The 137826-nt window shown below is 53.1% G+C and overlaps 6 protein-coding genes, 1 long non-coding RNA gene, 1 other non-coding gene and 1 pseudogene across 15 annotated transcripts in view; 3 read left to right on the forward strand and 6 right to left on the reverse strand.

The window, feature by feature from the left end:
• The first annotated feature begins 6059 nt into the window (after positions 1 to 6059).
• CC1H1orf167 (chromosome C1 C1orf167 homolog) lies at positions 6060 to 27260 on the forward strand. Its single transcript, XM_032594569.1, is given in 19 exon segments — positions 6060 to 6458; positions 7323 to 8698; positions 8989 to 9178; positions 9755 to 9890; positions 11185 to 11274; positions 11704 to 11890; positions 14781 to 14956; positions 15520 to 15688; positions 17318 to 17504; positions 17608 to 17762; positions 18490 to 18698; positions 19103 to 19224; positions 19742 to 19974; positions 21374 to 21595; positions 22299 to 22557; positions 25524 to 25846; positions 26047 to 26284; positions 26683 to 26915; positions 27140 to 27260. Coding segments are annotated over 19 exon segments (4779 nt in total). The 5' UTR covers positions 6060 to 6305.
• On the reverse strand, positions 25309 to 41448 carry MTHFR (methylenetetrahydrofolate reductase). Of its 6 annotated transcripts, none has more exons than XM_030326278.1 (12): positions 41351 to 41448; positions 38619 to 38864; positions 37234 to 37472; positions 36288 to 36398; positions 32943 to 33136; positions 31982 to 32232; positions 31567 to 31701; positions 31171 to 31351; positions 30738 to 30920; positions 29799 to 29900; positions 28776 to 28895; positions 25309 to 28467 (listed from the first exon to the last, which is right to left on the reverse strand). In XM_030326278.1, exons 2-12 carry the CDS (start codon positions 38849 to 38851, stop codon positions 28252 to 28254), a joined length of 1965 nt encoding a protein of 654 aa, XP_030182138.1. In that variant the 5' UTR covers positions 38852 to 38864; positions 41351 to 41448; the 3' UTR covers positions 25309 to 28251. The 6 variants fall into 6 exon arrangements, with proteins under 6 accessions (XP_030182138.1, XP_030182140.1, XP_030182141.1 ...); XM_030326280.1 differs by having other exon boundaries at positions 38619 to 38861; positions 41351 to 41441; XM_030326281.1 differs by lacking the exon at positions 41351 to 41448 and adding an exon at positions 40575 to 41265.
• A 118-nt stretch (positions 41449 to 41566) lies between these two features.
• CLCN6 (chloride voltage-gated channel 6) lies at positions 41567 to 74569 on the forward strand. 2 transcript variants are annotated; one of them, XM_030326273.1, is made up of 23 exons: positions 41567 to 41830; positions 42617 to 42676; positions 48942 to 49007; positions 49365 to 49430; positions 51722 to 51788; positions 54628 to 54734; positions 55308 to 55434; positions 56199 to 56266; positions 57654 to 57712; positions 58505 to 58637; positions 59223 to 59336; positions 59650 to 59816; positions 60357 to 60483; positions 63129 to 63255; positions 63543 to 63696; positions 63794 to 63953; positions 64064 to 64170; positions 65315 to 65501; positions 66374 to 66528; positions 66678 to 66834; positions 68423 to 68530; positions 68673 to 68798; positions 71607 to 74569. In XM_030326273.1, exons 1-23 carry the CDS (start codon positions 41744 to 41746, stop codon positions 71685 to 71687), a joined length of 2610 nt encoding a protein of 869 aa, XP_030182133.1. In that variant the 5' UTR covers positions 41567 to 41743; the 3' UTR covers positions 71688 to 74569. The 2 variants fall into 2 exon arrangements, with proteins under 2 accessions (XP_030182133.1, XP_030182134.1); XM_030326274.1 differs by lacking the exons at positions 68423 to 68530; positions 68673 to 68798; positions 71607 to 74569 and having other exon boundaries at positions 66712 to 66843.
• A 3039-nt stretch (positions 74570 to 77608) lies between these two features.
• Positions 77609 to 79059, reverse strand: NPPA (natriuretic peptide A). The gene is made up of 3 exons (XM_030326957.1): positions 78855 to 79059; positions 78427 to 78753; positions 77609 to 77918 (listed from the first exon to the last, which is right to left on the reverse strand). The coding sequence occupies exons 1-3, from the start codon at positions 78975 to 78977 to the stop codon at positions 77907 to 77909; spliced, it is 462 nt and encodes a 153-aa protein (XP_030182817.1). The 5' UTR covers positions 78978 to 79059; the 3' UTR covers positions 77609 to 77906.
• A 6477-nt stretch (positions 79060 to 85536) lies between these two features.
• On the reverse strand, positions 85537 to 87067 carry NPPB (natriuretic peptide B). The gene is made up of 3 exons (XM_030326663.1): positions 86794 to 87067; positions 86307 to 86562; positions 85537 to 85731 (listed from the first exon to the last, which is right to left on the reverse strand). Exons 1-3 carry the CDS (start codon positions 86917 to 86919, stop codon positions 85715 to 85717), a joined length of 399 nt encoding a protein of 132 aa, XP_030182523.1. The 5' UTR covers positions 86920 to 87067; the 3' UTR covers positions 85537 to 85714.
• Positions 87068 to 89930: 2863 nt separating this feature from the next.
• On the reverse strand, positions 89931 to 97643 carry LOC115522092 (annotated as a pseudogene).
• A 5130-nt stretch (positions 97644 to 102773) lies between these two features.
• LOC115522221 lies at positions 102774 to 104583 on the reverse strand. The gene is made up of 2 exons (XR_003971285.1): positions 104330 to 104583; positions 102774 to 103208 (listed from the first exon to the last, which is right to left on the reverse strand). It is a non-coding gene; the product is annotated as an uncharacterized LOC115522221 (long non-coding RNA).
• An 18961-nt stretch (positions 104584 to 123544) lies between these two features.
• On the forward strand, positions 123545 to 123660 carry LOC115522492. The gene has a single exon (XR_003971398.1). It is a non-coding gene; the product is annotated as a U5 spliceosomal RNA (small nuclear RNA).
• A 10646-nt stretch (positions 123661 to 134306) lies between these two features.
• The window catches only part of KIAA2013 (KIAA2013 ortholog), a 6940-nt gene continuing 3420 nt past the window's right edge, over positions 134307 to 137826 (reverse strand). Inside the window, exons 2-4 of one of the 2 annotated variants that reach the window (XM_030325607.1) lie at positions 137059 to 137357; positions 136504 to 136983; positions 134307 to 134995 (exon numbers count right to left, since the gene is read on the reverse strand). In XM_030325607.1, coding sequence (XP_030181467.1) covers positions 134978 to 134995; positions 136504 to 136983; positions 137059 to 137357 — 797 coding nt within the window. In that variant the 3' untranslated portion in view covers positions 134307 to 134977. Of the gene's footprint in view, positions 134996 to 136503; positions 137358 to 137826 lie in introns of both variants that reach the window. The other variant, XM_030325606.1, reaches the window with a different exon arrangement.

Genomic DNA, 137826 nt, shown 5'->3' on the forward strand with positions numbered 1-137826 from the left:
TTTTTAATTAAAAAACAAAAATCCCAAAAGCAACCAAGTAGAAATGATGTTGTCCTAAAAGAAATGACAATTACACTGGCAATTGATGTCTAAACAGCATACAAAGGAGTCAGAAGACAGGGAACGATATGTTCAAAGTGATGTGAAAAATAACATAAACCTGAAATTGTGGACTAGGAGTTATCTTTCTTTTTTTTTTTTTTTTTTTAATTTTTTTTTTTTCAACGTTTATTTATTTTGGGGACAGAGAGAGACAGAGCATGAACGGGGGAGGGGCAGAGAGAGAGGGAGACACAGAATCGGAAACAGGCTCCAGGCTCCGAGCCATCAGCCCAGAGCCCGACGCGGGGCTCGAACTCACGGACCGCGAGATCGTGACCTGGCTGAAGTCGGACGCTTAACCGACTGCGCCACCCAGGCGCCCCTAGGAGTTATCTTTCAGGAACGAGAAAAATAAAGGCCTATTCAGAGAAATGACAATAGGGTTTATCACAAACAGACCTTTGATACAGAAACGTATAAAGAATCTTCTTGTAGGGGCGCCTGGGTGGCGCAGTCGGTTAAGCGTCCGACTTCAGCCAGGTCACGATCTCGCGGTCCGTGAGTTCGAGCCCCGCGTCAGGCTCTGGGCTGATGGCTCAGAGCCTGGAGCCTGTTTCCGATTCTGTGTCTCCCTCTCTCTCTGCCCCTCGCCCGTTCATGCTCTGTCTCTCTCTGTCCCAAAAATAAATAAACGTTGAAAAAAAAAATTTTTTTAAAAAGAATCTTCTTGTAGAAGAAGGACATTTTTCCATGAGGAAGATCTGACATACACAAAGGAAACAGTAAACATGTGGTTTAGTGTTCAGAAAAATGCTGGTATATTTCAGGAGGTGCTCACCAGGGACAAAGTGTAATAAAGACCTTTTCTGTCTGGAAGGAGAGTAAACACTGGATTAACTTTAGGCTTTGTTAAATTAATGTCTTGGAGAACCACTGAAAGAATAGAAGTAGAATGTGTGATTTCCAAGACACCATTGGAGGGAAAAAAGGAGGAAAAAGAAAGCCTTGATCAACTCTTTTGTTGTTGCTATGTGAGCAACTCTTCAAAAGGCAAGAAAGGAGAAGAAAGAAACATGAAGTCTGACCACTAGCTAACACAAAAATAGATGTTTTCATAGATACGCATCATGATCATACCTTGTAAATGATTTTCCAGGAACTTCCAGCTCTATTGTGTTTATAAAAGACACACCTAGGGGCGCCTGGGTGGCTCAGTCGGTTAAGCGTCCGACTTCGGCTCAGGTCATGGTGTCACAGTTCGTGAGTTCGAGCCCCGCGTCGGGCTCTGTGCTGGCAGCTCAGAGCCTGGAGCCTGCTTCAGATTCTGTCTCCCTCTGTCTCTCTGCCCCTCCCCCACTCACACTCCGTGTGTGTGTGTGTGTGTGTGTGTGCGCGCGCGTGTGTCTCTCTCTCTCGAATAAACATTAAAAATTTAAAAATTAAAAAAATAAATAAATACAAGACACACCTAAAATATAAGGACACAGGAAAGCTGAAAGTACAAGAATGAAAAAAGTTAAAGCCTGGCTGGCTCAGTCTGTGGAGCACAGGACTCTTGATCTCAGGGTTGTGAGTTCAAGCCCCACGATGGGTGCGGAGATTACTTAAAAATAAATCTTAAAAAAAAAACAAAACTTTAGGGACATCTGGGGGCTCAGTTGGTCAAGCGTCCAACTTCGGCTTGGGTCATGATCTCTCAGTTGGAGGGTTTGTGTCCCACGTGTCCGGCTCTGGGCGGAGCCTCGAGCTCTGTGCTAAGCCCGGAGCCTGCTTGGGATTCTGTGTCTCCCTCACTCTCTGCCCCTCCCCTGTTCACACTCTGTCTCTCTCTCCCCCCAAAATAAATACACATTAAAAAATAATTAAAAAAAAAACTTTACTAAATTAGTATCAGACCAACTTGCCTTTAAGGCATAAAGTACTACTTGAGATCAAAGAACACCAAGATCTAAATAACAAACATTCCAGCCACCAGGTTTAGGAGGAAACCGACTCAGGAAGTAATAAATACCCCCTCCTTTAAGAATTGCTTTACACTTTAAGAAGCTCTTTGGCATTTATTTATTAAGTTCTCACGTCAAACCTGTGAGATAGTAGAGGAGGTGTTACCACGCCCTTTTTGCAGATGGGAAGCTTGAGGGTCAGAGAATCGAAGGACTTGCCTCAGGCACACAACTGCAGCACCCAGGTAAGTCACCGGTCACCTGCCCGGAGGCCGAGGGCTCTTTGCCCTCCCATCTCGGGGAGGAGAAAGCATGAAATCTGGACTGAGGGTGGAAAGGCAAGGCAGGACTCCCAGGGAACAGCATGGGCAAAGGTCGCAGGTGGAAAAAGCCTAGAGGGCAGGGGGACCGGGCCTCGCGAGGCACTGAAGGAGTGGGGAGGGTGCACTCCGAGCGGGTTCAGCGGTACACGGCCACGGCCAGCTTGGCCTGTCTTCCGCACGCCAGCCACTTGCACCAAGCCACGAGGCTGGATCTCAGTCCCCGGATGAGGGGCGGAGCCGAGACTCTGGCGGAGGAGCATGCGCTCTGCTCGTGCCCTGTAGCCCACGCCGTGGGAACCTACGGCCACGCTCACGACTCGTGGAACCTCCCGCGCGCCCCGAGGCTCCGCGAGTTCTCTGACGTCCCCGCACCTTACCCGCCTGGGTCGTTAGCCCTCGCGGGAGGTCCCCTCCAGGTTCAAACCGGACCAGGCGGAGGACCTGAGGGAGACAGACGCCCGGAGGACGGGTCCCAGAGGCCAGGAGCACTGACCACCGGTTCTTCGGGGGGAAGAGGAAGGAGGCTCTGATGTCCCTAACTGGACAGGGATGGGGGTGGGTAGCCAGGGAGCAGAGGGTGGGAGTGAGGAGCACGCAGATGAACAGATGAACCCAGCCACGGGGCGGGGACACTAAAGGTAGGGATATTGTGGGTTGAGCTGTTTGAGATCTCCTTTGGAAAGAGGTGGGGGGCAGGTGGTCTTGGTTATGAGCATGCGCCTGGGATTAGCCCCTCCTCCATCCGTGGCCCCTCTGCAGCCACTGACCAGCTATAGGCTTTGGGCCGGGCACGGAGCCCCTTTAAGTTCCAGTTTCCTCATCTCTAGTTCTTAGGGTTAAATGACAAGGTGTCTCCTAAAGCTGCATGATGTTTACCACGGTCAGTCGCTCGTTTTACACGGTGTAGAAGCCCCTGTTATGTGCCCAGCACTATTGCATGTGCTGCAAATACTGCAGGGGAAAAAAATAACAGTGGCTCATAGACCCCTGGAGGGATAGGAGCAAACAATACTTTCTTTAGTCTGTTAGGTGGTGGCAAGTCATGGAGAAAAACCACGAAGGGTAAAGAGAGGACAGAGTGGAGAGGGTGCTAAAGTCTGGGAGAACAGTCATGGAAGGGCTCACTGCTGCGTTTGAGGCAGGCCTTGAAGGAGAGAGGGAGAGACAGTTCTAGGCAGCGGGGACAGCAAGTGCAAAGGCCCTGGGGCGGCAACATGCACAGCATTTTTGAAGGACAGCAAGGAGGCTGGTGTGTTTGGAGCAGAGAGAGCAAGGGGGTCTAGGGGTGAGGTCGATAAGGTAACTGAGGGCCAGATGATGCAGGACAGGGATCAGAAAACTTTCGTAAAGGCCCAAGAGTAAATGCTTTAGGCTTTGAGGCCCATAAGGTCTCTGTTGCAACTACTCTGCCATTGTATCAAGAAAGCAGCCGAGACAAGCCATTAAACCACTAGATGTGGCTGTGTTCCAAGACAACTTTACTTACGTAACAGGCACCCTGCTGTGGGGCCTTGAAGGCAAGGGCTCAGCAAAGGAGGAACCAGCAGAGGTGACTGGGAAGGAGCTGGCAGGCAGGAGGGAGGAAAGGAAACCCAGTCAAAGGCCAAACTCAGCATATTGAGTAAAAGCAGGAAGCCTGAGTAATTGCAAGGCTCTCAACCTGCAAGGCAGGAAACTCAGGGCTCAGGAAGCAAGGAGTTCCGATTGCTCGTAAAGGGTTTTTATGGGATAAATACAGCAGTGATCTGGCTTTTAGAGCTGGTTGGGTGTCTAGTGGTCATTTTTATTTGGATCAGGGTAGCTAAGTCAGGGGGACAAGGACGTCCAGAGAGACTTGAACAGGCGTGAACAGACTTGGTGGTTGGGGGATTGGCTGGTGACCTCTGCTGATTTCTGAGAAGAGCTGTGAGTTCCTGTAAGGTTAGGTTAAGTGTCCTTTATGCACCTGCGTTGACCTGTCTCCATTCTGTTCTTGATATAAGTGACTCCCTTTGCGTTTGGTTCGATACCCAGGGGGGAGCATCCTGGAGTCAGGGAAGCAAGGGGTCCCAGGAAGATGAGTGAGTGACCACTGTCCTGCTGTTGCTGCTGCCTTAAGAGAACCCAGGGCCGGCCAGGGGTGTGATGTCTCGGGGATCACCTGGAGGAAAGCAGCCTCGGGCAGGTGGGGGTGGGATGCCGGTTGCAGCGAGGCCAGCAGTTGGAGATGGGAGAGAAATAGGGGGACTTGGGAGAGATGACCTGGGACCTGAGGCTCAAGAAGGGTGGGGGTGGGGGTGGGGGTTTTGCTTTCTGTTTTTAATTTTGTTTTTTAACATTTATTTCATTTTGAGAGAGAGGCAGAGCGCGAGTGGGGAAGGGGCACAGAGAGAGGGGGACAGAGTATCTGAAGCAGGCTCCAGGCTCCGAGCTGTCAGCACAGAGCCTGATGCGGGGCTCGAACTCATGGACCATGAGATCATGACCTGAGCCGAAGTTGGATGCTTAACCGACTGAGCCACCCAGGCGCCCCTGCTTTCTGTTTTATAAAGTTGGGAGAAATAACCGCCTGCTTAAGTGCTCATGGGAATGACCTTGTAAAAAAGGGGGAAGTACTGATGGGGGAGTGGTTTCTGGAAACAAGGACATGGCCCTGACCCACCATAGCCTGTGTCCCACCCCCCAAGCTCTGTGTCCAGGTTCGGGCCTGAGTCTGCCGTGGGGCTGTGGGGGTCATGGGTGCCTGTCTTGATGCCCAGAATGGCACCTCAGAGGCCAGTGGTGGCTCTGGGTGCTTTCCTTGGGGAGGTGAGATGGGATGGCCCCCAGAGTGCAGGGGAAGGTCAGCCTGGGAACAGGACCGCACGGGATGGAGCGGGGAGTTGGGGGGAGGGCAGGTGGGGGGAGGCTGTGTCCTGGGAGCTGACCAGGAAGGAACACAGAGGCATTTCTCTTCTGTTGCCCTATTTTGTGAGTGCAACAGAAAGTAAGGTCTGCTGGGGGGAGAGGGGAGGGGAGAAGAGGTGGCAGGGGTTTGAGGACAGAGGGGAAAGTGTGAATTGGCATCTAGGAGGGAGGGGGGAGGGAACTAGTCTCATTCTCCAGCAGCCTTTGCACCCACGTGGGATCAAAGGCGGACATTTGGAGCGAGGCTGTCGGTGCAGCAGTAGGGTGAAAACCAGTCATCAGTGTTGTGCAGAGGGAGGAGGGGCGCGGTCCAGGGGCGAGGTGTGCGAACGGGTGTTTTTACGTGGAGGGAAGGGAGAGACAGCAAGCAGCAAGGGACAGTCAGAGGTGGTGGGGCCAGAGGATGGGGCCTGATGGGGGAAAGACCACCGGCATGGGGCACTAGAAGGTGGGGGTGGGCTCCAGAACTGGAGCAGGTACAGTTATTTAGGATGCTAGAGCCTGGGGGCACCATGGGAGTGGATGGCTGAGGTGGGACAAAGGGCAAGATGGCAGGAAAGGAAGAGGTCAAGGACTCCGCAGGCCAGGAGTGAGAGGCATCAGCCATGTGGACGGTGAGATCGCCAAGGACTGAGGCGTGTGTTGGTGACTGCCACAGTGAGCCAGAGCTGAAACCTTCAAGGAACGAGGGGACGGGGCCTGGACTGTTTTCAGTCCCGTTCAGCTTTGGGCTGCAGTGTTCTGGGGTCGGTGGGGAGAAGGAAGGAAGTGGTCTGAGAGAGCCCCCCACCCCCCGCCAGGAGGGCTGTCTGGGAAGCAGGGGTCACAGAGAGGTCTGGGGTCAGTGTTAGAAGGAGGGGGCGCTGGAGGACACTCGAAAATCATCAGGGGAAGGTGGCGGTGTGGGGGCCTGACCAGGACAGCTGGGGCTGGGCCCCAGGGCAAGCAGAGGTGCTGATGAAAGGTACGGTGCGGGCCAGGGCTGGGGTGTGGCCCGGTGGGAGCTGGGCATCCTGTCCTTGCCCTTCAGGACCTATCCGATCAAACAGGCCAGACCGCTGGCCTTAGTGTGGACCAAGGACGCCTCCGCCTTGGCTTTGCCCTCGAATCCATGGAGCTGAGACACGACGCCGGCCGCAAGGAGAACGTGCCCCCCAGGCCTGCGACGCCCCTGAGGCCAGGCAAGAGGCTTGGTGGGTCTGGGTTGGATGTGGCAGGAACAGGGTCCCCTCTCGCTATTGGCCCAGAGCTTCTTTTCCGCCAGGCCAGCCCAGGGCCTCGCTAATTCCAGAGGTTGACCGTACAGGGCCAGCTGGGCCGGGACGAAGTCTTCCTAGCCTGGGACAGAGGGAGAGTCAGGATGTCAGGAAGTGAGGCCAGGAAGAGGAGGACCAGGAGTGGGCCTGGCTCCCCCCCCCCCCCACCTCCCCCTGCTCAGGCGCTTGGCTACAGAGCCAAGGCTGGAAGCCGCCCCCAGACAGATTCAGATTCTGATGCACGTGCCAGTTTCTCCAAGTCCTAGCTGCGTGACTGTGGGGCAAGTTGCCAAACCTTCCTGGGCTTTAGTTCCTGTCTTCAAACGCACACCTCCTATGGCCCAGTATAGCTGCCGGGTCCCCAGGCGTTTCCTGGTCTCCGGCTGACGAATGGCCCCGGGAGCTGGGGAGACTAAGCCCCACCCTGAGTCACCCAGAGCAGCTCACCTGCAGCTGTTTGCTGTGTGGGTCTTGGCCCTGACCCCCAGTGCTGCTTCCCCATCACCCCTGCCCGAGCCAGGAATCAGTCATCCTTGATTCTTCTCTTTCCTTCACGGCCCCCAGCCCCCCAGCCCCGAGCCTCCACGGCAGATCCGCTTCCGCGTCCTTCTCTCCCCCATCCCTGATCCCAGCCCTGTCTTCTCTCACCTGGGATGCCCTCAACAGCCTCTTTACTGTCCCCCTGCTTCCCTCTGCCCTCCTCCCCCCTCGCACCCCAGCCCTGCTCCCTGCAGCCAGGCATCGAGTCAGACCACCCCTCAGTCCTGGCCCCCTCCTGCCTGGCATCCTGTCTCTGACCCGCTCCCCCCAACCCACCCGAGCACTGACCACCGCGTCTGCCCTCAGCTCACGACTCCGTCCTCTCTTAAGAGCGACGGAGATTTCCGAAGAGCAGAGGTGTCGGCCGGGGCAGCGGACGTGGCCGGTGGGTGCACGAGTGCCCGGCTGAGAGGGAAGGGCCTGCCACCATACGCTCCCCGGGGGCAGAGCGGCGCCAGGAGCCCTGCCGGGTCCAGACCAACCTGGCCGGCGCAAGCCTCGTCCTGAAGGACGCAACTGGCCGGCTGGTGAACTCAGGCTTGCAACAGCAGAGCAACCTGCAGACCCCGGCCGGCAGGCCCCAGGGGAGAGCCCGAGAGCTTGTCGTCCAGCAGAGTAACCTGAGCATAAGGGGGACCAGCTTGGCCGAAGGCAGGAGTCACCTCAGCCCCCGCCTCCGGTCCGAGCTTCAGGGCAGCTTCTGGCCCCACCCGATACCCCAGGGAAGCCTTCTATCCCGAGCATCGCTGGCTGACCCACCCTCCAGCCTGAGACAGTCCCGGTGGCTGGGCACAGACACCCCCTGCCCAGACGTCCAGCCCGCTGCAGGCTTCGCCTCTCTCAGTGGGCACACACTTCCAGGCTCCGGACCCTGGTGTGTCCTGGGGAACTGGCCCCCTAGGCTCATGGGGGAGCCCCTCACCCTGGAGGACCTGACTGTCCCGGTCCGGAGCCAGGCTCGGGCCCCATCCCAGACTGCCATCCACCAGCTGCTGGCCTCTGTGCGACACCTGGAGCACGAGGTAGCCCGTCTCGGGTGCCGGGCCTCCCAGGAACCCCCAGGCCCTGCTCACCGGGACCCCTGGACCCGCAGCGGCCGGGCCCTCCCTGCCCCCCGCCAGCCCGGCCAGCCTGCTCTTGTATCCTGGGAGGGGAGGGAGAAACCCGTGCGAGGCCTCAGGGAAACTGCGGATTTCCCAGGGACACAGGGGGCCCAGGCTGGCCTCTCGGACGGTCGGGCAGGCAGTAAGCCTGCGTCACCGGAGGCCACGCTGAGGATGCCGACGGGGCATTTCCTCGACCCTAAGCAGGGGGCCCTTCTGGCCAACCCCGCGAGGCAAGGAGAGAACTTCTCCCCGGGGCCTACATATGGCAGCAGGCCGAAGAGGGACCCCCGGCTCCGTCCAGGGGCGGGTAACAGGGAAGCCAGACCCTGCTCTGCAGCTTGCTCCAGTGCTGCCCGGGGCGGCCCACCTGGGCAGGAAGGAAGGGAGGTGGCCCTGCAGGAGCTGGTCGGCCAGGAGGAGGAGAGGACAGCTTCCTGCCCACCAGATGCAGCTCCAGCAAGGAGCTCCCTGCAGGTAGAGGCCAGAGGAGGCCGGGCGGGGGAGCCGGGGGACCTCAGGAGTGCTCCCAGGAATTCCCTTTGCCAGCTGGCCGCCGCTCCCCTGTTACGCTCCCCGCCCCCAGGAAGGGAGGCCGGGGACAGGCAGGCTTGGTGTCCCGCCCTGCTTGCTCTTCAGCCTGAGAACTGCGCGTCCTGTTCTTTTGCTTTCCAAGAACAAAGCCCGAAACGTTGGGAGCCTGGAGTCCGGGACGGCCCGGTGAGGCCATGGGCTGTGGGGGTGCGGAGGGGGGTGGACGGCTGCTCTCCGAGTTGCCTGGGCCAGTGGAGACGAGCACCTGCTGGAGGGCAGGCCCTGCGCGGGGGCAGATCCACACAGGACTTAAGGGGGGAGGGGACTTCCTTCACCCTGTCCCTGCTGGGGGGTGTTTCAGATGTTTCAGAGCCTGGTGGCATCGGGTGCGGAAGCGGCGGGCCGTGGCTGCGGCGGTGGCCCTGGGCCGCCGGCGGCTGTTGCGCAGGGGCCTGCGGGCGCTTCGGTGGGCACTGCGGCTCCGGGAGGCCCAGCTGGAGGTGGCACGGAAGCGACACACTCAGGCCCTGCTGGCCCAGAGCTTCCGAAAGGTCCGGGGCCTCCAGGTTGGGCCGTGGGGAGGTGATGAAAGGCTGGTATGTCTGGGGAGGAGGCCACCTGCTTTATACCTCCTGAGTGATCAGCAGTACAGCGGATGGTGGCCCGCCCAGACACGTGACCCAGCTCTGCCCGAGTTCAAATCCAGCCTCCGCTACTTTCTTTTTTCCACAAATTTTTTGCTGTGTGGCTTTGGGCAGGTTACTTAACCTCTCTGTGCCTTCGTGTCTTTAGCCCCGAAATGGGATAAAAATAATAGTACGTACCTCTCGGGATTGTTGTGAGGTTAAATTAATAAATACAAAGGACTTAGGACCCTACTTGGCACATAGCAAGCACTCTGCCATGTGAGTAGCTGCTATGTTTTTCTAACCGTTAGCCAGCCAGGACTGGGAGGGCACGTCTGTGGTCTTCCCTCCTTGGGAAAGGAGTGCTCTGGGAGGGCCCAGCTCCAGGTTTTGCCCCCCAAGGAAAGCGCTGCATTTCTCCATGCGTCCCACTCCTGTCCACCATTGGGGCACATTTGAGGCTATGGCTCACATCCTTCTTTCCCTTCTCTCTTGCCCCAGTGGAGAAACCAGACTCTGCAGCAGAAGCAAGGGCAGCCCCGCGTCCAGGCTGGGCCGGGACCCCCACCGTCTGGGACGGGCCAAGGCCAGAGCCCCTCAGGAAGGGAGCCAGGGCAGACCCTGCCTGGAGAAGCAGGTAGTCTGGGACACCCCAGTGGTCAGTTGGCCAATGTGGCCTGGGCAGTGCTGGTGGCCTTCCCTCCCCCTGCTTCCTGCCTCAGTGTCCCCTTCTCGACTCCCCCACAAGAGAATGAGGATGACACCAGCAGATGTGGACAAAGATCTCTGCCCACGTATGTCCATTGCAACATTATTTATACTAGTAAAAACCTCAAAACAGCCTAAATGCCCGACAGCGATTGAGAAAATTACGGTCTAACAACGTGATGAGCATTTGGCAACCGTTCCGCGTGACGTTTGTCAAGACTTTAAAATTTTCTCCCCGTTCTTTTTTGGTAAATTTTTCGTATCTAGTGTCTTTTATTGGTGTTATTTCTAATTATAACAGTCATGCGTGCTTGCTTTGAAGAACATTCCAAATGGTTGAAAGTTTCATCCCTCTCCCCATGTAACCCCCTTCCTAGAAGTAGTTTCACGGGTATTTGCATGGAATTTTTGCTGACAAGGAAAAATGGTTATGATGACGCTAAAGGGGGGGGGAATGAAAATAGTGTGTAAGATATGTTTTCTGCACGTGAAACAGTACAGAAGGAAAAATCTGTTGCTCAATGAGTTAGCGCTATGGAACTGCTCACTCAGAGATGGTTAAGGTGGTTAAGTTTTATGTTTGGTGTATTTTACTGCTGTTAAAAATGAACGTAAGTAAATATTTCACACACGCCCCCCCCAAAACATGCTAAGATAAGCAGGTCGTGCCTATCTCTGGAGCGGTGGAATTCAAGTTGACTCTTTTCTTCTCTCTTCCTTCAATCTTCCACCATAGGGGTGTACTGTTTTTTTTTTTTTTTCTCGTTTGCAAATTAACTAGATGTGCTTGACATCATTATTCCAATAACATTTGTTTTATTTTATTTATTTAATGTTTATTTTTAAAAGAGAGAGACAGAGTGTGAACAGGGGAGGGGCAGAGAGAGAGAGAGGGAGACACAGGATCCGAAGCAAGCTCCAGGCTCCGAGCTGTCAGCACAGAGCCCGACGCGGGGCTCGAACCCCCCAACTAAGCCACCCGGGCGCCCCACTGATAACATTTATTTTAACACACGTTTGTTGCAAGAGCCCAAATAGCACTGAAGAGAAGGGAGCAGAAACAGAACCTCCCTGCAGACTGCTTAGATAATCGGGGTGAAATGAGAAGGGGGTGGGGGAGGGCCAGCTCAGCGCATCCTCAGGGTGGCCGGGTTGGGACTGTGCGCTCTCCCTCTGATGCCTGGGCATCGGTTTCTCTCTGGGCAACTTTACTCTCGGTCCAGGGAGTCAGAGGGAGGAGGCGGGAGCCTGGCAGAGACCAGATGGAGGCGATGGAGACGTACAGATGCTTCAGGCCTTGCAGCAACTGGCTGGTGAGCCATGGGCCTGCGGGGGAAGCAGGGGAGAGGGAGCTGAGCCCCCACACTGGGCAGGGCAGGGGGTCCTGAGCGAAGGTCTGCTGAGCATCTACTCAGACGGCTTTTTGGACATGATCTCATGTGAGCCTTGGGGGACCCGGGCGAGGCACTGTGCCTAGTTTACGGACGGGGAACTGAGGCACAGAGAAGTTAAGTGGCCAGCTGGAGGACACGCAGTATGAGAGGCGCACGTCCTGCATTGGTGCCACCGATGCTAGTTCGGGTCCAGCCCAGGCTTGCGTGGTAGAACCAGAAAGTCCCTCAGACATCCCTCACTCACAGGGAAGCTGAGGTCCAGAGATGGGGAGCAACATGGCCGCCTCCTGTCCCTGAGCCTCCCCACTCACTCACTCTCTCTTCTTGCTCTCTCTCCTCGCTTTCCAGGCTTCCTCTTATGGTGCCATCAGAAGGAATGGGCCAGGCAGGAGAGGAGGGTCCAGGGAGAGGCCTCCCGGGCCACGCTGAGGACTCAGAGGAGGGGGAGACCCCCCCAGGCCTGGTGCTCTCATGCTGCAGACGCACCCAAGATGGCCTCTCTGGACACCCAGCAGCAGAGAGCCTGGCTCGGCAGGTAGGGAGAAGGGGAAGAATGTGGAGTGGGGACCCCTCTCCTGGAGGCAGAGGCTGGGACGCAGCTGGGAGGTACCCTTTGAGTCCGTTCTTGACTCCTGGTATCCAGAAACAGTGATAAAAATAAGAAATGAAAACAGCTGCGGTTTGCTGAGAGCCGAAGGCACCTCCCCGGAACTCTGGGATTTGGTCCAAAGCAAAGCTTGGTGGTGGTCTTGCCCCCCACCACCCTGGTGGAACCATGGCAGGCACAGAGGGTGTGCTCCAGTCCCGCTGAGTTCCGTGTTGTGAAAGGAAGGAACACAGATCTGTAAGAGGGCTTTTCTCTGGTTAACCTTTTATTATGGGACATTTATATCTTATACAAAAGGAGAGAGAGAGGGTGTCCGGGTGGCTCAGTTGGTTGAGTGTCTGACTTTGGCTCAAGGCCATGATCTCGTGACTTGTGAGTTCGAGCCCCCGCGTCGGACTCTGTGCTGACAGCTCAGAGCCTGGAGCCTGCTTCGGATCCCGTGTCTCCCTCTCTCTCTGCCCCCCCCCCCCCGCTCATGCTCTGTCTCTCTTTGTCTCAAAAATAAAAAAATAAATATAAAAATAAAAAAAATAAATTTTTAAATAAAATTTAAAAATTAGAATAGATACTAAACCCCAGGGTCCCCATCACCCAGCTTCAAGAAAATCACCCCCTAAAAAATTCATTTCATCTGTACCCCAACTGTTTCCCCCTACGTTATTTTAAAGCAGGTCCCCCACATCATAGCATCTCATCCGTAAGTACTTCTGTAGCATCTCTAAAAGATGGGGACTCTTTTCAATGACATAACCACAATGCCACGATCACCCCGAAAAATGGACAGTCATTCCTTAACACCAGAGAATATCTGGTCAGCATTCAAATGTTCAATTGTTTTTTATAGGTATGCATTCTCTTATAGTTTGTTTGAACTGGGATCTAAATAAAGTCCACATGTTACAGTCTATGAAAACGATTCCAAAATAAGAAATACAAAATATTTTGAGGGGTGGTCACTCACCAGAATATGTGTCCAGCTTCCTAAATGACAACCCAGAAGAGGCCGACATTCAGAATTCAAACGCCAAAACTTTGTACTGTGTTTTTAAAGAATCAGTTTCTTTTCTTTCTATTGTACCCAAATAGTGCTTGATTAATGGGGACTTTTTTTCTGACAGCCCACAGACTACTTATAGAAAATACTAGTTGTTGAAACATTAAATTTAATATTTTCTCTTTGGAGTAGTTGAAGAATTAAAATAGATATGGGGGGGGGGCCTGGGTGGCTCAGTTCCAACTTCAGCTCAGGTCATGATCTCACCGTTTGTGGGTTCGAGCCCTGGGTTGGATTCCAAGCTGACAGGGACAGCCTGTTTCGGATTCTGTCTCTCTCTCTCTCGCTCTCTCTCTGCCCGTTCCCAACTCGTGCTTTTTTCTCTCTCTCAAACTAAATAAATAAACGTTAAAAATAACATAAAATAGGTGTTAGAATTTGCAATGTTCATTAGATTCACTTAAGATATGATCTATTGCCTTCAAAAAATAAAGAAAGAAAGGCAACATGTTAAAGTTGGCTGGAATCTTTAGCAGGCTCCACACTTATCATGGAGCTTGACTCCGGGCTCTCTCCCACGACCCTGCAGTCATGACCTCAGCCGAAATCCAGAGTCAGATGCTTAACTGACTGAGCCGCCCAGGCGCCCCTCATTATGGGGTCCCCTCTAGTTTTTTTCTCTGCAGTTTATCTGTTGAGGAAACCAGGCCGCTGGTCCAATAGAGTTAACCCGTCGATGTCTGCATCCTGCTGACTGCATTTCCCCCCGGTGCGGTTTTCATTTTTCATATATATGTTTTTAAGTTTGTTTGTTTGTTTGTTGAGAGAGAGCTCAAGGAGCAGAGAGAGAGAGAGCAAGACTCCCAAGCAGTTTCCACAGTTAGTGCAGAGCCCAAAGTGGGGCTTGAACCCACGACCTGCAAGGTTGTGACCTGAGCCAAAATCAAGAGTCAGATGCTGGGGCGCTCAGCCAGTTAAGCGGCCGACTTTGGCTCAGGGCACGATCTCCCGGTTGGTGAGTTCGAGCCCCGCATCCGGCTCTGTGCTGACAGCTCAGAGCCTGGAGCCTGCTTTGGAGTCTGTGTCTCCCTCTCTCTCTGCTTCTTCCTCACTCATGCTCTGTCTCTCAAAAATAAACATTAAAAAAAAAAAAAAGAGTTGGATGCTCAACCGACTGAGCCACCCAGGCATCCCCCCTCCCCCCCCCCCCCCCACACACACCGCCAAGTGCAGTTTTCCATGAGACCTTTGAGTGAAGGTTGCTGAGCTAGACTGGGGTTCAGCGGAGACGTGAGGCTGGGTGCTTGGCCGGTTAGTTGAGGGAGAGCCGGCAGGAGAGCGCCAGGCGAGGGAACAGCACAGGCAAAGGCCTGTGACGGAGGAGCATGAGAAGCGCAAAGGACACCAGTCAAGTTGGAGCCCCGTGGTCCAGGGTGGGGGCCGTGCCGGGGCCAGACCTTGCGCGGCCTTGTGGGCCGTGCAGAGTAGCTGACATTTTGTCCTAAGAGCAAGGGGGCAGTCACCGGACGATTTCAGCAGGGGAGCGAGATTGACCGCATTTGAGATTTGAAAAAGATCACTCTGGCAACTGAGCAGCGGCTGTCTGGAGAGCCGTTGCAGGGGGCCGGGCAGGAGGCTGCCGAGGCCATCCGGGCACCCAGAGGCCCGGGTGTGGCGGCCTGGGCAGGTGGCGCAGTAAGTCCTTACAGCTGCCCCATTTTACATACGGGAAGCCTGAGGCTCTGAGAGGTGATGCGGTATGGGGCAGGCGGCTGTTGCTGCAATCATCGCTCTTAGTACCAGCACCTTCTCTCGGCTCCCCAGGTGCTTTGGGGCCTGGCAGCAGTTTGTGCAAAGAGGGGCCCGGTACCGGAACCGCCTGGCTCACCACCGGGCCAGGACCCTGAGGATATGTCTGCAGCAGTGGGTGCGAATGAAGCAGCTCCAGGCTTCAGATGGAGCGAAGGTGACCCAGCTGTCCCTCTGCCGGCAGAAGGCAGGTGAGCAAGCGAGTGGCGGGCGGAGGGGCTCCCTTTCCCTCCCACCCCAGCAAACAGCGTCACCTAAGCTCCGTCTGTGATGGGCCCCAGTTGAACCGATGGCTTCTTGGGATGGGGGATGGTGACGCAGGGAGCTTTCTGGGGGGGGGGGTGCAGTCTGACGGGCGCGGGAGGGTCCAGGCGGGGTCCCCGGAGTGGGCAGGCTGTGGCTGGGCCCCATTCTCACCCCCAGTCGTGAGCTTCTCTGGACAAGGGACTTTGTTCTGTCTTCTACCAGAGGGGGATGTGGTCCCTGCTCTCAGGAAGCTCCTGGTCTGGGGGACACACAGACCTTGTCCCCCACCCCAAAATCTGAAAGGGAAAGATGGGGCCTCTGAAGGGAGGATTTGGAGGCAGTGGGAGGAGGCAGTGCCTGGGAGGGGAAGGGTCCTCAGGAGGGGCGCGGGGAGGTGAGGCAGCAGCCTCTGTGACAGCCTCTGTGACTGCCGTGGTTTCCACCAACAGATTTGGGTGGAAGGAGGTCACTGGGGACGGGACTGATTCATCCCTCGACTGCTTCTCAGGGAACGTGGCCCTCTGCAGCTCAGCCCCTGGCGTGGCCGCAGCCCAAGGCCTGGGGACGATGGCCCAGGTGCAAGGTGGCAGCTCCCTGCGGGAAGCCTGCCGGAGACTGGCCCTCCGCCGGGCGCTGCTGCTCTGGAGGACGCGGCTCTCCCAGCGTCGGAAGGCTGAGTAGGTGTCCGCGAGCCTGTGGCCCGGGGCTGGGCCTGGGGGATGCGTACAGGGTGGGCACGTGAGCAGTGCCCAGCACTGGCAGGAGTGCCCCATAGGGAACAGGCCAGACCCCGCTCTTCCCCGTGGCACACTGTGGTTCCCAGCAGGTGTGGGACTGGGGGGAGGTGGCCCAGGGACCTGGAGGCCGTGATGGAGCAGAGAGCGGTAGGAGCCACAGGGTAGCAGGGGACACAAACACAGACTTCTCCCCGAGGGGCTGGAACCCTGATGAGAGAGGTCGGTTTCTTGGGTTTCTTGCTCGTCTCCCGGCCGGGTGGGAGCCCCCGGGTGGCAGGAACCGTGTGTGTCTCACCTCTGTCCCCCAGTGCCTGGCAAGTGTCTGACACATCAGAGGCATGGGATAAATCCTGTAAGGGAGCAAGTGCCCCCATCTGCCTCATTATACAGCTAGAGAAACTGAGGCTCCGCGGGTCCAACAGCTTGCTGTAAATCACGTTGTGAAGTAGGAGCAAGAAGGTCCCCGTTGCTTTTCCACAAGACAGTCGCGGCCGGGATTCAGGGTCCCCGGGATGGTCGCGGTGGGTGAGGGGGGTGGAGGGGGTCAGGAGGGACCAGCTGCATCGATGATACGACAGGTGCAATGTAAACCAACAGTTGTAGGGATAAGAATTCTGTCACTGAACGCCACATGCCTAGCATCCATTATCCCCCACCCGCTTGGTCCACTGGGACCCTCGGTCTCTTGTAATGTACCCCTAGAACTCTCGGGAAAGCCAGTTCACCGTGATCTCCCAGAAGGCAGCTTTCCCTCCTCCAGTCCATCCTCTACCCTTTGGGCATCAGGGAGCAGTCCATATCTATCTACAACATGGCTGGGGCTACCCTGTGACCTAGAAGGAGTATTCGGGGGTGCCTGGGTGGCTCAGCTGGTTAAGCGTCCGACTCTTGATTTCGGCTCAGATCTCTCTGAGTTCAAGGCCCACGTCGGGCTCTGTGCCGACGGCGAAGAGCTTGCTTGGGGTTCTGTCTCCAACTCTCTCTGCCTCTTCCCCGCTTGCGCACGTGCACACACACCTTCTCTCAAAAATAAATAAACATTACAATAATTGTAGAAAAGAAAGAAAATAAATTGAGTGTATGGAACCCACATCTTCTGCTATTTGGAGTTTGGGGAAATGACCTTTCACCAGGCCTCAGTTTCCCTGTCTTCCTAACTGAGCAGAGGCAGAAGTGGTTATACCTGTGGCCTCTTGAATCTGGGGGCCTGGGGCCTGGGGCGCAGCTCCGTACCCATCAGGAGTGTGGCAGGGATCAGCTAGGTGATGCAGGTGTAGTAGTGGTCTCAGCCCGAGAGGCTCACGAGGGTCACTCTGGGAGCTTTGGGAAAATTAGGAAGCCCAGGCCGCACCTAGGTTGTTAAGTCAGAGACTCTGGGGCTGGGATCCCAATGGGCCTCAGTACTTCCCAGGACTCCCCAGGAGTCCCACGTGCAGCTGGCTTGAGAGGTGGCGCTCTAGCCTTTGTTTGGCACGCGGTGGCTCCCTTCCAGCTCAGCGCCTTTGCAGGGACCCAGCTGGGGGGTAGCACCTGCTTGGGGCCCAGGGACTCACCTGCCCCTTCCTGTAGCTCCTTCCTCCGGGGCATGCGGCAGCAGATGATTCGGCGTATCCTGAGGGGCTGGTGCCTGAGGGCCTGGGGTCCAGGCACCCCATCAGACAGTGCCAGGACCACCTTGGCCCCGGAGCTCCTGGGCAGCATCCCCGGCGGGGAGGACTTGCTGGGCTGCAGCACACCCCAAAGCTCACTAGAGAAGGTGAGGGGCCGGGGGTGGGGATGGGCTAGGGTGGCAGGTGGGAGGAGAGGGTGGGGACGGAGCAGGGGCCCGGGGATCCAGGACTCCATCCCTCCTTCCCCAGGTTTCCAGGGCCCCCACCCTCCTGGAGACGCTCCGGCTGAGCTTTGTGTGGGCAGCTGGGCGGCAGCAGAAGAGGCGGTGCCTTCTGCTCTGGCGGGTGCGGGCACAGCAGTCCCGGAGGGCAGCGAAGTGGCACCGATGTACTCTTCGGAGGCGGTAGGGACCCCTCCCCTTGATGGATGAGCCATGCTGCCCACCACTCCATAGACATCCTGTCTCCCAGCCCCCTTCCCATCAGTCCTTGTCCTTCGCCACTGCATCCCTTTGGGGTCTGCATCCTAGAGGGCTCCCATCTCACACCCCCAGACTCAGATCCTCTGGACGTCTCCTGCCCTCTTGGCCTGCCCTGCTGACCAGGAAGGGGCCTGAGGCACTCTACGGGGTAATCGTTTCTCCCAGAGACTTCGTGTAGCTGTGGCTCATTCATTTATTCATTCGTAGCACGATGCTTAATTAAGGGTCCGTCTGCCTGGGTTCTAATCCCAGCTCTGCCCCTTGCTGGCTGGCTGTGTGATCTTGGGCAAGTTGCTTAACCCCTCTGAGTCTCCGTCTCTCCATCTGTTCAGGGATAATAATAGTACTCCAATGGGAATCGACAAGGTAGGGGCCTGTAATCCCCTAGCACGGTACCTGGCACATAGCAATGTTTGTCACCAGTGGCTGAGCCCCAGGACTTGGCGCTGGGGTCCGGGATCCCATTTTATCCCTACCGCCTGTCACCGTGACACTCAGAGTAGCGTTTGAGCGGTCCGGCACCCAGCAGCCCGCCCTCCCCCAGGATGGAAACAGGGAGAAGAGTCACCTGAAGCTCCCGAGGGAGGGGAGGGCCGGGAGAGCCTGGGGTGGCCGTGCCCATCCTCAGGGTGGGCTCTCCGCTTCCTAGCATCCTTCTCGGCTGGAGCCACTGGGCAACAGCCCAAGGGGCCCAGAGAGAGCTGGCTGTTGGCTGGGCCTGGGATCGGAGCTGCAGGGCCGCGCTGGGCTTGTGGCGGCGGCGGCTGGCGCAGAGGCTGCAGGCAGAACGGTGCGTTCGGGCCCGGGGTCGCACACTGGTCCGGGGCGCCCTGCACCGCTGGCACGGCTGCTGGCAGAGTGAGTCAGGGCCTGGGTCCGGGCCCCCGAGGCTGAGAGAAGGGCCAGGGCTCATCAGGGCGACCCGGGATTTTGTGTCCTCCCGCACAGGGTCCGGTGATGGGACGTCCACAGAGCTCACCCGGGATGGGGAGGGGCAGAGCAGAACCCGGGGGCGTGGACACTGTGAACACTGCCCTTCCATTCCCCGGCTGTGTGGACCTTACACAAGCCACTTAACCTCTCCGAATCTCAGCTTACTTAGCTGGAAAATGGGAATCGTAGCAGCACCCTCCTCAGGGGGCAGTTGTGGGGACACTAGGAGACCATCCCTGCACAGTGTTTGGCTCAGAACCCAGCTCCTCGCGGGTGTTCCATCGTCCTCGCCTCCGTCCTCATCCTCATTATCCTCACCTGGCCTTCAGGAGTCATGGGTCTGAGCACTGAGTCATGGTGCCCTCAGAGCCCAACATGGGAGGCGGGGATCATTGGGGGCCCCTTTCGAGGCTTCCCACTGCACAGATGCATCGTATCGATGGGCTGGCAGGTGGGGACCCGGTGGTTCTGGAGAACCCCTGTCCTGTTCACTGAAGACAGCTGCTGTTCCAGCCCACTTGCTGCCCCGTTATGCTGTCCCGGTGTTGTCAGACCTAGCTTTCAAAGAAAAGCTGGAAGTCTGGATTGTAACATGAATTCTCCTGATTCCTAAACATTGCCAAGAAATGAAAAACAGCGAGTTGGGTTGATCTGGTCATCACTGGACACTTGTAGCCGAAGCATTTATCTATCTATCTATCTGTCTATTGTTTAACCTTTATTCATTTTTGAGAGGCAGAGAGAGACACAGCATGAGCAGGGGAGGGGCAGAGAAGGAGGGAGACACAGAATCCGAAGCAGGCTCCAGGCCCCCAGCGGTCAGCACAGAGCCCGACGTGGGGCTCGAACCCACGGACCGCGAGATCATGATCTGAGCCACAGTTGGATGCTTAACCGACGGAGCCACCCAGGCGCCCCATAACCCCCAATGGTTAGGGGGCCTCCTCTGTCTGCATTTGGCTGAGGAGGGCCCCACAGTCACCCGGGGCCAGAGGGGCGAGGCTGGGATGCACACGCAGTGGCATTTCAGCCTCTCTCTGGCCACAGGGCGGCAGCTCCTGCACGAAAAGTACCAGCAGTGGGTGCAGGTCCAACTCCAGGGCCTGAGGAGGTCCGTGTTCCGGGAGTGGCGACGACGGGCAGCAGCTCATCGGAGACGCACAGCGGCCCCGCCCCCGCCGGAGCAGCCCCTGCTGCAGAGGTGGGTGGGCCTTGCTGGTAGGGGGATGAGGGTCACACCCTCTCCGGAAGAAGCAGGGAGAGAGCCCGGAAGGAGCCAAAGAGCCACGACCACCGACCTTCTATCACCTGCTTTGTTTGAGTGGTGGTGGTGGGGGAGGTGGTGGCAAGGCTTTAACTCCACCCGATGCCCTGATGAGCCCCAGGTCTCCGACTCCCGACCGGGTCAGTCCTTTGGTCTCAGAGGACACGGTAAAGATGGGGGAATTCAGCTCCTCAAACACCCACCATATCGTGTGCTCCAATACCACGTGTTGTTCAAACACAGGCAAGCTCTCCTGTATCATTGCCAAAGGAGTGAAATCTTGAACAGAGATGTTCTAGTAAAACGCCTATACGTCATTCGTGCGTATTTAAAAGCAGAGCGGGGGGCGCCTGGGTGGCTCAGTCGGTTAAGCGGCCGACTTCGGCTCAGGTCATGATCTCGCGGTCCGTGAGTTCGAGCCCCGCGTCGGGCTCTGTGCTGACAGCTCAGAGCCTGGAGCCTGTTTCAGATTCTGTGTGTCCCTCTCTCTGGCCCTCCCCTGTTCATGCTCTGTCTCTCCCTATCTCAAAAATAAAGAAAACGTTTAAAAAAAATTAAAAAAAAAAAAAAAACAAAGCAGAGCGGGCAGATGACGCCTCTTCCCACTGTTCAGCCACAAATACCCCGACGTTCACGGTGTCCGCACATGGGCCGCCGGCCACAGACCGCCGAGCGGCTGACTCCTGGGCTTTCACCCCTGAGCAGTGGACACCGTTTTTCTGGCCCCTCCTGGAGTGGGTGCTGTGCTCCCCTCACTGACCTCCTGCCCCAGAGTGGGCTTGTGAAGGGAGACCAGGCCTGGCTGCTCCCCCGATCGCACTGGGACTGACTGGGACTGGACCCCACATCCGCTGGGTTCCCACAACCTCCCGGAGAGCCCCTGCCGCCCTGAGTCAGTTGGCTCCTGCAGCAGCTCTTAAAAGCCAGCACTTTGACCTGTTACACGTGGGTCCGTGCATTTTTAATTTTTTTAGTGTTTATTTATTTATGAGACAGAGAGGGACAGACCATGAAGGGAGCGGGGGTGGGGGAGGTCAGAGAGAGGGAGACACAGAATCCGAAGCAGGCTCCAGGCTCCGAGCTGTCAGCACAGAGTCCCGACGCGGGGCTCGAACTCATGGACTGTGAGATCATGACCTGAGCCGAAGTCGGACGCCTAACCGACTGAGCCACCCAGGTGCCCCAGGGTCCGTGCGTTTTTTTTAAGGTGCAGGGTTGTATGTGCAAAACCACGTATTACCTCTGACATTGTGGAGGGGATTTGCGGGTGTGATTTGGAATTGTGACTTCTGACTCTGAAAGCCCGCCGGGCCCCTCCTCTGCTCCTGTTTTGCAGCCGTTTCCAGGCCCCGTGTGGAGTTGTGAGAGACACAGCGGTGTTCCCAGCCACCAGAGCCTTCCGGGATGGCCTGAGAAGGGCCCTGGGGACCACATTTTCCATGTGGCGGGAAGCCGGAGCAGCCAAAGCCTGGGCACAGGAGCAGCACGTGGCCCGGGTCCCCGTGACCCACTGGAGAAGCCGTGCACGGGGGGGCCCGACGGACCAGCAGCTGAGGAGGTGAGTGGCTCTGGGCCGGCCCTGCAAGGCCCACCGGCTGGCGGAAGAGAGAGCAGCTCTGTGCTGGACGCGGTGGGTGCACGGGTCCCACCCACGCTGAGTCAGCAGAGCCCATGCTGCCCAGAAGCTGAGCGCCAGGTGGGTGCCCACGGCCCGCGGGCAGCCCCACACTGTGCTTCCGGCTGGGTTTGTTTTTGAGGTCTTGAGCTTGTTTGGGGCACAGGTAGAAGGTATTTGGTGGCTGGTGACGGGGCTTCGGAGGCGGGGGTCAGAGGGAGAGGTGATCCCAGCCGCTGGGGCTAGTGCTGGGGTCCAATTCCAGGCCTGCGCTTCCCAGCAGTGTGACCCCTCTTTGGGCAAGTCTCTAACTTGAAAGGTCAAAGGAAGAGAACAGGCCTGCCTTATAGACATACCGCACGCAAATGCTCAGTTCAGGGGTCAGAAACACAGCAGGTGCTCAACAGACAGTGCTCTTTCTTGTGAAGGAGGGGGAGGAGCAGTGTGGCCGCAGGACTACCCACTCTCTGTCCCCTCAACGGGGCGCTTGTCCCCGGCGCGTGATGTTCTGCAGCTTTCGGTGCCTGTTCGAACCGGATCTCCCCAGAAGAGGGATGAGGGGAGGAGCACTGGCAGGGGCTTGGCGGGGGGCAGGGGAGGGCTCCCTACAGCCCACCACAAACATGGGCTCCTGCCTCTCTCCCAGGGTCCTAGAGGCCTGGGCCCAGGCAGCAGCCAGGGCCCGTGTCCAGGGAGCCGCCATCACCCAGTTCCGGCAGGCTACGTCCAGACGCCTCCTGTGGACCTGCTGGGCCCAGTGGCGGGCAGTGCTGCTCAGTGGGCAACTGGAACCACAGGAGGCAGAGGCCCAGGAGGTCTGCCCGGTTGACCGCAGGCAGCGGCCCGGGGTGGCCAGCAGAGGGCGCCTCCTAGCACTGATGGACACTCCAGCCCCGTGGAAGCAGGTGAGGTAGCCTAGGTGGGGTGGGAGGTCCAAAAATGACCTGAGGGCCAGTGGCCTCACAATCAGCTTGTTTCAGCCCAAGGTGGCAAGCGTGGCTGGATGCTTATCCGGGGGCCCACCGACCTTGGGGACAACACCCCTACCTGGTTGTGGGACAGTCTCCTGGCTCTGGAAGACTGCCATCTTTGGGCCCATCAGCCAGTGCCAGCCCGGTGCAGATCTGCCCCAGAGACAAATGCTCTGGGCACCATCTACCAGGGAGACGGGCACCTAAACTCATACATGTCACGGTGCAACCTAGATCCAGATGGGTGCAGGGGAACAGGGGCAACTAGCAAGTCCTTTTTATTCTTTATTGGAAAAATTACGCATGGTCACTACGGGGAAATCAGGAAGTATAAATGGAAAAAAACAGTTTCTTTCATAACCCTCTCCACCCGAAGATAAACCACCAGTCAGTCACTCTCCAGACCAGAAGCAGTTGGTTCTGTGGGTACCTGGCTGGCTCAGTCGGTAGAGCACGTGACTCTTGATCTCAGGGTTGTGGGTTTGAGCCCCACATTGGGTATAGAGATTACTTAAAAATAAAGAAAAAATTGGAGGGCACCTGGGTAGCTCAGTCGGTTAAGCATCCAACTCTTTTTTTTTTTTTTTAATACTTTATTTATTTTTGAGACAGAGAGAGACAGAGCATGAACGGGGCAGGAGCAGAGAGAAAGGGAGACACAGAATCGGAAGCAGGCTCCAGGCTCTGAGCCATCAGCCCAGAGCCCGACGCGGGGCTCGAACTCACGGACCGCGAGATCGCGACCTGAGCTGAAGTCGGACGCTTAACCGACTGAGCCACCCAGGCGCCCCAAGCATCCAACTCTTAATTTCGGCTCAGGTCATGATCTCACAGTTCATGAGTTTGAGCCCCTCGTCTGTCTCTGTGCTGACAGCACAGAGCCTGCTTGAGATTCTTGCTTTCCCTCTCTCCCCCCCCCCCCTCAGCCCCTCCCCAGGTCGCACATGTGTGCTGTCTCTCTCTCTCAAAAATAAAACATAAAACATTTAAAAAATAATTTTTTCAATTTTAAATATCTTTAAAAGAAAAAAAGCAGTTCTGACACTAGCAAATGGCGACAAGAGCTTGATGGCAAACAGGACTGATTCAAAGCCACAGTGAGAGCCGGGGACAAGGAATAACACAGCATAGCAGCCTTGGGACGTGTCACTGGAGGACACACAGCCCCAGAGTTACCGGCGAGACACTCAGTGTTCCTAAAAAGGAATTGGAATCATCAAGAATCCTGTTTCAGAATGCTAGGAAGCATAAAATAAATTCTAGAAAGAGTCTAAGAAAAAAGATTAAATTGTTTTTTTAAATGGAATAAGGGGCTAGCTTGGTTATTTGCAGAATCCGTGTATTCACATGTATAGGGCTCTGGTAACAGCAGATTCTGGGGTTTCAGAGTATTTTATTTCTAGATCTGTGTCACAAGACAATTTTATTTTCAGAGTGTGCTTAAGAATATTAACATTCCGGGGGCGCCAGGGTGGCTCAGTCAGTTGAGCATCCGACTCTTGGTTTTGGCTCAGATCATGATCTCAAGGTTTGCGGGATCGGCTCCCACGTCGGGCTTTGCGCTGACAGTTTGGGGCCTGGTTGGGATTCTCTCTCCCCTTCTCTCTCTGCCCCTCTCCTGCTCGCCCGCACTCTCTTCCAAAATAAATAAACATTAAAAAAAAAATTTTTTTAATATATTAACATCTTGGGGTGCCTGGGTGGCTCAGTCGGTTAAGCGCCTGACTCTTGATTTCGGCTCAGGTCACGATCCCAGTGTCATGAGATGAGCCCCGTGTTGGACTCTGCCCTGTGCGTGGAGCCTGCTTAGGATTCTCTCTCCCCCTGGCTCTCTGCCCCTCCCTAATTCGTGCGAACGTGGACGTACTCTCTCCAAATAAACACTTAAAATAAATAAATTAACTCGTTATCGTTCCATTCTTATCGGCAAAGGCAGGCGGGGATCCCGTTTGCTGGTGGAGAAACAGGCATACGGAAACCAAAAGTAAACGAGAACTAGGGTGCTTGGTTCCAGGCCTCTCCTTTCTAGCACACGAACACACGCAGCCAGGCAGCCCTCCCCCATCGACACGAGCAGGTCTTTGGCCACCTCATGGTGCAGAGGCCTTCGGACAGCCCCTGGCCTGTAGTCGAGTAGAAGCTGGGGCTCAGGCTCTGGAGTCACACTGCTCCCGAGACAGGGGGCCTCAGACAAGTAATCTCATCTGTAAAGGCTAAGTGGGGGCGGGGAGGGGGCAACCTGCTCACAGGCTGTGCTGGCACCGGTACGCTGTCACCAGGTGGCGGCTGTTACTGGCCTGCCCTCCGCTTGAATTTCCAGCCTCGCTGGGGAGAACGGGGAAGAGGCTGTAATGTGTACCGACGGCCATGCTACACCTTCTCCGTCTCCCCCTGGGAGCCCCAGGGCCGCTCAAGAGCGGGAGGCCCTGCTTCTGGGGCAGGACAGGAAAGGATCCTGCCAGGTCGCCTGAGTGCCAGGGGGTGCAAACCCCTCGGGTTCAGGTTTTGCTCTCCGGCTGTTCCCTCAGACCCACCGCTGCAGGACGCGGCCCAGCCCAACGCGGCACCACGGCCACGGTGGACCGAAGGAGCAGAGAGAAATGTCCTGGGCTCAGAGTAAGGAGACCTGCCCCTGGGGTCCATCATCTCGCAGGCCTGGAAATCAGCTTCCGGCAAGGTGGCAAATCCGTTCTGTGTACTTATTCTTTATTAACCTCTTCTTTCCAGGTGACAGAGAGCCTCCCCTCTGCCGTGCCTTCCAGGTCCAGCTGCAGTGGCCTGGACGCACCGGCCAGGCCCAGGGCCCGCCGCCCGGAAAACCAGGAGGGGACTGCAGCTCTGAGGCCAGTGTCCTCAAAGGCCAAGGCGTGGCCTCTGAGAGGCAGCTAGGGTAAGATCAGCTGCGCATGCGTGTGGCAGGGCCCCGGGGCTTGTCTGAGCCACGGCCGGAGCTGGGCTCTTCCTGGCCGGCGCTCATTCCTGGAGGATCCTGGGGGATCCGTGGCGCTGCCCTTCTACCTGGTCACGAAGGGCTCGTGATGGTCTGGGCTGTCGGGGTGCTCAGCAGGGCCTCACCCCACCAGGAGGAGATACCTGCAGCGCCGGCACCTTGAGGCCTTGCTTCGCCGGCTCCAGGGCTCCCAGCAGGCCAGGTGCCTGGCGGCAACATGGCAGCACTGGGTGGACGCTCAGGGAGAGGAGCAGCTGGCACGGACGCTGGTGAGCAGGCTCAGCCCCGCCCCCCCTTCCCAGCCTTGTGCTGATCTCTCAGCTCATCTCACCTCAACCCTAACCCCTAGAAACGAAGTCTCCCGAAGCATCTTGGTCTGCATCCGTGGGGTCAGGCGACGGGATCTGCGTTAACACACCTCGGGGGATACCCCCGTCCCCGCCCCATCACGGCCCCTCTGTCCTGTGCTGCAGGGGTGTAGGGGGAAGACGTGGCAGAGGGGCGGCGGGCCAGCTTGGGGCCTCACCACCTGTCCCCACAGCTCAGGCAGTGGCACCTGAAGCGGGCCTGGCGCGTGTGGCGGCGGCGAGTCCTGCGGCTGCGGGCGGCTCGGCGACTGCAGCAACAGGAAGGCGGCTGGGTCCTTTCCCAGGTACTGGGGGGTACCCCCCCCCCGGCAGGACTTTCCCAACTAGGGCCACACCTGGACGTTTCTGAGCTGGGGGCCCCTTTGTTTCCCATGGAGGAGTCCGTTCCTTTGAGAAAACACAGCTTGGATTCTGATTTGGCTGCTGGCCACGTGCTCAGCCCAGTCCTACCCTGCCACTCAGCGTGGGAACAAGGCTCAGTCACAGCACAGCTGCCACTCAACGCTAGCCCACGCTGGGTATGGGTCCCCGGGTGCCCACTCCCTCATCTGCCCCACTCAGAACACAGCTCCCCAGATCACAGATCAGAGCTGTTCTGAGCCTCTGCATTTGGCCTGGGGCAGAGCCGGCTGAGTAGCTGGGGCGGAGGGAGGGATCTTCTATTCCCTCTGGGGACAGAAGGAGCTGAGCACCGGCATTCGCCTAGCACAGACAGCACTGACCCAGGAGGGGGCCAAATAGCCTTTCCTTTCTCCTCTCTGGCTCCAGGCCTTTGAGAAGTGGTGCCAACAGCTGGCAGCCAGGGGCCGGAAGAGAGGAGCCACAAGCAGCCCGGTACCCCCCGAGCAAGGCGGGCATCGGGAGCCCTGGGAGCAGGCTGGAAGCTGCTGGGGTGGACGTGGGCGGGGCAAGGGGCCCGGCTGCAGCTGTGACTTGTTCCCATGGAAAGAAAAACAGAACTGTGCCCAGCCTTCGTAAGGAAGGAACCACGTCCCACCCATCCGGGGAGTGCAGGCTCAAGCCACCAGGCACTCATCCCACAGCCTGGGGACAGAGCTCTGAAGGACAATAAAACACCCTCCTTGGTCCTAGCTGCTTCTCTTGCTCAGCCTCTCCTAGGGGCTGCCCCTCTGCCTCAACCAGCCACCCTGGAAGCAAGAGGGTAGGTAACCCACGACTGTGCCTCTTCTGCCATCAGGCTGCTCTTTGGACACCCACCCCCACCCTTGCTGAGCCAGCGAAGACCAGCAGGCAGGGACGGGGATAGGGACCAGCTTCTGTGCATCCCCTGGTCACTGTCCCTGAGCAGCGGGGCTTGAGGGCTGACTCCAGGGGAGCAGGGCCAGGCAGACAGCTTTGGGAATGGCGAGGGAGTGGGGGGGGTGGGGGTGGGGGAGGAAGGAGCAGAGGGGACAGAGAAGCTGGCAGGAAAAGGTCCCATCTAAAAAAATAAGCCAGGAAGAAATAAATCCTGCCCAGTGGAGCCTTATCTTTGCCCTTGACGGTAACAGGCAGGGTAGCGCTCCATGGTGGGGGTTGGGGGGAGGGAAGGCCAAGGGCTCCACCAAGTAGAAGGGTATAGATGCCTTCAACCTTTAAGAGACGCTTTCCCTCTCGAGCCGCCAGAACATAGAAACGGCTCTTTCAAAAAGCAGCCTTGTGGAAAGGTGAAAGCCGGGCTGGCTCACAGGCAGACGCTGGCAAGAAATGCCCACGCTATCACGTTTCAGGCCAAGGCCTGTCCGGAGGCCTGGGACGCGGCCAGACGGGCAGGCGGGCAGGGCAGTGGTCTGCCCCTCCCGCCCACGAGCACTTAAGTGCCCGGCGGCCAACACCTCGGAGATGAGGGTACGGCGCCCTCGCTCTATGTCTCTTCTGCAGCACTGCCCGTGCCCGCCACCCAGGTTCGCTTTGCCATCCCCGTGGGTCCCAAGTGCAAGGTCACTGGCAGCCCCAGGCCGGCTCCCAGGGGCTGCCCTGGTTCGAGGCCTCAGTCGGCAACAACCATCCTCTCTCCTTCTCAGGGAAGATGCTGTTCCACCCACCCCACGGTCCTCTGCAGGAGGGGGGTGCTTCTCACCAAAGGGCACTAGGCTGAGCCACAAACGCCCCGTTCCGACGTGGGGCGGACTCAGGTCCAGCCGGAGCCGGCAAGCCTCACACCAAGTCTAGCTGCCATCACCGTGTGAGGAGTGGAGGCCAGGGCTCAGGGAGAGATGAAGGAGAAGAGGGGTCTCCAGGAAAACCAGGACTGGGGAGGAGGAAGGCAGGACACGGGTGGCCTCAGGCCAAGAACATCAGGGCGCGGGATCACAGGGTCTCTGTCTCCTGCTCTGGCCCGGGTCTGTTGAGAAGCTCAAACGTGTCTTCTACCACTTGCCACAGGCAGTTGTCCAGCGGAAACTCGTTGTCTACCAGGTTGACCAGGAAGTAGTTGTCGTGGATGTACTGGATGATCATGCGGGACGGAGACTCCTCCTCGTACAGCTTGCCCCACTGCTCGATCCACAGGGCAAAGGCTTCATCCTGCACACACGGGCACGTGCGGACACACACACACACACACGCACAGACACACACACACAGACACGGGCAAGGTTAACAGAGCCGCAGGTCAGGGCTCCACGCTCAGCGCCCCAAGGGCCTCCATGCTGCCCAACAGGACATTTCCCGGAACAGAAACGAGGCTCACTGCCAGGGTCGCCTCCCATCCCCCAGCCCAGAAATCAACACCTCGAGGCAGAGTCCACCAGCCCTGGGCTGCCGCTGCCACTGCCATTGCCAGCCTAAGGTTTGCAAGGTGGGCAGGGCAGGCCCGCTCCCAGCATCCTTACCTTCCAGAACATGAAGCTGACAGGATCCACCACTGTAGGCTGGATGATTTCTCGCCCAGGGAAGATGCCCCAAGTGACTGCATTGGGCTGCAGCTCGGGGGCATTGGTGATGTTTTCACCCTGATGGGGGGGTGGGGTGGGGGAGGGGGTCAGAACAGACCTGGGCACAGACACCTGCAGACCTTCCAGTGCCTGCGAACCCAGCTCACCCAACCCACGGGGAGTGCGCTCTGTTCCATCCCCTCCACCTGCTCCTCCCAGCTCTGCCACTCTGTGAGAGGCCACAGGCTGCTTCCTTCCTCCTCCCAGCCTCCAAGCTCCACTTCCCCCAAGTCCCATCCCCCACATCCGGTGGCTCCTGCCGGCTTACTCTGCAATCCGTCCCCCCGTGGCTGCCCAGCCGGGCCTGTCTTTGCCACCGGACTACCACAGGGGCCTCTGACTCTAGTCTTCCTTGGCCCTACCATTCGCACCACCATCCGCCCTGACTTGCCTACGACAAAACACGGAGCCAAGCGACCGCTGCTGGGAAAGGCTCCTTCCTGTGTTTAGGGGAAAACCCAGCTTCCAAGCCGGACAGTCGACATTTAGCCTGACTCTGAACCCACTCAGCGGCGTCCCCACGGGCTGTGCAGACAATGCGTTCGCACACCCTCTGCCCTTTCCCCGTGATGTCCTTGCGCTTGTCCTCAAAGAGTCCAGCCAGCCACACGGGACCCCTCTAAGCCTTCCCTGACCTCCCAGGTCAGACATCCCTCCCCTGGGTCCCAGCATCCCATACTGAACTTTATTGTTAAAAGTGCAGCTGCATTTGTAATTGCCCACTGACCGGGCCCCCTCACTAGGCTGGGGGCGCTCTGAGCCGAGGGCAGGGGCCTGGCTCTGTGTACGTGTATCCGTTTCCTCTGTGCCTGGCCAGGGCTCAGCGCTCGGTGCTCGCCGAGTGGAGGAGTAAGCGTGGTGCCTTCAGCCCTGGGTGTCTGGGCGTGCTGAGTGCTGTAGACACCCCGGAAGCCGGCCTACCTTCACATCCACGATGTGGTAATTAACGCGGAGCTCGTACTTCTTCAGCACCTGCAGAAGCGCCCCCACCGTCTCACGGGAAGTAAAGAACTCCAAGTAGGCCTGCGGGAGAGGGGCGGGCACCGCCACATCAGCCCCGGGCCTCGCATGACCCTGCTCCGTGTGCTGCTAAGCACACCACGTGCTCCGCGACACCGGGCGCTGGCCCTCCGGACCATCCCAGGGAGGTGCCCACGCCCACACGTGTGGCAGGACTTGAGGCACTGGGACTAGCGTGGCCGTGCGGATCGCATCATGAATCCAGGCAAGGGGGACAGGAGCAGGTATGTGAGGTGTTTCAGTCTGGACAGGTCTGAGGGACACCTGCCCCCCTCTCGCCACTAGGGAAGGTTCCATGGAGAAGCCATCTCAGAAAACGGACGGGAGGCCCAGTCTGACGAGCTGAGACATGGGAGAGAGGCCTGACTCATCCCAGCCTCCCCGCTCCCTTCACGCTAACACTGATGGCAAGGGCTTCTTGAACCCCAGCTGCCTGTCAGGGGTTGAGTGGGGGCATTATTGTCCCCATTTCTCACATGGGGAAACTAGTTCAGAGACGTTGAGCAACTTGGCCGCACAGAAGGTGCAGGAGACCAGTAACAGTTCCATTTCGGGAACGCTTCCTGCGTTCTTCCCACGTGCTAAGCATTTCCCATGCGTTGTCACGTTTCCGCCCCAGAACGTGACGGGATCTATCCCCATTTTGCAGAAGAGGCAGTTGAGGCTCAGAGCGGTCACGCAACCCGCCTGCCCAGGTCTGCCTGACATAGAGCATGAGCTCCTATCCGCTCTACCTCTCAGAATAAAGAGACCCCAGAGAGGAAGGCTTCTCTGTCCTCCTCTCTGGGGAACCCCTGGGTGCCGGCCGGGGTGGGGAAGCCCCATGTGTCCCTGCCACACCTTCTGGAAGACATAGCCCCCACTGGGGCCCCAGCCCACAATGGGGTCAGAGGATGGCTTCCCGTTGATGTTGGGCTGGGAGTTGATGGTGAGGATGCCCTGCCGGTTCACTCGAAGCAGCTCCTCCTTCATCAGGCTGGTCTCGGCCGCCAAGGGCTCGTCATTCCAGGGCAGGCAAGTCACCTGGGAGAGAGGGCGGGCCAGGCTGGGGCGGCATCACGCCCGGCAGCCCGCCTTCCTCCCTCTTGCGGGCTCCGCCGGTCACCAGGCACCCCAGGCGGGGACTTCCCAGCTCACCCTTCCCTTTGCTGAGGTGCTGTGTCCAGAGAGAGGTGAGGCTTAGGTAAACGGGGGGCGGCATGAGTCCCAGCCCCGAGGCCTGGCCCACAGGGAGACAGGGCAGAGGACCTAACAGGGCCCCCACGGCCCTCACCTTATAGCCATTCTGGTTGGGCTCTCCAGAGAGGTAGCAGGCAAAGACTTCAAAGACGCTTTCTTCCCCGGTCAGCTCCTCCCCCCACATCTTCAGCAGCTCCTCCCTCGGGGACTTGCTCGTCAGGTAGAAGAGGTAGTAGTCCTTCAGCTCCCCGAAGGCTGGAGAGGAGGAATTGCCCCTGGCCAGGAAGGCACCCGGAGGGCAAGGTACACTCCTGACCCAGGGCTCCTGATGGAGGGACAGGCGCCCCCACCCACCCGGGGGCATTCTTGCGGATCCTGTCCCTGACTGCTCCCCAAAAAGCATGCAGAGAAGCAGGCAAACTCCCTTCAGCTCCCTCCCAAGAAACAGGACACACTCGCACTTGCTACGGGGCCCCCAGCAGGTGCTCACCAGCGGCCGTTGGGGAACTCATCCCACTCCTGGGTGCGGTAGATGTAACTCTTTGGTCTGGAGGCCCAGAAGATGGGACGCACGTCCTCCTCCCGGCGCTTGGGGTGGGCACTGACGGCCCAGGGCAGGGGACGCCTGGGGGAGAATGGAGACAGAACGAATGAGCGACTGGCCAGAGGACGCAGGAAAGAGGGGCGCACCACTGAGCCGGATGGAGACCTCTGCTCTCACTCTGTGCATGGACTTCCCCCTGAGGCGGAACCCTAAGTGTACCGCTAGCCAGGGGAGACCTCCCTCTGGACGGCTGTGGCGGCCAGCACCACTAGGGCATGCTCATTCTGTGATTACTGACTTCTCCGCCCACCCGACCTTCCTCTGTGGCTCCTAGGCCTGAATTCGGGGCCGCCGGCTTCACCTGGGGTCCTCAATCCACATGCCCAGGCGCTTCAGCACCTCTGTGGTGGCCATCTCGCGGTTGAGGGTGTAGAAGTGAAGGCCTGGCACCAAGCCACTGGTCAGAAGCTCCTGGCACAGGCTCACAGCCTGCTCGATGCCATAGTTGCGGATGGCAGCGTCGTTGTCTTTGATTGGCTCGATCACGTCCTTGATCTGCTGCGGTACCTCCAGCTTGGACAGTTTCACAAGCTGCCGAAGGGAGTGGTAGCCCTGCCCGAGACACAGGGGACTCTGGGTGCCATCTCCCAGCCCGTCTCTTCCCCGAAATACTTACTGCCCTCCCCATCCCTGCCAGGCCTCCTGGCCAACTGTCGCGTGGCACAGAGGGACTCCGGGAGGTCAGACCAGACTGTACACGTGCCCTCGCCTTGTCCTGCTTCTTCCACTCCACAGAGCATACCGGCTGCCCACGGCATTCCTGCCCTCGGTCTGAGCCAGCCCTTCCGCCCCTAGTTGTCTTTACTGATAACATAGTGGGCATCAAGGCCAGTGGTTCCCAAGCCACACTGATCATCAGCACGGCCTGTAAAACTTAAGTAACGTGAAAGTTCCCAGGCCCTACCTCAGATCTATTAAATCAGAACCTCTAGGCATGGGATTTGGAAACCTACATTTTGAAAAAGCTTTTCAGATGATTCTGATGACGGCCAAGTTTGGGAAACATTGACTTAACCAAGATTTATAATGGCAGTGATAATCCCCTTTAGTGACACTTGTCAGCAGGCCCCTCCAACAGCCCCTGTTGCTGTCTGGGAGGGTGGGAGACGAGGTAATCAAAATGGGGTGGCATTTTCCAAGGACTGGAGCATCTGTCGGAAGGGAAATCCAATGAGCATCAAAGCACTTTACCAGGAACTTGGCATTTCAATTTCACCCCAGGGCCCTGGCCTATGCTAGGACAGCCCTCCTGGGACCCTCACCTGGATAGGAAAGATTCCGGGGAGGATGGGGCAGGTAATGCCTATCTCGCTGCAAGCCTTAACAAAGTGGAAGAATGTGTCAGCCTCAAAGAAAAGCTGGGTGATGATGAAGTCGGCTCCTGCAGATACCTTCTCCTTCAAGTACTTCAGGTCGGCCTCAAAGCTCCCTGCGTCGGGGTGGCCTTTGGGGTAACCTGCCGATAGGGATGACAGTTGGGAGAGGCTGGCTCCCACCTGCTCAAGGTGAATGATGAAGAGACCAGAAAGCTGGGAACCCAGAGTTCTCTGCCTCGGGGGTTCTGGACTCGTCCCCTGCAATACTGCAGCACGAACGGGCCGAAACAGTGGGTGGCTGGGCTCGCAGTGATGTGCCTCTCACTCTGGACATGACCCTCGGTGAGAGGCAGCCTATGGCCACCCGCCAAAGAATTGTGGGGGACAGCTCCCTGAACTGCCTCACGTCCCTTGCAACCAGCCAGGCAAACCAGGCCTGCACTTTGTGGCCACAGAAAAGAGGAAGTACCACATTCAGCACGGGTCAGGCAGCATCTGGGGTCTGGGCAGTGGATTAATTGAACATCAAAATTATTCAGGGATCTAAGAGACTGAAAGTTCGAAACCATGCACACAGAGGGAAGCCTTGACTAAAGTGGAGATGTTCCACCTGAAGGAAAGAATGGACGGAATTCCGTAACTACCACCAAAAGCCCGATGGTCTGTCATACGGGGAGAAGGGATTCACCTGCATCAAGTTCCTTATCAGTCATAGTCTGTCGCTTCTGATGACAGAGCCAGGATCGGTCCCAGCGAGCAGCCCCACCAGGTAACAAGCTCCTGGAGGGTGAAGCACTGGGGCTGCCGGGGAGGCTGAGGATGGGATTCGGGAGGTGGGACCACATGTCACCTAGGCTCCTCCCTAGCTCTGGAAACTGATTCCTTCCCTGAGCGGCCCTGCCTGCAGAGGATGACGGTAGGCCTTGATGAAGCTACAGCGGAGAGGGGCAGAGGGAGAGGGAGAGGAGGAGACAGAGAGAGACAGAGACAGACAGAGGGAGACAGAGACAGAGAGAACCTCAAGCATGCTCAGCGCAGAGCATGACACGGGGCTCAATCCCACGACCCCTGGGATCATGACCTGAGCCAAAACCAAGAGTCGGATGCTCAACAGACAGAGCTACCCAGGTGCCCCCATTTGCAACTTTTTATTACAGAAGTTTGAAAACTTACTACTCCCAAGTAATGAAAACAGTATAATGAACTCCCAGATCTCTAACAGGGATCAAGCCAGAGGAAAGGAATACAAATATCATCGGGGACTGTCCAGTGAAAAGATGCCCACAGAAGAATGCCCTGCCCGTGGGTGCACAGCTTCTGGAAGCAGAATCTGGTTAGAAACTGCATGCATACTCCTGACTCTGGTCTTCTTATATTTTTTTTTTTTTTTTTTTTTTTTTGCTTCTCCTCTGTCTTCTTGATGATGAGCCCCAGGTATCACCAAAGTTAAATTATGTCCTGGTGAGGGGTGCTTGGGTGGCTTGGTCGGTTAAGTGTCCGACTCTTGATTTCGGCTCGGGTCGTGATCTTAAGGCTTCTGAGCTAGACCCTGGTGTCAGTCTCTGCACTGACAGTCCGGAGCCTGCTTGGGATTCTTTCTCTCTCTCCCTCTCTGCCCCTCCCCTGCTCATGCTCTCTCTCTCTCTCTCAAAAATAAATTTAAAAAATTTTAAAAATATATGTTAAATCTTAAAAAAAAAAAAAAAATGAAGCTATCGGGAGTGCTGGCTTCCTCAGCCTCAGCCCTGGGCAGGACCCTGAGCCAGGCTGCGGAGAGCGAGCCTGCTTTGCTGTGATAAAGGCAGTTTTGTTCTGAAGAAACTGCAAGTCAAAAAGGAAGATAAAAACTCTTGTTTCAAGGGGTGAAACATGGGAGGGACTGAGCACCACAATTTCACTTTCAATAACAAGCTATTCTTCCAGCAGGAATTTCAAAAACAAGGAGATTTTCGCAGCTGAGACTAGAGCTATAAATCATCAGTATCAGCAAACACAGCACATACTTACATTTAGATTTTGCTCCATTTACTGTATTTTCTGTCACAGCCCCAATCTGCTGTTTTCCAACCCTAGGATCAGCCTTCTCGCCCACTTTATGACAGGCGAAGCACCAGACCCCTCGGCACCTGCAAGCTCACGGCTCAGCCAGTCTCCATGCACATAATGCCTACTGCACATGTGCATGTTCCTCAATTAACTGACCCAAGGGTGGCCGGTGTGGGCAGCTAACACTTGAACAGGTGGCAATGCCCGCCATGTGCCTGACTCCTCATCAGGGCCTCCTGCACTCACCTAAACACGCCCGTTGACTGTGAAAAGTGGATACGTACATGGGGGCCTGGGACTAAACCCAAAGCCATAGGCAACAACTAGCTACCTTGAAGCCACGTGGCTTATTTTTTAAAAATCACGTCACTTTGACATGCTACTCCAGAATGTGGCTATGTTTGTTTTAATATAAAAATGATATGATTTTCCCAAAAAATGTTTCAGAAAAGTTGTCACGCTAAATGATGTGTCAAAGCAATCCCTGGACTTCTTGTATCCCTGGCACATCTGCTTCACCATACCCAAGCCCTGGTTTGAGAAGCTGAGGCCCAATCCCAGTAAGGGGGGGTAAGAGGGAAGGCCATTTCCAGCAAGTGAACCTTGCCTCTTGGCTGTAGCCCACAGAACGGACGCTGAGCTGAGCCAATGCTCTCTCCTGAGAATTCAGAACCGATACTGAGACCTGTCGGTCAGTCTGGACTATTGGCTGCACGTGATCATGTACACTTAGCAGCTGGCAGCTGGTCAGTGTGTGTAAAAGCAGACCTATCCGATCTATCGGAAGCATGGAGCAAATGTGCGGTGGGAGGCAGAGAGGGGGTCGGGGTGGGGGGGAACTATGTGGCTCCAGACAGAATGAGGGAGGCCTTGGTTTCTGACTGCTTTCTGAGCAGGGGCCTAGTGAGGTCAGATGCCATTTCCTGACTGGGGTTCTGAGATTCCTTGCCCCCCCCACCATCTTGATAAATATTCTTTTTGTTTAAAGAAGAAGAATAGGGCTAGGAAGCAAGGTAAGAGTGCAAAAAGGCAGAGGAGTAAAAATTCAAAGGGTGGGGCAAGACAATGAGAGCAAGGGCATTGTGTGATGCACCCCTGAGCCTCCCTCACCTGGCACAGGCTCCGGCCCACGGCGCCCTGGGATATCGGGTCCTGAACTGAGTGCTGGTGGGTATTCTGTGCCCTCTGGGCGCATCATTCCTTCCCTCCCCTGTCCCCATGCACTGGGAAGGCCCAGCCACTCACCTGCCACACAGACGTCAAAGTAGTCTCCAAACTCGCTTCGGATGTGCCTCACCAAGTCTGCAGCATAGCTGAAGCCTCCTTCCTCCTCTTCCCACTGGTCACCCACGGGGTCTGCAGGGGTGGCAGAGGTCACAGTCACTGGGTGTCACCCACCCTCCAGACAGCCTTTTTGTTCCTTCTCCCCACCCCCCACCTGGGTTGTCAGCTCCTCAGAGGTAGAGCCTTGATTTCCTCCAGGGTGCGTGTCCCTTCCTCCCAGCGTGGCCCTTGGCAAATGGTGGCCAGGAAGACCGTGGCCATCCTGCCAAACGCTTACCGAGCACCGACTCTGCGGGCAGTGCGCCGGCAGGGCTAACCAGGGGACAGCTGCACCTCCTCAGTTAGCCTGGGGCGTCGGAGACCCCGTCCCTACCCAAATCTGGCTGTGTTCAGGCACCCTCACCCAACCCTACTGCTTACTCTCCCGCCCTCTTGGACCTCTTGCCTCCCGGGAGAATGTCTACTCAAGTGAGTTCTTGTGGAGGGCACGAGGCCACAGAATCCCACCCGTCCGGCTCCTCCTCCTCACACTTGGGTGGGACAACAGGTACTAGAGGCACCAGCGACGGTCTCACCCCTGGGATTAATGCCAGAACCACGCTCTTTGATTGGGCCCAGGGCCGGGTACAGCCAGCGATCGATGAAGCTGTGTGTAGCCAGGGCAGAGGGTTATCAGGCACTGGCTGCATTCCTGCCTGAACTACGCCGGGGGTCAGGAGGTCGAGAAGTGGCTCCATGTGTGTGGTACCCACAGTGCTCACTACCCACAGTGCCCATGGACACTACTGGCAGGGAGGGGACTGAGCGCGCTCAGTGTGGGACCCAGAGAAAAGTAAAGGACCGCTCCTGGGACAGAAGAGGCCTTCGAGGAAGTGAGATCTCAGATAGCAGGGTGTGGGCTCCACACCTCCCCTCAACGCCAAGATGTTCTTCAGGCCCAGCCGCTTGGCCTTGTGCAGATAGCCTGTGATCTGTTCCCGGCTCTGACAGCAGCAGGTCATGTGCAGGATGGTCTCCAAGCCACAGTAGTTCACCGCGGTGCTGGCGATCACCATGGAGGAGGTCTCCTTGTCTGAGCCGGGATCCCCTGCCGGGTGCCAGGTCACATCTATGAAGAGGGGGCCACCTGCCCCCATCCGATCAAACCTGTATGGAATTTCTTTCTGAAGAGGGGCTCCTGAGAGCACACTACCCTTCACCACCTTCCCTTGGGGCCCAGGGGTTAGGGAACCATCACACGCAGGTGGTAATCGGGCCACCTCCATTCGTCTCCTGCTGGCTTTGCTGCTTATTAGCTGTGTGATCTCAGGAAAATTACTTGATCTGTCTGAGCCCCAGTTTCTTCACTGCAAAAACGTGCGAAGAACGGTACCTACTCGTGGTAACACTATGGAAGTACTACCATAGACAGTTCCACAGCTCTTAGAAAAGTGCTTGGTACACACCGAGCACTCAGGCAGTGTGAGCTTCGATGATAATGATGACGACTGTAGAGATAACTGATGAGCAACAGTGAAACCCTTTCGTGTGAGAGCAGTACATCAGCCTTTTCAAAGCATTTGCACGCTCATTATCTCGGGTGAGCTAAGACACTTCGATGGTCAGAGGTTTGGGGAACTCTCAGAGTGGCAAACAGAGGCTCACTCTAGGAATGGGGAGAAAAGAGGGTCGGCAGACACAGGTTTCTTTCATGCTGCCTCCCGGCTGCGGTGCGGCGGCCAGCGGCCTTATGGAACAAGGCCACGGTTCCCGAAGAGCCACAGGTGTGCACGTGTGCACGAGCTGTAACAGGGTATTTAAACATCCTTATGCCTTTAAACCTCAAAACCGTGAGAGCGACACATGGAAGATACAAATGGTAAAAAGCAGACACTTTCTTAAAAAAGGAACTGCAATTCATAACGTGCTAACGTAACTCATTTCGTGTTTCTAGATTTCAAGAGGCCTAAGTCAAATTCCTAACTTGTGGAAAATGTTCTCCAAGCCGCTGCTTTATGACTTCCTAAACTGTATTTGTGCACCAGCCCCAAGTTCCGCCAAAGAATGCGGTCTGAGAGAATGAACATTTTTAACCCGTTGCGTGCAGTGTGTGACTCTAAAAATTCCAAGTTGCTTGCAGGGACTTTTATTGACAGCCAAGAAGCTGCCGCTCAGATGATCTCCCCCCCCCCCTTTCCACCCCCTCTGGGGGCCTTCTTCTGCCGGGTCAAAGTGTGGCCCTGCCCCCAGGCTGCCGGTTTCCCTCCCCCACCCCCCTCATTCGGCCCCTATTTCCTAAGGACATCAGCGCACCTCGAGATGAGATTGACGGCTCCCTGAGCGGTCCGAGGAGGGAAGAATTCTAGGGAGAACCACTTGTCACCAGATTCCATCCTCCGCCTCATCTTCTCCCTGAGTCTGTCGTGGCGCTCGGGGTCCAGCCCCGGCGTGGAACATCTCGAACTATCTTTGGAGCTCTCGCTGCCACTGCTGCTGCCCTCCGAGCGGGACGTGGGGCCACCATCCCCTCTGGGTTCGTTCACCATGGCTGGGTTCCTGCTGCACGGGGTGGAGGGCAGGAGCGTCAGAGGGCAGGCAGCCAGGACCCGGAGTGGCAGGGTCAAGTGAGAGATGCTGCATTTCCACGCGGGAAGAAGGCTGGTGAGGGTAAGGGTGACGGTGCCCCCACCCAAGGGCTGCACACACCACAGCTATGACTGTCTACACTGCTTCACTCAAAGCTTTGCCCTCCACAGCTGCCTGACTCTAAATAAACCAGCCCCCACCCGGCACAGAAACACGCTCTTTCAGCCCGTGGATCCTCGGTGACAGCTACCTGATGGAGGGTGGCACTGAGAACCTCCCGCTGCTGGCCTCCAAAGCCCACATTCGTAGGGAGGGGCAGCGGGGCCTGGTTAGGAGGACCTTGGGTGTTGGATGGTCCATCTCCGCCAGCTCAGACCCAGAGTGGGTGGGGACGAAACAGGAGGAACCTTCCCCCAGCCAGTGTGTTTGTCTGGGCGGAGGGAGGTGTGACAAGGGAAGAGCCCAGAGCTAGAGCTGGGGCCCTGCGCAAGGGGGCGGGGGCAGGGCTTCTAGGCGAGAGAGAGAGAGAGAGAGAGAGAGAGAGAGAGAGAGAGAGAGCGCGCGCGAGCGCTGGGGCTCTAGCAGCAGAAGCTGGAAGGAGGGGGATGTTGACTGGAGGCTGCAGGGGTTGGTGGATATGAGACCAACAGACATTCAGGGTCACTGGATCACTCTCCCAAGAAGGCAGAGCTCAGCCTGGCCCTGCCTGGAATATCTCCTGTTACTTGGAACGGTTTGTGTGCTTGCAGGATGGAAGGGTGCGGGCATGACAAGGCAGCCAGATTTCTCCTGAGTTCACGCTTCTCCAAAAGAAGACGCGTCATGGCTTAGAACTTGACACTGAGTAGGTTCCACAAGGAAACAGACCCAAATTCAGTAAGGGCACGAATTTATGTTCAACTCAGAACAAAAGCTGTCCCGTTTGTGCCTGCCTTCCAGACTGTCCTCCTTACACACACCACTGAAGTCAGTTAAAGTAATTATAGTGACTGCACAGCAACCACATAGGAAGCCCTGAGCCTTGGCAACCACAGGCAGGCCAACAGAGGGCACGGCGTCATTGGCCGGTTTGGTGGGGAAAAGACAAATTCTTAAAAACAAAACAGAACGCTACTCTTGCACAGCAATGTGCAAACACACACTTTTGGTAGCGAAAATCCAATGTGTGGTGACTTGGGGTCATCAGAGGAACAACCAGGCCAAGTTCATTCCTTTCAGGGATCATCCACTGCCAAGCCAGTGTTCTTAACTATTTGGGGGCTCTAGACTCCTGAGAAATTGATGAAATCCACTGCTCCTCTCCCCCGAAACACACACAAGTGCACACAACACAAGTTTGCACGTCCAAAGTCAAGGAGTCAGGACCAGAGTAAAAACACTCATACCGATGATTTTTCTCCCTAGGGATGCCCATTTTGATCCTAAAACTCGAGGTTCTCGGCAGGAATGGCCAACGTGAGTGAAGAAGGGAAGAATGTCAAGATGGGCCTAGCTGGCCTTCCTCCTGAACTCAAGAGAGTGGCTCATTAACTGTCTGCTGGAACCAAACCAGGAGAGGGGGCAGGAAGCAGAACCACCCACGAACTACCCGCTCTTTCATTTCTTTAATAAAGACTTGCAGCATTCCTAGAACGTGCCAGGCATGTGCCTTCTTTCAACCTTCTACCTCCCAGCACTACTTACCCATTTTAAGCTGGACTCCCATAGCACCCAACACAGGGCTGTAATTGTGGCTTCACGGTTTTGTCTCCTCTCCTACCCCCCCCCCCACCCCAGTGCCCTGAGACGAGAGCCCAATATCCTGCCTATGGCATCCCCACGATGATAAAAGCCAGCACTCAGCGCCAACAGGTCAGGCGCCGTCACTCTCTTCTCAAAATAACCCTCTGCTATTTACTGGCCACTCGCTTAATCTGTGCCAAGCACCGCGCAGTGCGCGAATGCAAAACCCATCGCTCCCAGAAGGGCCAGGGGTGGACACCTGTGCGCAGCCCGACGCAGTGGGCACCGCAGACGGCAGTGCCAGCGGCCCACAGGTGCTCAGCTGGGAGGCAGGTTTAAAAGGCTGGAGCCGGAAAAACGCCACCGGCACCCGGGTGGCTTCCAAAACCGCGAATCGAGTCACCGGGTCACTGGGTCATGGCGGGGGCGGGGACGCGGACCCAGACCCGGTCCCGAGGGTCTGGGTCACCACCCCCGTCTCAGGGCCGCCTCTTCCCCGGGGTCCCTCCGTCCAGGTCGGAGACTGCAAGGGAGTCTTCGTTTCAGGGTTGGAAGTCACTGAGGTTCGCAGCCTTTGGAGGTTACAGAGGTCTCCCGGGGGGCGTGCGCCGAAGAGCTGGAGCCCACCGCCTCGAGGGCCGGGCCGGGCGGGCCTCCCTCGCTCCCCGCCCCTCGGTGGGTGGTCCCCACTTCCCGGATATCCCTCCCTGGCGACCCCACGCCTCGCTTCCACTCACCCTCCCTTGGCGGGTGACTCAGAGCCCTCGCACCCGCCGCAGCTGCGTGACCACTGTGTGAGCGCCGGAGGACGGGCGGGACGCGCGGGGGGCGGGGCGCGGCGCAGGTGTCAGGTTGCAGTGCAGAGGGAGGCGGGACGAGAGGGCGGAAAACATCCGTGCGGGAGACCGGAAGCTCCATCCCCAATATGGCCGCGCCCAGAGGTCTCTTTGGAAGTGGTCCCTCCACCGTCATGTGACGCGGGCCCTCGCCCCACCCGTCTGCAGCCACTCCCTGTCTCGGTCCCAAGCTCGAGAGGGCCACGTGACACTGTCGGGGCCAGTCACGTGAGGCGCGGATTCTGGGTGGGAGGGGGTCGGTGGAGGGTTCCGGAGTGGCAGTGAAGGAGGGAGATGGCGGGGTGCAGGGGGTCCCTGTGCTGCTGCTGCAGGTGGTGCTGCTGCTGCGGTGAGCGGGAGACCCGCACCCCCGAGGAGCTGGTAAGGAGCAGGCGGAGCCCGCCTGGGGAGGGGGCGGTTGCCAAGGGATGGCGAGAGGCGTTGCCGGGGGGTGGGGCCGAGCCGCGCTGGGGCCTCAGGTGGCAGCGGGTGGGGTCTGGGGACTGCATCCTAAGCTCTCGAAGCATCTGCCGGGCTTCACGTGCCCAAGTCTGGGGTCTTTTCTCATAACCCCTCCCTGGAATCTGAGGGAATATCCAGGCCCGCTCCAGTTAATCCCCTCCGTGTTTTCTTTTATTTCCATGTGAAAAGAGTTTTGAATGAAACCAGCGTTTTCAGAATGAGCCCCTTCCCTGGACTTTGTGCTTATCATGCAGCTGGCTTAGTTTCCCCAGCCCTTTCTCACCGTATCCCTCACCTTTTCTGGGTCATTGATAATCCAGCTTCCCTCTGCAAAGCACCCTGGGAAGACTTGAGTTGCTGTGTCCCAGAGTTGACAGGTCCCTTCTGTTTTCAGATTCACCACATTGTCAGATGGAACCTGATTTTTCCCCCCTTTAGCTGGCAAGGGACATCTTTGAGGTGTCCTGAAATCGTTATTTGAAGAACACATCAGTAGAAACAAAGAGCTCAGCTGGATGACCGTAGATTGCCACCCACAACACCCCCTATCCCAAAAGTGTTTTTTTTTTTTTTTTGAGGTCTTGTTCCCATTTGATAATAGTTCGAGACAATGTGGAAATTAGCAACAAATTTCCATAAATACTTCTGTCTCTTTTTACTTTTAACCGTTAAAAGAGTCTTGCTTTTGTGGATCTGTTTTTCTAGACCATCCTTGGAGAAACACAGGAGGAGGAGGATGAGATCCTTCCAAGGAAAGACTATGAGGTGAGATTCTTAGATGCTGTCTTGGGTAACAAAACCAGTGAGTGACCTGGTCACTTCCAACCGAAACATTAGGATTTCAGTGAGAGATGCTCTTTGTCTCTCCCAGGGAGTGAATGGGTAAGAAGAGGTCATGTGTCTCTCTCTCGAGAAACGAGCTGTTTAACAAGCCCTTTTCTCACCATTACCCCAAAACAGGGTCTGGGTATGTCTCCATGCGTTCACAGGTCTATGGTACCTTAACCTGATTAGAATATGTTTGCTGTTAAACTATTTCCTCTTATAGCTAGAGACCCAGAGTCAAAGCCACTGATAGTGTGTGTTCATACCAGGTGTGGGACAGGAGTGTGTGCTTCTCTTCGGAGAGAACTTCGTTTTCAGATAGATGATTGTTTCCTGCCCAAGGAACTTTTTTCTGAAGTGCTCTTAATTATAGTCCTTGTTTCAACTATGGGATTTTTAGTGTGTGTGTGTGTGTGTGTGTGTGTGTGTGTGTGTGTGTGTGTTTAGTAAGGCCAGTGCTGCTGGAGTAAAACCAAACAAATACACCTCTTTATCATTTAATCCGTTTACAATAATGTGTCTGTGATTTTTGAAATAACAAAAACAAGCCTTGGTTGTGATGGAGAATTCTAAAACTGTTTACAAAAAGAAGCTAGAGAAAAACCCATAACCCTGTTCATTAAAAGATGACCATTAACCTGACTGAACATCCTTTTCCATGTTCCCATTCCTGCTTTTTTTAAGTAACAAGTGTGGTTTTTACTACATGTCCTATTTTAACATGTTTTCCCCCAACTTGAAAACAACTTTCGTATTGCTAAGTACTTTCCTACAGTATCTTTTTAAATAGACAAGTATTTTTTTATTATGCCACAATTTATTTAATTTGATTTTTTTATAGGATGAACTGTATAGTCTTGACTATCCTTTCTTGTTCATTTTTAATCGCTTCCTTAAGCAATTCTAAGAAGTGTAATTAATCATGCATGTATAACGCTTTTTAAAAATGTCACATAGGGGCGCCTGGGTGGCTCAGTCGGTTAAGTGTCCGGCTTCGGCTCAGGTCATGATCTCACAATTTGTGAGTTCGAGCCCTGAGTCAGGCTCTGTGCTGACAGCTCAGGGCCTGGAGTCTGCTTCAGATTCTGTGTCTCCCTCGCTCTCTGCCCCTCCCCCACTCATGCTCTGTCTCTCTCTCTCTCTCTCTCTCAAAAATAAATAAACATTAAAAAAAATTTTTTTTAAATGTCACATAGACTAAAAGTTCAATATTTTAGGGCACTAACAGACTAGTTTTCTTTTTAACATTTTATCTTTTGCTGTAGAATTTAGTACAGCTAATAGGATTTATTAGTATAACATGGAATTTCAAAAAAACCTTTCATTATAGAGAATTTCAAACATAGAGAAAAATGGACAGGATAGTATATTGAAATCCCTTGTACTCATCATACAGTTTCAGCATTCAACTCCTGCCCAACCTTGTTTCATCTGGCTCCCATCCTCTTCCCCTTCCCTTATTATTTTGGAGAAAATTCTACCCATCACGTTATTTCACCCATAAATAATTCAACATGCATCTGTAGAGGATAAGGTTTTTGTTTTTCTTTTAATGTTTATTTACTTTTGAGAGAGAGGGAGAGAGGTGCAGAGTATGAGCGGGGAGGAGCAGAGAGAAAGGGAGACACAGAACCTGAAGCAGGCTCCAGGCTCCAAGCTGTCAGCACAGAGCCCAACACGGGGTTCAAACTAACAAACTGGGAGAACATGACCTGAGCCAAAGTAGGACATTTAACCTACTGAGCCACTCAGGCGCCCCAGGGAATTTTTTTAGCAAAACAGGATACCATGTTCATACCTAAGAATTTAACAATAATGCCTTGATATTAAATGTCCAGTGTTCAAATTTCTCAGTTGTCTGATAAATGTCATATAATTTTTTAATAGTTTGTTTGAACCCAGTTCCAAATAAGGTCCTCACATTGCATTTGTTTGATTATCTTTTAAGGTTTTTTTAAACTTTTTTTTTTTTAAGTAATCTCTACTCCCAGTGTGGGGCTCAAACTTGCAACCCCAAGGTCAAGAGTCACAAGCCCACCAGGTGCCCTCCTTCTAAATTTTTTTTAATCTGTAGGTCTCTCCTTCATCTTTTTCTTCCCTTGCAGTTGACAGAATAATTTTAGGACTCTGGCATTTCCCAGTTGCACCACCGTGGTATATGCTACACTGACGGGAATGCTTTTCATGAATCAAAATAAAAAAGCACAGTATCTACTGTGCACACAGCTACTGATGTGTTTCCCATATTTCTAAAATATTTGTGTCCGTGCACACTGTTGAGAGGTTTGCAACAATTAGTATAAGAAGCCCCATATTGTGCTGTCACCTTACATTCCCTCACTGAGCCCAGTGATGTTACCCTGAATGTGTGACCATGACTGGAACTTTCTGGCAGCTTTCATCTACCCCCTGGAACTCACCATGGTTTCTCTGCTCCATTGATCCCGCTATTCCCAAGCCTCCTTCTCTCCTTTTACTAAATTGCACTTACGTTTGTAATGCATTTACTTTCACCTGATATGCATATTTATGTAAATGGTATGGGTTCATGTTCTTTCATGTGAGTCATTAATATTTCTCCATTAACTATCTTCAAGGATGAGCTTCTTTTTTTTTTTTTTTTTTTTTTTTTAACGTTTATTTATTTTTGGGACAGAGAGAGACAGAGCATGAACGGGGGAGGGGCAGAGAGAGAGGGAGACACAGAATCAGAAACAGGCTCCAGGCTCTGAGCCATCAGCCCAGAGCCTGACGCGGGGCTCGAACTCACGCACCGCAAGATCGTGACCTGGCTGAAGTCGGACGCTTAACCGACTGCGCCACCCAGGCGCCCCAAGGATGAGTTTCTTGAGAACATTTGCCTTGCATAAGAGCAAATTTAGCTGGACGCTTAATCAGAAAAGTCTGCTCAGATTTTATTAGAGATCAACTAGAAAACCCTTCTTTTGAAAATCTTTCTAAAATGTGCTCCTCATTCCTGCCTCACTAAGAGTTCATTACACCTACTTGACTAATTTCTTTGTAAGTTGGGGGTCTTATAAGATGTTAGGATTGCTGTTTTGACATCCTGTCTCGTTCTGGATGGTTCATCTGTGGGATGAGTCTGTTAACAGCCAGTGATGTTTCATGCTGGTCACAGACCCTCTATTGCTGTTCTGAATTAGGGAAAGGCACCCCTCAGAGCAGAGGATTTAGAATAAAAGGCCTCTCCCTCTGGGCCACAGCAGCTCCTCTAGCTCAAGACCCATTGAAAGTGCTTCTTGTTGGTGGAACGTGGGCTGCCTTTCAGCCCCACTTGCCCTCTTCCCCCGCTCCCCCCACCGTGGCTGTATACCATTTTGCTCATAACCTTGGGCAGCAGGACACCTAATACATATTTTATTTAAAAAAAAAAAAAAAAAAAAAGTCGAGGCGCCTGGGTGGCTTAGTCAGTTAAGCATCCGACTTCAGCTCAGGCCATGATCTCATGGTTTGTGAGTTCGAGACCCACATCGGGCTCTCTGCTGTCAGCACAGAGCCCACTTCCGATCCTCTGTCCCCCTCTCTCTATGCCCTCCCCTGTTCATGTGCACACGTGTACTATCTCTCTCTCTCTCTCAAAAATGTAAACGTTAACATTTATTTTAAGTTGTTAGCCCCCCACCCCCGACCCAAGAGCAGAATACAGCAGAAATCAAAGGAAGTTCGTTGTCACAAAAGAGAAGTAAACGATATCTCGTTTTAATGGATAAATTATCTAGTCCATTGGTACATACTTAACAAGGTGTCAAACTCAATTTAAAAAAAAGAAAAGATCGATGTCCTGGTGTTAGAATTGTTTTCAAAATGTCGCTTTTAACAGTTTTATTGAACTTATAACTCACAGTCTATACAGTTTATCCATCTAAAGTATATGATGGAGTGGTTTTTGTAGTATATTCACCGAATTGTGCCACCATCACCAGATCACTTTTAGAACATTTTCGTCACCCCAACAGGGAACCCTGTACCCATTATTGGTCACTGCTCACTCCCCTTGACCTTGACCCTAACCCTAAACAACCACTAGTCTACTTTCTGTCTCTAGAGATTTACCTGTTCTGGACATCTTAAAAATCTGTTAAATGTTTATGAAGCTGTAGCATTATTAAACAAACCATCAAGCACATAATGGGCTGGCAATTTCCCTATGTGTTTGGTATGAAGGACATTCGTATTTTTCAACATTTTTTCCCTGTTTGTTCCTGGAATGTGATATCACCTTAACGTTTTTTTTTTTTAAATGTACATATATATTTATATGTATGTATATAAAACACATATAAATATGTATTATGCGCACATACTCTATATCCCAGCCCTTGCACAGTAAAAAAATCTACATATAACTTTTTGACTCTCCAAAACTTTCTACTAATAGCCTACTGTTGGCCTTACTGATAACATAAAGTCAGTTAACACATAATTTGTATGTAACGTGTATCATATGCTGTATTCTTAGAATAGAGTAAGTTAGAGAAAAGAAAACATTAAGAAAAAAGAGAAAATACATTTACAGTACTGTACTGTATTTTTTGAAAACAATCCGTGTACAAGTGTACTTGCTCAGTGCAAATCAGTGTTACAGGGTCAACTGTATTACACGTATAGTATGTTATATATATGTAATCACTAAATACATACATATCCTCGTCATTCACAGATGAGTCCATTTCCTGGCAGAAGTATTTTTTACCGACTGCGGAATTTTGTTTCGTAATCAGAAAAAAAAAAACGTCTTTTTTAAATATAAAAAGTACATGTGAGAATTTCAGACAACACCCAGATGTGAACAGCCACCTCAGAGATATGCATGGTTAACAGTTTTCCCAGGGGTGCTTGGGTGGCTCAGTCGGTTAAGCAGCCACCTTGATTTCAGCTTACGTCATGATCTCACAGTTCATGCATTCAAGCCCCACATCAGGCTCTGTTCTGACAGTGTGGAGTTTGCTTGGGAGTCTGTCTCTCTCCCTCTCTCTCTACCCCTTTCTGCCTCTCTCTCTCTCTCTCTCTCTCAAAAAATAAATAAGCTTTAAAAAAATTTTTTTTTAAAGTTTTCCCAGATGTCTGGCATTATCTGCTGACATTCAAATAATCTTAATTTTGTGTCATCAAAACAGGATCATATTATATATTTCATTCTGCATCTGGCTCTGTTTGTGTACTTTGCATTTTCTTTTACTTAATAATTTCTATACGTTTTCCACATCCGTCTATGAAGACCTATCATAATTATGGTTATGTAGTCTTCCATATTTGGATGTTTGATCATTGATTTACTAAGTTGCCTGTCGATGCCCCAGGACCCTTTTAAAAAAGGGCTTTGGACTTTGGGGATACATATGGATGGAATAAATTGTCACGTGTCACACCTGTGTTTGGCTGACTGCTGACTCTTGCGTGGGAGTGTGGCTACCGGGCCAGCGTCCAGCTTGTTTGCCAGCCTATGTGTAGGTAGCAACAGGTTTAGGAAGGAGAGAACACACAACACATCATTTCCTTTGTTGCCAGACTGCTGCTTCTCTTACAAAACATAGAAGAAATAAAATTAGTTCCCTTGAGTTGTTTCTCAAGATGTCTCTGGCACACACACAGATTTGTTGCAGAATAGCCGTGTTGCAGAATAGCTCAGTTTAAGGAACACTGCTGTCGATGCAGTTTTAGGAGCTGTGCTGAATCTGTGCCTCTTCCCAACATAAACTGAAAGTTGCTTTTTAAAATACCTTCCACATTGGTTCGTCTCGTGACTAACCTCTTTCTCATGGAAGCTGACTACTGAAGAGACTTGTAATTAACTGATTCTCTAAATGAATTTGGTTCTGGTTAGTTGATGTAGTGGGATAAGTTGGGTAACACTGATAGCCAGAGGTCTTTTCATGTTTCGCAGAAGCAGGATGTTTAAAGGTAGGTAATCGAACACTTTTCCCACAGCAGGAGTCTGTAGCCGTGCTGCTGGAACGTTCGTGCACGTCCAGCACCAATTCTGATGTGACAGATCAAAGGTCTGAGATGCTGCACTTCTAACCAGCTCGCCCCCCCTCCCCCCCCCCCCCCCCCCCCCCGGTGCTACAGGCCCACTGTCCTACCCCGTCCACACTTGGAGTAGCAGGAACCTAGAGCTTTATTTTCCAGGTTTCGGTAATTGTTCCTGTCTTGTGACTTTTTTTTACTCCCGTTTGTCTTTCAGAGTTTGGATTATGATCGCTGTATCAATGACCCTTACCTGGAAGTTTTGGAGACCATGGACAATAAGGTGAATCCCTTATTGATTTCTTGGGACTGGAGAGATCTCACAGTAGCTTCTTTTTCCCATCTAAATGCCCCTGTGAATAGCCTTACTCCGGTGGCTTTTAGCCCCTTTCGTGAGATATCTGCATTTACTCCTGAAACCTTCACCCTGTCAACCACAGTACCCACAGCCAGTGTACCTGGCCCAGCCTCTTACAGTATATCCTTCTGGCCTTGTAAAGCACCTGCTGTAGCAGACGCCATTACCGTGCTTGCTGTCCCTGTGGAATCTAGCCTGACCCTGATTGGCCAAGATGTGTTCCTTCCTTGCTGCCAACAAAGCCGTATAATGAACTGAGCTTGTCTTTCTCTGTGTGAACAGAAAGGTCGCAGGTATGAGGCGGTGAAGTGGATGATGGTGTTTGCCATTGGAGTCTGCACTGGGCTGGTGAGCAGGCGGGGGCGTGGGGGCGTGGGGACGTGGCGGGCCAGAGGGGTGGCAGAGGTCAGGGGGCAAGTCATTTGTCATGATAACAGAGACCACCTTTTTTGTTTTTCTCCCCCGCCCCCAAATAATGATCCTGACACCGTTTTCATGTCTTGTTTTTTTCTTTATGAAAGTGAACCAGACATCACTGGTACTCTTTAAAGCACTCAAAGGCTTGGTTAGGACCAAGCTGTCGTAACATGGCATTGTCCCGTCAGGTAGACATAGTGGGGAGAGTACTGAGTGGAATCTGAGGTCACTCTGTAGGGAAAAAGCAAAGTAGTGGAACAAAACCGACCGTCATACCCTTTCCTTTAGTATGGCGTGCCCATAAGCAGGACACCGTAGACCTCAGTGAATTTATTGTCCTGGGCTGCTTCCCTGCATGTGGCTTGTTTTATCTAGAAGGTAGAGCTGGTGGCTGTGGGTGGAGGAACACGCCTGAATACACTGGGGCCTGGGGTCGGCTTGCTCGTACGTGAATCACAGACCAGAAAAGGTTATGAAACACTGCCAAACTTGAGTAGTAGCACAAGGCCTGGAATCCTAACTGCTGACCTAACCACACTTAAAGCTGGGGAAGAGAAACTGGAAAAGTCAGCAGACAGTCAAAATGAGATGTCAGATATGATTTGCCATCAGTACAGTGTTAGAATAGGCAGTCTTCCTCCATCAGGGCTGCTATAATAAAAACACCGACTTGCAGGGACTTAAACGACAGGTGTTTATATCTCACGGTCCTGGAAGTCAGGAAGTTCAAGATCAGTGGTACCAACAGATCTGTGTCCTGGGCTTCCTGGCTCCTGGCTGTGTCCTCACAGGGCAGAAGGGGGCAAGAGCTCTGTGGGGTCTTTTATAAGGCTACTAACCTTATTCATGAGGGCTCCATGCTCAGGACTTACTTAAACCACCCAAAAGGCCCCATCTCCTAAGGTCGTCACAATGGGGGTTAGAATTTCACCAGATGAATTTGGGGGGGGAGGGGGGGATGCAAACGTTCAGTCCAGGACTCGGGTTATAAGTATTCCTAAGCAGCAGCCTGTTTATGTCTCTGGAATGACTACAAGTCTCACCTTGACTCTGTACGATATACCCATAAAATGCAAACGTGTGTTTAATGTAACGTAGCCACAAAGGCTATGACCAATTTTTATTTTTCTGGCGCTTGTCAAATTTATACTGTAGTAGATTCAGAGGCCAAGGACCATCTTACTAGTTAAGACAGACGGCACTCAGAAGGCCTCTTTAGTGACATTCTGATGGATGCCGATGTGGGGGGAACTTGGGTTGACCGAATTGTTTTACTGAAATTTTAGAGTGTCTACTTTGTTGTGTATGTTTCTGGTTGCAAATTTCCCGGCAATAAGCATCTACATGTTTAGTCTTTCTGCTACTTTCATATCAAGCTCCTTTGAGCTGCCATTTATCGGTACCAGCAACTATACCGCGTACCTTCGTGTTATTGGAAGGCAGACTTGCCTTTATAGCCTAGCAACCAGCTCTTGTTACTGCTTGGCTCTCTTATCCTTAGATCTGTCACGGTATCTGCTGCAGTACTTGAAAGCCTCCAGGCATTGGCTTGAGGGAAGGCCAGAGTCAAAGGCCTGAAGCCTTTGATCCTGAATCCACCAAATCATAAACCTTTCCTGAAGTTCTCCTTTAAGCCCAGAGCCGAGACTTGGGGCCTAACGTGGATTGGTTGGTGGAGCATGGTTTTCTCTTACTTACCAGGGTGATCATTGGCTGTCAGCCAAAATAGCGACCTATAAAGTATAAAAGAGTAAAAACAAACCGGAAAAAACCATATACACCTGAGTAAATGTTGTTTTTCAAAGTTACATCCTAAGCTATCTACTTAGCTAAGCATCACTGAAGATATTACTGGAATTCTTCATCTGAGACTGCCTTTGGAACATGCTGAGCAGTCCACGATTCTGGATATTACTGTAGTCACAGGATGGCCTTCCTCGGTTTCACGTCTTTTCCGGCATCCTTTTCCCTCTTTGTTTTACTCTCCTTCTCTCGGCAGAGCTATGCCCCCATCCTTTGTTCTTTGGAGAGGCGGTGGGGCCAGGCTGGCAGGGAATCTCCTGGAGAGTCAGAGTCCCTAACAGGAAACCTGTTTCCGCATTGCCTGTTGGTAACGGGTGCAAGCGCCAACCAGGAAAGGCCAGGGGGCATCCCAGCATTTGAGCAAAGTACCTGCGCCCCGGTGGGGAAAAGCTGTGTGACGGTTTGCTTGCTCTTCACAGGTGGGTCTCTTTGTGGACTTTTTCGTGCACCTCTTCAGCCAGCTCAAGTTCGGAGTGGTTCAGACGTGTATCCTTTTCCCGGTTCTTGGCATTCCCAGATGTCAGCAGTCTCTGACTTTGCTCTCTTACCTAAGAACAGTAGACAGGGTCTGTTGAAGAGTTTTTATTAGCCATTCAGCTTAAGTTTTTTTTTTTGTTTTTTTTTTTTAATTTTTTTTTTTTTCAACATTTTTATTTATTTTTGGGACAGAGAGAGACAGAGCATGAACGGGGGAGGGGCAGAGAGACAGGGAGACACAGAATCGGAAACAGGCTCCAGGCTCCGAGCCATCCGCCCAGAGCCTGACGCGGGGCTCGAACTCCCGGACCGCGAGATCGTGACCTGGCTGAAGTCGGACGCTTAACCGACTGCGCCACCCAGGCGCCCCTCAGCTTAAGTTTTTTAATGATCATTGAAGGACACAGGAGGAAGAATTTGATAGAGACTCGTGTTCAGGTTGGTAAGACACAGATCCCACAAAGATGCCTGCTCTTCCCAATCATCTATAAATTCAGTGTGTTCCGGTCACAATTCCAGTAGAGTTTTCGAGGAACTGGAAAATTCTCTTCCTAAATTTGTTGGAAAGAGTAAAGGGCCAAAGGTGGTCGAGACAGTTTTGAACAAGCAGGGGGAACTTGTCCTACTCAACGTGAAGGCTTGCGTAATTTAAGATATAGTAACTGAAACCATGTCATATTGGTGCAGGAATTCCCAGTTAGGCCAACGGAAGGTAACAGAAGCAGAAATTAGCTTGCACATGTAGAGAAGTATGGTGAATGACAGAGTTAATGTTGTAAGTCTGTGAGGAAGAGATAGATCATTTAACAAAAGATGCTGGGACACTGGTTATCCATCTGGAAAAATATAGATTCCTACTTTGCACTGTAAATTAATTCCAGATGGATTGAAGATGTAAATAAGCAAAACAAAACTTGAAGAGACCACGTGATGTCAAGAGTAGGGAATAATTTCTTAAAACTCCAGGAGGCGCAGAGTGAAAGGGAAAAAGATCAATAAACTTGACCACAGCAAAGTAAGTTTGCTTTTCTTTCTTTTTTTAAAAAAAATTTTTAACGTTTATTTAGTTTGGAGAGACAGAGTGCGAGCAGGGGAGGGGCAGAGGGAGAGGGAGACACAGAATCCGAAGCAGGCTCCGGGCTCTGAGCTGTCAGCACAGAGTCCGCCACAGGGCTCAAACTCACAAACCGTGAGATCATGACCTGAGCCGAAGTCAGATGCTTAACTGACTGAGCCACCCAAGCACCCAAGTTTGTTTTTCATGCAAACAAAAAACCTCAAACCACAACAATAAAACACCATAAACAAAATGGAAAACGAGTCCACAGCCTAGGAGAGGTGGTTCACCATACATTTAAGAGGCAAGTAATTCGTATCTGGAACACAGGAAGAGCTGCAACGCGGTAAGGAAAAAGCCTAATAGAAAAATGAGCAAAGGAGCAAACAGGCAATTCTCAGAAGAGGAAAATTGAATGGTTAGTAAATAAACCTGGGGAAAGGGTCCCCCTCACCACTAACCAGGGAAATGCCAGCCAAATAGACAGCAACTCCTGAATCCCTCTTTTTCCTGCGGACCTTGGACCTGGGACACGTACGTACCCGTTCATTACAGCTTTGTGATTGCAGAAAGGTGAAACCACACCAGGTGGGAGAATGGAAACATTCTACCACTACAATGGTACCATGGTACAATGCTTCCTATGGTGTGATTTTATGCAGAATTTACAATGAATGAACCAGCGCTGTATATATCAACATGACTAATTCTCAAAAACTTGATGTTGAAGAAGAGGAAATTGTAGAATGTGTATGAAGTGCAATCCCATTATTTTAGTTTTAGAAACATACACTACGATACGGCTACGTATAAAAACACAGAAAGACACACAATAATTTCAGGTTAGTGGTTTCTCTGAGGGGAGAGAGGGAAGGAAACAAAGGAATTTTTTTTAATGGTATCTAATATTTTAATTAAAAAAATAACCTGGAGCAAATTCAGGATTTGTTAAAGGATGGGGGGGGGGGGGGGGTTTGTTACTTTTTATAAAGTGAAGTGTTGATGTGAAATGTTGGGGTCCGGGAGTGAATGGTCAAGAAAGATTCCTGCGACGTTTTCGGTGCAAAAAAAGATGGTCTTATTAAAGCACAGGGACAGGAGCCATGGGCAGAAAGAGCTGCCCCAGGATTGTGAGGAGTGAGTGATTATATACTTTTAAGTTGAGAGGGGGTCAAGGATAGCGTTGAGTCTTTAAGGAATTTGGAAGCAAGGTTTCCAGGGCCTTGAGAGGCTAGCTGCTGTTAAGATAAGGTTGTTTACCATTGTCTAGTAAAATCTTTGTCGTGGAACCCTTCAGAGGTGTTATCAGTGGGCCGTATGTTTGAAGGATGATTGCTAACATAAACCTTGGGTTGGGAGTTGAGATAAAAGAAGTTTCCTAAGGGATTTTCGTATGTTAAAGAAGACTGAGGATCCCGGAGGTCGAGCAAATGTCAAACTAAAGTTGCCCTTTGCCAGGAGCATTAAGGGTCAGACATTTGAGCTCCTGGAGGGCAATCACTGTACCACCTCAAGTATTTGTCGATGGGCTGCAAGTTGTAAGGTTATTTGAGTTTTTCTACATTCCTTTTGCCTTTGTTCTCCCCATCACTATTTCATAATTTAAAAATGGCCCCTAATGTCGAAGACATCTCAGGCAGTTGCCTTTTTTTTAAGTTTATGTATGGAGAACAGGAAGATGCACAGGAAACAGCCACTATGTCTTAGAGGAAGGGACACCGCACCATTTCAGGTGATGGTGGGAACGCCCTTGCCTGGCGGAGCATGTTTTCCTTAACCCTGGTTCTGTAGCGGTGGAGGAATGCAGCCAGAAAGGGTGCCTTGCCCTGTCCCTCCTCGAGCTCTTGGGTTTCAACTTGACCTTTGTCTTCCTAGCAAGCCTTCTCGTCCTGATTGAGGTGAGGTGGTGTGGGTGTTGCCTTTTTGCTAATGAAGTTTCGGATTCTTTCGTGTCCACTGCTGGAAATGCCGGGAAGCTGAATCAGACTTAGAAATGTAAGTTCCGGCAGAAAGTGGCCCCTCCTACACTTAAGAGTTGTTTCTGAAAGTAAAGGTTTCAGCCTCTGGTGAGATTACAGAGGAAAAGTCCAGATTAGGAGGGTGGTTCTCAACCGTGGCAGCACATTAGAGTCACCTGGGGGACTTTAAAAAATGACTTTAAACTAACTTTAAAAATGGCAGATACCCGGCTCAAATGAATGAGATCGGAGTCTCTGGAAGGCGAATGTCTGCATTGGCAGGTGCAAGTTTCCCAGGTGATGCTGACTCACCGGAACCTGTTAGGAATGCAGCTGTTTCGGTTTCCCCTCAGACCTGCTGAGTCAGAAACTCAGGGTGGGGCCCACCAGGTGATGCTGATGCGAATGAAGGGCAGCCCCACCCCACCCCCCACCTTGGTAGTGAGGCTGTTGCCAGTAAGCCATAGGACCAATGGATTTTGAGTTTACGGGTGTCCTTCTCTCCCCCATCAGCCAGTGGCAGCAGGTTCTGGAATACCCGAAATCAAATGCTACCTGAACGGTGTGAAGGTGCCCGGAATTGTCCGTCTCCGAACCCTGCTCTGCAAAGTCTTTGGAGTGCTGTTCAGTGTGGCTGGAGGTAAGGAAGCTCTTTCTGACTTTTATCCTTCCGAGTATTCAGGGGGTGAAGATAACAAGAAGCATCATGTACGTAAATTAAGTCGATCTGGATTTGAAGAGCCTGCCCTCAGACCCCTGCACTGTTTCTTGGTAAGTCATTGTTTTAAATGTAGACACGTTAGGAAGTTACCAGAGATATGTGACAAACACATTTAGTTTTGGAGTAGTGTGACCATTTAGTTGGTCCATGGAGTTGGCTTTTAGCAAAGTCAGCAAGCTTTTTGTGTAAACAACCAGACAGTAAATATTTTAGGCTTTATGGGCCAAGAGGCAAAATGGGAGATGTTATGTAGGTACTTAAACCTCTGTAACCATTTGAAATAGATCCATGTAAGGATGTAAAAACCAGGGGCACCTGGCTGGCTCAGTCGGTGGAGTGCATAACTCTTGACCTCGGGGTTGTGAGTTCGAGCCCCACGTTGGGTGTAGAGATTGCTTAAAAATAAAATCTTTAAGGAAAAAAAAAAGAAGGTAAAAACCATTTTTATCTCCCAGGCTGTAGAAACAGACATTGAATCTATCTTGGCCCACAGACTATAGTTTTCTGACACCTCAATTTAAAGAGTATTTTCTCTTATTTGATGGGAATTTGACTCTCTTACAAAGTCATATGATCATCTCTGTTGTACGGCTGTCGAGAGAAAAGTCTACATAGCAAAGGTCTCCTAACCAAGTGGGGTGTCTGTGCTGACTGATGGTCTCCCCTTTTCCACCTGTTCCCAGGGCTCTTTGTGGGGAAGGAAGGCCCCATGATCCACAGTGGAGCAGTGGTGGGAGCTGGCCTGCCTCAGGTAAGAGTTGATGGGCTGGGACGATACATCCCTCACAGCAGGCCCCTGGGCAGGGGCACGTCTATGGTTGAGTTGATAACCAATTCGTCGGGAGCACCTAACGTGGCTTTGGAATCAGATGTCAGTTTGGGTTGAGGTGGAAACCGTCCTGTCATCCAGGAGAGTGGGTAACTGGTACCTCGAGGTTTTAACAAGGCCCTGCTGAGTGCCCGGAACAGCCATGGGACATTCTGTTCGAATGAAAGTCACCTAGTGCGCCCATAGCCATCGCCGAGCGCCTGCACGTCCAGGGGCTTGATGGGTCATCTACATGCTGCCAAACCTGAAGAGGCTGGAGGCATTGACCGAGGCGGTCTCAGGCCCAGGTCTGTGCTGACCCCCTTTGGGGTAGCACAGGAAAGGTAGCAGCCGCTGTCTGCTGAGTGCCCTCTGGGCCAGACTCTCCATATACCGACTTCTTTCTTCTTTAAAGCCGCCTCAAGGGTTTGGTTGGCCTCAGTCATCCCCATTCGCATTTGAGGAAACTGAGCAGCCGGCTTGGGACGCCAGAGCTCCCGCTTCTCACGGTTTTTCTGGATTCCCCAGCTGCCAGTTGGAGAAGTCTGTGTTTCCTTGTAGACAGCCCTCGTGCTCTGAGGGAAGAGTCGCTGTGGCTGTGGGTTGTCCAAGCCCATCTTCTGGTCTCTCTCTTGCTACTGTGTCATCTCCTTCACATCAAGTGCTCATCCTGGCCTCCCAGGAGTGAGCGGAGACGGGGGGAGGAGGCCAGGCAAGGGCTGGGCGGCAGCAGCCTGAGAATTTGCTGGACACATTGGAGGATGGCTCTCCCGGCCCCTTTCTTACTGACCTCCCCTGAGCAGAGCCTACTTCGTCTTCTGCTGCAGCTTTCAGATCCTCCTTTTGCTCAGCAGTTTCCCCTTTTGCTTTGCTTTTTTCTTTTTTTTTTAAGGTTTATTTATCTTGAGAGAGAGAACATGAGAACACATGCACGCATATGTGTGTGCGCACGTGAGTGGGAGAGGGGCAGAGAGAGCATCCCGTGCTGTCAGCGCAGAGCACATCGTAGAGCTCAATCCCATAACCCTGAGCCGAAATAGAAATCAATAGTCGGACGCTTAACTGAGCCACCCAGGCACCCCTCTTCTCTTCCTTCCTGACTTGTTGACTGTGCACTAAATGTGATTTCCAAAGATCCTAGAAATATGGGGGCAGGAAAAGAAGTTCTTTCCAAAAATGATGCCTTCTCCCCCCCCCCCCCGCCCCCCATGTTGTTTTTCTGGAGTTCTCCTTCTTGTAACACATCTGGCTGGGTGTGCTCAAGCAAAGGGACTTTCCAGGGCCTCGGTCCCTGTGGGCCCCCCTCTGACTTTGTTTTCCCTTCCTCTAGTTTCAGAGCATCTCCTTACGGAAGATCCAGTTTAACTTTCCCTATTTCCGAAGTGACAGGTATGAAAACCCAACCCACTTCATTTCCTGCTGCTCAGACCCCTACAGTCACTGAAGCTGGCTTGTGGTCTGCCTGGCCAGGCAGGCTGCGTTCGGAACCCAACCATCAGAGAAGGAGGGGGGCTTTGAGTGTTTCTGAGAATATGCACTAGGGCCATGCTGGCATCACGGCTTCTATTTTATCATGACCTAAGGCCTAGAACCATCTCAGGCAATGAAGAAGACAGCCCAGTATCGAATACATGACCAAGAAAGTCCATAGGCATATTGTCGAGAACGTGTTTTATGTTCCAAAATGTCGCAAGGTGCTCTTCCTGGTATTTTTTCACCCCATGGGATTTGTGTGTATTACTGACCTGCACGCCTTGCTGGGCCCTTGCAATCAGGGGCCCAGGTTCAGAGCTGTCCATCTTCTCGTATCAGGAGTCCCGCCGGTCACTGTTACCGCTCTTCTGCATATAAACAGCGCTTTGACATTTTTCACTGATGCTGAGGCTTGCTAGAAGAAAGATCTGGTGAGAACGTGGCTCAGCAGTGACCGACAAAAGTCTGCACTCAGTCCGTGTTCAGAGCAGACTGACGTCAGGGAGCCCCTCCGACTCAGGAGTGTGGTTGGCTCTTAGGTAAACCGTATTTGCTGCTCAGTCGGCCTCACCAGACACCTGCCCGTCATGAGCCCTGACTGTTTGCGCGTCACAAGACGTTGGTGGACCAGGAAGTAAAAACTGCCTTCTGCGGCGTGAGGACTCTTTTTTTTTTGGGTAAACCACCTGTCTGTCTTCTCTCCCCCAGAGACAAGCGGGACTTTGTATCAGCGGGGGCAGCTGCTGGAGTTGCTGCAGCTTTCGGGGCTCCCATCGGGGGGACCCTGTTCAGTCTGGAGGAGGGCTCATCCTTCTGGAACCAGGGGCTCACGTGGAAAGTGGTAAGGAGGACTTTGAGTGAAAACCTTTTCCTAAACCTAAAACCGCTCCCAACCCCCGAATTGAACTAGACATCTCTTACTTGGTGTGTTTACCTGTCATTTGGTTGAGACCAGGACGGGTGACTGTATCAGAAAGTCCTTTGCTCTAGCCCTGTAACCTCCAAACTTTGGACTTTTCTGTACTTTTCCTGTTAATGCCCCCATCCTCAAATCAAACTGCCCTTGTCCTCTGTTGATGAGCCGTCTGGTGTGACAATGGGAGACCGGCTGAGGTCAGAGGCAGGCAGTGGCAGAGCTTGGACTTGAACCCTATTAGTGTCCTACCTCAGACTACTGTGTTCCTCCTCTCGTATTTGCTGTTCCTTTTAGGGCACAATATCCAGTCCATAATAGGCGCTAAATAAACGGACTCTCCCAATAGGCTGTTGAACGCATACTTCTTACGGCCTGATTTCACATTTTCTCACACTTGAGGTGTGCCCACGGCGGGTTTCTATGCAGGGCAGTAGGTTTCCTGAGGCCGCGTCCAGCAGAAAGTAGGACTTGTCACTACTGAATGTTCTCGTGCATCCCCTTTTCTCCTAGCTCTTTTGTTCCATGTCCGCCACCTTCACCCTCAACTTCTTTCGTTCTGGGATTCAGTTTGGGAGTTGGGGTTCCTTCCAGCTCCCTGGATTGCTGAACTTTGGCGAGTTTAAGGTAGGTTTTATCCTTTCTTCCATAGTTGTTGGTTTTTGTTTTTGTTTTTGTTTTTACTTGACCTATGAAAATCGCTCTTAAGTACCAGAGAGAAGTGGTCAGAAGGGCAGGTATGGCTTCCGGTGGGGCATCTCTGCCCCGTTAGTCTCGTGTGTGTGCTCAGTGCTTGGCGTGGGTGGGCTTCCAGCACCGCATTGGCTCTTGTAGAAAGAAAGCAGCCTCGCCTCTTACTTCTTTCTTCTCTGCTTCTATCCCTCCCTGTTCTCACGGGCACTATGGTTTTTCTCTCTCCCTCCCTTGCCCCTTCTCTCAGTGCTCTGACTCTGATAAAAAATGTCATCTCTGGACAGCTATGGATTTGGGTTTCTTCGTCGTGATGGGGGTCATTGGGGGCCTCCTGGGAGCCACATTCAACTGTCTGAACAAGAGGCTTGCAAAGTACCGTATGCGAAACGTGCACCCGAAACCTAAGCTCGTCAGGTACCTGTGCAGTCGCCTCCCCAGCCTGCCGTGGCTCCCTGAGCTTCCTGTGGACCGGGCCACCTCTCCCTAGGAGGGCGAGCGTGTGAACTGACCCTCCTTCCCGTGCCAGCTTTGATTTCATGTCTCAGACGGAAAACACAGACGGGGTCGTAGATCTCCTCTATTTGTCAGACAGGCCAAAAGGCTGAGTCTGAACTTAACTTACATCAGAGTTGCTGGTTGAGTCCCAGCCGTTAGGACATGTGACAGAGTCAGAAGGCTCTCACCCCGGGACCTAAAATGGAGGGCCATTTTGTTCCTCTGAGAGAGATGATGTTGATGTAGCAGCCCGTGTTACTGGCTACCCACTGTTTACATACGCCTTGCTGGGATGCAGTGAGTCGCTGACAAATTCTGCACAGATGCTGACTGACTAGAGGCTGCCGGGCGTGCTCTTTGGGGAAGTGAAGGTTGGGGGTAGACAGGGTTGTGGCTTTTTAGTTCCCAGGACTGGGGTGTCTTTTTATCTTGTAATAACAGCTGTGCTTTGCTTCCTAGAGTCTTAGAGAGCCTCTTGGTGTCCTTGGTAACCACTGTGGTGGTGTTCATGGCCTCGATGGTGTTAGGAGAATGCCGACAGATGTCTTCTTCGAGTCAAATCGGTAATGACTCATTCCAGCTCCAGGTAACCCCTGTGCACCTGCTACCTTTGCCCTCTACCCACAAAAAAAAAAAAAAAAAAAAAAAAAAAAAAGAAGAAGAATCCAGAAATGTATGACCTGCCTCTGCTTAGGGCTAGTAGATACGTTGGGTTCATTGCTCTGCGCCTGTGTCAGATTGCTAAGAGATCGAGGAATCTGTAGTAGCCTTTCTACTGAAGCAAGAATGTGCACGCTCTGTCCTTTTCACTTTGGTGAAGAGTCATGGACATCCTAGAGGGGAAGTCTTCTCTCTCTCCAGCCCCCCGGCCCCCCTTTCTGTTGATCAGGAAGCTCAGGAAGCTGATCATCCCTTCTTCATCAAGCTCCAGTTTCCTCTTCTAACTCTTCACCCCTGAAAGGTGCCCACCAGCCTCACCATGATTGTGAGAATCACCCCTAAGATGGGGAGAAAGGAATGTCTGTTTTGGGGTGATCATTCTTCTGGCTCTCCTGGCATCTTCTGGTTCTTACTGGGTTTAGGTCATTTACTGGCATATGTTCTTTTTCCGTCTCTCTTTCTCTCTCTTTTTAGGAGTATTTAGTATTTTCTAGAACCTTTCCCTGAAAGAGCAGGGTCATTGAGGGAAGCATTAGAGCTTTGTCCCACAAGTTTTTGGTCCAACCTGTTGGGTTTAGAGAGCCGCATCTGGTCAGCCAGATGCAAGGTTCTGGCCTCTAGGTTAGGGGCTCAGGAGTGTTCACTAAGTCCCCTGTCCTCTTGTTGCCCCTGAGTAGCCGCTAAGCTCCCTCAAGGCCTCGGTAGGGACGTTGTCTTGGATGACTGTCCTTTTGGTGTCCCCAGGAGCATCCATGAATAGCACGTGTTAGATCAGGTGTCAGCAAACTATGGCCCACGGGCCAGAGCTGGCCTTTGGCAACTGCTTGTTTTTGTGTAGCCCCCGAGCCAAGAACAGTGTTTGCATTTTTAAAGGCCGTTAAGGAAAAGAAGAATGTGCAACAGAGGCTGTCTATGGCCCGCAAAGCCTAAAAGATTTATTGTGTGGCTCATTATAGAAAAAGTTTGCCAGCCACTATCGCTAGTCAGTCCTGAGGCGATCTCGTCACCAGCCCGGCATTTTCCAAATATGTTTTGTGGAATGTTGACATATGTGATTCGGGAACAGACAGAAAAGAATTCTGCAGTCTGACAGGGTAACCAGAATTAAACAGGTTGCTCTAATACGGGACTTCCTAGGGCCTTTAAGATTCCAGGAAGTGTGACAGACGTTTGGAACGTTTATTGGGTGCCAGGGATTCCACTAAGCACTTCACGTGCAGGACTCCATCGAATCCTTACCACTGCCGTGTTGGCACCCCATTTTACAGGTGGGAAGACAGACAAAGTGAGGTCTTGACCGTGATCTCTCAGTAGCATATAACATGAGGTCAGCATTATTCCCATTGCATAGGTGAGGCAGCTGAAGCTTCACAGAATGAAATGCCTCTCCCACGGGGCTGGCGAGGGGCTGGGTTAGAGGCCAGTCCTTCTGCATATGGAGCCTGTGCTCTGCCTTCAGCAGGTTCCCTGATCTCCAACAAGTGCTGTGCTGCATCTCGGTGCAGGACTCTTCCCTGGCAGCCCTCGGGACTGGGGTTCCTCTAGACATAGTCTGGGAAACACTACACCTGTTGGTCATTCTGCGGTCACACACACATTTCTCCCTTGGCAGCTCCTCCCTGCCAGGTTCCTCCAGTAGGGGGCACCGACCTGCTTCCTGCGGCAGCCCTCATCCAGCTGTATCGCCCAGGCAGGCTCACCTGGCAGGACTTTGCAAACCCATCACCTCACAGGAGGGCATCTCTAGAATGTCCTCAATAGAACTGAATCCAGGCAAGATCCATTCCTCGTGATGAACTTTGTAGTAACAGTGTATCCGTACACACGGTGTTAAGTACCCGACCTGTACCGTTGTGCACCAGAAGCTAAAACACAGGGACTGTCCTACCCCAAATGCCCTTGTCCTCCGATGAGTCAGGCCGCTACCAGGATGTCCTCTTCCCACACAAAATGGCGGAGAGAACGAGAGGTCTGAATCGTGGAGAAATCACCTCTTTTCCCTGTTGGGGTTTTGTTCAGCCAGACGGGCCTGGGAGGGAGAGACAGCCAGGAGCAGAGCATCTCCTCCAGGCCTCGTGTGGAACTGGCTTTTCTCCTGCAGAAAATGCAGGGGGGAGGCTTTTTCCATTTGGACCCGAAGTCGGGGCATTGGGTCAGGCAGGAACCTGGCCTGTCCTCCACCATCACCTGTCACCTCCCAGCAACTCATCTGTCACCCACCTCCTCTTCCCACAGCCCACGGCGCTCTGGGGTCAGGTTTCTGGCAGTGTCACCTACTAAATTAGCACCAGGAGAGGAAGCAGGGGCAGGTCCATGGCGAATTTCATTGTAGTAACTCAGGAGCCCTCCTCCCGATTCTTGCGTCCTCAAAACATAAGGAATACAGTATTACGGTTGGCTGCTCGTGGCTAGAGATCTGTTTTTGCCACAGGTTTAATTTCTGGGTAAAACTTGCGAGCCAGACTTTCTCAGCCTGAGCAGAGACATCCCGCTTGAAGACTCTGAGCGCCCTGGTCCGGTGTATTGACCCTTTAGTGACCTTGTGCCTACTTTTTGATTCCTGTGTCTCAGGTCACATCAGAAGATGTCAATTCGAGTATCAAGACCTTTTTTTGTCCCAACGAGACCTACAATGACATGGCCACACTCTTCTTCAATCCCCAGGAGTCTGCCATCCTTCAGCTTTTCCACCAGGACGGTGAGAATCCGTGAGCCTGCCATCCTCGGGCGATCGGTCTTTTCTGCAGGGAACAAATTACCATTTCTCTGCCCCTTCTGTTGGCCCACGGACACAGCCACACTTGCCCTCAGATCTGAGCAATGGGACTTTTCTTTTGTAATACCACCCCAGACCAGGCCAGAGTTTCTGCCTCCAGTGTCGGAGGTGGACCAGTGGGGTACGGAAGGATCTGGAAGGAGCCAGGGCAGCCCGGTGGGCCTTGGTGGCATCCGGTGGTGGGACTCAGGGTGGCCCTTGCCTTGCAGGCACTTTCAGCCCTGTCACCCTGGCCTTGTTCTTCGCCCTCTATTTCCTGCTCGCGTGTTGGACCTATGGCACTTCTGTTCCTAGTGGCCTGTTTGTGCCTTCCCTGCTGTGTGGAGCCGCTTTTGGGCGTTTAGTTGCCAATGTCCTCAAAAGGTACCGTGTGTGCGCCTGAGCACGCCCGTGTGTACATGCTCGCGGGTGTGGAAACCTTGAGATCCTCAGCCAGGGTCTCGGTTTCCTTCGTCCCCAGCTACATCGGCTTGGGCCATATCTATTCGGGGACCTTCGCCCTGATTGGTGCCGCAGCCTTCCTGGGTGGGGTCGTGCGCATGACCATCAGTCTGACGGTCATCCTGATTGAGTCTACCAACGAGATCACTTATGGGCTCCCCATTATGATCACTCTGATGGTGAGTGCTCCCCTTCCCGGCCTCTCTCAGGTGCGCGGCCAAGATTCCCCACACACCCCCCCCCCACCCCCCACAGCAGCTTCTTTTCAAGTCTTTGTTTCCTGTTTCAGGTGGCCAAATGGACGGGAGACTTTTTCAACAAGGGCATTTATGACATCCACGTGGGCTTGCGAGGCGTACCACTTTTGGAGTGGGAGACAGAGGTGGAAATGGACAAGTGAGGCCACGCCTTGTCTTCGTGTGCTTGTTTCAGAATTTATAAATTCTGGGGCCCAAGGGATGTTTGTATCAGGGTGGGAGGTGGTAATTAAGGTTCTGCGGTTGGACTGCAGGCAGCATGTAGGTGTGGCGGGGACCCGGGGGTGGAGGACAGAGGGGCCTGGTGGGGGCAGAGGTGGGCAGGCTGCTTCCTGGTGGTCTTTGGCTCCTGTGGCATTCCGGTTAAACGCGAAGGGGGGTCTCTCGATGAGGCCCGTGTCATGACGACGTTTAAGGGTCTGTCGAGCCCTGTTGAGTGCGAACCAGCCTGCGTCCCACGTGCCTAATGAGTGTCATGCTATCAGCAGTGCTTATTCTGGGCATAGTCACCAAATTCCCCATCAGCCCGCAAATGGTTTGGGCCGCCTGTGTCTGGGTTTCCCACCCGGCCCTGAGAGTCCCACAGAGGGATCAACAGACTTTCTGCAAAGGGGCAGATGGCATTCTCAGCCTCGCGGGCCACGTGGTCTCTGTTAACGTATTCAGCTCGGCCACTGCAGTGCAGACGCAGGCACAGATGATACGTAAGTGAGCGGGAGAGGCCAGATTTGATCTGGAACCTGCAGTTGCCACCCCGGTGTAAAAGGACACCCCGCGCTTTTTTTTTCTTTTAATTCCAATGGTACGATTAGCAGTTCAGTGGTAACACAAGCAGCGTGCCATGGAGGGCCGAGGAGGGAATGGCCGATCACCCGGACAAGTGGATGGGGGACATTTTGTGTGGAGCTGAGGGGTGAGGAAAGGCCCGCCGGTTTGGCAGAGCAGGGAAGGGCGTTCCAGGCACGGGGAAGGGCATTTGCAAAGGATAGAAATCCAGAGGAGCTGCCAGAGAGAGAGGGAGACACAGAATCGGAAACAGGCTCCAGGCTCCGAGCTGTCAGCACCGAGCCCGATGCGGGGCTCGAACTCACGGCCCGTGAGATCGTGACCTGAGCCGAAGTCGGACGCTTAACCGACCGAGCCACCCGGGCGCCCCAAGAGGAGCTGCCAGAGACGGTTCGGAAGAGGGACCCCCACGGTCCAGGAGTGCAGGAGCGCCGGGACTCGCTCCCGAGTGCTGTGGGCTCTCTGCTGAGGCTGGACGGCTTTCCTCCCTCCTCTAGACTGAGAGCCAGTGACATCATGGAGCCCAACCTGACCTACGTCTACCCGCACACCCGCATCCAGTCTCTGGTTAGCATCCTGCGCACCACGGTCCACCACGCCTTCCCGGTGGTCACGGAGAACCGGGGCAACGAGAAGGAGTTCATGAAGGGCAACCAGCTCATCAGTAACAACATCAAATTCAAGGTACAGCAGCCCGAGGGGAGCGGTGGGCGACAACCAGGCAGTTTCTTGACACGCACCCTCATCTCGTGCCTGCCAGCCCGTAGGTGGGGTACCCGGGTTGGCTCTTGGCGGGGAGAATCAGCCAATCAGCCTCTTCATTACGTGCGGCGAGCGAGTGAGTGTAGACACGATAGCAAGTGTGGACTTCGTTAGGCCATTGGGACATGTGTCCGTTCTCATTCCAGCAATCCGTGTAGGCGGATCTTTTGTTTTAATTGACATGATTTATGGCGTATAGTGGTAGCAGGGGGCTCTCTAGAGTTGTCAGTGACAGAGATGGACTTGGGCCTACTTAAAGACAGAAAAAGAAACAAGCCGGAGGCTGCAGGACTGACAGGAGAGCTGGAGAGTGGGGAGCAGCACGCCGGGTGTGCAGGCGGCTGGCGGACGCCCCGGAGGGGACGCCAGCCGCTGCTCCTGATTTGAAATCCAGGCAGTGGGAGAGTCCCGCTGCCTCACGGAGGCCTTGTGCCCACCCCTTGGCTCTGGGGGCCAGGCCCACGTACGTCGACGGTCCCCCCACGACGTGATGTAGGAGAGGGGCTCTCCCTTGGAGAGTTGAGGAGGGGCTGCTCCCAAACCGAAGGGGTGGGGAAGTTGGGCCGGTAGAAAACCGCAAGATCCCAACCCCGAGGCTCAGAGAGGTTCCTTTCAATCCCAAGCCCCCTGAGCCACCGTGAAGATTTCTTGCAGTTCCTCTGTCGGCTTATGCTTTTGACCCCACCGTCCCCCAAATCCCCAAGCTACGAAGATGCCACGTTTGTGTGCCCGTGCCCGGCAGTCGCTGGCCGCCCCGCTAGAAACCCGTCCCCTCCCCTCCTGCCCACGCACAGAAGTCCAGCATCGTCACCCGGGCCGGCGAACAGCGCAGGCGGAGCCAGTCCATGAAGTCGTACCCGTCGAGCGAGCTGCGGAACGTGTGTGACGAGCACGTCCCCGAGGAGCCGGCCGAGAAGGAGGACCTTTTGCAGCAGATGCTGGAGCGGAGGTGAGCGCGCGGGCTCCGGAAGAGCCGGCGCTCTGCTGTTAGCTCCCCAGCTTCCTGGGGATTTGGGGAGCTGGTTGGGGACGTGGGGGAGAAGCAAGAAGCAGTCCTGCTGAGGGTGTGCTAGGCAGCATCTGGTTTTTATGTAACAGATACACTCCCTACCCCAACCTATACCCTGACCAGTCCCCGAGCGAAGACTGGACCATGGAGGAGCGCTTCCGCCCTCTGACCTTCCACGGCCTGATCCTGCGGTCACAACTGGTCACCCTGCTCGTCCGAGGAGTTTGTTACTCTGAAAGTCAATCAGTGAGTGTCTCTGGTCTGCACTGGGATTCTCGAAGGCACGGGGTGGCGGGAGGACAGTCTCTGTGCCTCCGCTGGGGAGGCCAGGTGCCAGCGGGCTGCTGTGAAGGGGGCGTGCGGCCCCGCGGCTCCCTCTGCCGCGGTCCGTGCCTCTCAGGTGACCCTGAGCCGCAGGGGACTCTCCCAGTCACCTTCCCCTTAGTCTGTGTGCTGGCTGTCAAGTGTCCTTCTAGCCTGCAGACTTTTAACATAGTTTCTACGCTTTGATTTCTGATTCAGGCGAACTCTGTACGTACGTTACCAAAAAATACTGTTTTTCCCATTTATTTCTTTTTTTCCTTTCCTTTGGTGTTTACGGAGAAAAGCAGGGGTAGGAGGGGGTGTCTTGTTCAAAGTGGTCCCTGTGGCGACCTGAAGACCCTGAAGGTTGCCCAGAGGCCCGGTTTCCAAACTGACACTCCCGGTTCGGCTCTTGCCCACAGAGGCCAGCCTGAGGTCACTCGTGGTCCTGGTGGCCTGTGGAAGAGAGCCAGCGTGGGGCAGGACAAAAGGGGCCACGGGGAGAGCGGTTTGTGGTGAGGACAGCCTGGCTGGATGAGGGTGGAAGTGGCATGTGGGGCACAGGAGGGGTGAGGTGGGCTGGGTGAGCAGAAACCAGCCGGAGCAGGTGCCGCCCGGCAGGCGGCGGGTGGAGGACGCTGTGTGCAGAGAGAGCGGGGTCCCGGGGAGAGAGATCAGGACAGAGCAGTGACTGGCGCTTGCAGCCACTGGGCCCAGCCTGAGTGCCAGTGGTGGTGGCCCAGGAGCCCAGGGAGGGCGGAGGGAAAATTTAAAATGCTCAGAACGCAGGGATGGTAACAGAGCTGCCGTGTCCGTTCCCCGTGGCTGCCGTGTCCAGTTGCCGCAAACTGGGTGGCTGCAAACCACAGAAGTCTATTCTTTTCATGATTCTCAAGGCCGGAGTACCAAGCCCACACGCCAGCGGGCCTTGCTCTCTGGAGAGGCTCCGGGGGAGGGGCGTACCTTGCCTTCCAGTCCGTGCTGGCTGCCGGTCATCCTTGGCACGGCGTGGCTGTGGATGTGTCACTCGAGTCTCTGCCTCCGTTGTCACGTGGGCTTTTCCCTCCGCATCCTCTCCTCTGTTTCGAGGGACAGCCGTCATTGGATCTAGGGCCCACCCTAATCCAGTATGACCTCACCTTAACTTGCTCACATCCGCCAAGACCTGTTTCCGATACGGCCTCATTCCCAGGCAGCAGGAGTTAGGACTCAGATCTTTTGAAGGATACAAGTCAACCCACGACAGCTATTGGCTAGCTCTTCTCTCATTTAGACTCCAGAATAAGCCACGTCCATCTTACAGATGAAGAGAAGCAGGTTCCGAGAGATCAGGAGACTCTGCGAGGGTGGCGGGCTGGCGGGGAGCCGGCTGGAGATGGCGGCGGCTCTCTGCCGAGGGCTCTGTTCTGCGCTCCTTGCGCCGGGTGGGGCCGTGGCTGGGGGGACATGGACTCAAAGGGGGAGGGGCCCTAGACGTGACCCTGACAGTCGCTGTGCCCGAGCAAGGACAGTGTCTTGGTCGGGATTGCAGAGCGCCAGCCAGCCTCGCCTTTCGTACGCCGAGATGGCTGAGGATTACCCGCGGTACCCGGACATCCACGACCTGGACCTGACGCTGCTGAACCCACGCATGATTGTGGTGAGCGGGGCTGTCCCTTTGGGCGGGGACCCCAGAGAGGAGGCCAGCAGCCCGTCCCACGCGGAGCTGGTCGGTGCCGTTCGCGCCTCATCCTGGTTAGGGCAGCGGTGGCCGCCGGTGACTTGTGTTGTCCCCTCTGCAGGACGTCACCCCGTACATGAACCCTTCGCCCTTCACCGTTTCACCTAACACCCACGTCTCTCAAGTTTTCAACCTGTTCAGAACGATGGGCCTGCGGCACTTGCCCGTGGTGAATGCCGTGGGGGAGGTGAGTCTGACTTCCGGTCTGCCCACAGCCGTGCCTCTTCTGGAGAGGACCCCGTGACCTCAGCGCCCCTCCCAGCCAGCAGGGTTCCTGGGGCCAGAACCTCCTCCGCAGCCCTCGGAGGACCTTTGCCTCCTGCGTGTTGCTGACGCGCACACTCCGCTCGGCCAGCAGGTGTCGCCAGCGTCACGGCAGCCTTAGCACAGTCCAGTTTCGGGTTTCCAGGTTTTCGTCACCCTCCGTCGGGGCCTGTACTTCCTGGAGGAGGGGCTCTGCTCTCCACCTAGGATGAGCATTTATAACATTAAATGAGAGAATGTCAAGCAAAACACTTGAACGATTTTGAAAGATACAGCCAGGTACAACTAGTAATCATTGCTGCAGACTTTTCCTTTTTTTCTTCTTAGAACTCCATGTTTTTCCCTCGTTACGCAGGTGTTGTTTGGTTGTTAAAAAGACGTGTATAAGAAAATGTAGAGAAGCAGAATATAAACAAAAAGAAATACCAAAGCGTTATTTCTAAGAGGTAGCCACGCTGTCTAGCCAAGGTAGATCCTTTGTCGTTCTTCTCCGCATCTAGGAGTAGAGATTTTATGTATCAAGTTTTAATGAGAATGTTATCACTGTTTATACTGTTTAATACCCTAATGCTTTGTTTAATCTAGAGGAAATGACTTTCGGTGGCAGAAAACTTCGTTGGCCTACAGTATAGATATATTTTTAAGTTTGTTTATGTTTATCTTGAGAGAGAGAGAGGGAGGAAACACGTGGGGGAGGGGCGGAGGGGGAATCCTAAGCAGGCCCCCAGCTGTCAGCACAGAGCCCGATGCAGGTCTCAAACTCACGAACCACGAGATCATGACTTGAGCAGAAATCAGGAGTCAGGTGCTGAATCGACTGAGCCACCCAGGCGCCCCCCCCCCCTCCCCTCCCCCCCCCCCCCCCCCCCCCCCCCCGGCTTATGGTATTTTAGTTGGCTGGATAGCATTCCACTGGCCGGCTGTCGGCCACTTACCCAACGGTCCTCTGTTGGGGGATATTTTGTTAAATGTCACTCTAGTGTTCACCCTCCTGAGACTTTGGATCTGTGCTGCCAAGTGGCCCCCCACCCCCGGGAAATGAAACCTCTCTAAATAGAAGCATCCTATGGCAGACGCTGGCACCCCATAGCCTGCTCTTCGTGGGTGTAGTTGTGGGGGATCAGATCGTGTTCCCTGAAACACAAGTGCCGTGAGGGTCCTGACACGTTTCGCGGTGTGGAGTACCCACGTGAGTGACAGATGTGTGTTGCCGCCTCGGTCACAAAAACCTGTTTCTCTGGATGCATCCTCTGCTGTACTTCTGTCTCTGTTCCGCACGCGGGCAGTTCTGAGTCTCTGCACACCGGCTCGGCGTCCCACGGCGTAGCTCGTTTCTGACACCATGTACCTGGAGGTAGCATGTGACCGCACATGTTACGGGCTCAGCCCTACCAACCCCTCCCCCCACGTCGGATGTCAGTCAAAAGTCCAGTTGTCATCTGTGTTTCTGGCTAGGTGGCTATAGATCGGAGGTTCCCGTGATCCTCTGCTCCTAGAACTCGAGAAAGCAGTTTACTTACCAGATTACTAGTTTACTATAGAAGACTGTGATTCGGGAACAGCCAGATGGGAAGAGACGATGCATAGGACAGGTATGTGGCGAGGGGCCCCACGCGTCCACGCTCTGCAGCACGCTGCCCTCCCAGCACAGAAGCTCTCCACACGCTGTAGTTCAGGAATCTTCTTGGAGGCTCTATTACGTAGGCATGATTGATCACATCATGGGTCACTGGTGATTGATTCAACCTCCAGGCCCCACCCCCCGAGATAGGGGGTGGGGCTAGAAGATCCAATCCTGTAGGCACATGGTTGGCCCCCCTGGCAACTAGCCTGTGTGTCCTCGGGAGCTTCTTAAAAGTCATGTTATTCACGTAAACTCAGGTATGGTTGAAAGTAGCTTGCTATGAATGATAAAAGACACCTTCTCACTCTCATCACTTCATTCCACGAATTTCAAGAGCTTGTGGCGGGGACTAGGACGAAGACCTGTTATGAATTTCCTATTATAAGTCCCATTATAAATCACAGGATCATAATGACTCAGGTGATGCCGAGAGACCATATTTATGAGCTGTAGCGGGGTCTGGGCCTCTCGGAAGCCTGCATTGAGCTATGCCTTTTGGACATGTGTGTGAGGCAGGCTCTAGGGGTGGTGGGAACTGAGAAGGTTAGGGAGCATGTGCCTTGCTCCAAAAGACATTCAAATTCAGGGGCGCCTGGGTGGCTCAGTCAGTTAAGTGTTTGACTCTTGATTTCAGCTCAGGTCATGATCTCAGAGATCTTGAGTTCGAGCCCCACATCGGGCTCTGTGCTAACAGCTCGGAGCCTGCTTGGGATTCTCTCCCTTTTTCTCCCTCTGGCCCTCTCCTGCTCGTGCACACACTCTTGTGCTCGCTTGCTCTCTCTCTCTCTCAATCTCTCTCTGTCTCAAATAAACATTTTTTTTTAAGACATTCAAATTCAGATTTTAGCTGGCCCGACTAAAACTCCTCTTGGGGGTGAATTTGTCCCATTGGCCTCCAGTTTACAAGCCCTGGTTACGTTGATCTCTTTCTCATCTGGAAACTGGGTAACCTTGAAGTGCAGAGCGTGACTGGGTTGTCCCCGTGCTCTACAGGCCCGGACTCTGTCTCCTCCGCCTACTGTGAAGGATCGGGCAAGCTCCCTTTGCTCCTGTTCTTGCCCCAGTGAATTTATTCTGCAGGTGACGTGGGTCTTCTCTTTGTTCTAGATCGTTGGGATCATCACTCGACACAACCTGACGTTCGAGTTTCTGCACGCCCGACTACGGCAGCACTACCAGACCATCTGATGGGCCAGGGTGGCCAGCCCACCCTCTCCCAGAGCTGCCTGAGGGCGCAGCTCACTCATGCTCCGCCGCCATGGCTGGCTGGGGCCGTGCCAGGGCACGGAAGATTCCCACACACCCACTCGCTCGGAAAGCCTACAATCATCGAACACTTCGCTGGTCAGAGATCCCGGGGGTGGTATTGCACCAGGAGAGCGTGAACTTGCCTGACTGTCTCAGCAAGTATCTTCCTGTCTCCTGCTCACTGCTTTCCTGCCGTCCAGCATCGGCTCAGGCCCCAGGCCCCTCCACCCCACTAGTGCCAGGACCAGAGGGGACGTCAGGCCTCACCCCCCGGAGAGTGACCCCCAGAGCAGTTTTCCCGCCCCTCCCTGCTGCTTTCCTAGGGAGCCCAGCTGTTGCCTTAAATTGTAACAGGAGGGACTTTGACCAAGGCAGACACTGGGGCAAGCGCCAGTCGCAAAATTAAGTGAATTCCCAAATTTAGGGATTGGGCAGTGAGAAAATGACCCCTTTCGGGGAGGTCTTCCTTCGTTGGGACCCTTAACTCGATGTGCTCAGCAGTTCGTTTGGAGGAAGCACCTGTTTTCTGGAGGCGGCTGCTCTGGGCGCACCCCTGCGGCCGCGGTCTCCGTGGGGGCGGCGCCTTCCAGAAGCACAAAGCATTAAGGTCCCACTGATCGTCCCTGAGATAAGTCTGACCATACGCCCCAATTTACAACCCCCCCCCCCTAGTTTTTAACATTTCAGCTTCTCTCTCCTCCGGTCCGTCCCTCGTCCTTTGATCTGCATTGACTGACTTTCCTTCAGTTCTTACGTGCGTCTTCCTGGTGAAGCAGCCTGGTGATGCAGGAGGATCTTGGCGTTCCCCCCGCCACCCCAAGTTAGCTAAAAGGGCGCCCCACGATCAAACTGCTCTACCTAACTCCGGGGGGGTGGTACAGTCGTGTCTCAGACAGAAAGAAGCGAGCCCTGAGCCAGTGACCTCGGCAGGAACGTGATGTGGCTGGAGAAGCCAGTGTCAGGATGAAGCTTCTTCCCGGAGGAGGGTGTGTGCCCCTCACAAACCTCTCTCAGCCCCCTGCTGCCAACCGGTCCCCAGGGTGGGCAGGACCAGGCCCTGAGGCTATAGCGTTAACCTTAGGAAGGAGGCCTCTGGCTGTCAGTGACCTGCCTCCCTCCGGGCCGGGTGGTCCTCTGACTGGGCACCCAAAGCGAGCACTTGCCGTCGGGTATTTGCACTTCTCCCCTGTCGACCCCCGTGCTCTCCCCTTATTGTGTCCCCATCCGAGGCCCATCCTGCAGCCCTGGGGCAGATGCGCTTTGGGACTCAAGATGGCCATTCCTTCGCATTTAAGTTATTTTTGTAAATCGTGGAAGATGCCTGAGGGCGTGGACGCCAGGGCCTCGGCAACACCTCTTGCCCTCTGCCTGGGGGCGCGCGTCCGTCTGTCCTTCCGTCCTTCTGTCCATCCGTCCATCCGTCGGGGCCAGGCCGGCCCAGGCCTTGTGCTCAGCACACTCTGCTCACTCAGTGAGGAGGCTGCTTTCAGGGTCTTTCCCACCTGACTGCGGCCCCCTCTGTTCTTCCCGTTTTCTGGCCTCTGACCAAAAGTACGTTAACTTGTACATTTTTCAGTTTCCTTGGATGCACTTGACTTGTGAGATGTGGATGGGACCCCCCCCCCCCCCAATAACTAGTTGGGAGAATCACAAGGACCAAAAAAGGCAAGCCCTTCTGACTGTGACTGTGTTTAACCGGCTGCCAGTGTGTTTTAAGGCAGCATTCAGAGCTTGGCCAACATTAATCTTTCCCTTTATTAAGAAAGAAAGCAGTTCCCTGAGTCAGGCAAACGTCTGGACCACCCATCACAGGAACAACCCCCTCTTCCCATCCCTCCCTGGAATCGGCAGAACTAAAGTGCTGCGGAGGGACCTCTGGCCTCCAGGGGTCTGGGACGCCAGCTGCCTGCCTCAAGGCCGCCCTGGGTGAATGCTGTTGGAATGTACCCCCCCAGTGCACACTGCCTTGCATTTAAGTCACCAGATACTTTGGCCCCACTGGTGTAGCCCAGAGGCAGATGGCACCGTGCAAATGCCTCCCTCCATCCGCTGGCCGCCACCGACCCAGACTCCCTCTGGAAAGGCACGTTGCTTCCTGTCCTTTGTGGGCGTCTGCCCCTCCCAGATAAGCCCAAAGACAGCGACTGCCCCACTTGTAACAAAGTAACTGGAAGCCTCACCCCTTTGATAGTGAGAAGCCCACGTTGTCACCATCTCCCCCATCACCAGTCCCGTCGCCTCCGGGTGGGATGGCATGTCCATAAACAGAACCCACAGGGGGACCACGGGGGTGGCCGGAGACGGTTTTCTGTGTTTCATCTCGTGCTTGGTGTTTCCGGTTCCCCAGCTGAGGTGATCGGGAGCTAGGGAGCGAGAGTCCCTCCGGACCGTGGGACCTTTGCGCTCTGGGGGGTGATTTGCTCATGACCTTGATTAACTAGCAGTTCCTGGCTGGGATGGACGCTTGCTTGCTTGACCCAACCAACTCTATGACATTTCTGATGCAAAATCGCGTACTGATGCGGCCCTCGGAGACCAGGAAGCCTCTGGAAAGGCCAGAAGCACCCTCCTGGGCCCTGCAGTGTCAATGTACAGTGTTGCCCCCCAGCTCCGTGGACCTTGGTCACCTCGACAGTAGCAGCTTCCTTTTCTCTGTTTGCACTGTTGGTTTGTATAGTAATACTAGCTAATCCTATTGTGTACATAAATTGTATTTTTTTTTAATTTGTAAAATTCTATTTTTATTTGGACTTTTGGAACTTGGAAGTTCTCATTGTAACCGTAACACATCAGAATAAAATGTCTTCATCTGTCTCCTTCGAGCTTTTGTCCCCACGGTGCTCTTTCTTTGGAGTTGCACTTGGCTTTTACTTTACTCTCTCTTTCTAATATGGAAAAATCACAGAGTAGATGTAGCGTCTCAGCTGTCTCCTGCTAGAGCTCTGCCAGCAAGAAGGCTTCGTCCCCAGGGGTCCATCTACTCCCACCTTAGTCCTGTGGATCTTAGCAAAAATCAACCCAGTTCCCAGTCTTCCGTTTCTCCCCCCCAATGAACACTGTGCGATCTCGTGTGCTGATGCTTTGCACCCGCTCCCTCAGCTACCGCTGTCCCCTGTCCGCTGTCACTGTCCGTAGCAGGAGGCAGAGGATCCATTTGTATGCCTGAAGGGCTGCGTTTAGGACTTCGCCCCACCGACAGGTTCCCCGACACCCAGCAGAAGAAGTGAAATCCATACTGAGTCTGTAGATGTTTAGACCTTGGGGCTGGCTTCCCTGGTGCCATCTGTCATTCTCTTTGCTCGGCCAGAAACCGGATTCTCTTTGTCTCTGGTTGATCTGCTCTAAGTTACCCTTCGACCAGCAGTAGAAATGGTCTCCATTCAACCCTGTCCCCTGGTTTCCTGAGTGCCAGGGGCACTTTCTGTGTACCCGGCACTGTCAGTTCCGTTCCGCGAGAGCCCGCCGTGTCCCAGTGACCCCTCAGGAGCGTGTGCGCGGTTCACCACGCTCCCCTCCTAGCAGCCCCTCCTCCCCGGACCTCGGCAGCCACGTTTGGACAGACACTTCTCCTTGTCGCTGCTCTTGTCCTTGCTAGGCCTTCCCTGCTTCTTGGTTTTCCATCCTGTGCTCAAAGTCCACGTGAAGAATTATTTTTATCAGAGGTGGTTAGATTAAAGGTCTTTCCCCACCTCTACTCCCGAACTGTCAATTCACTTCTGGCCTCCCCTCTTCTCTACGAAGAGCGAATTACTACTTTATTTCCCTCTTCTCCTAATTTCTGTACACGACCAAGACAATTTGACTTTTTTTTTTAAGTTTATATATTTTGGGAGAGAGGGTACATGGGTAGAGACAGAAGGAGAGAAAATGAATCCCAAGCAGGCTCCACACCATCCGTGCAGAGCCCAACACGGGGCTCCAGCTTAAGAACTACAAGATCATGACCTGAGCTGAAACCAAGAGTCTGGCGCTTAAGCGACTGAGCCACCCAGGCGCCCCGAAAATGTGACGTTTATAGGGCACCAAGAATCCCATGTGCTGCAGCGGTGCTGACCAGGCCTTCACCTTCAAAGAGTGTCCAGTCCAGGGACACAGACACAATCGCATACCAAGGCAAATTGTCTTGTGTTGTAATAGTCCTATACAAAATGCTGCTGGTGCAGAGCTTAATTAGTACCGGGCATGTGATCTCAGGGTTGAAGTGGCATTTTCGATGAGCCTTGAATGTGTAGAATGTTCCCAGGAGCACTGGCTAAATCGCATTACAGGAGGGCATGAAGTGAACATGTGGCGGGGGAGGGGGGAGCGCTGGTTGGAGGAATGTCCTAGAATCTGACATGGAGAATGAGGCCTGTAGGGCGGGAAAACAGGTTCGAGCACAGTTCCCTGTTGTGGGTGAACCTAGTGGCTGGGACTGCTTTTCAGAAACGGACACAAGGAAATGGCATCCTCTCCAGTGCAGCCCTGCTCCATCACCTTGGGCCTGAATTAGAGAAAGCTGGTGGCTACTTTTTAATTATGTGTTAGTACCCAAAAGGCACATAAATGTGCGGTTCGTCAGCAAATGTTTTTTCTTCACTTTGCTCAGCATTTTGGGGAGGGGGGGAGAGAAAAAGAGCACATGAGTGAGGGAGGGGCAGAGAGAGAGGGGTACCAAGGATCTGAAGTGGGCTCCACGCTAACAACAGCGAGCCTGATATGGGGCTCCAACGCAAGAACCACGAGATCATGACCTGAGCTGAAGTCGGATGCTCAATCGACTGAGCCCCGCAGGTGCCCTGCTTTGGTTACCTCTTAAACCCAAATGCTTTGCCCACTTTTCTTTTTTTTTTTTTTTTTTTTTTTTTTTTTTTTTTTTTTTTTTTGGGACAGAGAGAGACAGAGCATGAACGGGGGAGGGGCAGAGAGAGAGGGAGACACAGAATCGGAAACAGGCTCCAGGCTCCGAGCCATCAGCCCAGAGCCTGACGCGGGGCTCGAACTCACGGACCGCGAGATCGTGACCTGGCTGAAGTCGGACGCCCAACCGACTGCGCCACCCAGGCGCCCCGCCCACTTTTCTTAAAGTGCAGTCACTCAGCTGTGCCAAGTAACTCTCTCAAAATGTATCAGAGAAAGTTTTGTTAGTGCTCTCATTTACAAATGTGCCTTGATTTTTTTTTTTTTTTAGGCTCTGGGTATATATGTGCCTCCAAAAACAAACAAACAAAAAAAGAAACAAAAACAAAAAACTACTGGGTGTACAAAATTGTCTATGGGGTACAAGCTACATTAGATGCAGCCAGAAAAAAAAAAACAACCCAGATGTTTGTAAGTTTTCTTTTTAATAAATAAGTACCCTGAATATGAGAAAATCTGAAAAATAAATGCCCTTTCAGTCTCCTGGGGCATTTCCAGGATCTGTGATAAGGCCGATGTGAGAGAGTAAACTGTGAACTGTGGTTTGTGCCCCACCCTCCACCAAAGGAAAATTTAAGGGTAAGAGGTGGGAGGTAATACAAGCAAGAATTTGTCCAAATCCACAGCATGCCACCAAGAGTGACCCTAATGTCAGCTCTGGACCCTGGGTGACAACAATGTGTCAGTGTAGGTTCATCAGCTGTCACAAAGGCTCCATTCTGGTGGGACACATTGATGACGGGGCTGGCTCTGCATGTGTGAGGGCAGGGGGCCTATGGGAAGCCTCTACACTTCCTGCTTCATTTTGCTGTGAACCTTAAATGGCTCCCCAAGATAAATTCTATTATGTTTAAAAGGAAGATGAGAGAAACTGGTCATTCTCTCTGACAAAAGGTAAATGGGTATCAGGCTGAATTCTCTTCCCAGGAAAAAGAAAGAAATCACCAACCCGAGCCTTCGGCTTCTGTCCGTGGTGCTGAAGTTTATTCATGATTCAAACAGCTTTCAGTAATGGGTGAGCGTCTATCCTAAAATTTAATGCATGGGATGGGAGCGGAGGGGAAGCCACAATTAAACCACTTGGTCTACATTCAGCATAAAATGTGAGAAACGTTGACAAGAGGCTGCAGCTTGAATAGGGTGCTCATCACAGCTCAACTTGATGGCAATGAGATGGGACAAAGTTGAGTGAGAGACCCCAAAGGATGAGGGTCTCTCGAAGTCTGCACAGGGCCTGGCCTGCCTTTTCCTCCCTGGCCATTATCTTCGGTACTACAAAGAGAACAGAGACAAGGTTGGCTTGGTGACCTGGCCCTATTGGAAAAGTCAACCTCACAGGACTGTGCTCACTTCCCAGCAGCCCCCACTCCGGCCTGACAACCCTGAGTTTCATGAACTGGTACACAAATTGCTTGTTAGAAGCTATAAGTCAACCCTGGTCATTTTCATTTAATCCTTTGGGGTCTGACAATTCTGGGGAGGCACATGAACTGCCAATCAGCAGAACAAAGGTGACTTGGCTCCATGAACATTTTAAGTTCCCAGTGCTCATGGCAGTAACTTTTTTTTTCTTAGCATTTCCTTAGCAGCCTGTAGCTGAGAATGATGAATGATGTCATTGCCCCAAGTTGGGACACAAAATTTCCAAAAAGAAAGCTTCTACTCTGGTCTCGTTACTGCAGGAGGCATCCCCTGGTGGTGTTCTTTGACAAAGTTTGAGTCTCAGTGAAACCATAACCGCCTTCCTCCCCACCCCATTTCCACCCCCAGCTCCTCTTACCCGGAAGCTGTTGCAGCCCAGTCCACTCTGAGCTCCAATCCTGTCCATCCTGCCTCCAAAGCAGCTGGACCTCCGCAGACTCCGAGGGGCAGCAAGCAGTGCCCTCAGCTTGCTTTTCAGGAGGGCAGATCTATCGGAGGAGTCCCAGGAGCCCCGCCCAAGGGCACCCCCATCTCTCTGGGCTGGGTCGACCTCCCCAGCCCAGGGAGGCACCTCAGGGAGGGGGCTAAGAGCTGCCCCAGCTTCCTCATTCTGCTCACTTAGTACTTGTGGGGGCACGACTTCATCTTCTAAAGGCATCTTGTCCTCCAAGTGGTCCAGCAAATTCTTTACAAAAGGAACACACGGGGAAAGGGAGAGGTCTCAGTGACCGGCACAGTGTCACAAAGCCCCCTGGTCCCAGACTGTGGCCCCTGTCCCGGCCCTACCTTGAAATCCATCAGGTCTGCGTTGGACACAGAGCCATATACCGGGTTAGCTCCTGTTTGCCACAGGAGCTGACACGCCAGGAAGAGGAGGAAGCTCGCGGTGATGGTGGAGAAGGAGCCCATGATGGCGTCGGTCAAGGAGTGTTCTGGTGCTTGCTGCCTCTCTGTCCTCTCTTCTCCTTCTCTCAGCCTCCCTCCGCCTGTCTCCCAGCTGCCCTGCGCCTCCTCTTTTTATAGCCCCCCAGCTCTCCAAGAGCGCAAGAGGGACGGAACCCTCCCCATTCTGTCACTTGCAGCGATAAAGCAGCTGAATGAGGGAACAGCAGAAGATGACCTTTTAAAGCTATCAGCCCAGCAGAGCCTGTCACTGCCCCCTCCACCTTGAGCAGCCCCAACAACCCCAGACCCTCAGCTGCAAGAGCCACATTCTTGTTGATTTGCCTCAAGAGGTTCCCACTTCAAAGGTGTGAGAAGAGCAAAAAAGAGTCCTTGGTTATCTCACAGTGATGCCTGGGGTTTCTTTCTCCTGGGCAACAGGACCCATGCAGGGAGGCAGAGGGTGACGGTTGGCCAGCGCCCAGCTCCCCGGGTAGGTTTTTCGGCTCAGCTGTCAGGGGCTCCAAATAAGGGCGGGAGAGGAGGAAGTGGCAGGCGGCCGGCAGCTCGGGACAAATTAGTCCAGATGCTCAAGCCGGCCTCACACCTGACTCATCAGCCGTGAGGGCAGACCTCTCCCTCCAACTGAGCTGCCCTCACTCCTGGCAGTCATTCTCGGCAGTCAGGTGAAGAGGGAGTTATTATTTAGAATATTAAGTCAGCCAGGAACCAAATGTGATGAACATCCCAAGAACTCAGCTCCCACACATAAACACCAAGAAAACTTTTGGGAAAGCAACCATCCCTCTGCCAAGCTCCTCCTCCTTCCCCTCCACAGTGTTGAGGGAGGTGGGCACTTAGAGAGGCCAATGGTTTCATCCCTGTCACCTCGAGGATTATAGCAGCTCAGACTCTGAGTTTGAAGTTTATAATGGCCCCAACACTCCCAGGAAAGCTCCTGTGGTGAGTTGGCTGGTGGAGTGACGGGGAGGTGAATGTGGCACCCAGCTTCCCTTAATGTCTTCCATGACCTTCCATGAGGCCAGGCGAGTGATGAGCCACTGAGGCCTCCATTTTCCTGACCCACCCACCCCAAAGAAAATTAACAGGCAGCAAGTCCTCCCCCCCCTTTTTTTTTTCAAGATTTTAACTTTTTTTAAAAGTTTATTTATTTATTTTTTAGAGAGAGAGAGCGAGTGACAGAGCATGAGCAGGGGAAGGGCAGATAGAGAGGGAGATAGAAAACCGAAGCAGGCTCCAGGCTCTGAGCTGTCAGCCCAGAGCCCGACACGGGGCTCAAACCCACAGACCGCGAGATCATGACCTGAGCCGAAATCAAGCTTAATCGACTGAGCCACCCAGGCGCCCCTCAAGATTTTAAGTAATCTCCACACCCAACGTGGGACTCGAACTCACAACCCCAAGAGCACGAGTTGCACACTCTCCCAACAGCCAGCCAGGCTCCCCAAGGCTGCCCACATTTAATGAGCGCCCTCCGTTCACTAAGCACTGAACTCCATGTTAGCGTACTACTCAATGCAAGATGGACTTGGGGGGAAAACCCCAAATTTGAAGGGTTGAGAGACCTGTGCTAGAGCCCCGAGCAAACCAAGTTACACACATCGTCACAGCCTTATTTTCCCCATGCTCTACCCACCCCTCAGTGTTGCCATAAGGCTTAGATGAACTATCAATGTGTGCGTTCTGCACATGCGTTCTCAAGTATGAAGTGCTATCTGTTTGAAAGATGGTGAGAACGGTTGCCCGTGTTGATCAGCTGCAACTTGCCCGACACCATGTGGAGAAATTTAGATGGATTATCTCATTTTCATCACAGCCCCCATGGGGTGGGTAATATTGTTCCCATTCACAGAGGGGCAGAACTAAGACAGAGGTTATGTCACTTGGCCAAGGTCACTGCCTAAGCGGCAAGGCCAGGGCTGGAACCCCAGGTCTGACACCAGTGCCCGTAATTCCTAATCCATTTCACAGGTGACCTCTGAGCAGCTCCTTTACCCTCCCCCTTCCTGGGCAGGGGGTGTCCTTGGCAAGTCCGTGAGCGTGCGCGTGTGTGGACTACCTCACGGAAAGGGCCATCCAAGCCCCGCAAACGGCCGACACACCCGATGTGTTTCGAGGGGCTCCCCAGAAGCCAAGAAATGCATGTGCCAAGCCCCCTCCCTGGCTGGTCAGGTAGAGAGGCTGTTCTGCGGGCGGGCAGGAAATCGGGGCAGTACGAGGCCAGAGGTCACAAGAGGTATCCAGGGTGATTTTATTCTAAGACAGAAGGAGAAAGGAGCGCTCTCCAGGAAACTTATCAGGGTCAGCCGAACTCAGCTTGAAATCCAGAGTGGGTGCAACCCTGAACAGGAAGTCTGGGGGCAAAACCCTCGTATCCTGATGAGTCCCTGGAATGTGCTCACAGCTTAATCGCTCGGTTGGCAGGGTTATTATTAGCAAAGAGGATTCAGTGAGCAGCCACACTAGGGGAACTGATGCTCCTTGCTGTGTGCGTCACACGGCCGATCCCCTGGAGATGCCCTTTCAGACAGGCCTTTGAGGCGGGCGGCGACTTCCGGAAGGGCCTTGTGGCAGGTAGTCCCTGCAATAGCTCGGCCCGAGGGCCTGTGCTGCTCCTCTGTCCTGAGCCACTTCTGAAGTCTGCAGGTGGCCCGAGGAGAGGTGGAAATGCCCTTCCGGGTTCCAGAAAGAGAATTTCAGAATTTTCTCGGCTCCTTGTATTAAAGTAACCTCTCCTCTTCCAGAGTGAAGCCCGAGCAGGGCCTCAGTGTCAGTTGTCGCATTTCTTCTAGTAGCCTCGGCTTTTTGTCCGGGTTGCGTTTGGTTTTTATTGCTGTTTATTTTGTGGAAGGGGGGGTGGCAAGAAAGAGCATATTCAGTTTTGCTGCCCCGAGGACTTGACGTTGAACCAACTTACCACCTTCTGCACTGACAAGGCTTAGTGGAAACGGAGACCAGCCTCAGATTGTCTGATTACCCCAATCCTGGTGAAGCCTTCCATTTGCACCTGAGACAGAAAATGGCTTGATGTGAAGTTTCTCTTCTTTTCCATGCCCCGGCCCAATTTTGGGGGGTGTGCACACCGCCCGCGTGGAGGAGTTAATATTTGACAGAGTGTTTAGAAGCCGGCCTGGAGGAGTGAGGCAGAAGAAAAGCAAAGGCACAGAAAAGCAGATCCACCCCCCACCCCCACCTCTCCCACTAGCTAAAAAGTCAACAGCCTTTATTTCCTTATCACTGGAAAGAAGTTGTCTCAGTCACACAATGGAATGAGCATTGCAAATGGGTGGGAAAATCCAGAATTGGGGAGTCTCTAGCTTCTATCGCAGAGTCCCCATCTCAGGATTCTCCGCGGGGACACTGTGGGCTGCTTCGGGGAGCCGTGAGGTCCCAGCAATGTCACACATGGTCTGCAGCAGAAGCCCCAGTTGGAAGAAATTGGCAAGATCCTGCTGCATGTTTAGGGATGGTTGTTTCTGACTTTGAAAATGATGTTCGGGGCGCCTGGGTGGCTCAGTTGGTTAAGCGTCCGACTTCAGCTCAGGTCATGATCTCGCGGTCTGTGAGTTCGAGACCCGCGTCGGGCTCTGTGCTGACAGCTGGGAGCCTGGAGTCTGCTTGGGATTCTGTGTCTTCCTCTCTCTGCGCCTCTCCTGCTCACATTCTCTCTCTCTCTCGCTCGCTCTCTCGCTCTCTCTCGCTCTCTCTCTCTCAAAAATAAATAAACATTAAAAAAAATTAAAAAAGAAAAGAAAAGAAAACATTCAGTCCCAATACTATCCTGACTTCTGTAACCTCAACACTTGGGACCCAGCAAAGCCCATCCACTCTCTACTTAAATCCTTTCCAGCTTTGAAGACGTGGGTTAGGGTTCCTGGGCTCTATTTTCACCAGCACATCTTTCTGGGAAGATGACAGCGATGAGCATCTACGGAGAGATATAATCTGGCAGCTTCGTTGGACAATGAGGTTGATAATAGGAAAGTCAGGGAGGTGAATGCCATGGCTATAGGTACATGGGGGAGGGTACATTTGAAGGGGTCAGGGTCACAGGTTAGGGAGGGTGGTGTTTTTTTCATGTTTATTTATTTTTGAGAGAGGCAAGAGAGAGAGGGGGACCAAGTATCTGAAGCAGGCTCTGCGCTCATAGCAGACAGCCTGACTCCGGGCTTGACTCACAAACTTCAAGATCATGACACGACCCTAAGTCTGATGCTTAACTGACTGAGCCACCCAGGCGCCCCAGGGAAGGCAGGTTTTAAAGGGCATCTATAGGGGCGCCTGGGTGGTCCATTTGGTTTCGATTAAGCGTCTGACTTTGGCTCAGGTCATGATCTCACGGTTAGTTGGAGTCCCGCATCGGGCTTGCTGCTGTCAGCACAGAGCCCGCTTCGGATCCCCCGTTCCCCTCTCTCTGCCGAACCCCACTCTTGCATGCTTTCTCTATCTCTCTCTCAAAAATAAACATTTAAAAGAATTTTAAGGGCATCTATAGACAGGGCGTGTTTGCATTGCTCCCCACAAACACCAAACACGAGGGGAACTCAATGAGAGGTCCCTCCATTGAGTACACGGGCTACCCACCCCCATCCTCCAGCGGTCACATTTGGCTCCTTTGCTGTTCTCTCTGCGGTCCTCTTTCTCAGACTTTTGCCTGCGGAGAAGACCCAAGTAACACACGTATCATATGTACAGACCCCACCCACCTGAGCCCTACATATGGAGAAGTCAGACTCACTGGGAAGAACCCTGAAGCGTTGGCTGGATTTGGGGAGTGGATGTTCTGGGAAAGGCCCGCCTTCATCACCTGAGCAGAGGGGAGAGGTCACCAGCGGGCAGCGGCAGTTCACCAAACGCGGAGCCGAATGATGCCATTAGGAGGGCAATTTTACTCCCACCAGCAAACCTGCTTCACTGACTTGGGAGGGACGGGGTGATGCAGCGGTTAGGGACCTGGGTGCTGGACCTGAACCCTGGCTCTGCCACTTACTGACTGCATGATCTTGAGCAAGTCACATCACCTCTCTGTGCCTTAGTTTCCCCGTCTGTTAAAATGAGGGTTAGTAAGAGCTCTTCAGAGGTTTGTTGCAAGGACTACAGGAGTTAAGGAGACAGTAGCTGGTGCCTGATGAGGGTTTTGTGAAAGTTAACTACGCTGAGTATTCATTGCACTCCCTGGGTCGGAAACACCAGGTAAAGGTGGCTCACAGTTTTATTAGAAAGTAACTCGCTCCTCAACCTCATGTTAAAAACCTTAATTGATGTCATCAGCTGTCCAGAACCTTTGGCACACACTGGGCTGACATGAGAAACGACACAGAGACCTACTACTTGTGGTTCCCCTCGGTGGAAGCAACATTAGCTGAGAACAGCAGGAAGGTCAGGAGAGTGAAGTTCAAGGCCAGGAGCGCGGGGAGAGGGCACAGGCTCAAGAGTCCCACTCAGTGGGAGAGCTCAGAGCATCCGTGGCCACATGCGGCCAGGTAGGGGGGCTTCGGTTTTCTGGGTCTCAGTTTTCTCATCCATCAAACGGGGATAAGAATAGTCCTGTCCCTTCTGCGGAGCTAGCATCCTAAAAGGCATTCTGGGCAAGGGGACCGCAGGAGCTGAGGCCTGGGAGCCTGAAAGCAAAGGAGTGTGGCCCGGGATGCTCGAGAGGCAGGGCGCTTGGGAAGGGGGGACCGTGGGGTACAGGGCAGCATATCATCAGGACTCCCTCCTGAATAAGACAACACAGTATGACTCTGGTGGTTGTTTCCTTTTCGGCCCTAGAAATGAGAGGTTTCTCTCTCTGAGGCAGAGAGGAAGTAAAGATGTGGAGCCCCCGGAAAAGGGGCACCCTAAATGCTGGGCCTTTTGTCAGACGCTTCTACACCTGGGATGGGGAAATGAAAATGCTATTGAACTCAGGGCTTTAAAGGAAACAATCACCAGGGAGAATGTCTCCGACGGCAGAATTCCAGACAGAGGGAAAGCTAGTGAGGAAACACGGACCCACAATCCTGTGTTGCGTGAACGTCTCAGGGCCCATCTGCACTCCCAGGGAGAAGCCGCCAGCTTTGAAAAGCAGTTTCTGCAAAGTGTCTTGAGTGCTTGAGGTATTTGTAGACATTTCAGAACAAGAAAAACCCTTCAGAAGAAGCAGGGCGCCCCTACTCCTACCTGACCAGCTCTGATGCCTTCTCCCCACCCCACCATTAGGACACTTTTAGAACCTTCAGGAAAACAAAGGCTTTGGGTTTTTTGGTGTGTGGGTTTGTTTTTTTTTTTTTTTTTTAATGATGTATTTCTTCTAATGCACTAAGACGAATCAGTTTCTTTTCTTTAACATTTTTTAAGTTTATTTATTAATTACGAGAGAGAGAGAGAGAGAGAGAAGGAGGAGCAGAGAGAGAGAGCGAGAGCGAGAATTCCAAGCAGGCTCTGCACTATAAACGCAGAGCCCAACAACGGAGCTTGAACTCACGAACCGCGAGATCATGACCCAAGCTGAAACCAAGATCCGGAAGGAAGCGCGACCAACGGAGCCACCCAGGCGCCCCAGGACAAATCAGTTGCGAAAGAAGAAGATAAAATGTTGACTTTATTTCACCGTGGAAAATGGGTGCTCGGAGATAAGAATCATCTTATATAAAACAATCACAATAAATAAATAAATAAAAATAAATAAATAAGAATTGCTTCAAAGGGGCTCAGGGAGTTGATGAAGAATCAGACGCAGATGTCTGCATCAGCACTTCCTCTTAATGCCTTCTCAGCACTGTGTGGGGGGGAGAAAGGGTGATGACAGCGTCAGGTGGGAAACTGAGGCAGGATCTGAGCTTCCCCACACTGGGTGTGATCCCTACCACCACCCCCCCCCCCCATCCTCGGCTGATCTGGGTGTTTGAGGCTTTAGAATAATCCATCTCTCTGGACCTCAGTCTCCTCATCTGTAAACTGGAAATTATTGCTGCCCTGGTGATCCCGTCCTCTGCCTTTGAGGCTATAGACAGGCTGGGGGAAACCAGGAGGAAAACGTTTAGGACTCTTTCTGCTCCAAGGAGAGGCAGCCAGAGAATGACTGGATTCCATCCTAAGGCGACTCTGCCCCTTTTGGTCAGAGAGGCAAGAGAAGGTGGGTAGGGACTCGTGGACATAGTAACGAATGATGTCCACATTTAATATTTCCAGAAAGGCGCCCCTTGGCCCTAAGCACTGTCAGCAAGAGAGAGTAAACCCCAAGTGTCTTTTTCTCAGAATTGGTTCCCAGAGACAATAAACCCGGAAGTGGTTCCGAAGGTGGGACCCATAGGAGTGGGGCAGGGGGATCAAGCTGGCAGGGAGGGGGCTTACCATTGCAGCCCAGGCCACTGAGGGAGCCAATCCGGTCCAGCCTCCGGCCAAAGCACCTTGAATCACGCATCATCTTGGAACTGCCTAGTCGTCTCAGGGCCCGGAGGACATTGTCACGGGGCGCAAGGACCCGCGCAGGGGGTTCCTCCTGGGCCTCCCAGGATTCTGCGGGGCTGTGGCCCTGCTGGAGGGGTCCCAGGGCCATCTGGGCTTCCTGCAGCTCTGAAACTGTGTCCCGCAGACCGTCCAGCAGCTCCTGCAATGCGTGGGGACAGCCCCAGCCTCAGCAACCCGCACCTGGCCAAACGGCCCTAGACGGAGCTGAGATGAACCAACCACCTTAGGTAGGGGTCCTGGCACCCAATCCGGTTGCTTTCTAATCCCTTATCACTAATTCGCTAGAATTAGACCTTTTGGGACAACAGCTCAGGACCCGTTCAACTGCTGCTACCCACAGCCCCCTTTTCGCAGGCTGAAGCTCTCTCACCTGTATTGCGGACACTTCCGAGGCGGGGCCGGGGCCGCCCAGCGGGTGGGAGCGACCTCCTAGTGGCGACAGGTGCAAGAACAGGAGGAGCAGGAGGGCCCGGAGCAGCGCCGTCTTGGGGTCCATGTCACCGGAGAGAAAGAGATCGTTGCCGCTGCCGCTGCGCTGTGTTCCGGGTCACGTCTCACCTCCCAGAGGCCGGCGGACGCTCTCCCGGATCCTGGGACAACCTCGGCCTTTTATCCCGGGCCTGGGGTTATCTCTGATTTATCGGCCGCATTCCGGCACGCTGAGCTCAGGGCGGGGGAATGTACCCCTCCGCGCCTGCGACCATACTCGCTGGGGGTGGATGCTGGGGAGAGCAGGCCTTGTATAGCAATGGGCCCGGCCGGGGGGCGGGAGCGCGCGGGGGACACCAACAGGTCCTTCGCCTCGCGCTGCCTCCTTTCCTGCAAAACTCCCAGCGCCTCTCCTCCCCACCCCCAACCATTCTCGGAGAGGGCAGACACAACTCCAGCGTTCCGAGGCCCCACGACGCAAGTGCGGGGCGCACGGGGTGACTCAGAGCCAGAACAGTCCCAGCCAACCCGCCCCCCGCCACCGGAGCGCGTCTTCCCTCCCCTCGCCTGCCTGTAACTCGGCACGGGCTCGGCTCTCTGCACCCTGCGCCGCTGCGGGTCTTCAGGGCACCCTGACCGCTGTCCGTGGTTCTGATGGTTCTGAGCAAACTCAACCAAGAGGTCTCGCTCTCCTCAACCCAGGTCTGGCCGGAAAGACAAGCATGCAGCAGGGACCTTTGAGACCCCTCCCCACCCTCTCACAACTGCCTGCACTCGGATGCTAATTCTCCAGTAGCATCTGATTAAAAGCCTGGGTATGACAAGGAACTTCTGGAATGCTGACCCTGCTTCCATCCCTTAAACGGTAGAACTGATTTGGCTGGAATTTTGAGAGGCAAGGCCCAGAGATGAAGTCATCCAGGAATGCCTTCTATCAAACCTCCTCCAGGTGCCAACACTTCCTCTCTCCCACCAAGCCAACACGTGATGGAAAAAAGCAAGGATGACTGGAAGATGGTTATCTATTTGGTGGGACACTACAGGTATGAGGAGTGCCCCTCCCCAGTGCCTCCCTCATCTGACCATCCATGACCTAATTCCCATTAGCAGATGGTCTGGACCTCCCATCTGTGATTGCAAATGAGGCTGCAAGGAAAAATGGCCCTGGGAAGAGACACAGCAGATTAACCACCCCCCCCCAAGCGTACATGACTGATGTCACCACCCCTTCCAGATGCCTTGTGTTGACAAGCAGCACGATGAGAGAATGGGGTATGGGTGATGGAGAAAAGGCAGCAAGGGGCAGAAGCAGTGACCTCTAAACAAATCTTACCTTCAAAAAATAGCATCTGCCAGATATGTGAGAAAAATACTGTTTATTGTTTTTCATTTTTTAAATGAGGGAACAGGGGCACCTGGGTGGGTCAGTCGGTTAAGCATCCGACTTGATTCGGCTCAGGTCATGATCTCACAGTTTGTGGGTTCGAGCCCCGCATCAGGCTCTACTCTGAATCCCTGCTTGGGATTCTCTCTCTCTCTCTCTCTGCCTCTCCCCTGTTTGTGCTCTATAAACAAACAAACAAACAAACATACTTATTTTTTAAAAAGTGAGGAAACAGAGCTCAGAGGAATTAATATGCTTTCTTAGTTAATGACTAGGAAAGCTTGGGTTCCAACCCAGGCAGTCTGATTCCAGACCTGACCCTCTTAATCACCGCCAGGGTGATTGCAAGGGGTTTCTACTAAAAGTAGATTAATTCATTGTCATTTCCAAAGGTAGAGGAAGCTGTGCCATGAGGGGTGTGTAAGTTGGTGGCTGTGTGCAAAAAAAAGGATGTAAAGTGTGGCTAAGATGACCATTTTACAGATGAAGATGGGGGGACAAGGGGTAAGAGCTCCATAAAGATGCCAGTCCTGGGAAGATTCTGGGGGCCGGAGTGTGTGTGTGTGTGTGTGTGTGTGTGTGTGTATACATACACCACAGGAAGAATATCCAGAGATTAAGTGAAAGTGAAAGAGAAAACAAAATCCAGTCAAGTGGCAGAGCTGAGTCAGAGGGTCAGAGGCTGCTGAGAATGTAGAGTCCCTCATGCTGACGTTAGAAGTAAAGAGTTGGGGGGCGCCTGGGTGGCTCAGTCGGTTAAGCATCCGACTTCAGCTCAGGTCATGATCTCACGGTCCGTGAGTTCGAGCCCGCGTCAGGCTCTGTGCTGACAGCTCAGAGCCTGGAGCCTGTTTCGGATTCTGTGTCTCCCTCTCTCTCTGACCCTCCCCCATTCATGCTCTGTCTCTCTCTGTCTCAAAAATAAATAAACGTTAAAAAAAAAAAAGAAGTAAAGAGTTGGAAGCAAGACAGAGTCCATCAACCAGCATCTATCAAGAAATGACCCAGGGCGCCTGGGTGGCTCAGTCGGTTAAGCATCCGACTTCAGCTCAGGTCATGATCTCTCAGTTCATGAGTTCGAGCCCCGCGTTGGGCTCTGTGCTGGCAGCTCAGGGCCTGGAGCCTGCTTCAGATTCTGTGTCTCCCTCTCTCTCTGCCCCTCCCCCACTTGTACTCTGTCTCTGTCTCTGTCTCTCTCAAAAATAAATAAAACGTTAAAAAAAAAAGAAATGACCCTGCATGTAACCTGAGCCTTACTTTGCTCTTCTGCAAAATGGACACATACTCCCTCCTTTCAAGGACTACAAGAGAGAAAATGAAGTCTGTGAAAAGCCCAAGGCATCATGGGAAGAGACAAAGAATTAGGAATACAATTTCCCTGAAGGAGATAGTGATCTCACTGGGAGAAGAGTCAGGCCAGGGAAACAATTAAGTGCTAAGCACTCTGACGGAGCCTCCACCTGCCCCGGGGTGGGCCGGGGGGGGGGGGGGGTTGTAGAGAAGATTTTAGGGAAGACACAGGACTGGATACATCCTTCAGGACCTTCTGTCCAGTGAAGAACAATGTATTATCGATCAGCTGTCACACCAGATCATCCCCACGAACACTTATGAGCACCCCCTGTGTGCCACACATCTTCCACTCCTATTAAGTGGAGCTAGTACCACTATGTCACAGCATTACTGTACAAGGGTTAAATGAGATGGTATATGTCGTAGACTGCACAATTTTCCCCAAAGATGTCCATGTCCCAGTCTCCAGAAACTGTGAATACATTGCTTAATATGGCAAAGGGGGCTTTGTCTATGTGATTAAAGATCTGGAGGTAGAAAGATTATCCTGGATTATGGGGGGGGGGGGGCTAATATAATCAAAAGGGTCTTTATAAGAGGGAAGCAGGAGGATCAGGGTCAGAGAGAGAAAAATGGAAGGATGGAAATGGAGATCAGGTATGAGAGAAGATTCTACACTACTATTGGCATCTTTGAAGATGGAGGAAGAAGCCATGAGCGCAATTGGCCTCTAGAAGCAAGAAAAAGCAAAGAAATGGATTCTTCCCTAGAGCTTCCAGAAGGAACACAGGCCTGCCTGCCAGCACCTTGAGTTTAGCCCATTGAAACATACTTCAGGCTTCTGATCTCCAGAACTGTAGGGACATAAATTTGTTATTTTAAGGCACTAAGTTCGCAGCAATTTGTTTCAATGGTAACGTGCAATTAATCCAGTATACGCAAAATGCCGAGCATAGTGCCCGGTACTTAATAAGCTTCCGTAAAGGTGGTTGTGGCAGCAATGTTGGTTCTTACCAGTGTCAAACCTTGGGTGCTAGGTGCTGCCTACAGAGAAAGAAAGAAGCCCCTTAATTCATTCAACAAGCCTTTGTTGAACGCGTGGGGTCTCCGTGGTCTGGAGCCCGGACTCTGAAATCAGACTGCCTGGATTCAACAACACCTCAACCTTTTGCTACTTATGGGATCTCAGGCAAGTTACCGCGCATCTCTTCATCTTTTCTCATGTCTGTGTTACATGGTTGTCATGAGGAGGGATGAGACTGTGCAGGCAAAACTAAGCTTTCTGCTAGGAAGTGGGAACACAGAATGAACAAGACAGGCTCTGCTCTTGGGGAACGCACAGTGCAGGGAGAAAGATGCAGTCACAGACTCCCCAGGGTGGTGTGGCCACCGACACTGGAGAGTCCTGGGTGTGCTCTGTAAGCACAGCAGGAAGACTCAGTCGAAGGGGGAGCTTCCCGAAGAAGTTATTACTGAGCTAAGGCTTTGAAGGATAAGAAAGAATTATCCACGGGGGTGCCTGGGTGGCTCAGTCGGTTAAGCGTCCGACTTCAGCTCAGGTCATGATCTCGCGGTTTGTGGGTTCGAGCCCCGTGTCGGGCTCTGTGCTGACAGCTCGGAGCCTGGAGCCCGCTTTGGATTCTGCGTCTCCCTCTCTCTCTCTGCCCCTCCCCTGCTCATGCTCTGTCTCTCTCTGTCTCAAAAAATAAATAAAAACATTAAAAGACAAAAGAAAGAATTATCCATTAGAAGGAAGATGAGGAGGGCAGAGCTGAGGGCTGCTTAACTGATCAACTACCACCTCTAGTCTCTTAGTGTGGGCTGCCTTATAGCAAAATACCATAGACTGGGTGGTTTATAAGCAACAGAAATGTATTTCTCATGATTCTAGAAGTTGGAAAGTCCAAGATCAAGACTGGTAAATTCTTGATCTACTGCCAGTAGATTCCATGTTGGGTGAGAGCCCTCTTACTGGTTCATAAGCACTGTCTTTGCCCTATAACCTCAACTGGCAGAAGGGACAAAGGAGCTCTCTGGAGTCTCTTTTAAAAGGGCAGTAATCCCATTGTGAGGGCTCCACCCCCACGACCTAATCACCTTCCAAAGGTCCCACCTCCTAACCCCCTCACATTGGGGAAATAGGTTTCAACAAATGAATCTGGGGGGGAGGGGACACAGACACTCAATCTATAGCATCTAGGCTCTTGTCAGAAGGGAGAAGACGCAGACAAGGAAAGGTTTGGGGCAAATGTGCTGACCTACTTCTCCTTAGCTCCCCTCTGACTCTGACCTCCAGCCCTGGGCAGCCAGAAAGGGCAGCACAATGAGAGCACCGACCTCCGGGGAAAGGGGAAGGAGGAAGTAAGGCACACTGTCCAGGGGGTTCACAGGTGGTAAGTCTCTGCCCGCTGTTGTCTCATGGTGTGGCTTTTATGCACGTCATTTCTCTGCTCTGGGACTCTGTTCCCCCTTGTGTAGAATGAAGGAATGAAATGAAGATTTCTCACAGGTGCAAAAGCCCTGTGAGAGCTGCCCCTCGTTCATGGTTAGGTCTGCTCGCCGGCTCCCAGCCCCTGCTAGTATCTGCATCTTCTGTGACTCTTTACGCTTTCTCCAAAGGCCAGAAAATATCTGCAGAAGAGCCATCAGATCCTTCACAGCTGTGGCATCAATGCAGGTGTGCGTGCGTGTGTGTGTGTGTGTGTTGGGGGTGCTTTGGAAACCAGCATATGAGTTCATGAGTGTGCAGCTCTTCTTTGCTGTGAAGTGAATCTCTAAACTGATGGTTATCAGAGGGAAGGCTGAGATCAGTAGCCTGGAAGAAAATAGCTCTTAATTCTTCCCATCCCGTGTCCAGCCTCACCAGCAGCATCTGAGCGTAATTTCTATCTCTATAGAAATTACATTTCTCATTTCTATAACCTCATAAGGGAAAAGAGTTCTGAAAGGGTCGCCTTATCCTTCCCACCACCTCCAGGAAGGACTGTACCATATTGTCCCTCTAGCTGACACCCCGGTGAGATCATTAGAGCTCCTGGACCCAGAAATGCCCGAAGTTAATCTACTTCAGCCTTTGCAGTTATAGGAGCCAGTAAATCTGCCCCCCCCACCTTTGTGCCTAGACCAATTTAAGTTCGATTTCTGTCACTTCCGCCCCAAATCTTCCTGACACAGTCCCCAAAAGAAACTGCACACCTTTTTCTTAGAAAAGTTTCTTGAGAACAAGGTATCACAGCCCTTAGTAACAGCCCAAAGTCTGGAGCCTTTGCAGACAAAGTTGCTGGACACTAATTTTTTTTTCTGCTTTACTGCAGAACTTTATTTTCCTCACGCGATGATGTAGTGCTGGGGCCTAATGCTCTCACATGACGGTAGAACACCAAAATTTATTGTCATCTCTTGAAGAATTGAGAATTGCATACAAAAACCTTACATAAATTAAAAGGAGGAATAAATGTACAGGTGTAAATGCAAACCATTTTTCAACTCAGGGCAAGGAACACCCCACGGCATTCTGGAAGGAAAACATCAGTTAAGAAAGCAAAGTGGAGGGGCGCCTGGGGGGCTCAGTCGGTTAAGCATCTGACTCTTGATCTGGGCTCAGGTCATGATCTCACAGCTTGTGAGATCGAGCCCCGCATTGGGTTTTGTGCTGTCAGACCAGAGCCTGCTTGGGATTCTCTTTCTTTCTCAATCTCTCTTTCTCCGTCCGTGCCCTGCTTGTGTGCTCTCTCTCTCTCTCTCTCAAAATAAATAAATAAACTTTAAAAAAAAAAAAAGAAAGAAAGGAAAGTAGACAGGGGGCACCTGGCTAGCTCAGACAGTGGAGCATATGACACTAGACCTCGGGGTTGTGAGTTCAAGGCCCATATTGGCTGAAAGGATTACTTAAAAATAAAATCTAAAAAAAAAAAAAAAAAAAAAAAAAAAAAAGAGGGGCGTCTGGGTGGCTCAATTGGTTGAATGTCTGACTTCAGCCCAGGTCATGACCTCGTGTTTCGTGAGTTCAAGCTCCACGATGGGCTCTGTGCTGACAGCTCAGAGCCTGGAGCCTGCTTCGGATTCTGTGTCTCCCTCTCTCTGCCCCTCCCCACCCCCTCAAAAATAAATAAACATTAAAAAAAATTTTTTTAAGAAAGAAAGGAAAGTGGGTCCTAAGGCTCAGACTCTCCCAGCCGCATCGGACCAGCAAGACGGAAATGGCAACCAGAAAAGTGGTGGCCCCACCAGGCAGCACCATGTCAGCGAAGAGGTCCTTCCGGATGTCAGTGTCATGACAACTTCGTGATGGAGTTGAAGGAGGTCTCCAGGATTCCCCAGGAGGGAGGGCTGAAAGAGCGCCTCGGGGCAGGGCTGATGGTGATCCCCACCTGTGGGCAGCTCATTGCTTTTCTCCAGGGAGGAGGATGACAGGCTGCTGGCCAGCTCCCGCTCCAAGTCCAAGGTGACATAGCACATCATCTCTGTGACGTCATACATGATTTCCCACTCGGGCACTGTGCTAAAGCTGTAGCCATGCTCCAAGAGGACGTTCATGAGGTAATTCATCATGTCTTGGGCAGCCAGGTCCGGACGCAGGGTGGCCTGGGCAGGTGTGCAGTGTGGGTGACCCCATCTCCAGAGCCCAGGACAGTACCAGTGGTGCAGCCAAAGATCTACAGGGACAGCACGGCCTGGATGGCCACAACCACGGCAGAGGTGTTGACAGTCTCGAACAAGCACGGGCCGGACAAAGGAACAGCCAGTGCAGAGGCCCTACAGTGAATCTGGCCCGTCGGAGAATGGCTAACAGGCCAGCGCGGGGAGTGGAGGGAGTGATAAGAAATGGGCTCAGAGACAGGGCGCCTGGGGGGGCTCAGTCAGTTAAGCAGCTGACTCTTGATTTCGGTTCAGGTCATGATCTCACAGTCATGAGACTGAGACCCACGTCAGGCTCTGCGCTGACAGGGTGGAGCCTGCTTGGGATTCCCTCTCTCTCCCTCTCTCTGTGCCCTTCCCCCACTTGTGTGTTCTCTCTCAAAATACATGGATAGACTTTAGAAGAAGGAGGAGGAGGAGGAGGAGAAGGAGGAGGAAGAGGAGGAGGAGAAAGAAATGGGCTCAGAGAGGTAGTGATGTTTCCACAGTGCACAGCCTTCTGGTTAAGACCTTGGCTAACCTTAGCTCGAGTGAGATGGGGGCCGTCGGAGGGTTTCAGGTCAGAGAGGACGTGCTCTGCCTCACTCTAAGTGTGGCCCTGCCTGTTCCGGGGAGCTGACCCCAAACACCTCCTTTTCTGCTTCTCCTCATCAGGCTGGGACCCTGGGGCTCCTCTTCCAAGCTGCTAAGTTTGAAGCATTCCTACAGGCTCCTGTGTTACCCTAGCGGGGCAAGGGGGTGAGTATCTCCTTCTAGCAGCTTCCCCCCTCTCTGATACCTAGCATTCTCTGTTTGCCTTTTCAGATTCTCAGCGCCTCGTTAACAAGTTTATACATTAAATTCTCTCTGTTAAAATAACTGGGTGTGGTTCCTGGTCTCCGACCAGCCCTTAGCAGTAGGCTCAGCAGCGAGGCTTCCCCGGGAACAAGGCCTGGTCTCCAGCCTCAAGGACACCCCCGTAAGGCGGTAGGAAGGAAAGTGCCGCCCTCACGTTCCCAGAGATGCCATTACAAATTACCACCCGGGGGGCGCCTGGGTGGCTCAGTCGGTTGAGCGTCTGACTTTGGCTCAGGTCATGATCCTGTGGTTCATGAGTTCGAGCCCCACAGTGGGCTCCGTGCTGACAGCTGCTTGGGATTCTCTGTCTCTCCCTCTCTCCTGCCCCTCACCCCCCTCAAAAATAAACACTTTTTAAAAATTACCACAAACTAACCAGCTTAAAACATCAGGAGTTTTCTCAGCGTTCTGGAGGCGGGAGGTCCAGAATCAAAGTGTTGGCTAGGCCACGCTCCCTCAGAAGGTTCTAGAGGAGGATCCTCCCAGGATGCTTCCAGCTCCAGGTGCTCTTTCGCTTATAAATGTATCTCTGCCTCTGTCTTCGCGTCACCTTGTCCCCTCTGTGTCTGTCTGTGTCTCAAACCCTCTCTCTTTTTCCAAATGTTTTTTTTTTTTTTAAGTTTTTATTTTTTTTTATTTTTTTTTCCAACGTTTATTTATTTTTGGGACAGAGAGAGACAGAGCATGAACGGGGGAGGGACAGAGAGAGAGGGAGACACAGAATCGGAAACAGGCTCCAGGCTCCGAGCCATCAGCCCAGAGCCCGACGCGGGGCTCGAACTCCCGGACCGCGAGATCGTGACCTGGCTGAAGTCGGACGCTTAACCGACTGCGCCACCCAGGCGCCCCTTTAAGTTTTTATTTATTTGCTTATTTTTGTTTTTGAGAGAGAAAGAGAGACAGTACGAGCAGGGCAAGGGCAGAGAGCGGGGTGGGGGCCGGGGGGACAGAGGATCCAAAGTGAGCTCTGCACTGACAGCAGAGAGCCCCACGCGCGGCTCAAACTCAAGAACCGTGAGATCATGACCTGAGTCAAAGGCAGACAGCTCACCGACTGAGCCACCCAGGCACTCCTGTGCATTTATTTTTGAGACAGAGAGAGGCAGAGAGACAAAGAATCCCAAGCAGGCCCTGTGCCGTCAGCATAGAGCCTGACACAGGGCTCGAACTCACAAACCATGAGATCGTGACCTGAGCCAAAATCAAGAGTCGGACCCTTAACCGACTGAGACACGCAGGTGCCCCACTCTTTCTTTTATAAGGATAACCTGTCATTGGACATCGGGCCCACCTCGTATCTGGGATGACTTCATCTCAAGATCTTTAATTTCATTGCATCTCCAGAGGCCCTCTTTCCAAGCAAGTTTACATTCTCAGGGGTCAGGACGTGGACAGATCTTTTGGGAGACCGCCATTCTCCGTAACGCAACCCCCCAACCCCACCGCCAAATGTCGGTCTTACTGTCCCACGTTCTCTGCTCACCTAACGCCCTGGCCTGCCTCCCGAGTCCCTCATGGTGTGCCCCAACTCACTTTCCACTTCTCCTCTGGGCACAGTCTTTATACCTACATGCCCTGAACCGACGGACCGGCAGTCCTTGAGACCCTAGGCCCTTCACACTGTGGCTGCTTCCTCCATCTGGAAAGCTCTGCTCAGCTTGGCATCATGTTTTCTATGATGCTGGGATGCTGGCTTTGATCCCGCCAACCATACCCTCCCCCTACCGTCCCCCTCACGAATGGCTTGGAGCAGAGTGTTCACCCGAGACCCAGATCATGAATGACTGTCCCAGAAGACGCTAGAAGTTGTATTTCTTCCTTCCCCTGTGCCTCCCAGAGAATCTGGTGCGGACCTCCATTGACAGGCTCCTGATACTATAGCGGAATTATTCAGCGGCTGTCTGTTTTCCCTGCCGGGGTGGGAGCTGCATAGGGCACGGGTCAGACTTACCCATTTTGTATCTGGAATGGCTGGCACAGGTCTGGACACATGGAAGAGGCCTCCTTAGACACGTGTTAACCCAGAGATACGCAAATATGTCTGTTTGTGGGGCACCCTGGTGGCTCAGTAAGTTAAGCATCAGACTCTTGTTTTATGCTCGGGTCATGATCTCGCAGATCGTGGGTTCGAGCCCCGCGTCCGGCTCCGTGCTGCCAGCTCAGAGCCTGGAGCCTGCTTCGGATTCTGTCTCTCCCTCTCTCTCTTCTCCTTCCCTGCTCGTGCTATCTCTCTCTCTCTCTCTCTCTCTCTCTCTCTCAAAAATAAATATTTAAAAAAAAGAAAGCGCGTAATTCAATAGCTTCTAGTATACTCGCAGATAGATGCAGTCATCATAGGCAATTCTAGAGTATTTTCGTCCCCTCAGAAAAAAAACACCTCCATGCCCTTCAGCCATTATCCCCTCCCCCCTGACGCCAGCCCCAGGCAACCACTAATCTTCCTGTCTCCATAGATTTACCTACTCTGGATTTTTCATATAAATTGAGATCATAAATGTGTAACCTCTTGTGTCTGGCTTTTTTCACACGGCGTAATGTTTTCAAGGCTCATCTATGCTGCAGCCTGTATGAGAACTTCGCTCCTCCTTATGGCCAAACAATATTCCATTGTGTGGACGTCTCACGTTGTGCTTCTCCATTCTTCCGCCTTTGCAGTTACTTCCGCTGTTAGGCTATCGTCAACAATACCACCGTGAACATTCACGCACAAGTTTTCGTGAGGCCGTACTTTTTCACCTCTCTTGTGTATATACCTAGGAGCGGAATGGATGGGCCATCCAGTAACTCTGCTCGATCATTTGAGGCATTTGTACATACAATTATCTATAACATTCCTATACATAAGTTTTCATATAGTTCTCAATATAGCTAAAGAGCTGTCATATTTATTCTTTTAAATTTTTTTTCAATGTTTATTTTTGACACAGAGACAGAGCATGAACCGGGGAGGGTCAGAGAGAGGGAGACACAGAATCTGAAGCAGGCTCCAGGCTCCGAGCTGTCAGCACAGAGCCCGACGCGGGGCTCGAACTCACGGACCGTGAGATCATGACCTGAGCCGAAGTTGGATGCTTAACCGACTGAGCCACCCAGGCGCCCTCATACTTATCCTTTTAAATGGTCGTTTTATAATCCACTGAATTTTGTATTCGTAATGTCATTATTTTCTAATTTGATAGGTAGTGCCTAGACTTCTTTTTCGTTAGTTTAAATGATGCCGCTATAAAAACCTTTACATATGTAGGCCTTTTGTCCTTTTCGGTGTGGGTTCCTCATCCTCCAACATGTAGACATTCGGGGCCAGATCCTTCCTGGTCGGGGTCAGGGGCGGGGGGGCGGGGGCTGTTCTGTGTACCGTAGGATTCTTAGCAGCAACCACGGTGTCCACTCCCCACACGCCAGTGGTGTCCCTCTCACGCAAATAATGAAGACCAAAGGTGTGTCCAGACATTACCAAATGTCCTCTGGGGGAGCAAAATCCCACCTGGTTGAGAACCACTTCTTTATTTTACTAGGCTACGTGCCCAAGAAAGAGTTACCGAATTGAAAGCACGAGCATTTTCAGGACTCTCCATGCTGATGAGGGGCTGGCCCCCCAACAGGACCGTAGCAGCTGACAATCTTTGTCACAAGGGCCAAGAGAGCGGAGTCAGGGACCCTCGTGAAAGTGGTGGGGGTGTCTGCGAAAGAGGAGACCTTACACGCGGGGAGAGAATGGCTCCCTACTGCTGCGCGCACACCTACAGGGGGCGCCATTCACACGGCAGTCCCTGGGAAGGGCTGCGCGGGGCACATCTCCGAGCAGATGTTGCTCACTTCCAGGGCGATGTGAACACAGCAGCCTCTAACTCCGGGGGGGGGGGGGGGGTCACTCTGAAGAACAAGCACATCGTGGCTTAGATCCTGCAGGCTCTGGAAATGGAGAAGGGCAGGGAGGGAGGGAAGGAGTGGAAAACAGAAACGGACACAGGAGAGGGAGAGGGAGCCGGCCAAGCCCGGAGGGTCACATTCATGAATGGCTTGGAGTGGGGTGGGGCGGGGGGGGGGGGGCCACGTGAGGCCAAGATCATGAATGGCCGTCCCGGAACTTCCACATGAGAGCTATTTGAGGAGAGAACACTCTGTGCCTGGGGAGGGTCACGCAGGAGCAGGGCCACGTGCTGGGGAAAGAGCTCTGTGACACTCCCACTGCCGGAACAGGGCACCCAAGGCCTTCTGGTTGGCTCTTCTCCCTCAACACTACTCCCCAGAGAAGGGGGCAGTCCCCAGGCGCCTCAGAGTTCCAGGCCCTCCGAAGCTAGCTGCATCCTCCGGGACATGTTTGGGGACCTGTCCTCGTGGTCAGAGCCACGTTCCCTCATTTAAAAGGGAATGATGTGAGGGGCTGGGAAAGTAGGTCGGGGGTGATAGGAAGATCAGACAGGGGCCATTGTGCTGGGTTGAACTGTGTCCCTTAAAATTCATGTTCTCCCAGAACCTCAGAACATGACTTTATTTGGAAATAGGATCCTTGCAGTTGTCATTAGTTAAGACGAGATCATACTGGAATAGGGTGGGTCCTAAGTCCAATATGACTGGTCTCCTTATAAGAAGAGACGAGACACAGATACAGACAGACAGGGAGGGAGGGAGGGAGCAGTGTTAAAAACAGAGGCAGAGTTAGGAGTTAGGAGCCATGTGTCTACAAGCCAAGGATTTCCAACAACCACCAGAAGCTGGAAGAGGCAAGGAGAGATCCACCCCTAGAACCTTCAGAGACAGCACAGCCTTGCCGACACCTTCATCTCAGACTTCCGGCTTCCAGAACTGGGAGAGAATAAATTTCTGCGGCTTGAAGACATCCAGTTTGTGGTGCTGTGCTGTGGTCACCACAAGAAGGAACACAAGCATCTTGGATTTAAAAAGCGTCTTTGGGGGCGCCTGGGTGGCGCAGTCGGTTAAGCGTCCGACTTCAGCCAGGTCATGATCTCGCGGTCCGTGAGTTCGAGCCCCGCATCAGGCTCTGGGCTGATGGCTCGGAGCCTGGAGCCTGTTTCCGATTCTGTGTCTCCCTCTCTCTCTGCCCCTCCCCCGTTCATGCTCTGTCTCTCTCTGTCCCAAAAATAAAATAAAAAAAAATAATAATAAAAAAAATAAAAAGCGTCTTTGGCCTGGGCTCCTGGGTCCTTAGGTTTTTGCCGTAGGTCTCTGGGGGGCTTAGCCTTTGATAGGACAAGGTAGGGTCTGGGTTCCGGGAGTCAGCCTGCCTGAGATTTGGAGTTTAGTCCCGCCTCTTCCCTCTGTGGCAGATGGCCACAAGATCTCCCACGGGACATGCTCTTCCTACAACGGGATCTGTAACTCTCCTTCCCTCCGAAAGAGGGTCCACCACGTTCCCTCCTCTGGAACCTGGGCAGGCTCATGGTTATGGCAGAAGTCACACCGACCTCTCAGGCTAAGTCTTGGAAAGTGAAGCAGCTTTTGCTTTGCTCAGCAGATCGCTTGTGCTGGAGGCCAGAGTCAGCATGTGAGGAGTCCCACTGCCTTGAGGCCGCCATGCCATGAGGAAGCCCAGAGCAGCCCACCTGGAGAAGCCCTGAAGCCCCACGAAGAGAGAGAAACGCCAGGCCAGCCCCACCTGCCCCAGCTCCAGCCACTGCCTGTCTGCGGTAGCATCCAAGACCCTGAGTCAGAAACCACACAAGCCCTTCCCAAACTCTCGGCCCACAGAAACCCTAAGACAGAATAAAATGAGTGCTGTCATTTTAAGCCACTGAATTCTGGGGTGATTTACTACACAGCGATTGATAACCAAGTGCTAACTGTGTATCTTGGGCAAACCACTTTAGCCTCCCTTTGCCCGTCTATATTAGCAGCACCTACCTCAGGGGGTGATTGAAAGATTAAATGAAATAATATATGTAGGGGCACCCAGGTGGCTCAGTCGGTTAAGCATCTGACTTCGGCTCAGGTCATGATCTCACAGTTCATGTGTTCGAGCCCCACATCGGGCTCTGTGGGAAGGAGTGGGGTGGGGGGGGACAGGAGATCCAAAGTGGGCTCCGTGCTGACAGGAGCAAGCCCGATGCAGGGCTTGAACTCATGAACCATGAGATCATGACCGGAGCTGAAGTCAGACACTCAACTGACTGAACCACCCAGGTGCCCCCTCTTTTTTTTTTTTTTTAATGTTTATTCATTTATTTTGAAAGACAGAGAGAGAGAGTGCCCATGCACATGAGCAAGGAAGGGGCAGAGAGGGACAGAGAATCCCAAGCAGACTCCTAGCTGTCAGCACAGAGCCCGACACAGGGCTCTAGCTCACAAACCATGAGATCATGACCTGAGCCATGATCAAGAGTTGGATGCTTAACTGACTGAGCCACCCAGGTGCCCCCTATTTTCTTAAGTCATTAAGTTTGGGCTACTTTGTTACACAGCAACAGCTAACTAATACAGGTAATACTATAATACAGGTAGATATTATCATCTCTGTTCTATAGATGAGGAAATTAAGGAAATAATTCATCCCTTCGGCAACTGTTTATTGAGTGTCTACTCTATGCGACACTGCCTTAACACTGGGGCCAAACAGGAACCAAAGAATATAGGACTCCCTTCCTCACAGAGCAGGAGACCTGAACCTGCTAAGTCATTTGGTCTCGACCCACAGCAAAGTGACACAACCGAGGTTCAGCTTTTATCCATCTCGCTCTAATTGTGTGACCCCAACACCCAGAGACTCCCCCCCTCCACATACAAAGTGATTCCTGGGAGGCTGACGTGCTCACCTCCCACTGCCCACACCCAAACTGGAGGCCAGAGAGACAACTCCCCATGGAAGTGTGGATCCTTCCAGGGGTACAACCTGTGAACAGGACAGGAAGTCCTGCCCCCCTCCACTGCTCTGTTGCGGGGGGTCGGGGGGCTGTCAGGCACTTGCCCCCTGAGAGGAAACTCTGATGAGGGAGGAAAGTGACAAGAATGTCCCCAGGTGGGGACACTTAGGGATAAAGCCGACCGACAGCTTTTCCGTTCTTCAGCAACCACTGTGGTCATCTCAAGAGGATCGTTTTGGTTGCATGATGCCAAGCAGCTCTTGGCCAGAACTCCAAACCTGCTAAAGGTCATTTAGCATTCATGGTCATTGACAGATGACTCCTGCTCTTGGGGACCCACCAGTCTGTTCTGCTCTTTCCAACTCCAAGGCGAGGGCCATAGACGCGAGTCTTTCCTTCTAGAACCACACGGCCGCCTCGTCGCCTCAGGTCCCAGCTGCACAGAGGTGCCCACTTGTGCCCTGAGAATGGAGCCCATGCCACCAGGACAGCTCAGCTGCTCTTGCCTCAAAAATAAACAAATGAATGAATGGGGAGCTCTAAAATCACCCATTTCCAACCCCTCAATTTAAATAGAAAGAGAATCGGAGACCCAGAGAGGTAAAGCCATCGTTCCAAGTTACGGGATCAGCTTCTTACCTTCCTCCCTCCTTTCCTCCCTCCAACCCTTCCTCCCTTCCTCCTTCCCTTCTTCCCTGCTTTCTTTCTCCTCCTTTCCTCTCTCCCTCCCTCCTTCCCTTCCCTCCTTCCCTTCCTTCCTTCTTTTCTTTCCTTCCTTCCTTTCTTCTTCCCTGTGCTCACACATACACCAGGAGCCCTCTAAGGGGCCCTGGGAGACAAGCTAATGTTCACTGAGCACATAGCGGGGGTCATGAACGGTTCTACACGCTGAAGGTAATCATGTCATTTACAGTGAGGAAGAAATGAGCAGAGCCGGGGGCCGAGCAGCACTCCATAAATGCTCACTCGTATTTTTATTATGCTGGGGTGCAGAAGGGCCAGGTGCCTTGCCCAATGCCCCTGGTGGGTGAATTGTGCCCACAGTGTCCGCTGCCCCCACCACTCAGTCCCCAGGGGCCTCTGGGGAAGGCTCAGGGAATGTTCCAAGGCTCCGGAAGACAGGTTTCCCCTTCAGGACTCAGGTGCTCAGAACGGGGTTTCTCTCCATTGCTTTTATTCAACATCTTTGCGTTGAGCACCTACTGTGTGCCAGGCACAGGGGCCGACTAAGGAAGTTCTCTCCACAGAGCTGACATTGGAGCCAAGACCCGAAGAATGAGAAGAAGCCAAGATTCCAGGGAAGAGTGATCCAGGCAGCAGGAAAAGAGGCCAGGCCTTGAGGAGGGAAGGGGTGCTGTGTTTGAGGAACAGCAGAAAGCCAGCAGGCTGGAGGAGCAAGGGTGAGAAAGACTAATTAAAGGCCTTGAAAAGATGTCCACAGACTAATCCCTGCAACCTGTGAGTGTCACCCTACCTGGCCACCAGAGGACTTTCCAGATGTGACTAAATTAAGGGTGTTGAGGTAGGGAGATTAGCTTGGATCATCCAAGTGGGCCCAAAACGCAGTCACAGGTACCCTTGTAAGAGGGAGGCGGAGGGGGACTTGGCCCAGGCGGAATGGAAGAAGGCCGCGTGACCTCCCAGGCAGAGGCCAGAGCGATGCGCCATGAGCCAAGGGACAGCAGCCACCAGGAGCTGGAAGATGTAGGGAATGGACTGTCCCCAGGGCCTCCCGAGGGAGTGTGACCCTCCCACACCTTGACTTTAGCCCGGTGATACAGATTTTGGACTTCTGGCTTCCAGAACCATGAGCGTTGCGTCGTTCTGAGCCAGCACGGTTCTTGGTTCCTGTAGCTTCCGGACAGTAAGAGTGAAGGCAGGGAGGACAACCGCAGGGGCAGCGGAAGTGGGAAGGAGCCGGGATTCTGGTCCTCATGCGGTTCCCTGCCCTTTCCCCCTTCTCCTGCTCCCCTCCTCCTTTCCCTGCCAGTGCATCCGGCACCCCCACCCCTTTTATTTTTTTCAGTTTACTTATGTATTTATTTTGAAAGAGAGAGAGAGCAGGAGTGGGGGTGGGGCAGAGAGAGAGGGAGAGAGAATCCCAAGCAGGCTCCACACTGTCAGCACAGAGCCCGACACAGGGCTCAATCTCACAAACTGTGAGATCATGACCTGAGCCTAAACCAAGAGTGGGACACTTAACTGACTGAGCCACCCAGGTGCTCCAACACCCCACTCCTTTTAAAATAACTTGTAGGGGCACCTGGGTGGCTCAGTGGGTCGGGCTTTGGACCTCGGCTCAGGTCATGATCTCCCCATTAGTTGAGTTTGAGCCCCCCCTCGGGCTGTGTGCTGTCAGTGCAAGGCCTGCTTCGTATCCTCCGTCCCCCCCCCACCACCACCCTGCCCTGCCCCCTCCTGCTCTCTCTCTCTCAACAATAAACAAACATTAAAAAAAACCTTTTTTAATCGATAAAAATCTAGCAAAATATAATACAATAAAATACCTCGCAGCCAGCAGGCATCAGCTTTGAAACTGCAAACACATGCTTAAATCTTCGAAGGCAAGCAGTGGGAGGGTGGGGGGAGGGGGGAAGCAAGATTCATCTCTGTCTCTCTTCTCACCGCCATTCTTGCAAATGTCCCTGCAAAGCGCGCCTCCGCCCTGTGCTGGGAACCGGAGGCCAGAGACCCGGAGCCCAAGCTGTGCCCCACCAGCCCCTGGCTGTCAGCACCCTTGGCCCGCAGGATTGCTGCAACTCTGTCACTCTAACAGCTTGATAAAGCCCCGCGACCTGCTCGTCTGGAGCCCGGGCCTCTACGCCTGATAAGGTGGGCCTGTCAGCGGGCTTGTCCACACCTGCTCCTGGCCCAGCCTCCCTGGGCCCACCCCTGCTCTGGGCTTCCTGCTGCCTGTTTACAGTCAAGCCCCGGCCACCGTGCCTAGGCCGGGCCACAGTCACCTTGAGGTGACCCCCGAGAACCAGGCTTGTGTAGCAGGATCAGGAAGAACAGTTCATTCAGGATATGGAGTGGGTCCACGGTGCCAGAGATTTTCTGCCCCAAGTGCAGGCCAACCCACTATTTCCAGAACCTTCCTTGGTTTGGGGGGTGGGGGGGGCGGTGGTTAGAGAGAGGTAGGCGTGGGATTCCAAATGCAGCAGCATTGGGGCCTTTCTTAAGGCAGCCAGCTAAGCCAGTAGGGCCTTGACCCCTGGAACACATTTGGAACGCCCAAGACATCACTGTTGTCATAACAAGGGAGGGGGGTGCTCCCCACATCTATGGATAGAGGTCAGAGAAACTGCTAACCATCCCACAGTGCACAAGACAGCCCCCACAACAAAGAACGATCAGCCCAACATTTTGTTGACAAAATGTCAACGGTGCCGAGATCGAGAAACCCCGGCTGGACAACAGAAAAGTAAGCCTGGAAGTGGGGCCTTCAAATCCCTCACCCAGAGATGCAGAAGTCAAGTCCAGCAACTGTCTGGAAGCCCGGGCATGGGCCAGAGCCAGGGCAGGGCCCTGCCTTCAGGCATCAAATGCCCCTGGAAAGGCCAGCGTCTCCCCGAGGTCCTTCCTGACCCCACGGTCTCTTGGCCAAGTTCATCCTAGGAACGCCGTAGAAAATAACAGCTGAAGGGCAGGTGAGTGGCTCAGTCGGTCGAGCGTCCGACTTCGGTTCAGGTCACGATCTCTTCGTTCATGAGTTCGAGCCCTGCGTCGGGCTCTGTGCTGACAGCTAAGAGCCTGAAGCCTGCTTCAGATTCTGTGTCTCCCTCTCTCTTTGCTCCTCCCCCACTCACACTCTGTCTCTCTCTTTCTCTCTCTCAAAAATTAAATAAATAAATAAATAAATAAATAAGAAAGAAAATAATAGCTGCTGTTCTCCTGAGCACCAGCTATGAGTTGGGCACTGCATCGAACATTTTTCTTCTTTGTGGTGTTTCTACACAGCAATCTGGGGAGGAAGGGATTGTCTCCAGCCTCATCTCATAGACAAGGAAATTTTTCTTACTAAAACAAATTTTTTAAACATTTATTTACTTTTGAGAGATAGACCAAGCGCAAGTAGGAGAGGAACAGACAGAGAGGGAGACACAGAATCCGAAGCAGGCTCCAGGCTCCGAGCTGTCAGCACAGCGCCCAACTCAGGGTTCGAACTCACAAACTGTGAGATCATGACCTGAGCTGAAGTCAGAGGCATAGCCGACGGAGCCACCCGGGTGTCCCCCGCTGAGTCATTAACTAACTTACCCAAGGTCACCATCATGGTCACGTTGGAGTACCAAACCCTCGTCCCTCAGAATTTCCTTATTTGGAGATAGGGTCTTTGAGAGATGATCAGGTTTAAGTGAGATCATTAGGGTGGGTCCTAAAATCCAATATAACTGGTGTCCCTCTGAACAGGGGAAACTTGGGCAGACACCCTATCATTTGGCAGGTCCCCTAAGTAAAGTTTCTGCTTCCAGAAGCTTCATTTGGTTGCTGCTCATAACACCTAAAATAATGCTGCTAAATAATAATAATAATAAATCAGTGTGAGCACCATCCCAAGGTGTGATGGAATTTTTTTTCCATAATAATTCATCTGGGCCACCCAGGCAGTAAGGACTAGTAGATGAGTAATTAGGAGAAGAACCCCGGGCTCTAGAGGTCTGAATGACAGGCTTGGGTCGAAATCCCAGTTCTAAAGCCCACCAGCTCTGTGTGATCTTAGGCACATCACTCCAGACCCGTCAGCCTCAGCTTTCCCAATCCGTAAAATGGGTATAGCAATAGTGCCCACCTCATGGGGTTTTCACGGAGGCTAAGTGAGACGATGCCTGTAGGAATCAGCCCAGCATCATTCTCTGCACATTGTACTCCCCCCATAATGAGCTGTTGTTGTGACTCTGATTATCACTGTGATGGTGGCTTTGTCCTACTGTCCCAGGAGGACGGAGGGGAGTGGCTACCCACGACTGGCTCTCCTTGTTGAATCTCTGCTCCAGGTCCCCCCTAAGGGGGCGGGGGGACACTCAGAAGACACTGGGGAGTCAGGAGAGGGCTGTGGGGCCCTCACCCGGCTCCTGCGGGAGTCACGTGGGTGGTCACATGCGGAGCACGAGGCACTGTCTGCGTCTCCGTCACATTCCCGGGAATCCTTAGTGAGAGAGCCTGAGCTGCTGTCCCACGGGATGGCTTTGCCCCACGCAGGATAGCGCTACACCCCCACGTGGTGCCCGGCAGGCATTGCTAGCTGGGCCTGAGACAGCTGCCACGAAGCCACCAGAATCCGTGACAGGATGGACTTGTCTGGTGGAGAAACCTCTCAGAAGAGGTGGAAGGAAGACCAAGGACTGGTGCCACCAAGAGATCCCCCCTGGACCTGTTGCTTCTGAGAGACAGGCTGGGTGTCCCTCCACCCGCAGGACGCAGCAAACGTCCAGCAACACTGACCAGAAGCCTGACACTTTGTGGCACAAAGGGGGACCCCAAAAATGTCCCTGCCCTCGGTGCGTTCATCGTCGAGAAGGAGGGAAAGACCAACACGTCTTTTCGTTGTTGTATTTTGCTTTGTTGTGTGATGAATGACAAAGGCCAGATCTCCCAAATTTTCCTGCCAAAGTCCAGAAATAAATGATAGAAAAAGAACAAAGGAAAAAACCCAAGTCGTATAAGAGAAAACTGGGAGTCCAGCCTAGGGGGAGGACGGTGGTAGATGACCGACCTTTTGTTTCCTTTAATTTTCTTTCTTTTTATTTTTCTATAAAGTTTATCTATTTATTTTGACAAGGAGAGAGTGCACAGGAGGGGCAGAGAGAGGGAGAGAAAGGGAATCCCGGGGCTCACCCCGGGGCTCAAACCCAGAAACTGCGAGATCGTGACCCGAGCCTAAACCAAGAATAGGAGGTTTAACTGGCTGACCCACCCAGGCACCCCTTTAATTTTATTTTTGGGGCAAAAGTAACACATGTCCCCAGCAACGAAAAGGAAATCGGGCTTTGGAAAGAGTCCCGTCTGGATCCCACCCCTCAGCTCTACTCCGATCCCGGATGTGCACTGATCCATTTCTCACAGCCCCTTGCATGGATCGCTCAGCCACACACGGGCACATGCGTGGACATCCAGTCCTTTGCATTTTCCGCTTTGTTGCTTAAATTATTCAGCAATTCGGGGGCGCCTGGGTGGCGCAGTCGGTTAAGCGTCCGACTTCAGCCAGGTCACGATCTCGCGGTCCGTGAGTTCGAGCCCCGCGTCGGGCTCTGGGCTGATGGCTCGGAGCCTGGAGCCTGTTTCCGATTCTGTGTCTCCCTCTCTCTCTGCCCCTCCCCCGTTCGTGCTCTGTCTCTCTCTGTCCCAAAAATAAAAATAAACGTTGAAAAAAAAATTAAAAAAAAAAAATTATTCAGCAATTCGGTTACTGAATTACATGACCTTAAAGACCATTCTATACGAACATATAGACCTAATGTATAGACCTCATGGCATAATCATGCCACAAAGTCCAAACCAGGTAGCTTTCGAGCATGAAATGGGGTGGCGTTAAGAACCAGGACTCCCCAGGGGGGGCCTGGGTGGCTCAGTCGGTTGAGCGCCCAACTTGGACTCAGGTTGTGTTCTCACGGTCCGTGAGTTCGCGCCCCTTGTCGGGCCCTGTCTGTGCTGACGGCTCAGAGCCGGGAGCCTGCTTCAGATTCTGTGTCTCCCTCTCTCTCTGCCCCTCCCTGACTTGTACTCTGTCTGTCTCAAAAGTAAATATTTTTTGAAAGTGAAAAAAAAAAAAAAAAAAAAAAAAAAACAGGACTCCCTAGACAACCAGGTCTTAGAAGGAGTTGTGAAAAAGCCCGAACCAAAGTTGAGTTGGATACAGTTGGACAATCGAACACATCTTTCCTGAGTGCTCTCTGTGACTTCTAAGCGGGCCTGGGTGTAGGAGACACCTTAGGCTGGGCTCACCTCATCGGTCCTCAAATCTGAGGGACTCCTAGGGAAACCCAGTGTGCTAGACTTTGGGGACATGTATGTCATTTTCCTTGTGGATTCTCCTACTTTCCCTTCAAAAATTCCAGCAGTCTCCCTGAGGGTTGATTGAAGATCTATCTGCTTATCTGCTCGATTCTTTTTTTTTTTTTTAATGTTTATTCATTTTTGAGAGAGAGCATGTGTGAGCGGGAGAGGCGCGGGGGGTGGGGGTGGGGACAGAGGATCCAAAGTGGGCTCTTAGGCTGACAGCAGAGAGCCTGCGAGGAGCTCAACACATGAACCCTGAGATCATGACCCGAACCAAAGTCCCAAGATCCAACCAACTGAGCCACCCAGGCGCCCCTGCTCTATCTATTCTGTGAGAGCCCAGGAACCCAGGCTTCAGGGTGAGGACATGAACAGGAAGCCCAGTTGGGTGGGCCAGTAATCGATGAGACCCCGCTGTGGGGAGCACCATGGACACAGCCCCCAGACCCTATTCCAGCTACGCCCCTCCCCGCTGAGTCCCGGCTGCAGCCTCCCTTGGTGGACCGGTCCTTCTTTACCCAGGCAGCCGGTCTACACAGGACCCTGGGCCTCGAGGCCCCTGTTACCCGAGAGTGGCCAGGGCACTGCCCTCCCGGTTCCATCTCCCAACATGTGTCTTCAAGCACCTAAGTCCTTTCTGAGGAAGTGACGCTGAAGTTGAGGGAGTGGGGCTTATCTGGACAAGGGGGACAGGAGGGGGACAGCAGGGGGGCGGGCTCCATCAGACGGACTCAGTATGTTGGGCAATGGAAGAGACCGCCATGGAGCTGGGCTGTGGGGAGAGAGGGGGCAGGCTGGACCTCGTGGGGCTTTCGAGATTGTATCCCCAGAGCCACCGGCAGGAGTTAAAGGAATTCACGTGTGTGGTGACAGGACCCAAGGTGCCACCCTCCCCACCGTGGAAAACAACTTGGGGTGAGAGGAAAGTCAAATGACAGTCTTGGGCCTCAGGCCAGGGCGCGGGAGAGGGAGAGAGGGGTCGTCTCAGAGCCGGGGGACTGAGGGCTCCTGGCACATCATTCCAGGAAGTGGCTTCATAGGACTTCGACAGCTTCCTGAGAGGCGGCCGTATCCCTGAGGGCAGGGGTGAGGTGTACAGACTGAAGGAGGAGACAGGGGAGGGGTATGGGGGCTTCCCTGATCCTGGGGGCCGGAGCAGAGGCCTGGGCCCAAGCGGACAGAATCCCAGGCCCCTCTGGCTCACACTCCCAGCTAGGCAGTGGGTATAGCTCAGGGGTAGAGCATTTGCACACTCCCAGCCAGGCCTCTGGAGCCCCAGGCCCCAAGATGGCTGTTCACCTGAGCACCCCCTCCCCCAGCATGGAACAGAAAGCAGGGGAGACAAGGGGACAGTCAAAAAAGGAAAAACACGGCTGGGAAGGTCAGACAGCCCCGGGGACGAGCAGCTCTGCCCCCTCGCCCTCGTGCTCGCTGGGCGCGGACAGGAAGCGGTTGGAACCAGCCCCAGAATTTTGCAGGCGGGGCCGCTGGGGGGGAGAGGTGCCCGTGACCACTAGCCATTGGGCGGCCCCATTGGTCCTGCAGGCTGACCTCACTGCCCAGGCCCGCAGGAGCGCTTCCTGGGGTCACATTCCGCGCTGAAGAGCCCCTCTCCAAGGTCTTGGTTGGCGCCAATGTCTTTTTAGGAACCAGGGGTCTAAATTTAGTGTCCCGGCCTTCGACACCTTCTCAAAATAGCTCCCTGTTTTCCCTCTTGTCCCTGCCCCTTCCTTGGAGAAGGTGAACCCCCTGCATCCCTGCGGTCCGGGTTGGTAAGCTCAGGCCCAAAGCCTTGTATGGGTTTTGTTAGAGGAACCCGTGTCCCTGCCGCGTGTTCCATGTGACCTGACCCAGAGCGCTGGCCTCTGGAGAGGGTGGCTCACTGGGCCCACCGGGCCAGGGATGCCCCAGCAGCCAGAACTCACGCCTGCCCCCTCCCCGTCCGTCTGTCCGTCTGCCGTGGCTCAGGTGTGACCCAAACTCAGGTCCCCACCCTCCTGGAAATCGAACCTGAATAACCCCGCCCAGCCTCTACCCGTAGGAAGTATGGGTCGGCTGGCCCCTCGACCCAGGGAAGCCTCTATTTTCCTTTTTGCAGGTTCTGCCGTTCTTGTATTGCTGACAATTATTGCTATTATTTTCTGAGCACTTACTATGGTGCCAAGGGCTTCTCGTGCATGATTTATTTCATTTACCTTCTCAGCCACCCTGTGAGGCGGACGCTGGTGGTGTCCCCAAGACTGTGGGGCCGCCAAGGGGCGGAATGGGATTTGAACTCAGGAGATCTGACCCCCGGCTTCTGCTTTACCGGTGTCACCACACAGACACCCTCCCTGGACCCTCACCACTGCCCCTTCTGCACCACCTTTGTCCCAACCGTGTCCCGGATACTCAGATCCTTCTAGGCATCCCAGGCGAGCAGGCCAGAGGGGTCGTCCCGCTTGCCTGAGGTCACACAGCAAACTACCCAGCCAGAGCGGAGCACATCAGGGCCTCGGGAAGCTCCTTCAAGCCCCCAGAGTGTCTACATTCATCCAAGCAAGCTTTGACTGTCAGGAGGAGAAAAGACAATGTAGGTAAAAGTAGATAAGATAAAGAGCCATTGTTTGTTTGTTTGTTTGTTTGTTTGTTTTTTGGAGGGGAGGGGATGGGAGAGGGGCAGAAGGAGAGAGAGACAACATCTTAAGCAGACTTCACACTTAGCCACGGAGCCTGACCTGACAACCCCGGGATCGTGACCTGAGCCGAAATCAAGAGTTGGGCAACCCGCCGAGCCGCCCAGGCGCCCCAAGAGCCAGCCACTCTTCCGAAAGGAGCCGGAGACCAGCAACGTTCCTAAATGCTGTCCCCTCCACAGTCAGTGCCCAGTGCCAGGCAGATGGCCACACCCGCCAGGAGGAGAAGGGGGGCTGTTACTCAGCCAGAAGTGGTGCCACGCCTTGAAATGACCAGAGGGACGGATGATAACCCTGCACTTCCCACGTAAATAACGCAGTTGCTACAAACACCTATCAAAAGGGCAGGTGGACCAAAGCAAGCCGGGTGACAAATAGTACTTGACCTGTGACCTCAGTGCCGGGGACACAGCAGGGCTTGCGGAGGCCAGCCTAACCCTAACCCTGGAGAATCTTTTGGGGGGTTGCCCTTGTATTGTCAGATGCCGTGGAAAATTCAAAATCTTCTGTAAAAATCTGATTTTTCAATCTTGGCCAAAAATTTTAAGATCTTTCCTGACTGCTGAGTTTCTAACAAGACGTGTATGTAGGTGGTATCCAGCCATGGGGAGGGCCGGGGAGCGGGGGGGGGGGGGGCAGCATTTGCTGTGAGCTTATGCTTTTGTTTGTTTGTTTGTTTACAAAGCACAGTGTCTTGTATAACTGTCACCCCGACCCTGTGAGCAGACTGGGCAGGCCCACCGTGTCCATTTGACAGATTGGGAAAACCAAGGCCCCGGTGAGTGAAGCGCTTTGCAAGCGTCACCCAGCAGTGGGAGAGCACGGATTTAAACTCGGATCTCTCTGATTCCAAAGGGGTGCTCTTTCTGCTTGGATAGGTCAAGGCTGTGTGGTGAGGGGAGGGGTGGGGCTGCCCGCAGGAGAGGGAGCCACAGTCTGCATTTCTGCACCGGGCGAGCTGACCCTACCCTGTTACCTGAACTCCCGGCTCCCAGCTCTCGGCACCTGAGAAAAGCTCAGGGTGGAGCTGAGGCCGGTGACTCAAAGAGATTTGTCGTTCGGAAGGCGGCCCCACCCTCCTTGGCCTGGCTGGTGGAATGCAGAAAAGAAGGGTCAGGTGACGGACAGGGCGTCAGTGACGGACAGACGCCAACGTCAGTCCCAGGAGCTCCAGGCTGAGACCCGCCCCACCTCCGAGGCTACCTCCCCATCTGTAGGCTTCCGGTTTTACCCCCCACCCTGGCCGCTCACCCCCCAAAGCGTCCTCACATCACCAGGGCTTGCCTGCCTCTTGGGGCTCCAAAGCCCTGAGATCCCCCGTGGGGGAAGTGCAGCAGAGATGCCTCCCATTGGATTCATCCGTCCTCAGGGCAGGGATGAACTGATTTGCTGCAGACCCTGCCTTACTGGAAAGCAGCCGGCATTCCTGGTGCCCTAAAGGAGACCCAAGAGAAGCCACAGGCGGCTCCAGGCTCTGGACACCCCGGGCACAAACGCACTGTGGAAACACCTGTTTGGCAGCTACCTGCCCCTGCTGCCCCCCACCCTTCGCTCACAAACATATGGCCGAGCAGCCACCAGTTTGTCAGTGGGGCCCAGTCCTGGCCTTTCCGAGAAAACGAAACCAAAATCTCCCACCCATAGGACTTGGTTCTGTTGGGTTTCTTAAAGCCCTGACCTCTGATGTGTTTTAACATCACATATAGACAGTATGATGTTTGTCTTGCCAGGCTTTTTCTAGAAAAGCCGCTATTGTTGAAGTAGAATTTTCCCTCCAGCCCTATTTTTTTTTTTAATTCGTTTAGTGTTTTTTTATTTATTCTTGAGAGAGAGACAGACAGAGCACAAGCGGGGGAGGGGCAGAGAGAGAGGGAGACACAGAATCTGAAGTAGGTTCCGGGCTCTGAGCTGTCAGCACAGAGCCTGATGCGGGGCTCGAACTCACAAACCGTGAGATCATGACCTGAGCCGAAGTCGGACATTTAATCGACTGAGCCAACCAGGCGCCCCCCTCCAGCCCTGTTGTAAAAGAAGCAAGAATTATCAGAAAATCAGGATGATGCCTATTACTGTGACTATAAGTGCACTTGAGAAAGCAGTCTCTGGGACTCTTTTTGTCCCACCCCTCAGTTCTGTCTTACCAGGGATCCCAATTCTATCCTTACTCAGGGAACAGTGTAGAGTAAGAAACAGCTGCATGCGGGGGTCTGACCACTGACAGGCCACCAACCCCAGGCATGTGAATGGGGAGGTAACCAACCCCCACTGACCACCTATTACAATCTGGTGCTCTTACATGCTGACCCGTTTAATCCTGACGCTAACCTGAGCATTAGGCATTATTGCTCCATTTTACTGATGAGTAAAACTGAGGTTCAGAGAAATGAAGCAACTTGCCCAAGGTCACACAGCCCTCTCACAGGCAGAGCTGGGATTTGAACGGAGGTCTGAGTTACTGCAAGTTCTATGCCCTTTCCAATGCACCAAGCATGACTCTCAGGGGAGACAGAAAGAGGTTGGCTTTGACCCCTGTGCGGCTGATCCCAGGCCAGAAGGGGGACAGGCCCTCCTGCACTGCCTAGGAACCCCCACGCAAAGACAAAGATCTCCTATAAGAGTTCCCCTGCCTCACCTGCTCGCCTGAGGTAAGGGGTGGGGAAGAGCCCAGCCTGGCCTCTGGCTGAGCCACAGCGCGGGTCTTCCCCATCTGACCCATCCACCCCTTCCCAGATCCAGGATAGAGCTGGCGGTGTCACTGAAGGGAAAAGAGAGCCCTCAGCGCCACCTGCTGGAGATACAATAGCAGCGTCTGCTGTTTCCCCAGAGCAAGTGCTTCGTGGCCACGGTAGGTGGGGAGGGGGGTGGGACATGATGGAGGGCAGGGAGGGGGCCATGCTCCCTCTCAGGGGATTAACTCCTGTACTTGACCTTATAAACAGCTGTGGGTATTCCTCCTGCCATAAACTTAGCAGTTATCTTCGGGAAGCTCACAGTAATTCTGCTATGGACATTCCTGCCCGTGTCTTTCGGTGGCTTATACACACACACACACACACACACACACACACACGGTGTTTGTTTACGCACCTATGAGTAGAAATACTGGATCATGGGGTATGTGCCCGTTCGGCCTCAGCAGCCACTTCCGTATAGTTTTTCAAAATGATTTTACCAACTGACTCTCTCCCGGCAGTATATGTCGCTCCACATGCTCATCAATACTTGGTACTGTCAGCTTTTCAACATTGTATCCGTTCTGGTAAGTGCATAATGATATTTCACTGTCGTTTTAATTTGCAATGGCAAATAATGCTGAGCACTTTTCATATGCCTACTGGCCATTTGAATATGCTCTTCAGTGAAGACCTATACAAATTTTTCCCGGTCTTCTAGTACGTTGTCTGTCATTTCTTATCGATTGGTAAGAGTTCTTCATATATTCTGGATAGAAACCCATTGTCCCAGATACATATTGCACATATCTTTTTCCACCTGGTGACCTTACCTTTTTCACTCTCTTCATGGAGTCTTATCAGAGCTTCATTTTAATATAGTCCAGTTGATTAGTCTTTTCCTTCATGGAAAAGTGTTTTTAGACTTCAGGAAATCTTTCAAGGTCATGAAATGCTCTCCTGGTTTACCTTTTATTTTATTTATTTTTTTTAATTTTTTTTTCAATGTTTATTTATTTTTGGGACAGAGAGAGACAGAGCATGAACGGGGGAGGGGCAGAGAGAGAGGGAGACACAGAATCGGAAACAGGCTCCAGGCTCTGAGCCATCAGCCCAGAGCCCGACGCGGGGCTCGAACTCACGGACCGTGAGATCATGACCTGGCTGAAGTCGGACGCTTAACCGACTGCGCCACCCAGGCGCCCCCTGGTTTACCTTTTAGAACGTGGATTGTTCTACCCTTCACATTTAGGAACCGGTCTGTGTGTGTGATATAAGAAAGGTGTCTCCATTTTGAAACTCAGTTGCTAGAGCACCATGTTTTGAAAGAAATTTTTAATGCGTATTTGTTTATTTTGAGAGAGAGAGAGCGTGAGTGAGGGAAGGGCGGAGAGAGAGAGGGAGAGAGAATCCCAAGCAGGCATCGCTCTGTCGGTGCAGACGCCAACACTGGGCTCGATCTCACGAACCGTGAGGTCATGACCTGAGCCAAAACCAAGAGTCGGACGCGTGCATGACTGAGTCACCCAGGCGCTCTGATACAGCACGATTTCTTAATGAATACATTAGCTGTCTACTATGGGTGTGGTTGTTTTACATCACGTGACTGTATACACGTGGCTCTATTTCTGGACTATTTTGTTCCATTTGTCTCTGTCTGCCCTTGCACCAATACCACACTGTTTCAATTACTGGAAGTTATTCTAAGCTTGAGCGCACATAGCTTTGTTTTAGCCAACACCGTATGTCCTTACCAACATTCAGAGAAGTGTTTGTGATTCTAGCTATTCCGGAGGGTGTAATGTAGCATTTCATTGTGGTTTTAATTTCTATCTTCCTAATAAGAAATGATGTTGAGTACCTCTTACGTGCTTATTGGGCCTTCCTACATCTTTGGGGGGCAGGGGGGAAGCGTCCATTCAGATCTTCTGCCCAGTTTTTACCAGGTTCTGTTTTTACTAGCGGATTTGTAGGATTTCCTCATATACTCTGCATACAAGTCCTTTGCTAGATGAATGGATGGGGAATGTTATCTCCTAGCCTGTGGCTTGCTTTTTCACTCTCACTGCCTTAATGAACAGAAATGTTTACTGTTAGTGGAATACAAATTATCTACTTATTTTTATACGCGACGCTTTTTGCGTTCGCTCTAAGTAAATTTCACCTACCCCACGGTCATGAAGATATTCTCCTATGTTTTCTTCCAGAAGCTTTATGATCGTAGCTTTTATGTTTAGGTTTATGACCCATCTTAATCCCTACTTTGGGGTTAATTTGTTCCTCCTCTTCCAGCTTCATAAAATGGAAACTTAGGATTTTTATTTTTAAATCTTTCACTTGAAGCTACGAGCTCCCTTCTAAGGACATTAGCCGCTTCCCACAATTTTTTATGTGTTTGTTTTATTATCACTGAGTTTAAAATAGCTCCTAATTTCCCTTTTGATTTCTCCTTGGGCCATGGATTAATTTGGAAGGGTGTTGTTTAACGATCAACTATTTAAGGCTTCCCTAGATAACTTACGGTTTTCGATTTCTCATTTAGTTCTCTTGTGGTCAGACAACACGCCCTGAAAGATTTTAGTGTTCTCCAATTGATTCTGTCACACTGTGCCTCATTGCATCTTTTTCTTTTTTTATTTAAAAAACTTTTCTTAAATGTTTATTCATTATTTTTGAGAGAGAGAGAGAGCATGAGCAGGGGAGGGGCAGAGAGAGAGGAAGACACAGAATTTGAAGCAGGTTCCAGGCTCTGAGCTGTCAACACAGAGCCCGACGCGGGGCTCAAACTCACAGACTGTGAGACCATGACCTGAGCCGAAGTCGGACGCTCAACCGACTGAGCCACCCAGTGGCTTTCCATAAGGAAAAGGCTAGTGTCCATGAGGCTAGTGTCCTTCCATAAGGACAATAAGGAATGTCCTTATTCATCTCCGGCAATATTCCTGGTCTTAACATCTACATCGTTTTATGATATTACTACAACTATACAAGGCTTGTAAGGTCTACTAATGCATAATTTTCCGTCCTTGTAGCTTCAACCTCTTTGTGTCTTTATAGTTCGAGTGTATTTCTTTTGTGGCATCATATGGTTGAGTCTTACTATTGGATACCCTCTGGCCTTTAATTGGAAGATTTTATTCATTTATATTTAATGTAATGTAATTGCTTATACCATTGGGTTTAAGTCCATCACCTTGTTACGTGTTTTCTATTTATCCTCTCTTCTTTGTTGTTCTTTTCCTGAATTCTTTGGGGCTAATCGAATAATTTGATATTCCTTATTAGTTTTTTAGCTATACCTTTTTATATTGCTCTAAGGATTATGCTATGCATTATTAACTTCCCAGAGTGTACCTAGAATCAATATTTTACCACTTCAAGTAAAAGGTAAATACTTTAAAAGAGCATAATTCCATTTAAACTCCTTCTTTGTGCTATTAATATTGTATATTTCACTTCTAGGTTATATTATAAACTCCCAAATACAAATTATTACTTTTGTTTTAAACAGTTGACGTTTACTAAAAATTTTTAAAAGCATCTCCTCTAGCATGACAAGCTGAGGGTCTCTCCAGAGGGCAGGCAGAGTGGGCGTCTGGATGGAGGAACAGAATCACACATGGCAGGGCTGGGCAGGAGGAAAGGAAGCAGTCTGGGTGGTCCCGCTGCTACGCCCCTGCTCAAAATGTGGTCCGTGGGCCAACATGATAGAAATGCAGCATCCCGGCCCAACCCAGGAATTACCCGGTCAGCATGCGCACATCCGCCAGAGGCTCCCCCCCCCCCCCCGCCCCCTGGTCCAGTGGTCTTCATGCACGTAAAAGTTGGAGACGCCCTGCAGTAGAATCATACCTGGGCTGTTTGTAACGCTCACTTGGCACAAGGGAGCAAGAGAGCAAACTCAAATGAGCGTATTCGTACCTGAGGTCAGGATTCCTGGGGCACGTGCAAATAAAGTAATCACAGAAGTGACCTGAGGTGGACAGCGACCCACAGACCATCAAGCCCAACCCCTTCATTTTACACATCAGGAGACTTTACCGGCACATTTTTCTTGCCCACCATCGATTTTGACAACCGTGCTTTCCTCTCCCTTCCAGGATACCCACCCCTCCACGCCCACCTCTGTCTCTACGGTTAGGGTGGTGCTACCCACTCCAACACCTTCCTTCCAGAGAGGACGTGTGATCCAGGTTAGGCCGCAGACATGGAACTTTTGCTGCGACTATGGGGGAAGAGAGAGGGAAGAGGCACCCTCTTTCCACGAGGATGACGTGGGATCAAAAGCTCTAGGGAAGCCATTCTCTGCCCTCCTGGCAGGAGCCACATATACCAGAAGACCTCACAATGGAAGCTTGTCCGACAGATGGAAGTGCAACATCCTAAGGACAGCACGAGCCCCTGGATCCAGCCATGCCTGAACCTGCTTAACGCTTTTCAGTAGCATGAGCCAATACAACCCCTTTGGTGCTTTAGCCAGATTGAGCTGAGTTTCTGTTACTATTTGGTAAAATCACGGTGCCCCCCCCTCCTCCCCATGGCCCAGGGTTAGCGTAGGCTTTGTAATGACATGTCCCTCCCCGTCTAATGTCAAAAGGGGCTTCCCCCCTTCCCCACTCTCTGCCCCTTTCTTGGGGACAGTTGGGCTAAAGGCAACTTCTCAGAGAAGTATCTGTCTGCTTCCTGAGAGAAGGGACAAGGGGGGAGAGGAGTGGGAGGTCGGGGCCGAGCCTCTCAGAGCTTTTCCAACGAGGAAGCCACAAAAGGAGGGGAGGGCTCTGGGATAAGACTGACCCAGAGGATAGAGACCTTGGACCTCTGCCAAGGGTGCCCCATCTCGGGGTGCAGAACAAGGCCTGGGATGTCAGCTGCAGCCACGGCTCCTGAGTTCCTTCCCCGTGCGGGGCACATGCTCGGTTCCCGAGATCCAAGATGAAAAAGACATGACCTCTGTCGCCCTCTCTGGGGAGACGGAACGCAGCAGGACAATCCCACGAACGCCAGGAAGCAGGTGCTCCGCGCTGACCATGGGTCGTGAAAAAGAACCCCTCGGTTGGAGTGCCGAGGATGGCTTCCTGGAGGAGAAGGCAGGTGAGCCGGGCCTCAGGGGAAGAGGAGAGAGGCAAGGGCCGGACATCCTGGGAAGGGAGAGCAGAAGGGAACAGACAGGCTGGTCTGGAGAGGAGCAGAGAGTGCCACACAGGAGCAGGTGGCGAGGAGCGGTAGGTGAACCACAAGGCTGGGCTTTGCTGGGTGTGCACGCAGAAGCCCTGGAGGGTCAAGTGGGTCCGGGAGGCATTTTTCTCGCAATTGTGGCAGTGCGGATGAGAGCAGGTAGAGCAGGGGAGAAGGCCAATGGGGGCTGCCTGCTTGTGTTTGAGGCCTGTCTCTCCAGGCGGGGGTGACAGGGCCACGAAGCCGGGTGGGGAGTTTGAGAGCAAGTTGGGTGGGGGAGGACTGAGCAGAGGTCCTCAGGGTGAAAGTGGGCAGACGAAGTCAGAGAAAGCCTCCCAGGAACTACAGTCACACCTGCCATATACTGAGGGCCGACTACATGTGAGGGACTCTGCTGGGCGCTTTGGATGACTTTTCTCCTGTAATCCCGACACGAGACCCGTGAAACAGGCATTTGTATCCCAGAGGAGAGAAGACTGAGACTCCGAGAAGAGAACTAAGCCGCCCAAGGGCACACGGCACAGGGCAAAGTGATTTATTCTGCTGCGGAAATCTAAGGGCTGAAATCTAAGGGCTGCGGCAAGCAGGGTGGGACGAGAAGGATGGCCCCGGGGTGGCAGGGCAGGTGGGGAGCCTCGGGAAGGGGGGGCAGGAGCTGCGCCACAGGAGCAGAGGCCTGGCACGGGGCTGCCTTAGGTCCAAGCAAGGGCTGCAGGGCTCAGAGCACCCCGGGGGGTGTCCCTCGTGCTGTCCGGAAGGCTGCCTGCCCATGTTCCCCACCTGTGCCCCAGGCCTTCGCGCGCCCTCCGCGCCCCCACCCCGCCCGCACCCCGAGTGGTGCTCATCCCAGATTGCAATTCTCTGCTATTCCCTAATCAACCCATCTTGCCGGTAAAATAACCGGGAGCTTTATTTTGACATAACAGGTGACACAGGTTCCAGGGATTAGAACCTGGAGATGGTGAGCATCATTACTGAGCCTCCCACACCCCCTCCGCTGCTCACGCTAGACCTGAAATCAGGGCACGGGGATGGGAAGGTGTAACCGAGAGCGCCAACCGCCTGCCTTGACCTGTTTGCCCTGCTTGATCTGGGCACTACGCTGGACTCACACATACAGCAGAGAAAAGGCATGAACTAGAGCTGAATCTACAGAGAGCAGCACGAATCGATCTTGAAAACCCGATGTTGCATGAAAAAGGCAAGTTGCAGAAGGATTCAAATATAAGCCTTGCTTTAAGTTTATTTATTTCGCGGGGGGAGGGGCAGAGAGAGAGAGGGAGACACAGAATCCGAAGCAGCTCCAGGCTCCGAGCTGGCAGCGCAGAGCCCGACGAAGGGCTCGAACTCACGAACCCTGAGATCATGACCTGAGCTGAAGTCAGACGCCCAACCAACTGAGCCACCCAGTCTCCCCAAAAGTGTTTTTTTTTTTTAATTATTGTTGTGATAGGGGCGCTCACTCAGTGGAGCAACCGAGACTTTGGTTCCGGTCACGATCTCCTGGTTCATGAGTTCGAGCCCCGCGTCGGGCTCTGGGCTGACAGCTCGGAGCCTGGCGCCTGCTTCGGATTCTGTGTCTCCCTCTCTCTGCCCCTCCCCCCGCTCATGCTCTGTCTCTCTCCCCAAAAGCAAAAGAAACAGAGAGCAATTGCTGGGTCATAAGATCATCCTGCATTTAACTTTTTGAGGAACCACCAAGTTTTCGCACATCACCTTTCACATTCCCCCCAACGGTGTGCAGGGTTCCAGCTTCTCCACATCCTTACCCACCCTCGTCATTCTCCTTTATTATTATTATTATCGCCATCCTCGTAGGCACGAGGTGAATTAAGTTGGTTTTAATAAGGTGATTTCTGACAGTCTTTTTTTTTTTTTTTTTTTTTTTTTTTTTTCTGAGAGTAAAGGTTTTCCTCCCTTTGTTGTGTTCGATTCTTGTATTCCACAAGAGGAAAGGGAGATGGGGTCTGGGGCGCTTTTCTGGCTCCCACCTCCCCTCCCTCTTTCGTGTTGAGAGATAAGGAAGCCCGCGGTATCTGATGGCAGGCAGGGGAGACAGGCAGGGGTGAGGCTGGGAGCCCAAGCGGAGGGTCAGCCTTGGTGGGGAGTGGGCAGAAGAAGGGGCGGGGACGGGCAGGTTGGTAGATCCGGAGGAGGGAAGGCGGGGGCTCCTGCCGGCTCAGTGAGAGCCCCGGCGTGGTCAGTGTCAGAGTGAGAGTCAGGAAGGGGACCTCGGAGGCGGCACAGGGAGAACGTTTAAAAGGCACTGCAACACCTGCTTCCACCTCACCCCCTCCCAGCGGTCCCTACGGAGCCCCCCCCCCCCCGCACCTGGCCCCCTCCCTCCCTCACCATCACCCTCCCTGCAGCTGGGAGCTTCCTGCACCCCCACTCCTTAGAAATGCCTCTGTCCAGGGGCGCCTGGGTGGTTCAGGCGGTTAAGCGTCCGACTCTGGATTTCGGCTCGGGTCATGTTCTCGCGGTTTGTGAGTTCAAGCCCCACATCGGGCTCTGCGCTGACCGTGCAGAGCCTGCTTGGAATTCGCTCTCTCCCCTCTCTCTCTGCCCCTACCACGCTTGCTTTCTTTCTCTCTCTCAAAATAAATAAACTTTAAAAAAAAAGGAAAGAAAAAAATTCATCTGTCCAAGACCACCAACCTCCCCACCATGACACCCACTTTGCAGCCCCGGCCTTACTTGACCTTTGGTGGACGCTTACCGTAGCTGCCCTCGACTTCTGTGCAGCCCCAGCTCCTGGTTTTCCTGTGGCTTCCTGGGGACATCCTAATCCCCTTCACACGTTCCTGCAACATCCACCCCTCCTTTATGCCACCCCCCCCCAAGGACCCACCTAGACTTCTTCCCTCTCCTCACTTTCCTCTTTCCCAGGCGTTCCTCCCTCCACACCCCCATGCCGGCCACCTGGAAGTCTTCTCTGGCTTTAATGCTCAGCTTCCTAATTCACCTGCCCCAGACTCCTTGTCTCTACAGTCGTCACATTAGCCAGAATGGGTGTCCCACAGTGGTTCTCTGCCTCACCTGCATCAGAGTCACCTGGGGGACTTGTGCAATCCCGGCCTGCAGGGCCCCACCCCCAGGGTTTGAGATCCAGTAGGTCTGGGGAGGGACCCAAGAGTTTGGGTCTCTGGCAGGTACCCAGGTGATACTGACATGCTGGTCTGGGGACCACGTGGAAGGAACTACTGCCTTAAATCACTCATCTGATCGCGTTGGTCTCTTGTAAAACTCCTGGGTGCCTCGCCATTGCCCCCAAGGTAAATGCCAGCTCCCATCTTGGCACTGAAGGCCATCTGGTCACTCACCCTCTCTGCACTGCCGAGAACACCCTCACCGCCCTAGGCGTGCCTAGATGTCAGCCAACATTCTGTTATCAGTGCTTACCACGGACACTTAGCCTCGCCATCACATACAGGCTCACTGAGGATGAAATGTCGGGGATACCTCTCTATCCTTGCAGCCCAGCACAGGATTTAACACGGTGCTCAGGAAATTGTCGTTGAGGGGCGCCTGGGTGACTCAGTTGGTTAAGCGTCCGACTTCGGCTCAGGTCATGATCTCACGGTTCGTGAATTTGAGCCCCAGTCGGGTTCTGTGCTAACAGCTCAGATCCTGGATCCTGCTTCAGATTCTGTCTGCCTTTCTCTCTGCCCCTCTGCTGCTTGTGCTCTCTCTCTCTCAAATATAAATACACATTAAAAAAAATTTTTTTTAAAGAACGTTGTTGAATGAATGAAGATAAATATTTTCAAGTTTTATTTTATTTTTATTATTTTGCTTAAGTACAAAAGAAATTTTTACTTGGAGTCAAAATTTATAAAAGATTTTTTCCGGTTGCACCAAAGCGTAAATCCTGACAATCTGGCCTCCGCTCTGCCCCCTGGTGGTAGTCTCAGTCCCCGCAGGAAAACGAATACGCTGTTTAAGGCATTTCCGGGAACCGGGGCGTGACGACGTAGGTTCATTTGCATACCCAAGAGGCATTGCACACCGGGCAATTTCCGACTTAGAAATGACGAGATTTTCCTTTTGCGGTTGAATTCTTTTTCCCCAAGAATAAGGCCGCTCCCACAGAATTGTCTGGGAGAACGACGAAAATCACTGGCTCTTTCGAGCAGAGAATCACCATCACTGAATTCGGGGTAACAGTTACCCGAGGAATGTGTGCGGGCGGCTCGAAAGCATACTCTGGTTTCTCTTCAGATCGCATAAATCTTTCGCCTTTTACTAAAGATTTCCGTGGAGAGGAACAATTCTGAGTTTTTAACCAATTTTTTGAGGCCTTGCGCTTGCAAGGCTACTTATGGTGTTTAAAAATAGACTAATTTGCTTTGGTTTTTTTTTTTTTTTCGTTTCGCGTGCGCGTTTAAGCTTGGGAACTAGACCTATAGTCACCCGGGTACTTGTGTGTGTATGTTTCCGTGGTTTGTTTTTTTTTTTTTTAAGTTTTCATTATTTGTAATGTGTTTTTCGTTTATCCACTTGCTCTACGTTTCCGTCTTTTCTGACGCTCCCGGTGGGGCGGGGCGCTCACCTGCTAGAAAGAAGTCTCCGATCTCCCGTGCGGGTCCACGCCGGGCCTGCCAGGGCAGCGCTCAGCTACGGAAAACTAGAACCTTCTCGCAAGGTTTCCTTGTGTGCCGACCTCCGAACATTCACAGGCTAGAAACCACCAAACCCAGACTTGCTGTTTCCGGCCTCGCGCGCGGAGGCGGGCGCAGAAGATTGCTGAACAAAGAACATCTGGTTAGCCTGATCTGGCCCAGACTTCAGATAGCACTTTTTTTTTTTTTTTTTTTTTTTTTTTTTTTAAGATGACTCTTGGGCATATCTGTGTAGTCACACGCGCTTTTCGAGGCAAGGCCCGGCGCCTTTCTGACTGTAAGCTTTTTAAAAGAACCTTAAACAATTGAAGCAATATTGGCTGCGTTTTCTTTCCCTTTTTAAGCTTATTTATTTTTTGAGAGAGAGCGTGCGTGCAGGCGAGGGGCAGAGAGAGGGAGGGAGAGCATCCCAAGCAGGCTCCGCGCTGTCATCGCGGAGCCCTACTCGGGGCTGGAACTCCTGAACCCTGAGATCATGACCTGAGCCGAAACCAAGAATCGGTCGCTTAGCCCAGTGAGCCATGCAGGTGCCCTGGCTGCTATTTCTATGACATATTTAAAAGTATTGCTGTTGGGTTTTTGTTTTGTTTTGGCTTTTTCCTGATGAGATAATTAAAACTAGAGCCGGATCATTTGTGGAAAATTGGAGTGAGAAAGACCTTTAATGATGGTTATAATGGATTTGATAAAACTCAAGAGGAGGTGAATAACCACTTAGCTTTGTGATCCCGCCTAAGTGCAAGGTAGGCTGGGAAATGTAGTCTTTCCCCTGGGCAGCCATGAGCCCTGCTAATGTGAGACCCATGGAGGGAGAAAGTGAAAAAATACTACGAAAGAAAACTAGCAGTGTGTGCACCCAGATCCCAAAGTTGCACCCCATCCATCCCAAAGTTCCTTCCTTGCATTTCTCCACCTCCCAGCCTCCTCCCAGTGGCCAGCTCTCTCTTGCTTGTGACTGTGGGATAGCCACCTCCCAGGGTCCTTTTGATGTCCCTTTGTGTAGATGACCCCCACCCAGGCTCAGGGTGCCTGAGGCAATTGCCCTAAGTCCAGCCCTGCTCTGCTGGTACCACCATTTGTCACCAGGGAGACCCCTTGAACCCCCGACTCAGGATTGCCCCCCTGAACTCAGGAAACTCCTAGAACCTTCTGCCTGTCCATTTGATCTCTTAGAAACTCACAAATTGCTGAAACAAGGAAAGAAACATTTGAGAACCATACCCGTCCAGATGAATCAGAAAGTGCCCGACAGGGGTGCCTGGGCGGCTCAGTTGGTTAAGCATCCGACTACAGCTCAGGTTTGTGAGTTCCAGTTCCGCATCAGGCTCTCTGCTGTCAGCACAGAGCCTGCTTCGGCTCCTGACCCCCTTGCTCTCTGCCCCTCTCCCGCTGGTTTTCTCTCTCTTTCTCTCTAAATAAATAAACTAAAAAAGTGCCTACTGGGTATCTCAGATTCATTATAATATTAAAATCCCCCTCTAAATATTCATCCCAAACCCTATTAAAAGGAGCCTGCTTACCCCTGTTTAGGGAGTTCACAGTTTTGGAAAGTATTCCTCGAGGTCTCCTTATTTGCACAAGGAAAGTGACCCTGTGAGGCAGGCAACTCCACTCAGTGTAGTCTGGGTCTACAGCTCTCCAAGGAGCGGGCCCACGTTGGTCCAGTGACAGGTTCAAGCCCTGAGAGAGTCATTTTCCTTTCTTTCTCCCCAGCAAACCGTTCCTCACTTGGCAGCTCGGGTCAGTCAGCATTAAATGCTGGTGACCGGTGCTGTCCCTGGGCTCCGAGGACAGGGTTTCTATCAAAAGCAGGGCTTTTAAACGTGTGTGTTGTTCACCTTGGGCGAGGAACCACCCAGTGTAATGAGCACCCAAGCACCCAGATTACAGTCTCCAAAGGCCGGTTCCTGGTCAACAGAAGCGGGCTCCTTGGAGAAATAGAGATTCCAGGCAGGAGCCAGGAAATATACGCCCTCGCAGAGGTTCCCAAAAGCCCAAGGTGATATCAATGGGCCACCAAGAAGATTAATACATTCAAAGGATCAAAGCATCTCAAATATATTTAAATCTATGAGTTCACGAAAATACTAACACTCAACTGAGCTAACAGGTCACTGTGATGATTGATTTTTGTGTCAGAGAGCTGGTAAATTACTCTTTACACGTGTCTAGAAGGGTGTTTCTTTTCCTATATATATATATATATTTTTTTTTAACATTTATTTATTTTTGAGAGACAGAGTGCGAGCGGGGGAGAAGCAGAGAGAGGGGGAGACACAGAATCCAAAGCAGGCTCCAGGCTCTGAGCTGGCAGCACAGAGCCCAACATGGGGCTCGAACCCACGAACTGTGAGATCACGACCTGAGCTGAAATCTGATGCTTAACCAACTGAGCCACCCCGGCACCCCCTGGAAGGGTGTTTCTGGAAGAGGTTAGTGTTTGAATACCCGGTCTGAGTAGATTGTCCTTCCAAATGAGTGGGCCTCACCTAACCCATTGAGGGGGCCTGAATAGAACACAAGGGGAGAGGAAGGGCGGATTTGCTCTTTTTTTTCTTAGAGCTGGGACATCCATCTTCTGCCATTGGACATGGGCTCCTGGTCTTGGCCCTAATTTCCACTTACACCACCGGGTTTCCTGGGTCTCCTTCTGTAGGTGGCAGATCATGGGACTTCCAGCCTCCATAATTCCGTGACCCGATTCCCATAATAAATCTCCTCTTACATCTATCTATTTATCTCCCATTTGGCCTACTTTGTGTATGCTAAACATGAGCCATCATTTTAAAGGTTTTTTTTAAAGTTTATTTTGAGAAAGAGAGCGTGTAAGCAGGGGAGGGGCTGAGAGAAAGGAGAGAGAGAGAAAATCCCAAGCAGGCTCCACACTGTCAGTGCAGAGCCCGATGCGGGACTAGAACCCACGAACCGTGAGATCATGACCTGAGCCGAAACCGAGTCGGATGCCTAACCAACTGAGCCATCCAGGCGCCCCCATAATTTTCAAATTAAAAGAAAATTTTTTTTCAGGGACATCTGGGTGGCTCAGTCGGTTAAGCATCCGACTCTTAATTTCGGCTCAGGTCACGATCTCACAGTTTTGAGAGGTCGAGCCCCACATTGGGCTCTGCACTGGCTTCCAGCAAAGCCTGCTTGGGATTCTCCCTCCCTCTCTGCCCCTCCCCCACTCAGACTGGTGCCCTCCCTCTCTCCCTCCCTCCCTCCCTCCCTCCCTCTCTCAGTGAATAAATAAACTTTAATAAATAAATTAAAAATTTTTTTAAATTTTATTTTTAAGTAATCTCTACACCTAACGTGCAGCTCAAACTCACGACTGCAGGTCAAGAGTCACCTGTGCCACAGACTGAGCCATCCAGGCACCCCTAATTATATTTTTAAAACAAATTTGCGACTGGTAACCTGTGCTTCTTTATTAATAGACCAAATATTGGGATCTAGTAGCAAGTTTAATGACTACCATAATTTCAAAGGCACAATGAGGGGTGCCTGGGTGGCTCAGTCGGTTAAGCGTCCGACTCTTGGTTTCCGCTCAGGTCATGATCTCACGGTTCGTGGGTTCAAACCCTGCATCGGGCTCAGCGCTGACAGTGCAGAGCCTGCTTGGGATTTCTCTGTCTCCCTCTCTCTCTGCCCCTCCTCAACTCACACGGTCTCTGTCTCTCTCAAGATAAATAAATAAACTTAAACAAAATTCAAAGGCGCAACAACCATGAGCAATCACTTCAAGATCTCTGCAACAACTATAACAGGGTCATGAATGCGTTCATTGTCATCTGTGACAATGACGTAAGTGCCAAAGTTAACCATGGGAGGGAATGCTAAATTTCAGCCAGAGGTTGGTGAAAATGAAACCTATCCAGGTTGGCAGGCCCTCTGAATTCTGCCTGCGGACCCGGGGTTAGGAGCTCTGACCTCCGTTCTTTTGCCTCCAGCTACTCAGTGCAAACCATCTGCTGTGTGGGTAGAAAGTTTTGAACTTCTCAAAGCACGTTCACACACAGTCCTCTATTTAAGTGGGACTTCCTGACCATCTCCTGAAGTGGGAAGGTGCTATTAGACCCATTTTACAGGTGGGAACCTGGAGTCTAAACGCTTACCTCACTTATGGGAGGTTGCGCGATGATAATGACCGAGCTGGAGATGGAATCCGGTCCCCCAACTCCCAGCCCGCAGCCGACTCTTTTATATCCAGCTCTCCCTTCCCCAGAAATGCTGCCTAATTACCTTGCGGCCAAGTTCTATTTTGAGAGAATCCACAGCCTTCCTCCTGGGCTCGCCCGCCTCTGTTTTGTCATATGTCGGGACACCCACAGAGCGGTCCCATGGATTCCTATGGCGCTTGGGCAACCAGGAGCGATGTGAGCAGAGTGGTAATTGCCCTGCCGATGGGAGGTTGTCAATCCTGCGAGGCGCTGGCGACCTCCCTTTGACCTTTGGCAAGGCATCCTCTTTCACTCTGTCTCAGTTTCTACTTCTGTAAAACAGGGTGATAAACTGTCCTCCCTTGGTTTCGGGGGAAGCCGTAAAGATTGGCTACAATTATAACAGTAACGCGGAGAGAGGACGTGAGAGTCCATGGGAGGGAGCGTCACCTGTGATGTTGTCATTGCCACGAGCTAGGTCTGAGAGCCTACCCACCCTTGCCTTTAGAAGTCAAAGATCCGTGGTGAGGGAAACAAAGGCAAGAGAAATGTAGCTTAAATTAAATCTCCTTACAGCCTGCAGCTCGCGGATAGACACCTGAAACGTGCAGAACGTGACCTTGCTCAAGGAACTCATGGCTGCCTTACTTCCTTGATGTTTTAGTTTTATTAAAGACTAAAAGTAACCCTATCTCACCAGTAGCTAGCCCCTCAAGGTCCTGAAAACCTTGCTTTCAAATTCCTCAGAGGGTGCCTGGGTGGCTCAGTCCCTTAAGCGTCCGACTTCAGCTCAGGTCGTGATCTCCCGGTTTGTGGGTTCGAACCCCGCGTCGGGCTCTGTGCTGACAGCTCGGAGCCTGGAGCCCGCTTCAGATTCTGTGTCTCATTCTCTCTGCCCCTCCCCCACTTGTGCTCTGTCTCTCTCTCTCTGTCTCTCAAAAATAAACGTAAAAAAAAAATTTTTTAAAAATTCCTTAGAGACTTACACTATCTCCCTCCCTCCACAAACCTAAAAATATACAATCAGTCACTCCTCACAACCCCAGTGCAGCTCTTTCTGCCCACGGATCCTGTCCCTGTGCTTTAATAAAATCACCTTTTTACACCAAAGACGTCTCAAGAATTCCTTCTTAGCCGTTTTCTCAAGAACCCCATCACTATGGATCGATAAACCCCACCTCTCTTTAGAGGATTCTACACTCTGGACAAACCGGAGTATTACTGTCCTCTTGCCTCCCGAAATGTCCCCACCCACGTCTGTATACTTACTCATGCTCTGCCCACGACCTGGAAAGTCCTGTCCCATGCCTTAGCCTGGTGGACACCCATCATCCCTCAGGTTCCAGCTTCCTCCAGGGAGCCACCCCTGACGCTCCAGCGGAGACGTTCAGTGTGCCAGCCCCACGCTCCCACTCTCTGATCGCAGTGTAATTGGCTTCTTATCTGTCTGTCTCCCCTTCATACTGTGCATCCCCTGAGGTCAGGGACTCTGTGTGGTCCCCTCCCTTTTCCGGGGCTCAGTGCCTTGTGGTCTCTGAGCTTCACTTGCCTCATCTGCAAAATGGGAATGAAACTTCCCCTGCAGGGCACACTGGACCCAGGAGCTTTGCTGCCAAGCATCTATTCTTCTCCTTCCTGATAAGAGTACCCCAAATTTCCTTTGAGAAACCACCTCTCTCCCGGTATCCTCTGTTCAGTGGCTGGAGATTGACCCCATCTCAGCTCAAGAGGTGGCCTGATTGGCCTAACCTAACGGACATATCCCTTGCAGCCTGGCCACAGCGATTGACTGGGGCGTGGGTTGTCCATTGGGAGGTGAACCTCAGCACCACGGGTGGGAACAGTGAGACTCAGACGCTGCTGACTTTGCTAGGAGGGCATCAGGCTTGGGATAACTGGGGTCATTTTGTTACCACAAAGGTAACTAGTCTGTGGATGGGAGCCAAGCTACAGGAAGCAGGGCTAAGAGCTGGGCCCTACTGATGTTACTTGAGTTCTTGATCAAACCATTCCTGAACTCCTGCTGGACTACTCTGTGAACCAATACTTTTCCTTCTGTTTAAACCACTTATAATTAAAGTTTTCTGTCACTCGCAACCCCAAACACAAGGATTAAATGGCGTAATGCAGACAAATGCAATTCCACAAACATTCCTGGACCGTCTACCCCGTGCTAGTTTCTGGCCATCCCGAAACGAAAAGACAGAGGTAGCCACTGCCTCACAAAACTTAAGTGCCAAGCACCCAGTAGATGTTCATCAAATGTAATCTTTCCCGCTTTGTCACCCAAGGGCCAGATGCATGGCCTGCTAGAAGATTCACAGTGAATATTTACTGAACCCAAAGATACATCCAAAGCTCCCGTTGGCCAAAGTCCGGAGGAGAGGCTCCCGGGAACCCGGAGAGCCAGACCGCCGATAGCTTGTTTCAGGTAAAGCAGTTTGCTGAGCCGGTACCCAGCAGCCAAGATGACCCCACCGTCCCTGAGCCTCCTTTCTGCAGGGAGGGCGCCTGCACCACAGCAAATGGCGTGATCCACCCAATGGCCAGACTCCGAACCAGGCTTCAGAAGCTCAGACCACTGCCGCTTCCTGTGGTGGGTGGGGGAGGGTAAAAACAAGACCCCCGAGCTGGAGGTTATCTTGTTCGTTTTGAAGCCAGGCATCCTTTAAGAATCCGACACAAGGGGCACCTGGGTGGCTCAGTCGGTTAAGCATCTGACTTCAGCTCTGGTCAGGATCTCGCAGTTCACGAGTTCGAGCCCTGGGTCGGGTTCTATGGGCTCTGTGCTGACAGCTGGGAGCCTGGAGCCTGCTTCAGATTCTGTGTCTCCCTCTGTCTGCCCCTCCCCCACTCATGCTCTCTCTCTTTCTCTCTCTCTCTCTCCCTCTCAAAAATAAATAAAAACATTTTTTTTAATTAAAAAAAAAGAATCTGAGGAAAGTTACAGAACGTCTCAAGAAAGAAAAAAAAAAGCGCATACATTTGGCCATTCTGGGGTCCTTGGATCCAACGAAGCCAGGTTACAGATTCTGAGCAACAAAACCTGTAAGGTTTCTTCTTCATCTAAGACCCTGTGAATCTCTGTTTCTTGGTTTGTTTTCGCCTCCAAAAAGTTCCATTCCTCCACTGCAAGAACATGCCTGTCTTAGTCTGTTTGGGCTCTTATAACAGGGTGCCAGGGACTGGGGGCTTAGAAACAACAGGAAGGAGGACACCTGGGTGGCTCAGTCAGTCTGACTCTTGCTTTCAGCTCAGGTCATGATCTCACGGTTTGTGGGTTCAAGCCCCGCGTCGGGCTCTGCACTGACAGTGCGGAGCCTGCTTGGGATTCCCTCTCCCTCTCTCTCTGCCCCTGCCCCCAAAATAAATAAACTTTAAAAACAAAAAAAAAATTTTTTTTAATAATAAATACATTTTTAAAAAGAAAGGGAATGCAAGCTGGCGCAGCCACTCTGGAAAACAGTATGGAGGTTCCTCAAAAAAATTAAAAATAAAACTAGCCTACGACCCAGCAATCGCACTACTGGGTATTTATCCAAGGAATACACGTGTGCTGTTTCGAAGGGACACATGCACCCCCATGGTTATAGCAGTGCTATCGACAATAGCCAAAGTATGGAAAGAGCCCAAATGTCCATTGATGGATGAATGGATAAAGAAGACCTGGTATATATACACAACGGAGTATTACTCGGCAATCAAAAAGAATGAAATCCTGCCATTTGCAACTACGTGGGTGGAAATGGAGGCTATTATGCTAAGTGAAATTAGTCAGTCAGAGAAAGACAAAAATCATATGACCTCACTCATATGAGGACTTCAAGAGACAAAACAGATGAACATAAGGGAAGGGAAACAAAAAGAATACAAAAACAGAGAGGGGGACAAATCATAGGAGACTCTTAAATATGGAGAACAAACTGAGGGTTACTGGAGGGGTTGTGTGGGGGGGGTGGGCTAAATGGGTAACGGACAGTAAGGAATTTACTCCTGAAATCACTGTTGCACTACATGTTAATTTGGATGTAAATTTAAAAATAAATAAAGTAGTAATAAATACATAATGCATCTCTAAAAAAAAAATTTTTTTTTAAAGAAACAACAGGCAGGTGCTTCCCACAGTTCTGGGGGCTGGAAGTCCGGAATCGGGGACCAGCACGTGCGTTCTGGTGAGCACCCCTTCTGGGCTGTTAGACGCCTGTTGTGGCCTCACCCCACACACAGGCGAGGACAAGGGTGCTCTCTGCGGTCTCTCTTATTAGGGCAAGAATCCCATTTGGGAGGACTCCACCCTAATGACCTAGTCACCTCCCCCAGGGCTCCCTCTAAACACCGTCACACTGGGGGTTAGGATTTCAACATGTGAATTTGGGGGACAGGGACACAGAGCAAAAGGTGGGCTGAGAGGAGGGGGGCTGTCAGGGTGTCACGGAGAGGACGTGACCTCCAGTGATCCGTGAGCTGGCCCCAGGTGATCAGAGGCTCCTCACCCCTTCCCTGGCCCTGGATGTGGGATCTGAGTGCCTTTCCTGCTCCCAGAGGCTGCTCCGAGGGGACAGCACTATGATGGTGACTGAGCGCGTGTCTGAACCCAGGTAAGACCTCTGTAGAAGCTTTAATGTGTGGCAGGCGGATGCCGGGATCCACTGGTCTTACAGCCCAAGACAAGCCTCTTAGAGTAAGTTCCCTTCTTACTCCACCTGCTGCCTACCCCCCTGGAGTGGCCTGCCTGCCCTCTTGGTCTCTCCCTGCCCTCTTGAACAGGGACTAGGTTCAGATGACTCCTAGGAAACTCCTAGGGGACTTGCAAATCAGCAGGGGCCCACGATGCAGGTCGGTTTTCAGGGAGCTAATACACGTCCATACCGAGCCCTCAGCTTTTGGGAAGTGCTAAGTAGCATGAAATTAAATTTCCCATTCCAGGTTTCCACCCCTGAGAAAGCAGCTTGGTAAGATTCCAAGGGGATCCTAACCTCCTCCCGCAGAGGCCCGCGCGGGTGTCCAGTAAGCAACCCAGAGTGAGTGCTCGACGCGAGCTGTAATTCACAAGGAGTTTATTGAAATTCTGGTTGTTCAGTCAGTCTTTCCGGGGCAGCAGGTACATGGGTTTGTTTTTACCGTTTAGGAGCCTCTAATAGGCCGAGTTCCAAGCCAAACAGAGGGGCGGAACACTAAGTGTGGCTCTTGTCAAGCAGCTTCCACCTTTTTTTTTTTTTTTTTTTTTTTAATGTTTATTTACTTTTGAGAGGGAGAGAGTGCCAACAGGGGAGGGGCAGAGAGAGAGGGAGACACAGAATCTAAAACACGCTCCAGGCTCCGAGCTGTCAGCACCGAGCCCGACGCGGGGCGGGGCTCAAACACCAACTGTGAGATCACGACCTGAGCCAAAGTCGGACGCTTAATGGACTGAGCCACCCAGGCTCCCCAAGCAGCTTCTACTCTAACGAAACAACTGGAGGGCCCGTCACACCGTAAACCAGATCCAGCTGCACCCCGTGAGATTCCTGCTTCCCTAAATGGGTAGGCCAGCCAATGACCCACGGCTGGACGAGGAAGGCACTTCTGAGCTCTGCACCATCCAGGGAAGGTGGGTGGGGCCAGGACAACTCATGGTAGAGGTGGAGATACAGGTTTCCTTCCCCTCCCGGCATGCCATTGTGAGCGTCACTCTGCTGGTGGCGAGCGGACCAAGCTTCGCGGGGAGTCATGCCGCGGCACCCACGACGCTGTGCCCACGGCCTCCCAAGGCGGGCTGCCAGGCCTAGCTCAGTCCCTTTCTGGTCCTGGGCCCAGCCCCATTCTCCTCCCCACAAGGCAGGGTCATCAGATCCTACGACCACCACCAGCAACGGGCAGAAGGCCATCGGGGCTGGCAACACCCAGGACAGACAAATCTAGGCTGTTTAGGGCAGGTGGGGGAGAGGCGCTGCAGCAGGGAAGGGGCCGGGCTGACGCTCCTCAATCCGCCCGCTCTGCCGGGTGACCTGGCGAACCAACCCCCCCCCCCCCCCCCCCCGGTGGATCAGCATCTTCTCAAGAGGAGTATCAGGTGGGGGGGGGAATCAGCCATCCCCAAAGGGCTGGGCAGCCCATCTGCTTCAGACACTACCCGAAAGTCAGCTGATGGAGGAAGATGCGCTGTCTCCAGAGGTTTCAAACCACACACAAACCGATCATGGAAGTTTGAAAGAGATTTATTTAAAAACAGAACAACAAAAAAAAGGCTTTGGTATTTCAAAACCCAACAATCATCAACCCCTAGAAAGTTAAATACCTCCCCCTGAAGCCCAGAAGTACAAAAGCACAGATCTCCACAGGCTCATGGTAAGAAAGAGACGACGTGCAAACCGGGGAGGACCCGAGACCCACGCTCTCCACGCAGGCGCAGGTGCAGGCGGCAGGGCCTCCGGATGCCCCCCCCGGGGGCGGCGTAGGTCGGAAATCCCCGCCCGAGATTCACTGTCTGAAGGGGGTGCAAAAACCATCCGGCAAAATCTCAACAACAATAAATTAAAAACTCAGTCAAGAAAGAACACATTAAATTAGGAATAGAACACAACTTTTCCTAGACAGGTCTTTTCAAAAGAGGCTCTGTTTCCTGGGACAGAAGAAGGGGGCAAAGCAGAAGGAGTGAGTTCAATTTCAAGTATTTTCCATACAGGTTCATTTTATTGAGTCGAAAGCTTACAAAAAGTCCACCGGCCCTCCCCTCCCGCTCCCCGATGCAGACTCCTGAACATCCACACGCACTCTGCGTCACTGGCGTCCCCAACAAGGCACAAAAGGGTGGGTGCGTTCGAAGGATCCCCTGTTCGTGCAGCAGGACTTTCGGTGCAGACGGGACTTCACTCAGACGCTGGGATCTTCCTGTTCAATTAACAAGACAAGCTGTTACTGTTCACCACCAACCCCATGGAAGCTACGGAAATCTCGTGCGGGGCAGGTGACGGGGACGCCCCTGGTGGCATCCCGCCCGGGCGATGATCCGGCTCTGCAGACACTGTGGCCCAGGGACGTGCCAGAGCCACCGTGGGGTTGGTGGCCCGGACACCTCCTCGGGCTGACGCAGCGCTCGCCGGGCTCTGCCCTGGCGGGACCCCAGCTCGAGCGTGAGTCAACTGAGGGCCACGGGGTAGCACCCCAAAATTAAGGGTCCGGCCTGTCCCCTGGATCGGGTGGGGAACCGGGGGCAGACGGGTATACGGCAGAGTAGGAGCAGAGAAGCCTGCCGGCTTAACGGAGGCCGTCAGACCCACGCAACGCAAACGGAGCGCCTGTTTTGTTACAGCTCGGCCACGTTTCTCTTTCATCCGACCTTCCATTTGTTCTCCAAGCTCCAGGCTCAGACCTGCTGCCCACCCTGCTCCCACTCCGTCAGGGCTGAGAGCTGCTTCTTCGCAAGTCCTGGCCTCGGGCCAGAAACTAGAAACCAGAAGGCACAAAGCCCTCTGTGGAGGTGAGGAGGCATTTCTCCGGAGCTGGCCCAGGCTCCTCAACTGCTCGGGAGCACAGACCCAGAGCTCTTGAATCTATTCTCTGCACATGCTAGTGCGACAAGAGGAGAGGAGAGAAAGGGAAGCGAGCCCCGCTCCCTCTGGAGAACTTTCTCCTGTGACTGCCAGCGATGGGCTTCCTTCTGTTCCCTCTCCCGGGGAATCGTGGCAGCAACGGGGCATGGAGCACTGGGTGGTGGGGCAGAAGGGGCGGCCTCCCCTGGGACCGAGCCTGATCCCCAAGACACATTCCTGATGAGAGTCTCACAGCGACCGTGCTCAAAGTCATGGCTTCCTGGGGGCCAAGGTGTTTGAGGAAATGAGAGGAATGACCTTGCCTTGTGCTGACGAGATGGCCACCTTAGCTGGCCCACAGCGAGAGGCACGAGCAGGCCCTCAGGAGGGAGCGCAGGGGGCTCACCTGAGGCTTAGATAGCAGTTTCCGGTCTATCTAGGGGCTTGTTGCAATTATTATTTTAAGTTTATTTATTTATTTTGAGGGAGGGGGGCGCATGCAAGCTGGGGAAGGGCAGAGAGAAGGAGACAGAGAGAATCCCAAGCAGGCTCCACGCTGCCATTGCAGAGCCCGACGCGGGGCTCGATCTCGTGAACCGTGAGATCATGGCCGGAGCCAGAATCAAGAGTCGGACACTTAACTGACTGAGCCACCCGGGCGCCCCACCGCTGTCCCTCCCTATGGTCTCCTCTCAGAAGTCGCTTTCTGATAGCCTCTGCAAACACGCTCGCTCCTGTCTGTGTTGCGGGCTGAGGGTACTGGCTTAGGAGGACACCCCATTGCCGCCCAGGCCTCTCCCGTCCTAGTCTGAGGCTAGAACACGAGGCCGGGGCCTCAGGCTCTGAAGACCCAGGGGGGCTTTATACCTTACTCCTGAAGAGGGGCTTGGCCCCAGGCCCACAGTACTCGTTGTAGATGAGCTTGAAGAGGAAGAGGTGGAAGAGGGTGATGAGGGAGGCCACGCTGAACCAGAAGAGGAAGGGCAGCCCGGGGTCCTGCTGGGCCATGTGCTCGTCGTGGGCCAAGATGGCCTTGAGGTGCAGCGTGTGGCGCAGGTCCTGCAGGTGCATGAGGTCGGTGGAGATATAGAGCAGCGGCGTGATGGGCTGCGTCACCATGACCGGGAAGGTGTGGCCCTGGGGCGCCGAGGTCAGCTCCACGGGCTCCTCCAGGCAGCCGGCCTCACAGGCGTAGATCCTGACGGGCTGGCCGCGGGCCTCCACGGACACGTGCAGGTACGGCTTGCCCTCGGGGTCCGCGAGCACGGCTAGGTCGATGTGGTCGTTCTTGTAGCGGATGCCGTGCAGGGCGTAGCTGTTGTGCAGCACGTCGGGGTCAGCCTGGAACTGGAGGTGGTTCTCGGTGAACTGCAGCCCCCCGAAGCTCAGCACCATGCCCTGCAGGATGCCTGGGGCGCCCACCTTCACCAGCCCCTTGCAGCCGCGCTTCTGCAGGGTCAGCTTCCACAGGTCAGAGAGCTGCAGGATCTGCTGGACGGACGACAGCCGGCCCGGCCACAGGTTCTCGGCGTGCATGGTGGCGTGGCCGCTGAAGCAGTGATCTTCGTAGTTGAGCGTCGACTCCATCTGGTCGCGCTCCCTGTGGCTCAGGCTGGGGTTGAGCAGCGGGGCTGGTGAGCAGGAGAGCATGTAGTACAGCGTCAGGTTCACGGTCAGGCCAGACGGGGTGTGGGCGTCCGTGATCTTCTTCATCTCCACACCTGAAACGCCACAAAGGTTGCACGTTAAGCGGGGACGGCCCGGCCGGGAAGATGAGGTTCTGAAGGGAAGAGCGGGAGCGACGGAAATGGCAGCTCCAGCCTCCCCTGAGCTCTGGCTCCCTCACATGACCAACTTGACCCGGTGGGCCTGAAGCCTAAAATCCCGTTCAAAGTGGGGCCTCCTGGGGCGCCTGGGTGGCTCGGTCAGTTGGACGTCCAACTTCGGCTCGGGTCCTGATCTCAGGGTTCGTGAGTTCAGGCCCCGCATCAGGCACCACTGTCAGTGCACAGCCTGCTTTGGATCCGTAGTCCCAACCCCCCACTCCCACCCCTCCCCACTCGCACTCTCTCTCAAAAATAAATAAACATTAAATCCTATACATAATAACATAAACAACATAATAAACATAAATCCTGCCAGCGCCCAGAAGAACACAGACGTGGCCGGGACATGGTGCCAGTTGAAGAG

The sequence above is a fragment of the Lynx canadensis genome, chromosome C1 (assembly GCF_007474595.2).
Source record: "Lynx canadensis isolate LIC74 chromosome C1, mLynCan4.pri.v2, whole genome shotgun sequence".
Lineage (NCBI taxonomy): Eukaryota > Metazoa > Chordata > Mammalia > Carnivora > Felidae > Lynx > Lynx canadensis.

What these genes read in the sequence shown, in the direction of transcription:
- MTHFR (XM_030326275.2), bottom strand. Translation starts at nt 39,251, where the DNA reads ATGGACCATCCAACACCCAAGGTCCTCCTAACCAGGCCCCGCTGCCCC. An exon ending in GCCGTCAATCTCATCTCGAG is followed by an intron (nt 37,473 to 38,618) that starts GTGCGCTGATGT and finishes AATTCCATACAG; the next exon opens with GTTTGATCGGATGGGGGCAG. An exon ending in GGGGCTATGTCTTCCAGAAG is followed by an intron (nt 29,901 to 30,737) that starts GTGTGGCAGGGA and finishes CCTCTCCCGCAG; the next exon opens with GCCTACTTGGAGTTCTTTAC.
- CLCN6 (XM_030326273.1), top strand. Translation starts at nt 41,744, where the DNA reads ATGGCGGGGTGCAGGGGGTCCCTGTGCTGCTGCTGCAGGTGGTGCTGC. An exon ending in GTTCGGAGTGGTTCAGACGT is followed by an intron (nt 51,789 to 54,627) that starts GTATCCTTTTCC and finishes CTGGTTCTGTAG; the next exon opens with CGGTGGAGGAATGCAGCCAG. An exon ending in GTTACTCTGAAAGTCAATCA is followed by an intron (nt 66,835 to 68,422) that starts GTGAGTGTCTCT and finishes TCGGGATTGCAG; the next exon opens with AGCGCCAGCCAGCCTCGCCT.
- NPPA (XM_030326957.1), bottom strand. Translation starts at nt 78,977, where the DNA reads ATGGGCTCCTTCTCCACCATCACCGCGAGCTTCCTCCTCTTCCTGGCG. An exon ending in CAGACCTGATGGATTTCAAG is followed by an intron (nt 78,754 to 78,854) that starts GTAGGGCCGGGA and finishes CCTTTTGTAAAG; the next exon opens with AATTTGCTGGACCACTTGGA.
- NPPB (XM_030326663.1), bottom strand. Translation starts at nt 86,919, where the DNA reads ATGGACCCCAAGACGGCGCTGCTCCGGGCCCTCCTGCTCCTCCTGTTC. An exon ending in CGGAAGTGTCCGCAATACAG is followed by an intron (nt 86,563 to 86,793) that starts GTGAGAGAGCTT and finishes CACGCATTGCAG; the next exon opens with GAGCTGCTGGACGGTCTGCG.